The sequence below is a fragment of the Dromiciops gliroides genome, chromosome 3 (genome assembly GCF_019393635.1).
Source record: "Dromiciops gliroides isolate mDroGli1 chromosome 3, mDroGli1.pri, whole genome shotgun sequence".
NCBI lineage: Eukaryota > Metazoa > Chordata > Mammalia > Microbiotheria > Microbiotheriidae > Dromiciops > Dromiciops gliroides.
Genome location: NC_057863.1, coordinates 511,488,593 through 511,632,771, shown reverse-complemented (window position 1 = coordinate 511,632,771; position 144,179 = coordinate 511,488,593). Strand labels below are relative to the sequence as shown.

The 144,179-nt window shown below is 39.8% G+C and overlaps 2 protein-coding genes across 4 annotated transcripts; one reads left to right on the top strand and one right to left on the bottom strand.

Moving 5' to 3' along the window:
* The first annotated feature begins 85,323 nt into the window (after positions 1-85,323).
* Positions 85,324-110,675, top strand: VSTM5 (V-set and transmembrane domain containing 5). Of its 2 annotated transcripts, XR_006355669.1 has the most exons (5): positions 85,324-85,523; positions 104,795-105,121; positions 105,229-105,369; positions 107,255-107,594; positions 110,406-110,675. XR_006355669.1 is itself a non-coding variant. In XM_043995675.1 (4 exons), exons 1-4 carry the CDS (start codon positions 85,433-85,435, stop codon positions 107,296-107,298), a joined length of 603 nt encoding a protein of 200 aa, XP_043851610.1. In that variant the 5' UTR covers positions 85,324-85,432; the 3' UTR covers positions 107,299-109,914. The 2 variants fall into 2 exon arrangements, 1 of the variants encoding a protein (XP_043851610.1); XM_043995675.1 differs by lacking the exon at positions 110,406-110,675 and having other exon boundaries at positions 107,255-109,914.
* A 2,104-nt stretch (positions 110,676-112,779) lies between these two features.
* Positions 112,780-143,019, bottom strand: MED17 (mediator complex subunit 17). 2 transcript variants are annotated; one of them, XM_043995031.1, is made up of 12 exons: positions 142,618-143,019; positions 138,885-139,051; positions 134,129-134,348; positions 130,782-130,918; positions 130,159-130,243; positions 124,009-124,161; positions 122,070-122,197; positions 121,057-121,241; positions 117,900-118,037; positions 116,136-116,253; positions 114,550-114,709; positions 112,784-113,624 (listed from the first exon to the last, which is right to left on the bottom strand). In XM_043995031.1, exons 1-12 carry the CDS (start codon positions 142,865-142,867, stop codon positions 113,416-113,418), a joined length of 1,950 nt encoding a protein of 649 aa, XP_043850966.1. In that variant the 5' UTR covers positions 142,868-143,019; the 3' UTR covers positions 112,784-113,415. The 2 variants fall into 2 exon arrangements, with proteins under 2 accessions (XP_043850967.1, XP_043850966.1); XM_043995032.1 differs by lacking the exon at positions 124,009-124,161 and having other exon boundaries at positions 112,780-113,624.
* Positions 143,020-144,179: the final 1,160 nt, after the last annotated feature.

Here is a 144,179-nt window from a genome sequence, read left to right as displayed (position 1 = left end):
TGGTAGTTGTGTTCATAGAGTTCCTGGGTTTGTCTTGGCAAGTAGACTCCCAAGTATTTTATATTATCTACTGTTACTTTAAATGGAATTTCTCTTTCTCGCTCTTGCTGCTGGACTTTGTTGGTCATGTATAGAAATGCTGATGATTTATGTGGATTTATTTTATATCCTGCTACTTTGCTAAAGTTGTTAATTGTTTCAAGTAATTTTTGAGTTGATTCTTCTCTTTTTTATTCATGTAAGCATTTAGAGCTATAAATTTTTCCCTAAGCACTGCTTTGGCTGCATCCCATAGATTTTGGTATGTTGTCTCATTATTGTCATTCTCTTGGATATAGTGAAAGGAGTACATTCTAAATGAATGTGGTACAAAAGCAAAAGAAACTCATACAATTTTTAACCAAAAAAAGAGTACATGAAAAAATTTTAAGTTTAATTCTTTAAAGTTTTAGTATAAAAATGACCACAGTAACTTGAAATTATCTATGAAAGGCTGATGGGGACCTTAAAAGCCAATCTAGCTTAACCCTTTAATTTTTCAAATGATGATGCTGAGGCCCAAAAAGAGGTAAATGATTTATTCAAGATCATGTAGATGTTGTTTGTCCTTCATTCTTGAAGATGACCATGACATTGGAAGGTGATGTCATGACTTGCAGTGAATTGAATTTAAATGAGGGAATGCTGTACAAAGTCACTAGCCTTACTCTCTCTTCCAGAGACATCTGGGTCCTGTGGCAAGATAGTCATCAGGTATAGTAAAGTGAGCAGAACCAAGAGAACATTGTGCACAGAGACAGCAATATTGTTTGATGAAAAACTGGGAATGACTTGACTGTTCTCAACAATACAATGATCCAAGACAAGCCCAAAGGACTATTGATGAAACATCCTATCCACCTCCAAAGGAAAAAATGATATTGATGGAACAGACTGAAACATGCTATTTTTCACTTTCTTTCATTTTTTTCTTTTAATCAAGTTTTCTTGTAAAAAATGACAAATATGGTAATACTTTGCATAATCATACATGTATAACCCATATCTGATTGCCTATCACCTCAGGGAGGGGGAGGGGAGAGAGGGAAGGAGGGATAAATATTGGAACCCAAAGCTACAAATAAAAATGTTTGTTACATTTAAAAAAGATATCCATCAGGATGACTGGAGATGGCCCTGGATGCAGTGGGAGCTCTTGGCCTTTTTAAGCTAAGGCCTTCCTCGGGTCTCAGTTATAAATAAATAGATAGATAGATAGATAGATAGATAGATAGATAGATAGATAGATAGATAGATGGATGGAGGGATGGATGGATGGATGGATGGATGGATGGACAGACAGACAAATAAATGAAAAATGAGTGAATTAATGAATGAATGAATAACTAAATGAATGAATGAATAAACAAAGGAAGAAAAGAAAGGAAGGAAAAGAAAGAAGGAAGAGAGAGAAGAGAGAGAAGGGGGGGAGGGTCTGAGAAGGGAAGGCTCCCAGGATTTCTGACTGAAACAGAAGCAGTCACTATTTGTACTCACTCTTTGCCATTGAGAGGCCAAGCAATAGCCAAGATCACCTAGATATATAGTAAATGGCCTAGCCAGAATTTGGACACAAGCTGAGGCCAGATTTGGGCTTGGGTCCTCCCAGGTCCAGGGTGGATGCTTTGTCCACTGTGTCACCTAGCTGCCCCATGATAACATCTTTAGGGTAAAATTGAGGGGGAGTGGATTTCACTGGGGGAGGGAGAAGGGGAGAGGTAGAATGGGGTGAAACCTCACATAAAAGAAGCAGAAAAGGTCTTATAAAGTCAGGAGAGAGATGGAGGAGGAGTGGGTCAGTGAATGAGTCTTACACTCATCAGAATTGGCTCAAAGACCTTACTCTTGTCAGAGTTGGCTCAAGAAGTGAATAACATATACACTCAATTGGATGGAGTAATCTATCTAACCCTGCAGGAAAGTAGGAGGGGATGGGGATAAGGAGAGAGGGGTGAAAGAAGGGAGACCAGAATGGGGGAGGGGGCAGTCAGAAGCAAAATACTTTTGAGGAGGGATAGGGTAAAAGAAGATAGAAAATAGAGTAAATATCATGGGGAGAGAATAGGATGGAGGGAAACAGTTAATAATAGTAACTGTGAAAACATTTTGAAGCAGAGGCAAGAATAATGGAAGATGGTTATGACGATGATTATTGATGGATTGATGATGATTGGATGAAGATGAGGATTCATTGATGAATGGATATGATTGATGATGATGATGATGACAACAACATATGGTACTTACTTTTCTGGGTGATTGTGAAGAAAATTCTGTGTCAGGTATAAGGTACTATATAAATGTTATCTATTACTGTTGTTGCAATATTGTAAGGAAATCTCTCTTTAAAGTACTATATAAATGTAGTTTACTATAAAAAATGCTATCAGAAAAGCCTGGAAAGCCCTACATGAGCTGATGCAAAGTAAAATATACTGTATACAAAATAATGGCAATATCGTAAGATCTGCTATGAATGACTTGGTTATTTTCAGCAATGCAATGATCCAAGATAATTACGAAGGTCTTACGAAAAATGCAGTCCATCTCCAGAAAGAGAACTGATGGTATCTGAATACAGATTCAAGAATAATTTTTTTTGTTAGTTCCTTTATCTGAAGTTTTGTTTTTATCTGTTTTCTTTCACAATCTGGCTAATGTGGAAGTGTTTTGCATGACTTCTCATGCATAGCTTATATTGAATTACTTGAGTTCTTGGCAGGGAGAGAGGGAGGAAGAGAATTTGGAACACAAAGGTTTTTTTAAACATTGATATTAAAATTAGTATTTTACATGTAATTTGGGAAAATAAAAATTCTAAATAAATTTTAAAATAAAAAATAATAATTTGGATACAAGACCTCTGGTTCCATATCCCAGGTTCTATATAATTATCACAAATTTACATTTTTCTTGAATTTAGATAGCTAAGGAGAATGCAGTGAAAAGGAGAGGCATTCATTGGGCTCTCACTTTCCTACAGAACAAATTTAATGATTTCTATTTTCTCTAAAGCTTCTTGGGTTAGAAATAGGCTTAGGTTGGGGCAGCTAGGTGGTGCAGTAGATAAAGCACTGGCCCTGGATTCAGGAGGATCTGAGTTCAAAGCTGGCCTCAGATACTTGACACTTACTAGTTGAGTGACCCTGGGCAAGTCACGTAACTCTCATTGCCCCACCAAAAAAAGCGGGGGAAAGAAAGAAAAGAAAAGAAATAGGTTTAGGCTGTACAAAAGGGAGGGAGAAAAGACCACAACTCAGCTTTGGCCATTTGGAACTCTTCGCCCAGATATTGAAACAACCAAAGCTCAAACTTTCAGGTTAAAAAAAAAAAAACCAAAATGGAATCAGCTTGATCCAGGCCTAGAGGTTTAGGTCATCAAGTTTATATTTATTAAGGGCTTACTATTTATCTACCTATATAGAAAGCCAGGTATGCAAGAAGAGGCAATTGGTACACCTTGCTCTCTTCCTACCCATCCCTACTTCATTCCTAATACTCCTAGAACTTAGGACTCTAGAGAAGAGGATCACATTTGGGTCAGATATTACAAAGTGGGACCTAATAACTCCCATATCCTTCCATGCTGGCCCATGCTCTAATTGCTTTCAATTTCCTAGGAATTCAGCAGCCAAACTAAAGATTGCAAAAGATTTTTCAAAGACTGTTCTGGTTCCTAAGTCCACTAAATAAACATAGCTTCAAAGGATGAGATGGCATTACCTGTCTGATAACTATATAAGATATGAATCTATTATTATTATTATATTAACCCAAAAGAAGATGCCAGATTCTGAATCAAAATACCACTAATCCTCTGTGCACCCTGGGACAGGTTGCTTACCATAATTACACCTCATTTCCTTGTCTGTAAAATGAAAGGATTAGTGGACTAGATCAGACGTTCTTAACCCAGGTTCCCAAGGGAACCTGGGATAGCTTTCAGGGAGGTCATCTATTAAATGGAAAAAAATTACATCTTTATTTTTACTAATCTTTAGTTTTTTATAATCCTATGTATTTTATTTTATGCATTTAAGAATGTTATTCTGGGGAAGGGTCTATAGGCTTCCCCAGACTGTCAAAGGGATACACAAAACAAAGAGATTAAGAACACCTGCTTTGGATCATCTTCTAAAGTTCCTTTCAGCTCTAAATCCAAAATTTAGATAGAGTCTCAACAGTTTAGAGAGAGAGAAATAACTTCTAGCTGAGAAGAATCAGAGAAGGATTCAATTTAATTCAACATTTTTTGAGAGCCTACTCTCTTAAGGAGATTGAGCTAAATAGGATGACCTTTGAAAACTACTGGCTTGTGATTAGCTGATTAGAAACAAGAAGGAAGGTATGATAGAAAAAAATCACTTGAACTGAGTGTCAAGAGACCTAGTTTCTACTTTTAGATCAGTTATTCAACAAATATTTTGTTCCATTTGACAATTAGTGTCTATTATATGTGAGGAACTCAAGACACCCCAGCCCTCCCCAAAAAAGTCCCTGACTGTAAAAAAAAAAAAAATTCCATTCTACTTGGGAGATACAACATAGCAGTGCAGAAGGGAAGGAGTAGCTCAGATTAAACATGGTACACATGGGGATAGCAGTTAACAAAACTTTTGTTCTATTCACTAGGGGAGGAGAACAGGGAATGGTTTCAATGTGTTGTCCCCATTGCCCCCATCTAAGGACAGCACTCAGTGAGGGGCTCTGCCTTTGCATGTGTAGTCACACAATGGCAGACGTGCCCAAGGCCCAAAGCCCTTCAAGTCTCAAACCTATATAGTTTTAGACAATGACCTACTATGGTCTGTCATCCATAGACAGTAAGACAACCAGGGTGGTGAAATGAGGGTCTTTAATGAAGTGTCCAATAAGGAATGAGAACCAGGGATGCAGGAAACTATGTCATCCAGCAAGAGGCTGGGACGGGTGGGGTCCAGTCTCAGGTCATGTATACATCCTGTTGGAAGGGGGGCAGGGCGGTGCTAAGACAATATTAGCCAAATTGATATTCACAAGCTCACAAATGTGTATATGGACAAGTAAATACAAATAAAATTGAGGAGAATGGAAACATTAGCAACATGGAGGACAGGGCTCAGGGGAAATTTTCATAAAGAATGTGAAGCCTAAGAAAATCTTGAAGAATGGTAAGACTTCAGAGGGGCAGAGTTGAGGCATTCCAGGCATGGTAAAAAAAAAAAATTTTTTTTTAATTTAAAAAAAAGCTTGAGCAATTGTGCAAAGGCAGGAAGGGCAACTTTGGGGAATAACTATTAGACCAATTTGACTGGAATGTAACATATGCAAAAAAGGGAAACAATACAGAGCAAGGCAGAAAAGATAAGTTGAACCCAGATTGTATAGGTCTTTGAATTTTATCCTAAAAGTTATAGGGGACCACTGAAGGGTTTTAAGCACAGAAGAAACATGGTAAGACTTGTGCCTCAGGAAGATTGTTTTGGAAACTATGTGGAGTGGATTAAAGGGGAAAGAGAATGCTGGCAAGAAGACCAATTAAGAGACCATTATTTGTAATGGAATATTACTGTGCTGTAAGAAATAAGAAATATAAAATATAACAGATACAGAGTATCATGTAAAGAGTTGCATGAACTGATGCAGAACAAAGTAAACAGAGTCAAGAAGACAGTATACACAATGACTGCAACAATGTTAATAGTCAGAACAACTACTTACAAAAAAATCAAATGTAAATGTTGCAAAATTTAAAAGATTAAGTAGACTCAAAAGAAGAGATGGGGCAGCGAGATGATGCAGTGGATAAAGCACAGGCCCTGGATTCAGGGGTACCTGAGTTCAAATCTAGCTTCAGACACTTGACACTTATTAGCTATGTGACCCTGGGCAGGTCACTTAACCCTCTTTGCCCTGCAAGAAAAAAAGAAGAGGGGCAGCTAGGTGGCGCAGTGGATAGAGCACCGGCCCTGCAGTCAGGAGTACCTGAGTTCAAATCCGGCCTCAGACACTTAACACTTACTAGCTGTGTGACCCTGGGAAAGTCACTTAACCCCAATTGCCTCACTAAAAACAAAAAAAAAAAGAGATCAGAGAAGGACCCTATCTCTTTGCAGAAATGTCCACGTCTTGCACATTGCATGTATTTTCAGACTTTTTAAATGTATTGATCAATTATACTGAATTTTTGTTTTTCTGGGGGGTTTTTTGTCTTTAAACAATTCTATTTGCTATATAGGATGGCTCTATGGGAGGGAAAGATGGAGGGGGATATTGAAAAAAACAATCATGATGTTTAAAAGCATCAATAAAAACTTTTTTTAAATGAGGACTTTATAATAAATCAGCTGAGAGGTGATGATGGCTATGTGAGGGGAGAGGAGATAGTTGTGATAGAACTAGGAAAATAAGTGGAAATGGGGCAAAGGAGATGTGAGAATATAAGATGGTACTAAGTATATGAACCTGGGAAACTTGTACTGTCCTCAACAAAAATAGGGAAGTTTGGCAGAGGAATGAGTTTAGAAAGATGATGAATTTTGTTTTGTATAGGTTAAGCTTGAGAGACAGTGTGTAATAAGGGATAAAAGAGATGGCTTTAGAATCAGAAAGACATAGATTCTAGTCCTGTTTCTCTGCCACAAATTGGCCATGTGACTCTAGGCAAATCTAGTGGCTCTCAGTGCCTCGAACATCTCTCTAAAACTATAAATGGCTGGGCACATGCCAATCTGCTTTGGGAAAGGGAATTCCCCCACCAAGGGCTCTGTATACTCAAAGATGTGCTGGATCCAGCTTCAAACACAAAAGCCAATTGTTTAATTTGCAGTGGAAACATTTACACCTCAGAAATCAGTGAACACTACAAAGCAGGCCTTGATTTATTGTTTTGCTAATTTTCCATACTTAAGAAAATGATAGAGAAAATGTGAATAATGCAGATTAAATTTGAAAGTATGTCCTGCCTATGTTTCCCACAGGAAGCTGGTTGTTAAATCAGCACATTCCTGACTGTAATGATGACATCACAGATTTGGTTTAAAGAGAGAGAGAGAGAGAGAGAGAGAGAGAGAGAGAGAGAGAGAGAGAGAGATTAGGGTGGAGATGAGCTACTAACTGAGCATAGGGTTTTGAACATGTCTCTTGACCTGTCTGGGCCTTATTCCTCTGTAAGTATAAAATGTGGGGGTTGAACTAGATGATCTCGAGTTGCTATTCAGGTCTAACATTCTATGGGAAATTCATTCTTAAAGCTTTGCAAAAGATACGTGTAATTCTGCACTCCTTTGAAGGAGTTCACTCAGATGTGGGGTGTGACTTTGATGTCTTTCCAGATTTTCTGGAACCAGCTGTGACTTTTCTTGTGTCTAACCGGTCCAAAAATTACCATGCATTCCTCTCAAAGATGCCTTTTATTTGATTATCCACAGACAGGACACCTCTGAGCTACATAAAAACATACAAGGCATGATTATTGTTACAATGGCTTTATAATACTCCATTATTCTGATTTAACTTGTAATAATATTGAATTTGTCATCTATAATGCAGTTTATATTAAATATATGGCCATGTGACTCTAGGCAAATCTAGTGCCAAGTATTTAAGAATTTTGAGTAAGGAATCCTACAGCCTCTTCCCCTTATTCTCTGAGGAATCTAATTCCCACATGTATATTTGTGATTATAGACCCTGCAGTTATGAATCCAAGTGAAAAAGAATAGAGAGTCTCCCAGGAATCAGCAACTGTGAGACAGCACAGTGTGGTGACCTAGTGTCTAGGAAGTCAAAAAGTCAGAAAGACCTGGGTTCAAGTTCCACTTCTGACACATACAAGCTGATAATGACAAAAATCAATGGACTGGTGGTCCAGTGGAAAAGGTCCTGGATTTGGAGTCAGAGGACTTGAGTCACTTAATTTTTCTGGGCCTCAGTTTCCTCATCTGTAAAAAGGTGATAGGGAATGGGGGATGGGGAAGATATGGAATAGATGATCTCTAAAGTCCATGGGGCAGCTAGATAGCTCAGTGAATAGAGCAGTGGAACTGGAATCAGGAAGACCTGAGTTCAAATCCAACCTCAGATACTTACCAGCTATGGGAGCTTGGACAAGTTACTTAACCTCCGTTTGCCTTAATCCAATGGAGAAGCAAATGGCAAACCATGAAAAGCCAAGAAAACCCCATGTACAGTATGGTCCATGGAGTCATGAAGAGTCAGATATGACTGAACAACAACAAAAGTCCTTTTATACACTATTTATGTGACTAGGCGAGTTATTGAATTTGTAAGTTTCTTAGGCAACTCTAGACCATAAATTACAAAGTAGGTATTGATCCACATTGGTAGTGAGAGTTTCACCTTATACCCTCTTCACCCCCACACCCCACCATATTCTGTGATCCAGGGACATTATATACCTTCCTATTCCTTGAACAAGACATTCCATCTCTTAGTATTTTCTCTGACTGCCTCCCATGCCTGGAATGCTCTCTCTCCCCATCTTCACCCTCTGATTCCTTCAAGTAGAACCTAAAATCCCACCTTCTTCAGGAATCTCTCCCCAATCCTCTTAATTCTAGCATCTTCCCACTATTAATTATTTCTTTTTATATTGTATGTAGCTTGTTTGTATATATTTGTTTGTCTCCCCCATTAGATTTTAAGCTCCTTGAGGGCAGGGACTGTCTTTTACCTTTCTTTGTATCCTTAGAATTTAGCACATTGCGTGGTACACAGTAGGTGTTTAATAAATGTTTACTGACTGCCTGGAGGAATTCTCTACATTGATAAAAATTACACAGCCAGACCAAAAGAAAACTGATGGAGCAGAAAGAGCAATGGGTTTGCTCTCAGAGGACATGGATTTGAGACATAGCACTGCTCTTTATTAGCTACGTGACTTTAGAAAAGTCACTTAAGTTCTTTGGGCCCTGGTTTCCTAATCTGACAGATGAGGAATGTAGACTAGACAGTCTCCAAGGTTTCTTCCTGTCTTAAGTGCAGTACAATGAGAAAAACACTGGCTCTAGAGAGTCATGGAAACTGGGTTCAAATTCTACCTATGATGCATACTATTTGGTAACATGGGAGAAGTCATTCACTTGGCCTCAGTTTCTTCATCTGTAAAATGACACGATTGGACCAGATGTCTTCTGAGGTTACTTCCAACTATGATGCTTCTTTTATACTCCATCAGGCCTGGTCCTGATGATTTTGAAAGTTTGTCAAGAGGCATTTCCACACTCCACACTTCATCAAAAGAAGTTCCCAATAAAGCACCTGGGATATTTCATTGGGTTGTCCTTCTACATGTTCTGGAACCAGTTGTGCCTCCTTTTATGCCTGACAGTTTGATTTTAGGGAGTGCCAAGAATGTCCCAGATCTCTCTCAGCCTGTTGGAGATTTCCAGAGTTTCCACTGAGCTTAAAAAGGAAAGTCCAGTGTTGAATCAACAAGCATTTATGAAATATCAACTATGTATCAGGTACTGGGTTACAATGAAAATGAATACATTATCTAGCTTTGGCTCTCCCAGGCAGGGCAATTACATAAATTATTTTCCAAATTAGCTGGTAGCTACCATGGCCTCAAAAGGATGTATAACCCTAAGTCAAATGCCTTAAACAGGATAGATGATTTTTTTTTTCAGTGAAAGAGCCATGTCAGTAAGAGTTGAGAATGTGAGAAGTACGTCACCTAAAAACCATAGCTGGTTAACAGATAAGCAGTACAGTTGGATAGAACTCTGGATCTGGATTCAGGAAGATCCAAGTTCAAATCTTGCCTCTGACACTTACTAGCTGTGTGACACTAGACAAGTCATTTAACCTCTGTTTTCCTCAATTTCTTTATCTGTAAAATAGGCACCTACCTCTCAGATTTGTGGGGATCAAAAGAGATAAGAAGCGCAGTGGATAAAGCACCGGCCCTGGATTCAGGAGTTCCTGAGTTCAAATCCGGCCTCAGACACTTGACACTTACTAACTGTGTGACCTTGGGCAAGTCACTTAAGTCCCATTGTCCTGCCAAAAAAAAAAAGAGAGAGAGAGAGAGAGATAAGAAGTATAAAGCACTTAGCATAGTGCCTGATACTAAGGACTATATAAATGTTTGTTAGTTATGATTGGTGTTAGCCATGCAATCTTGGGTATGTCCCTTATCCTCTATCTGCCTCAATTTCCTCATCTATAAAATAGGAATAATAATAATAATAAAGCACCTTCCTCCAGGGTTGTTATAAGGGGGGAAATAATACAACACTTGTAAAGTACTTTGTAAACCTTAAAGAACTAGATAAGTGTTTATTGCTATTATTGGCATCATAAGAAAACATAAGAATGTGAGGACAGAGAGGTCGAGTTTAAGGGAAGCTGGATTAGCCTCTGCTACAAGGAGCATAGTGACACAAGGGGAGGCTGAGCCAAAACAGGAGCAGTGACACCAAAGTCAAATTCTGTATTCTTGTTGTTGGTGGGGTTTGGTTTGGTTTGGTTTGGTTTGGTCAGGGCAATAAGGGTTAAGTAACTTGCCCAGGGTCACACAGCTAGTAAGTGTCAAGTGTCTGAAGCCGAATTTGAACTCAGGTCCTCCTGAATCCAGGGCTGGTGCTTTATCCACTGCACCGCCTAGCTGCCCCCAGAAACTCTGTATTCTTTACAATTATGTCCAATATAGGGCCTGTCTGTAAATCTCTACCCATCCTTGTAGTTTACCATCAAAAGCCAGCCTCATCCACAGCAACCCTCTTCCTCTTCCTCCTTCTCAAACTCCTCATGATCACCTTTATTGTGGTGGGAGGCGGGGTCTATTTCATAAAATCATAGATTTAGACCTAGAAGGACCTTAGAAGTCATCTAGGGGCAGCTAGATGGCGCAGTGGATAGAGCACCGGCCCTGGAGTCAGGAATACCTGAGTTCAAATCTGGCCTTGGACACTTAACACTTACTAGCTGTGTGACCTTGGGCAAGTCACTTAACCCCAATTGCCTCACCAAAAAAAAAAAAAATCAAAAAAAGAAGTCATCTAATTCCTAGCTTCTTAAACTATGGGTCAAGACCCCATATGGGGTTGCATAAGCGAATGTGGGGGTTTTGAAAATTTTGGCAACAGTAAAAGGTTGTGTATACCTATCTCATATATCTATACACTGGGGGTCATATAAAAATTTCATGTGTGAAGAGGTCATAAGTGGAAAAAGTTTAAGAAGCTCTAATCTAATTAAACCTTCTCATTTCAGAGATAATGAAACTGAAACCAAGGGAAGTGATGAGGTTTGCCCAAGACTATAAAGGTAGTAATTGCTGGAGTCAGAATTCAAACTCTGGTATTCCTGACTCCAAGTACAGCTCACCAATTTATAAGACACAGCAAAAAATGCACACACGGATGCTCAAAAATACACCATGGCCTCCCAAGCTATTTTCTAAGTCACCATTATAGAATTAATTCTTTTTAAAAAATATTTTATTTTCCCCAATTATGTGTAGACACTTTTTAACATTTTTCAAAATTTTGAGTTCTAAATTTTTCTCCCTGCCTCTCTCACATCCCCCTTCCCTGAGATGATAAGCAAGTTGATATAGGTTTTATATGTACAGTCATGCAAAACACTTCCATATTAGTCATACTTTGAAAAAAGACACAGAACTAAAGAAGGGAAAACAGAAAAAAATCAAGAGAGTGAAAAATTGTACACTTTGATCTGTATTCATACTTTATCCATACTTTCTCTGGAGATGGATAGTATTTTTCTTTTTCTTTTTTTTTTTTACACATAAGGTATTTTATTTTTTCCGTTACATGTAAAGATAGTTCTCAACTTTTGTTTATACAAGCTTTACAATTTCAGATTTTTCTCCCTCCCCCCCTCCCTCCCCCCTCCCCTAGACAGCAGGTAATATATAGGTTATATCTATATATCGATATCGATATGTAGATATAGATATCGATATAGATATAGATATAGATATCTATACACACACATATATATACACATAATAACATTAATCCTATTTCTGCATTAGTCCTGTTATAAGAGAAAAAATCAGAGCAATGATGAAAACCTCAAAATAGAAAAAAAAACAACAGCACCAAAAACAAAAGAAATAGTATGGTTCATTCAGCATCTATACTCCACAGTTCTTTTTTTTTTTCTTGGATTTGGAGATCCTCTTCTATCATGAGTTCCCTGGAACTCTTCTGTACCATTGCATTGGTGAGAAGAATATAGTCCGTCACAGTAGATCAACACTCAATGTTGATGATACTGTGTACAATGTTCTTCTGGTTCTGCTCATCTCACTCATCATCAGCTCACGCAAAACCCTCCAGGTTTCTCTGAACTCCTCCTGTTCGATGGATAGTATTTTTCATCATGAGTCCGTTGGGATTGTATTGCTAAGAATAGCTAAGTTATTCATAATTTATCATTGTACAATAGTGTTGTTACTGTGTACAATGTTCTTGTGGTTCTGCTTGCTACACTTTGCATCACTTCATATAGGTCTTTCCAGATCTTTCTGAGATCTGCCTGCTTGTCATTTTTTTTCACATGTACAATTATGGAAAACACTTCCACATTAGTTACTCTGTATAAGAAGACTCAAATAAAAGGAAAAAATGAAAGAAAGAAAGAAAAAATAATATGTTTCAGTCTATATTTGATCAATAACAGTTCTTTCTCTGGAGGCAAATAGCATGCTTCATAATTAATCCTTTGGGATTGTCTTGGATCATCACATTGCTGAGAATAGCTAAATTGTTCACAGTTTTCATCAAACAATATTGTTGTTACTATATACAACATTCTCCTGGTTTGTTCATTTCACAATGCATCAATTCATGTAAGTCTTTCCAGGTCTTACAAATTCATACTGATATGCCTCTGGACTCAGAATTAAAAACATTTCTGCCACAACAATGGAACAAATTATGTCAAGTCAACAAGCATTTATGAAACACTTAACTGGGTGCCAGGCACAGTGCGGGTGAAATGCTGCCCTGGCAAAGAATTGTGGATCTCTGAATAACATACTTACATTGATCAAGATACCTATGGCATATGTAGCACAACATACAGAACTTAAAATATGCAATAAAGTAATTAATAGAAAACACACTCAATATAGCTAACACAACTATTCTTAGCAAATGCTAAAACAATGTAGTCACATGTATGCGTTAATCTACATCTTTTACATTAGAATTTCATGTAGCTAACCACAGTACACAAAACAATTATAGTTCTTTTGTATAAATAGCTTTAGTGACTAAAGATAAGGAGACAAAATGTGTTCCAAATATTTGATTTGTTACGATCTTGAATATTTTTTTAAATGAGCCCATCCCATCAATAGAATGGTGGTTCAGGGGAAAGGGCACTGACTTTAGTATCAGAAGACCTGGGTCACAATTTCTCTGAGCCTCAACTTTCTTATTTGTAAAATGTATGGGGTAGGGAAATAAATGAACATGAGTCTAAGGAAATACAAGAGTCTAAAAAGATACCAAGCATCTGAACCCTAGAGAAGTATGTTGCCCTTGACAGGAACAGGGAAGTTTGATGGAGAAATTAGTTTTGAGAAGATTATATATTCTTTTTTATGGTTGAGTGGATCAAATTATCTTTAAAGTTCTTTCCAACTCTAGATCAGTTTGATTCTCTTACCATACCAGCCTTATTGATCCAAAAGGAAGCCTACTACTATGGCAATGAGTCCCAATCCCTACAGAGGTTTGATTCATTGTAATGGACAGTTCATGATGTCTTATTTTGTTACATACAGAGATATGAAAAGCATTGTTCTATAAGCTCCACATACTCATATGGGCAGTGGGAAGGAAGGAGAAAATGAGGAAGGGGTCACTACCTTTCTTCTCTATTGTCTCTCAATTTCCAAAACCACTTCTTACTGGCATTCCTCTTAAATAGGAGGTGGAATCTCATAAGAATCAAATAGATCCCCACATCTATAGGCCAACAAGTCAATTAAAACAGTGAGGCCCTGCTGCATTTATCCAGGATGCACAAGTCACAATGACTGAAGTGCTTTCATGGTTGGCTAATATTTCTTCTGTATTTACTCACAACACAGAGATTATTTACACCTGACTTTGGAAAATGTCTTTCATCTTGGAATCTCAAAGATTCTTCCAACATTCATTAGTTCCCACCCTGTTTCACAGTTGATGGGTTAAAACCCTAAGATTAATCACTAAGATCACATCAAGTTCTGCCTTGTGCAATTGCTTTCATCCAGCAGGCAATGGGGTTAGATTTCATCATCCGCCAATTTACTTGATGTGATTCCTAAAAACAAAATGGCTGGTGGCATCAGAAAATTCTGTGATAATCAGAAAACATTATATTTGCAAAACAAGAAAATTGGGTTACAAGTTAAATCTATGATCTTATCAATCTAGAGTTCCATAGTCATGTAGAGCACCATCAGTGTACCAACCATGCTATATAATTTTATTGTTGTTCAGTTGTTTTTCAGTTATGTCTGACTCTTCATGACCCTGTTTTAGTTTTTCTTGGCAAAGATACTGGAGTGGTTTTCTATTTTCTTCTCCAGTGCATTTTACAGACAGGAACTGAGGCAAACAGGGTTAAATGACTTGACCAGGATCATATAACTAGTAGTGTCTGAGCCTAGATTTGAACTCAGGAAGATGTCTTCCTGACTCCAGACCCAGTACTCTATCCTCTGCGCCACCTAGCTGCCCATGTGATGAAATAATACTAGTCAAAACCTTCATGAAGACCTGAATGGCCAAAATAATAATAACTCACATTTAATACTCAAATACATCAATGGTGAGTCTCATCCCATGCCACTCTTATCCATGTCCTCAATATGCTCTTCTTGGCCTTCTTAATATGACCTATTCATTAGTTATCCCTCACTCTTACTCTGTAACCAACCCATCTTCTATTGTCTCATATGTTGTGCTTGGATGACATCTTGAACAGTGCTTCTTTCTAATTCTTTATTTGTATTGTGTTTCAACCACCTCACAGGGCAGCTAGGTGGAGCAATAGACAGAGTGCTAGATCTGGGGTCAGGAAGACTCATCTTCCTGAATTCAAATCCAGCCTCAGACACTTGCTAGCTGTGTGACCCTGAGCTGGTCACTTAACCCTGTTTGCCTCAGGGTCCTCATTTGTAAAATGAGCTGGAGAAAGAAATGGCTAACAACTCCAGTATCTATGCCAAAAAAAAAAAAAAACAAAAAAAAACCCTAACTGGGGTCATGAAGAATTGGACAGAACTGAAAACAACTGAATCAACTTTCTCACACTCACTCTGTGCCTCTCCACTGACCTTTGGGTGAACTTATACACAACAAGAATAATAGAGATGTCCTAGGCTGTCTCTACCAGGGCTTATGGGGAAATAGCGGTAGAGACGTTAGTAGTAGTTTGTCTTGCCTGGCACATACTTCCTCCTGTCTCTCCCTTAAGAGGTTTTGCTTCAACCCAGCCTTCCTGACTCTGAGGCCAGCTCTCTATCCACTATGGCGTGATGCCTCTCACAGGTCTGGACCAGCCTGGAATTGAGGAACAGAGAAGGCCAAGGGTAAGGCTGACTCAGGGATGAGGATTAACAGAGCAGTAAAAGCACAAGGTAGCAAGGTACTCAAAGACATCACCTTGTTAAACTCTGTTCATTTTTACCACAAGACACAGTTTTCTAGGCACTATAGAAGTAGACCGAGGTAAGCACCTGTCCATGTCACCAAAGGGACTGTATAATATGAGATCCAGTGTGCAGGTGGACCAAGTGACAACTACCAAATTACTTTCAGGATGGCTCTGTAAACATGAGATACTCTGATTTAATTCCAAACCTGGAGTTATCCCCCCCACACCTGAGATAATGTCTCCTACTAATTTGTTCCAGGATGGTTTATAGACTAATTTACCTTTACTATGCACTGTTTGTTTGCATAATGTGATTGGTGGATTTAATATGCTGTTTTGTAATAAGCTGAGATCAATTTTGAATCTGGACATTTTAATTCCTTGTATGCCTAACTATAATTGAAGTGGAAGGAAGGAAAGAAGGAAGAGAGGGAGGGAGGAAGGACGGGGAAAAAAAGGGAAGGAGAGAGGGAGTAGGGAGAAAAGAAGGGACAGAAAAGGAGGGAGGAAGGGAGGGAGAGAGGAGAAAAGGAGCAACAGAATCTGAAGTGGAAAGCTGTTGAGCTGGGCTGGAATGAGCCATTATTTCAGCAAGGCTCTTGCCTCATGGAGATAGGCAAATCCCCTATCCATGTTACAGAATGACAAAACTGATGCCAATGGCTCTTTGTATACGGTTATGACTAAAATGACCCATATACAATGCAGGTGGCATATTCTACATGGCTTATGAAAAATGGGGGGACAAAATGAAGGGCTGCCAAGGGGTAATGATGGGAAGGATGACAGCATGACAGTGCTGGGAGCACTAAAATTTGGAGTCACAGGGCAGCTAGGTGGTACAGTAGATAGAGCACCGGCCCTGGATTCAGGAGGACCTGAGTTCAAACCTGACCTCAGACACTTGACACGTACTAGCTGTGTGACCCTGGGCAAGTCACTTAACCCCAATTGCCTCACCAAAAAAAAAATTTGGAGTTATAAGACTTCTGTTTAAGTTATGGAATAATAGACATGTCATTTTCTCATATGTAAAATGGACATAATATTTGTACTATCAACTCCACCAGGGGTTGTTATCAGGGAAAGCATTTTGTAAACTTTTAAGTATTACACAAATGTGAAGTATTATTATTATTATTATTAATATTGTGGTTATTGTTATTGCCCTCCACGCAGCATACCCTCCTACCAGGGCAAGGTTGGAGGGAAAACTGAATTCAGAAAGAGAAAAGGTTGGTGTGAGGCTAGAGGTAGAGATTTAATGATTATATAACCTTGAAGCCTAAGCCCAAAAAAACCTCCCTTTCCTGGGGTTGGGGGGAGCATAAGGGAAAAACACAGAAGAATAATTCCCAGATATATTTGCCTAGCCTTGATCTTCACACCAAAAAGTGTCAAAACTCTTTCCTAACCAACCAGCTTTGATTTCCATTCCTGGAGAGGAGTCTGAGCACCAATATGAAAGCTAGAATCAATGTCCTTCTCTGTTTCAAGGAACAACTATTTCTTGATGTGCCAGAGATCTCTACCAGGAGCCTGAAAGACCATGAAAGGAAGAGTCTACACTGCAACAGACCTTTAGTGAAAATTATCTCAAAAAATTATTGATCACTTTAGAAAGAAGCCAAAAGAGGTGGTAACCACAGGCTTGGATGCCAAAGAGCCTGGAGTTTGATTTCACTTTGTGATTTTCAACATGTCAAAGCCTGTCACCTTTAGACTCATCAACTACAAAATGAAGATTACACCCACTTCCATCCCAGAGCTGCTCTTATTAATTACTACCTTTGAAGATGAAGGATTCTAGCCAGCCAGAAAAAGTCCTTGAAACCTCCTACAATTATAGTCACCGTTGACTACAGAAGAACTAACAGACTGTTTGGTGGTACTGTTTGTCTTCTTTAACCAAGGATGAAAGGGAACACTGGACCCATCAGGGCATCATCAGGTAGGAAGACATTTGGTCAAGAAAAAAAAATGAGCCTTCTCCCCTTAATGGTCAATAAGTGTTACAAAACACTTTTTGTCCATTTTCTCATTTGAACTTTATAGCAACCCTGTGAGTCAGGGTTTTTTATCTTTGCATTAGATGTGAGGAAACTGAAGTTCAGAGAAGGGAAATTACTTGCCTGAGCTCCTGAAGCTAGTTAGTAGTGGGGCCCAGGTCTCCTGCCTTGAAAGCCAGTGTGCTTTTCCCTCTACCATATCACCTCCCATGTGCCACTCTGTTCGGCTCTTCCTTTGTTCCTCTCCCCCTCCACACAGCAAAGGATAGCATGGCAGAGACACCAGGATTCTTGAGATATTTCCTTTAAAAAGTAATGATTTTAGGGGCAGCTAGGTGGTACATGAGGGTTCTTGGAATGATACCAATGCAAAAGTATGATTTTTCCCATTATGAAGTTTTCACTCTACTTCTTGGCTTTTGAGGACAAAAAAATAACATCTCAAAAGATAAAAGTGAAAAAACAGCTTGGATGTTTTCCATGAAAGGTATACTTGAGTTAACACGCAACTGGGCACTGAAAACCAGGCCTCCTGTGATGGCAATTCAGACCCTCGGGTGATTTGATTCAGAAATTGCTGTTCCTGGTATACAAGGTACTTGTAAAAGATTTGAGGAATTAGGAGTACAAATTTGTGAAGAAACCTGATAAAGGCAAAATGAAAGGACTGGCATTTATGCAAGATCCTGATGACTGCTGGATAGAAATTCTGCATCCTAATTATATGATAACCCTCACTTAGTTTTGCCAGAACAGTACAGTTCTGAAATTTTTTTAGAAGACATTTTGAAAACAAGGATCAATGTGATTCAAGGATGCTAGACTAAAGAAGGATGCAGTAGTCCTCCCCGCTTGAAATTCATTCTTTGATTCTATTCATGACCCATTTTGGGCTATATTTTACATTGATTGTTCATGCTTTTAAAACATTGTGTCTCTTCCCATTAATTGAAATACTATGTTTCCAGCTCTGTTCTTGAATTTAGTCATGCATCTTTGCCTTTTATGTAATAATTAGTACAATTCCTTCCTCCTCAGAGGCAGATTTCGAATTAGACTTTTATGCTTCCTGAATATAACCTCTCTTTACCTTTGAACTTTTGTTTAACCACCATTTTTTATAATTCATCCTTTTTTTAAATAATAAACATTTTTAAAGTTTTGAGTTCTATCCTTCTTTCTCCCCTCCCTGAGGTAGCAAGCAGGCAGATATAGGTCATACATGTGTAATTATGTAAAACATGACCAGATTAGTCATTTTGTATAAGAAAACTGAAAAGAAAAAGTGAAAGTGAAAAATAGCATGTTTCAGTCCATGTTCAATCAATATCAGTTCTTTCTTTGGAGGTGGATAGTATGCTTCATCATTAGTCTTTGAGATTGTCTTGGATCATTGTATTGTTGAGAATAGTTAAATCATTCACAGTTCTTCATCAAACAACATTGTTGTCACTGTGCACAACATTCTTCTAGTTCTGTTCGCATCAACATATATCAGTTTATACAAGTATTTCCAGGCCTTTCTGAAACCATCCTGCTCATCATTTCTAATAGCACAATACTATGTCATCACCACCATATACCGCACCTTGTTTAGCCATTTCCCCAATTGATGGGCATTCATTTGATTTCCAATTCCTAGTTACCACAAAAAGAGCTGCTATAAATACTTTAGTCTTTTTCTCTTTGAGGGGATGTCTTTAGGATATAAACCCAGCAGTGGTATTGCTGGATCAAAGGGTATGCACAGTTTTGTAGCTCTTTGAGCATAATTCCAAATTGCTCTCCAGAATGGTTTAACCACCATTTTCCAAAAAAGGGCATTTAATGTACTTGTGTTGTGTACTTGTTTTCTTAGAAATAACTTCTCGGGGGCAGCTAGGTGGCGCAGTGGATAAAGCACTGGCCTTGGATTCAGGAGTAACCGAGTTCAAATCCAGCCTCAGACACTTGACACTTAACTAGCTGTGTGACCCTGGGCAAGTCACTTAACCCTCATTGCCCTGCAAAATTAAAAAAAAAAAAGAAATAACTTCTCATAATGGAAAGCATGTACCTTAAAATGTAATCTAAACTTCAAATGGAAAATGGGGGTACTTGTCATAAAGTACTAATTGTGATAAAGCAGGTGCCCTCAGATGCAACTTTAAAAATCCCATCAGGTGGATAAGGATGCTAATGTTTAATAAAGTATGTTAATGTCATTATAGAAACTTCTGAGATAAGTGAAAACTTTATTCAGTTTAAGGTATGTTAATATAATCAAGACCTCAATGACTAATTTTTAAAGCTCTACTTTTGAGATCATGCATCTGAAATAGAACCTTAAGATACATCCTGATAAGTTTTCCACATATAAGTGTTGGTTGCTTGATTGTTGTCCTCCATTCTCAAAGAGGACCAAAATGACATCACTATGTTGGAATCAAGGTAAAGTTTGTCTACTGTGGTTGATCAGACCAATACTAGCTTAGAAGGTCTACCACAGATTGGACACAAATGAGCCATATTAATATTTGGGGGAAGATATCTCTAAATGTACACATGTTGTGTTTCTTTTGAGCTACTGCAACTCTTCTTTGCTCATAGAGTACAACACCTGCTTTGATGTAGGAACAACATACTGGAATGTGCCATTGTCTCCTAGGTCTCATAATTGATTCCAAAATTAATGAGAGAGACTTTGAGAATGTCCTTGTACTGCTTCTTCTAACCCTCATGTGACCACCTGACTTCTGTGAGTTTTCCATAAAATAATCTTCTAGGCAAATGTACTTTTGGCATTTAAGCAATGTATCCAGTCCATAGGACTTGTGCTCCCTACATTAGAGTTTATATACTTAGTAGTTCAGGTTGAGAAAGCACCTCAGTGTCCTATACCTTATCTTGCCAGATGATCTTCAGAATCTTCCTAAGATCATTCAAATAGAAGTGATTCAATTTCCAGGCATGGCACTGGTAGATTGTTCAAGTTTCATGGGCATACAACAATGAGGTCAGCAGCTCTGTAGACCTTCAGTTTGGTAGGCAGTCTAATACTTCTAATACTTCTCTCTCACACTTTTCTTTGGAGTCCACAAAACACTGAACCAACCCTAGCAATGCATTTGTCAACCTTATCATCTCTATGTACATCCCTGGAAATTATACTGCCAAGGTAAGGGAACTTATCCACAGCATTCAAAATTTCTCCATTTGATATAACTGTTGGTTTCACATACAGATGGTATGGTGCTAGCTGGTGAAGAAGCTCTGTTTTCTTTCTCGAGAGAGAATAATAAATTAGCCTTTGTCAAAAAAAAAAAAGAAGAAGAAGAAGAAGCTCTGTTTTCTTGGTGTTCAGTGTTAGGCCAAAATTATCACAAGTGGAAGACAATTGATCCAAGCGCATATGTGCTGCTAGTAGAGACTTCAGGAAGCCAGGGTTGCCTTCACACCAAGATAAAGAACATCACATTCAGTGATCACTCAACACAGAATGTAAAGCAGGAACTGCTAATTAGCGAATGCCTCTACTAAATGTACTTCCCTATCAAACAAACATCTATTTCATCTACTTTTAAATTTTAGCTGGTCTTTATATTCATTATGGTCCTATAATACAAAAATCCAATTTCATTTAGCAACAGCCATTTTGCAAAATGTTATAGTTCCTTATAACATAATAGTTCCCATTACAGTAATGATTGCACTTAACCCATATATCCAATCTATTGTCAGATCTTCACATTCCGACCTTTACAACATCTAGTATCTCCATTCATACAGCCACAATCCTAGTTCAGGCCCTGCTCACTTTTCACCTGGATTATTGCACACCCTTCCAGTTGTTCTCCCTGCCTCAATTCTCTCCCTACGCCAATCCTGCTGATGTGATTTTTTTCTAACGTGTTAGTCTGTCTGACAAAGGCACCCCCACCTACCCAATGAACTCCAGTGCCTCCTTCTTACCTCAAGGATAAAACTGGCTTTTGAAAGCTCTTAAGAACCTAGACACGCTACTCGCCTCCAGGCACTTTGTTCCAGTACCACTGGAAGTTCCTCGAACACAGCACCATTGCCTATCACTGTGCCTTTGCATTACCTACTCCCCAAACCCAGAATGGTCTACCCCCTTACCTCTGCCTCTTAGTTTCCTTGAATTACTTTAAGACTCAGCTGAAATTTCACTTAATCCAGGAGGCTTTTCTTGCTCTTCCCATCTGCTCACACTTTCTCCTTTGAGATTACTTTTCAATTATTCTCCCTGTCTTGGTTCTACCCAGGTTTTTACTTGTCTCTCCCAAAAGAATGTAATCTCCTTGAGGACAGAGACTTTAATTTTTGCCTTTCTCTGTATCCTCAGGATTTAGAACATGGTTAGCATGTAGTAAGCATTCAATAAACATTTCTTGACTTGCTAGAAGCACTTTGCAATACCTATTTAGGCTTAATAGACCTATGTGAGTAAATTTCAAATTAGTACTGTAAGTCCAATTAAAGTTTAATTTATTTTTTTAAAAAGGCAATAATCCCAAGATAAGCTGCAGTAGGGAGCAGCTGAAAGAGAATAGTGATTTTCCAGTAGGCTTACCATACTCTTATGTGAAACCCCAATGAAAACAGGTGTTCAATATGACAGCATTTCAATGATGCAAAACTCATCTTAAGAACTTGAAAAGGAGGGAAGTATTAATAGTGAATCCCAAGTGCTTTTCCCTCATACTTAATGCTCCTCTCCCCTTGGCCAATATAGGCTATTTTCCCCAATTCAATGAATATTTTATTAAGGGTTTACTATATGCAACGTATTGTGCTAGAAATTAGAGACAGAAAATTATAAACAATTCAGTCCCTGCCCTCAAAGAGTTTCTAGTTTAATAGAAGGAATATGACATGTACACAAACGACTATAGATATACATATATACATATGCATACATACACATATTTACATATAACATATACACATTGTGTAGATAGATAGGTAGATAGAGTTAAAATCAGGGTGCCACCCCCTGCTGAGAAGACATTGTAGGAACCAGGGCACAATATAATGATCTAATGTGCACATGGTCCATGTAGCACTACTATGTTGATCATTTCTGAAAGTGTTGACCAAGATGACTTGGCAATGCAGAATCATTAGGAGCATCTCTTTTAGAGCTATCTGGCATTACTTTTTTTTTTTGGCTTTATCTCCTGAAGATTCTACAAAAACGTAAAGTAAAAGAAACAGTATCCCTTTTTTGGTCATTGCAAATGTGAAATGAAGTCACTTGGTATTTCTATATCCACTGATATAACTGAGATACAAGCTCATCAAAGTATATCCCTATGACACTTAAAAAAATTTCTTCTTCCATGGAGGTCTAGCACATGGGTAGAGTACCTCAGATGGCATCTCTCCATATAGAGAAGCTTCTGGGAGAATCTTGATGACATTTAAGGGAAGTGCTTTTGAGAGATTGTGGAACATAGACATTATATAGTTGGTTCGGGTCTGTTAATCATGTGGCTGGAAGGAGACTTTTTAAAAATTTACTCTATGGTCAGAGGGTATCTTCAAAAAGGTTGAGTGAGTTTTAGTCTTTTGGCCAGTTTCTCCAGCATCATTCTTTTTGGTTATTCTGGTCCTGGTGGGGTGACTCCTCCACCCACAGTGCTTGGTGAGAGACCACACTGTAATGGGAAATGTCTTGGGGCCTTCTCTCCTTTGAGGTCATATGGCCCAAGATGTAGGCATTGGTCTTTGGCCTGTCTGTTCTTTTTTTGTTCAAAATGAAAGGTATGGAATCTCCATGACCACCTTGAGAGTATTAAAGGGATAACTGGGGGGGGGGGGACATATAAAGAAATGAAGGTAATATAAAAACAAATGTCAATAAAAAATAAAATAAAAAGCTCTACTTCTTACTGTACTTTTCAAAAATAAATTCAAGATGGCTATAAATAACAAAACCAAGAAAACAGGAAAGAAATGACATATTGCCAGCACAAGCCAAGATAAGGACTCATCTAGCAGACATGCCTCACCTGGACAGGAACTTGATGGGACCAATGTTATGTAAGAACTAAACTAAATTTTGATCCTATGCCCTCTGGTGATGTAAGTTAGACTATATCTCTAAGGAATTGGAGAAAATGTTAATGGGTTTCTTCTTGCTATACCTTTGAAGTAAATATCTCTTTGTAAAAACTATCTGATGTTAAGTAGTTAATTGGAACTGGGGGCTAGTTATTGGTGCCTAAGAATGGGGGAGGGCAGCTGGTGGGGGCCTGAGACAATGGCAGTAGAGAAGAAACAACACCAACCCTACACTTATCCTATAATCCTGAAGGGCAGATATAGCTGATGTAGTTAACCTGGCTCTGGGAGAGGAAGCCTGAATATATTCACTATCATCCATCCATCCATCTATCTATCTATCTATCTATCAATTGTGATGTTTAAAATCTAATGTGGGTCCTTACTTGCCCCGCCCCCAGTTGTGGGGGGAAACTAGCTAAGATTTACTGATAAATTCAGCAAGAGTTTAGGCTTTTAAGTATTTATTAAAGTGTATTAGAAGTTAGTGAAGGGAGCAGCTAGGTGGCGCAGTGGATAAAGCACTGGCCTTGGACTCAGGAGGACCTGAGTTCAAATCCAGCCTCAGACACTTGACACTAGCTGTGTGACCCTGGGCAAGTCACTTAACCCTCATTGCCAAAAAAAAAAAAAAAAGTTAGTGAAGAGAGAGAGGGTAAGAGCAGATCTCTTATAGAATGAAAAACCCTAGCTTAGATCTATGCAGGATAGCCCTAGCAGCCCACATGAAGTTCTGTGACCAAGCCAAAGTCCCAGACAAAAAGAGAGTGATCCTCAGCCGTTTCTCCCAGAAGCCTTCTATGAAAAAGGAAGCAGGGCCATCCACACACACAGCTCCAACTTAATTGGCTGGTAGCTTTAATTGATATGACTACAGGCAGTTCTATAGATGTAACTTCCAGACACCAGGCAACTTCCAGACACCAAGTCACATGTTTTCTCCTGTGACGTGGACCTGCCTTGATTCAGCTTCATGGTATATACAAAAGTAATGTTTTAGGGTAAATTAATAAGGAAAAGGTACAGGCAGAACAGCATATTAAATAAAATTTTCTAAAATATTCTAAAACATTTATAGCAGCTTTCTTCATGGTAGCAAAGAACTGGAAATTGCAGGGATGCCCATCAGTTAGGGAATGGATGAACAAATTGTGGTATATTGTTGTGATGGTATAATACTGTGTGTTAAGAAATTTTGAGCTCAATGATCTTAGGAAAAACATGGATAGACTTGCAAAAAAATAATAAAGAGTGAAATGAGCAAAACCCAATGTTGTATACAGTAACAGCAATACAGTTGTAAGTAAAACATTGAGCAAGTCATTTAGACCATTATAAATAACCAAATTAACATAGGATATATGAAGAAAGATGCTCTCTGCTTCCATAGAAAGAACTAATAAATGGAAGTATGTATAGAATTATTTTACATATATATACAGATTTGTGTTGAATGGTAATCATCTCTACAGTGGGTGTTGGGGAGAGACAGAAAGGGAAGATAAAAGGAAAAAAGAAAGAAAGAAATTTACACAATAACTTTATTTTATATTTAAAAGGAATAGCAAGTTGTACAAAATTGATTTGTAGTTTCGTGTGAAATCATCTTTTTTATTATAACTGTGTTATGGAAATACTTGTTTTCTTCTATAAATTAAAAATAAATAAATAGATTTGTGTTTGTCTTAAAAGTTTTCATCTACATATAGATGGATATGGTGGAGACAAATCTTGAGGGATTGCCCCATTTCTAAATCAGCAGGAAATTCCCTCTGCCTCAAAAAATACCTTTGTAAATCTGTTGACAAATTCCTATAGTTGAACTGGCTTTTCTGGTGTTAAGAATAGATTTATACTCATTCATAATGATAGGAACCAGTTCCTTCTTAAGAGGAGTTTTACTGGCTTTTGGAAATTAGGGATGGAAGCCTCCCTGTGAAAAAAGACATTTTGTATATTCCCAGTACAGCTCCCAGAAATTTTGGCTAGGTAACAATTGTATTCTTGAAGAATACAAAGTGTTCTCAACAGCTCTGATGAGAGTTCTCAGAAGAAGCTATCATTTAAAATGTTCTTATTTAAGAATGACAGGTCACAGATGGACATTTATAAGTACTGCCCAAGATACTGGTGTATCCTGAAGTATTTTCACATCAAGTCTCTAAATAAGAAATGATTCAGAATTTTATTATCATGAATAATAAAGATCATCCATTATCAGTTGATATGTACTTCTATACAGGTCCTGTGATCTTTTCTGATGAATTTTTTTTAATTAATAAAGTATTTTATTTTTTTTCCGTTACATGCAAAGATAGTTCTCAACCTTTGTTTATACAAGCTTTACAGTTTCAGATTTTTCTCCCTCCCTCCGCTCCCTCCCCCCTCCCCTAGACAGCAGGTAATCTGATATAGGTTTTATATATATATATATATATATATATATATATATACACATATATACATATATATACACACATACATATATATACACATGTATATATATACACACACATATATATATATACATACACATATGTATATATATATATATATACACACACACATAATAACATTAATCCTATTTCTGCATTAGTCATGTTATAAGAGAAAAAAATCAGAGCAATGATGGAAAACCTCAAAATAGAAAAAAAACAACAGCATCAAAAACAAAAGAAATAGTATGGTTCATTCAGCATCTATACTCCGCAGTTCTTTTTTTTTTTCTTGGATTTGGAGATCCTCTTCTATCATGAGTTCACTGGAACTCTTCTGTACCATTGCATTGGTGAGAAGAATATAGTCCATCACAATAGATCAACACTCAATGTTGATGTTACTGTGTACAATGTTCTTCTAGTTCTGCTCATCTCACTCATCATTCTGATGAATTTTTAATGGTACATCTCTCTCAAGATGGTCTTTCTTCTTATAGAATGTCAATGATCATGATCATGATCATGATATAGCTGTGATAATAATATAACTCATATTTACATGGAGCTTTAGAGTTGCAGGCACAGAGGAAGAACTGATATTTCAGAGGACAAGTGCCAAATAGCTAATAATTATGCATATTCCAAATCCAGTGCTCTTTTTACTACATTCCAGTTGCCTCATACTGGACCCTTTTTTGTCAGGAATTGGTCATTCTGAAGTAGGAAGACCTCTAGAGAAACAGGAAGGCCTTACTCAGAGGCTTCAAATAGTAATCAACCGATTCTAAGGTACCTTGTTTTGTTATTATCCAATTTCCTTGACGTCTTCTTGGTCAATCAATCAATTCATCAAATATTTGTTGAGGCAGCTAAGTGACAAAGTGTATAGAGTGCTGACCCTGAACTCAAGAAGACCTGAGTTCAAATCTAGCCTCGGAAACTGATGATCCTGGACAACTCAGTTAACCTTTGTGTCAGTTTTCTCAAGTGTTAAATATAAATAAATAATAATATTAAATAATAGCACCTACCTCCAAGGCTGCTGTCACCATTAAATGAAGTAATATTTGTGAAACACTTACCATAGGGCCTGGTGCTTAATAAATGCTTGTTTCCTTACTTCCTTACTATTTATTAAGCACCTAGCTATGCCAGGTACAGTGTTCCTCACTGAGAATACAAAGAAAAGCATAAACAGTCCCTGCCTTCCAGGACTAATCAGTCTAATCAGGGAGACAACTGTGTACAAGATATAGATGGAATAAATTGGGGTGACATGATAGAGAAGGCACTAACATTAAGGAAGATTAGAAAAGTCTTGCATAAGGTAGGATTTTAGCTGAGAAATGAAGAAAGCCAAGGAACTGTCATACTTGAGAGTATTATTTGTAGCTGTGCTGAATTTACTTTTTAAAAGTACAGTGAGAAATAAGAATTTTTATTTCATTTTTTATTGATATTTGTTTTTATAGTACCCTCATTTCCCTATATATCTTTCCCTCCTCTTCCCAGATAGCCATCCCCTCCAATAAAAAATAAGGAAAGAGGAAGAAATCAATTCAGTGAAACTAACCAACATACCAACCAAATTTGACAGTATATGGAAGGTTCCATGCCAATACTTTCATATTTCTCCAAAGGAAAGAGGGAGGCAAATTTTCTCATCTTTTCTTTGGGAACAAGTTTAATAATTATAATTGCACAGTTTGGGTTTGTGAATTTATTTTTGTTCTTTCTACTTACTTTGCTGTAATTGTGTATATTTCCCCTGATTCTGTTTCCATCATTCTTGCCAAGCTTTTCCAATTTTTTCTTCTCCAATCAATTCAAATGGAACAGTAGTAATTCATTAAACTCGTGTACCACAATTTGTTTATCTATTTCCCTAGTCACTGGGCATCTACTCTGTTTCTTGTTCTTTGATAACACAAAAAAGAACTGCTATCAATATTGTGGTGCATTGAGGACAATTTTTAATTCTGTCTTTTACCTCCTTGGGAGGTATGGGCTAACCAATGGAATCTCAGAAGCAAATGAGAACTTATTTTACTTCCTGCTAATTTTCCTGGAATTTGTAAGCATCATTTAAAAGTTTATTTCAAAGTGATCACTTATGTGGCAGCTAGGTGGCACAGTGGATAGAGCACCAGCCCTGGAGTCAGGAGAACCTGAGTTCAAATCTAGCCTCAGACACTTGACACTTACTAGGTGTGTGACCTTGGGCAAGTCACTTAACCCCAATTGCCTCACCAAAAAAAAAAATGATCACTTATTTTCTTAAGTAATTTTATGTTAATATTGTACTATGTAAGCCAGAGGCCATTCCTTAGTATCTGTGGGTTTTTTTGTTTTGGGGGGGTTTTTGCAGGGCAATGGGGGTTAAGTGGCTTGCCCAGGGTCACACAGCTAGTAAGTATAAAGTGTCTGAGGCTGGATTTGAACTCAGGTCCTCCCAAATCCAGGGCCGGTGCTTTATCCACTGTGCCACCTAGCTGCCCCCTTAATATCTCTATTTTCACCATCACTTAGTACATCATTTTTAGCATGCTAAAATATTCTAATGGATCTGTGTTAATAGGTGTCATTTCCAACACTGCTGATCACAATCCATCCCTACTGGCCCACCCTCTCTGCACCTTCTGTCCATTCCACAAATTCCCAAAGGGAGCTTCTGTTTCAGGAAGAAGTTTGTGATCATCAAAATAATTGTGAAATTTCCCAAAGGCAGTTAAGCGTTCTATGTTTGACTCTGGGTCCAACTCATCTTTCATTTGCAATGTCTGTAGAAGTTACTTACATATATGCATAAATAAATGATAGAGAGATACATAGACAAATACATTGATATACAGATAGATACATAGATACACTGAGCAACAGAGATATACATGAATACCAGAGAGATGGATAAACACACACATAGTTACATAGAACCATAGACATATAAATATACTAATAGACGAACTCTATAGGTTGCTCATGTAACTACAAAATAGAGGACTGGAAAATACATCATTCAAGAATCAATCAAACAAGCATTTATTAAGTACCTACTATGTGCCAGGCTCTGTGCTAACTACTGGGGATGAAAAGAAAGGCAAAAGACAGTCCCTAATCTCAAGGACTTCACAGTCTAATGGGAGAGATAATATACAAACTGTGTACAAATAGGATGTGGTGGAAATAATTATGAGAATTAAGGAGGATCAGGAAAGTCTTGTAGAAGGTGGGATTTTACCTGGGATTTGAAAGAAGTCAGGGACATCAAGAGGTGGAAATGAGGAGGGAGAGGATTTCAGGCATGGGGGGCAGTTAAGGAAAAGGCACTAAGTTGGAAGGTGGAACATGTGGTGGTAGGTAAATGTAGCTTGATTATAGACTGAAAGGATAGGAAGGGGCCATGTTGCAAAAGGCTTTAAAAGTCCAACAACAGATCTTATATTTGACCCCATATATAAAAGGGAGCCAGTGAAGTTTATTGAGTAAGAGGAGGTTACATGGTCAGACTTGCTCTTTAGGAAGATTACTTTGGCAGCTGAGCAGCAGAGGGACTTAAGTGGGGAGAGTCTTAAGAGAGACCAAACAGAAACTTTTGTAGTAGCTCAGATGCGAGGCTATGAAGACCTAAACTAGGATGATGGCTATGTGAGTGGTAGGAAGGAAATATATAAAAGAGATCTTGTAAGGATAGAAATGACAAGACTTGACAAGAGATTGGATGTGCATGTGAGTGTGAATGAGGAGTCAAGAATGATATTGAAGTCAGTGTGCCTGGGTAACTGGAAGGATGATGGTACTTTCCTCAAAATATGGAAATTGGGAAGAAGGGAAGGTTTGGGGGAAAAGAAATGAGTTCTGTTTTGGACTTGTTGGGTTTGATGTGCCTTCGGGGCATTCAGTTGGAGATGTCCAAGAGGTAGTTGTAGTGTAAGACTGGACCTCAACAGAGAGGTTAGGGCTGAATAGCTAAACAATACCTACTCACAATGCCCTTACATTCTAACTCAGCTCCTCAATTATTTCATTTACCACTTTGTGAGTTATAACCTCCCATAGTCTAAAACCAGCCACATGGAAATGAGCTGCTAAACTACAATGCCCTATAACATAGGTCATTCTTCTGCCCCCAAATAGGTCAGTCCATTCATCTGAAGGGCAGTTCTCTATCTGTTCCTATGAATAGTTTGTGTCTCTCCATTTTTCATATTAAAAACTGTTTCTTCATAAATAGATTTTTATCCTTTTTTTGTACATAAGACCTCTTTTCTGCCCCTTTCATCAAGCAAACTGTTCGTGCACAAAAAGGACAGCACCTCATGCCCTTCACAAACTGATTTAATTCTTTTTGTTTATACAAAAGCTACATCCCCCACCCTTTAAGCAACCAAAATACATACAAAAGGGGCTGTACCACATGATGCTTACCCTTTTATGTATAAATAAACATATATTTGTATGTACACACACCCATGTATATTATAGAGACATTTGTGCATTATGTGCATGTAAGGCTTTTTTATTTGTTTCTTTTAAAGATTGGGTTTCCCTATCTTGCCTAGACTGGAAGTACAATGACAATTCATGGTCCCAATCCCAATACTGATCAGCCTGGAAGCTTTAACCTGCTCTATTGTTGTCACCCTGGCCAGTTTACTCCCTCTCTAGGCAGACTCTGTGCTAGGTAAATGTACCTCAACTGGTTGTCCCCCTCCTCTGCTTCTTTCCCCTTTACCTTCCAGGGACTTCCATATTGGTTCCAGACTTAGTACAGGGAACTTATTGGCTCTACTCCTCCTGCAGTTCAGAATTCCTGGGCTCAAGTGTTCTACCAGTCTTAGCCTTCCCAGTAGCAGAGATTGCAGATGTTTGCTAGCTTGGCATAATGGATAGACAGCTGACCTTGGAGTCAGGAATACCTGAGTTCAAGACTTACCCCTAACACATACTAATACTGTGATCTTTGGCAACTCACTTCTCAGAGACTATAAATTGCTTATCTCAACTACACACTAGGAGTTTCCTCACTGAGGAACTTCCTTTAATGAAACCACTCAAGTCTGAAACAAACAAAAAAAAATGTTCTTAAAACCAAAACTTCTGAACACAATATAAATCTTCTAATGATGATTCAGAAAGCACTTGGTTCTCTTAGCACCCTGGGGACATCATTAGGAGCCTCAACTACTCTGTAGATGTTGGAGGGGGTAAATGGAGGAGCCAATTAATGGAGATCTCCAACAGATAAGCTGCTGGCTCATCTCTTTGTACTCAGGGGAAAAAAAGTAAAGCATTTACAGAACCATTAACTCCATTGGCCAAGAATCAACTTTAGCTGAGTTATTTCCATAGTATTGTTTGTTTTATTCTACCTGCTCCTCAGAAGGAAAGTTCCCAACCACAGGTGACTTACATAAAATTATAGAGACGCATACTAACATATAACCATAAATACAGAAATCAGCTTATACATGGATAGAAAAAGAAACAGTAAGATGAAGAGAGCAGAGATAAAACTAGGATGGGATGACTGATACTTTGCCCCAGAGCATCAAATTTAAAGAACACTGACAACCCTTGTAGCCTTTAAGCAGCCAAAACACAATAAAACTTGGCATTCTGTTGGCAAGTTAAAATAGGGAGATACAAGGTGGTAGGATGGGGTGAGCTTCTCTCATCCCTCTTAACTGAGAGTGACCTCCCTGCTGTTTGCTCTGTGTATTATTTCTGGTATTTGCTCCAGGTAACAACATTTCTAGTTATAGATCTAGAAAGAAGAGGGAATATGTGTGCACATACACATATGTAAAGATATAACCATTACGGCTCTGGAAGGGAGAGACAGAATATTAATATAAAAAACATAAAATATATAATATAATGGGATAATTATATAATAGTTATGGCACTGGGAAGGGTTTTGTATATGAATATCTGTAAAATATATATAATACAATGGATTGATTTCAGAGAAATGTCACATAAATAATTATTTTTTTTTAATTCCCAGTAAAATGAGAACATTTTACCAGATGGCCTCCAATCTCTTGATTCTTTTCATATGTTGCAGATCATCACTCTCCCAATGAACTCAGCAGTTTATAGAAAGATGCTATAATCAGAAGATGCCAGGGCTACATTAGGATCTAAGTCCAGGCCCAATTCAACCAAAAAGCTCTCTCCATTACATTATTCCCCAAGTTAAAAATAAATAAATAGTCCCTGCAAAATACAACTCATATACGAATGCACTAGGCACGCATCTTAAAATATTTATTTACTTACACTAAGCATAGTCACAAACAACTGTCTCACACATCTGGGTCACTTTCAAGTACATAGTAAATAACAGAGAAATTATAATTACATGCTAATGCAAGTCTGTTGAATCGGGTCCAGTCACCCAGAGGAAAGAGGATATACAGCAACAGACTGACTGATTCTCTGATTCCAAAAGAATTTTGACAACAGTGTAATCTGCTCCCTCTAAGACTACATCTTGGTAGAAGGCTCCACACTCTTTTATCTACTTCATTATGAAATACTATAACCCTCTGACATCTGTGGACTACCAATCTAGTCTTTGGCCTGAAACAAGCTGGTTTCTTGGGATTCAGCTATCACTGCCAGTGTCTTCCTCACTTTGCACTATGCCAAAGCAGAGACCCAATGACGGCAGTAAAAGCAGTTTTCCCATCATCCACATCATGTCTGGGTACTTTTCACATAATCCACAGTGGAACACCTAGGTAACATCTTCTTTCCTTACTCTCCATAGATTTTTGTCATCCCTAATTCCAAGGAATCAAACTAGCTTTCCTAGGTGAGACAGGTGTTTGTAATCCATCTTTGGGAGACCTGAACATTATCCAGGGCTTTTTTATAGAATGGTAGGTTGGCCAATCTCTTAAAACTATTTGGTAAGCCTGATATCTTATTTTCCAGATACACCAAGATCACATAGATTAAGAGTTGAACAAAATCTTATGATCAGGATAGAGCACTGGCCCTGGATTCAGGAGGACCTGAGTTCAAATCCAGCCTCAGATACTTAACACTTACTAGCTGTGTGACCCTGGGCAAGTCACTTAACCCCAATTTCCTCACCCCCCCCAAAAAAAAATCTTATGATCATCAAGATCAACCTTTACATTCTATAAATGAGGAAATAGAGGACAAGGGGCCAAGTTACCCAACCAGGGTCACACAGATACTTGGAATCCCTTACTCCTTAAGTAAATTCTGTATCTTTCAGTAAGCAGCAGGAGTAGAATTTGAAATCATGTGCTCTCAGTCAGAATCCCAGAATTTTGGAATCAGAAGGATCCTCAGCAGCAGCAGCAGCAGCAATGTAACCAATTTGGTCTTTTTTAAAAGAAACTACTCTATCACATGCATGACAAGTAGTCATCCAGTTTTTGTTTAAAGATGATGAAGGGATTACACTGCCTCTTAAGACAGCCCATTCTATTTCCAGATAGAGTCAGTTTTTAGAAAGTATTCCTTAAGGGTGGCTAAAGTGATAGACTTGGAATTAGGAAGATCTGAGTCCAAATCAGAACTCAGATACTATTGTGTGACCCTGGGCAAATCATGTATCATATCTAAGCCTCAATTTCCTCTTATATAAAATGGGGATAACAACAGCCCCTATGTCCCAAGGTTGTTGTGAGGAACAAATTCAGTAATATGGAAAGTGCTTTGCAAACCTCAGAGCTCAAGATAAATGATAGCCATTACATGAAGCCTAAGTAGGTCTTTTTGCATCTTCCAACCACTGTTCTTAGCTATGTCCTCTAGAACCAAATCCTATCATCTCACTCCCACTTGACAGCCTATCAATTATAGAAAATAGCATTGAGGCAGCTAGGTGGTACAGTGGATAAAGCACTGGCCCTGGATTCAGGAGGACCTGAGTTCAAATCCAGCCTCAGACACTTGACACTTACTAGCTGTGTGACCCTGAGCAGGTCACTTAACCCTCATTGTCCCTCAAAAAAAGAAAGAAAGAAAAAGAAAAAAGTATATTTATTAAGCACTCAATATGTGTCAGGCACTGGACATACAATTCATACTCCTAAGAGTTTATATTCTAACCCAACCTTTCATACTTTAGTTTTATCTCTATTAAGTTTCATCGTATTTGATTGCCACTGCCAAGATATTTCTGAATACAACTCAAGGTGTTTGGTCCCAGCTAGACATTCCCCCAGGCTTATGCTATCTGCAAATATAAGCATGTCATTCATACAGGTCTTCATCACTTCTTGCTCACCTGCACTGTTACAATAGCCTACTGATTCATCTCCCTCCCCCAAGTATCACCCTACTCCAGTTCATCTGCACACATCTGCCAAAGTTATTTTCCTAAAGTATAAATCTTACCCTCTCACCCCCTTACTCAATAAACTCTAACAGACCCCCAGATGAAATATAAACACCTCTGCTTGGCATTTAAATCTCTTTATAATATGGGCTCGACCTTCCTTTCCAGACTTACTACATTACTCACCTTCACTAGCTCTATAATGCAGTTATATTGACCTCTTTGCTGATGCTCACACATGGCACTCCATCTCCCGTCTCTGAAAATATGCACTGGCTACCTACCATGCCTGGAATGCCTGCCCTCTTCACCTCTTTGTGTTGGAATCCTTGATTTCTTCAAGAGTCTGCTCAAACACCTTCTTTGGTATGAGGCTTTCCCTGGTATATCCATTTGCTAGAGCTTTCCCCTCCAAGGTTACCTTTGTATATACTTACATCTAAGTTCTATATATGCCTACATATATATGCATGTATATATATATATACACACCTATAGAAAGAGAAATGAATATGTACATTGACATGAACACAGTTATGGATAGACTTAAGATATCAATATAGATATAGATATAGATACAGATACAGATATAGATACAGATACAGATACAGATACAGATACAGATACAGATACAGATACAGATATAGATATAGATATAGATATAGATATAGATATAGATATATACTTTGTCTTACCATTAGAACATAAACTCCTTGAAAACAGGGGTTGTTTTGTTTTTGTCATTGTATCCCCAGCACCTACCATAGTCCCTGGAACATAACGAATGCTTAATAAATGCTTGACTGATTTATCTAAGTCATTGATTAAAAATGTTAAATAATCCAGGGCCTTCAGCAAGTCACTATAAGCCCATAGAGATTTTTATGTGCCCTAATTACTGTCTAGGGAGTAAGCTTCCATTCTTTTCTTTCTTTCTTTTTTTCAGTGAGGCAATTGGGGTTAAGTGATTTGCCCAGGGTCATACAGCCAGGAAGTGTTAAGTGTCTGAGGCCAGATTTGAACTCAGGTTCTCCTGAATCCAGGGCTAGTGCTCTATCCAATGCACCACCTAGCTACCCCATAAGCTTGCATTCTTGTGTCATCTACAAATTTGGTAAGTACACTATCTACTCCTTTATCCAATAGTACAGAGGGACAAGTTCTTGGAGGTACTCCATGTGATAGCTACTGCCTAGTTAACAGCAAAATCTTTGAGTCCTATTGCTCTCAGGTCCAAAGCCATCTAACTGAATCATTGCCAAGGCTATGTTTTTCTATCTTTTCCACAAGAGGAGATACTTTATCAAATGCAATCAATTTCTTTTTCTAAATGTTTACTTTTTTTTTAATGATTGATTCCAGAACTTCCCCAGGAATTGAAGTGGAATTCATTGGCCTATGGCTTAAAGTCTCTACTCTTTTCCCTTTTTTGAAATCTGACACATTTGCCTTTCTCCAATATTGAGGAATCTCTCCCATTCTCTGTTTTCCCTCTTTTCTATATACCTATATATTTACCTGTTGCATTCTCTATTAAAATGTAATATCTTTGAGGGAATTGTCTTTTGAGTGCTTGGGGATCTCAGTGGAGAGGTCTTATAATACTATATTGGCACTAAATCAGCACAGTGTCAGGGCAGCTAGGTGGCACAGTAGATAGAGGACCAGCCCTGGAGTCAGGAAGACCTGAGTTCAAATCTGGCCTCAGACACTTAACACTTACTAGCTGTGTGACCTTAGGCAAGTCACTTAACCCCAATTGCCTCACTAAAAAACAAAGAAAAACAAAAACAAAATCAGCACAGTGTCATACAGGACATTTCAAAGATCTCAACAACTATAGAGAATCTTCTTCTATTTGTATCTTGCAACAAACCCCTATGGCAAAAGCAAATGCCTCCATTGTGTATTCATCTACCTATTTTAAGTCTCACTTGATAATAATAATCAGAGTATCACTAAGCAAAGTTAACTATATGATTGTATCTATCAAAGGCAATAATGTATACAGAGCAATTGGTAAACTTTTAAAGTTCTCGTAAATGACAGCTACTATCATTGTCTTCTCTTCTTCCTCCTCTTCCTCCTCTTCCTCCTTCCTTTTATTCTTCTCCTTTTCTTTTTTCATCAAAGAATTCTGCATTATCTTTACAGATAATTTCAAAGTGCATTTTACTCTACCAAATCAAATGTTCTTGCTTTTTACAAATAAGCAATAAGTAACACATCTGATCTTCTGTACTATGAAATTTTCAGACAACCATGTAACTATAAAGAGGTAACTGGTGAAAGAAAATTATTTGGTAAAATATGCCCCTTCCCTTCTCATATTTTCATCAAGGTCATTTCAATGATTGCTATATTATTCTCATAAAGATTTTATAGCGATGATTAACTATACAAATAAATTGGTAGTTATTAGTGTTATCTCATTGACCTTTTTATTAATAATTCTGCCTGTGATTTTTTCAACTCAGAAAAGTAGAATCAGAATGTGCTAAATGTGTCTAACATCAAATAGCTCACCCATGTGCATAAAAATTAAATTGACTATATCCTAGAACAAGAAATTCATATCTTGATATCTTCTCTTACAAAAAATCATGATATTCAGTCTTTTAATGCTCTAAAAATTATGCTCCCACTATCCCCTTTGCAGAGTTGGAAGGTCCACAAAGTTATATATGGCATATGTTCTGAGATTTTTTCAATGTATTGAACAGTTCTGTTGATTTTTTTTCATCTTTTCTCTTTTTCTTCTTTTTTGTCTTTAAAAATACTATTTGTTGCCTCTTTGGAATTGATGGGGAAGAATACTGAGGGAAACTATAGTGATGTTGAAAAAAAAACAAAACTTATTTAAGAAGTGGCCTTGGGGGGGCGGCTAGGTGGCGCAGTGGATAAAGCACCGGCCCTGGATTCAGGAGTACCTGAGTTCAAATCCGGCCTCAGACACTTGACACTTACTAGCTGTGTGACCCTGGGCAAGTCACTTAACCCCCATTGCCCTGCAAAAAAAAAAAAAGTGGCCTTGGGGCAGCTAGATGGCGCAGTGGTTAAAGCGCTGGCCCTGGATTCAGGAGTACCTGAGTTCAAATTCAGCCTCAGACACTTAACACTTGCTAGCTGTGTGGCCCTGGGCAAGTCACTTAACCCCCATTGCCCCGCAAAAAAAAAAAAAAAAAAAAAAGAAGTGGCCTCAAAAAAATTATTCTGCATATCCTTGGTATGGTCTGACTGTTCTTCCAAGCTTCATTTTCTTTCCTGACATTTTCATTTCCTTACATAGCACAGCAGGAACTGATATGTGGAGTCCAATTATGGTGGCTCCACTGTGATAATGAAAATAGTTACTTATAGAAATGCTGACATATCTTCTCTATTCTTCATCCTTTTGTCATCATTCCAGTTTCATCTATAAATAGCCTTGGATTCAAGTGACTCTTTTTAAACCTGTTTTTTCTTTCATCTCTCTTCACTGTTTTCTGTGTTCGTACCGCCCATAATCTTACATTTTCTGCCTCTATACGGCATTTATATGCTAACAACTTTATAGCCTAATATTTCTTTGGCTACTATATGTCTTTCTATTTGACACAGAGGTTGCATTTGCTGGCTGAAGTGGTTTCTAAGCTCCTTTGGCCTCCTTGTTGAAACCATTTGTTAAACTTTGGTAGAAAATGTTGATGCATGATAAGGTCTCATCCTTCATTCATTTGCCATTTTTCAATTTCAATGGCTTGTTTGAACAGGTATGATTAGAGCTAATATCATTGCATGCAGTGTATTCTCATCTTTATCCATTCTTCTCATTGGGTGTGGGTTTTAGCCTTTGCTCTAACAAGTTGATCTTATTATACACAGATAGATAATTCTAAAATAACTTCCAAATCAGTCACCGCACATTTCTTGTCTAAAGATATAGACAATTTCATTTGTCTGTGTGAAAGAGTTTGATATTATCCATGTCTTGGAGCAGCTAGGTAGCGCAATGGATAGAGCACTGGCCCTGGATTCAGGAAGACCTGAGTTCAAATCTGACCTCAGACACTTTACACACTTACTAGCTGTGTGACCCTGGGCAAGTCACTTAACCCCAATTGCCTCACACACAAAAAAAGCAGTAAAATGTATTAAAGATATTAGCCATGTCTGGTACTTTGTGACTCTGTTCTCAAAGAATGTATTCATTATATATGTGTGTGACTCGTAAATTGTTTTTGAGTCTTTAGTCTCTTCCATTTCTTAAACCTGAACCAAATTTTCTAATATATGGTTGTACACTAGATGATGTATCCTTTAGCCATGGCAAACAAGAGACAAAAAGGATGAGATTTAAGAGATATTAATAGAAAGTGTTGGTACAGTTTCCAAAAAATCAACTGTATTAGACCAGGATTGACAAAACATGAATAGAGACAAGTTCATGTTAAAAAAAGATACACAGGTTTTAATGGCCTGAAAACTCCATATTGTTCAGTGGTGTTATGTGATAACCAAAAAAGCTAATGTAGGGGCAGCTAGGTGGCGCAGTGGATAAAGCACCAGCCCAGGATTCAGGACTCCCTGAGTTCAAATCCGGCCTCAGATACTTGACACTTAACTAGCTGTGTGACTCTGGGCAAGTCACTTAACCCTCATTGCCCTGCAAAAAAAAAAAAAAAAGCTAATGTAAATTTAAACTGCATTGTTGTTGCTGTGTTGTTTGTCCTTTTTTGGAGAGGACCAATAACATCATAGGGTTAAGTCTTGACTCATGAGTGAATCAGATTTAAGTGAGGCAGAGTACAGAAGTAATCAGATTTACTCTATCTTCAAGAATCACAGAAATGCAGGGAAGATAAAAGACAGGACCCCTGGCAATTGATGCCTTGGGATGCTGGGGATGACCTTGGCATCTTTGATGTTTGACCAAGCTCTAAGCTCCCGACAATGCTGACTTCAGCTGCCTTCATGGCTGTTGGAACAAATTGCTCTCATCGGCCTGTTCTTCTGGGGAATGTCTTCATGTGGTTGGGGTAGGTACTGCCCTAACTCACCAATGGGTTTGAAGACCATAGTATGAGAAACACAGTGTCCTTAACAAAGGAAGCAATAGTGCCACTGGGGGCAGCTGGGGGCATAATAGATAGGAATCTGGGCCTGGAGTCAGGAAAACCTGAGCTTAAATTCAGCCTCAAACTTTAATTAGCCACTGTGAGACACTGGGCAAGTCATTTAATCTCTGCCTGCCTCAGTTTCCTCACAGTAAAATGTGAATTATTATAGTACCTTCCTCACAGGGTTGTTGAAGGGATAAAATAAGATAATAGTTAACAAAATCACTTAGTACAGTGTCTGGAGCATAGAGGTGCTATATAGATGCTTATTCCCATCTCTTCCCCACTCCCTAGAAAAAAACTACTTTGTTTAAGATTTGGGAAAGTTAAATCCCCATAAGCATACTCTAAAACAAAGTTTCTTAAACTGTGGGTCATGATCCCATATGGAGTCATGCAATTGACTATGCGGGTTGTGAAAAACTTGTCAGTAAATATTTGATTTATATACCTGTTTTATATACCTATATACCTGTGGTTGAGTAAAAATTTCTTGGGCAAAAAGGGGGTCACAAGTGGAAAAAGTTTAAGAAGCCCTGCTCTAAAAAATGCTTACATCCAAGTTGGGGATATTCAATCAATAGCAATTAATAAGGATACTGACCTTTTCCTTCCTCCAGACTTTGGATCAGATTCTGAATCAATTTGTAAGTTCATTTATTCATTTGAATTCATCATTGCTCCACAGAAGGAAGCAGGTCCACGGAATGACAGACCTGAGATGCCTATGCTCCTTGTTTCTAACCCTGCCTGAACAACTGAATCAATGGCTCATTTTGCCAAGCCCATGGCCTCCACATCATCAGTCTGTAGTCTCTCTAAATTGGACAGTCTAACTGTTGTTCTTTCAACTTGAGACTTCCTACCTTGGTGCCCTTATTTTCCTGATTGGCTAGTGCCTTATCTGGCCCACTTTTTGAGGTAGGCCTGAGTCATGTTTATGTAACCTATATTCTACCTAGGACTGAAGCAATTTTATAGAGGAATGGCTCTCAGCTGCATACTAAAGAGAGATATCTAATGCCTGATGGGCTGAGGAAGTGCTGAGTACAACTCTACATACTTTAGTTGGTTCAAGACATTCTTCAGAGACACATATGGACAGACGGTCTCCTGGGAGGTAGGCCAGAGAGATTTTCAGTGGTGGTTTGGAGCCCTCTGAGTCAAAGGCATGTATAGAAGTGGCTTAATCATATTACTTGTCTTCAAGGGCTTACAATTCTAGATACTACTGAGAGAAGATCATTGGGTGAGGTCATTCTCGCTTTCTTTATATGAAATGAGATAATGATCCCACTTGAAGAGCTCCTTTTCTCTTCTATACTCTTCTATACTCTCTAGTATCTTCTAGTCTGTTTGCTGTTTTTCTTGAATAAATGTGTTTATTTGATATTCCCTATGTGTGATGATCTTTTGTATAGCTAAAATTTGGTAGGGAAGACTAAGCAAGTGTGAGCTAAGAGCCACTCTCTCCCTTAAGAACAACTGGGATGGGGCAGCTAGGTGGCGCAGTGGATAGAGCACCGGCCCTGGAGTCAGGAGTACCTGAGTTCAAATCCGGCCTCAGACACTTAACACTTACTAGCTGTGTGACCCTGGGCAAGTCACTTAACCTCAATTGCCTCACTAAAAAAATTTTTTTAATTAAAAAAAAAAAAAAGAACAAGTGGGGAGTTTGGTTTTTGTTATGAATCTATTGAACCCTTAGACTAGAGATATTTGAGGAGTGGCAGATACAATTCTAGCTCAATAGCCCTCTTAGAGAATGACAGAAAAATTGTTCAGCCTCATTCATCTGAGACTTTGCCTGCTTCTCCCTCAGCTACTGTGCTGGTGATGTAGGCATGACCTTTCTACTTACTACAAAGGTAGCCCAAACCTCAGATTATATCTGTCCACACTACCCATTAAGTCATGCCTATATATTTAGACAATCCTATATATCTTACATATCTGATGTTCTACTTTATTCCCTACTCTCTTATTGTCATCATGCCAGCCATCTTGCCCCTCAACCTTCTATTATATTTCTCTGCCCCATCTTTCCTCTTCTGAAGGCTTAATCAAATCAATACTGTCATTACCACTGAAAAGGGCGAATCGATCTATTCCCCTATTGCTCTGGTCATCATCTCTATAAATTTCCAAACCAAAATACCTCACCTTGGCCACAACTCCCCTACATAATTGTCTTGCCCATCAGAATATAAGACCCTTAAAGGCAAGGTCTGTCTTCATTTTTGTATTTGTATACCTAGTACTTATCACAGTGCTTGGCACAGAGTAAATGCTTCATAATTTTTTTTAAATTATTCATTCATCATCCTTCCTGCTTGAGGCATCTCACAGAAGAATCTCTTCCTAGGATAAATAAGCAGGATCTACTCCACCACCTCTGGTTATCTGAGTATTCATCATTTGTCATGCAGGCAGGCAGAAAGTCTCCTAGTTTATCCTTTCCCTTGCATGGTGGATAACCATGAGCTACTGTTCTTCCATGTTAATGTGAGACAGCATTAAGATGTGTGAAACTGCGGACAAAGCTAAGAGTGAGATGAGTGATTGAGAATTAGGGAGGGGAGCAAACCGGTAGAAAGGTTAAACTCATTTTTATGGCTGTTACGAGTTTCTATTGGAATAAAAGTTTGGTGGGGTTTTTTTAATGTGACTATCCTGATTTAATAGAATAGCCTCTCTCCCCTGAGTGGGCCACTGGTGTGCATTTAAATGACATAAACCAAGAAGAGAAACACTATTAATCATAATGACACTGTATACACGCACCACTCCTTTCATCTGTAGCTCTCAAACTACTTTACGACTATTAATGAAGCCTTACAACAGACCACTGAGGTAGGTAAGGCTTATTATATTCATTTTACAGATGAAGAAAGAGTTACAAGGAGAGAGGAAAAGATTTATATGGGGCCACACAGAGCAAGCAATTCTTGACTTCTCTAAGGGTCTACTCTACTATTTTTTCTGATTTATTTTCTCTGGTACATGGAGGGGAGAAGGATTGGGGGAAGAGGGAGTGGAAATCAAAGATGGTACCCTAATGGAAAATGACAGAAAAACCTTTTTTCAGCAAGCATTTATTAAGTGACTGCATTGTTTGAGTGATGGAATACATAAGCCCTGACCTCAAGGAGCTTAAAATCTAATATGAAAAATAAGACATACACAAACAACCATGATAAAAGACAACATGGGATAAGTGCATTGGAGAGGTCCAAAGTGCTATGAGAAATTTTAGAAGTGATAAATCATCTTCAGCTAAAAGAGAATCAGAGAAAGTTTTTGTTTTGTTTTGTTTTGTTTTGGTGGGGCAATGAAGATTATGTGACTTACCCAGGGTCACACAACTAGCAAGAGTCAAATGTCTGAGTCTGCATTTGAACTCGGGTCCTCCTGAATCCAGGACTGGTGCTTTATCTACTGCACCACCTAGCTGCCCCTCAGAGAAAGTTTTGTAGAGAAGGTAGCTTTAAAGGAAGGGAAGGAAATTTTTTTCTTTCCTTCCTCTTTTTCTTTTTTCTAGCCATGCTCACTGTGTGCTTGTGCAGTTGATTTTTTAAAGCCATATATAAGACTTGACACTTGCCCCTATTATATTTTATTTCATGACATTTGGCCCATTGTTCTATTCTGTCACATGGTTAAGTACTTAATAAATTCTTGTTGACTGATTGTAAAAATCTTTCTGGATCTCAATTTTGTCATCCAATGTGTTACCTAGGCCCCCCACCTTTGGGTCATCTGCAAAGCATGATAAGCATATCATCTGTGCAATTGTCGATGCACTCAAACAATTTATGATTTTATAAGCATGGGGAATTTCCAGTGGGATAAGTCATACAGCATTGTCGAAGGAACATCAGGGTTGAGTGAGTTGCCCAGAGTCACACAGCTAGTTAATGTCAAAATGGAACATAGGTATGTATTTTATTTCTTTTAGGGGCATTCTATTCACTACACCACAGTGTCTCAGACATCATCATCATTACTGACAAAAATGTTGAACAGAACAGGTCCAAGAACAAATCCTTGAAGCACACTATAAGAGACCTTCTTTTTAATATGGATTCATTAATAACTCATTCAACCAGTTCTGAACGCACATCATTGTACCATCACTTCATTGTACTATATCTCTCCACCTTGTCCACATAAATATCATACAAGACTTTGACATCCTGAACCCCATCCATATATTTCATATGTGCCATACCCTTTATCTATCATTCTAGCGCTCACCTTGATCCTTCAAAGATCTAAATCTAAGATTCCTTTGGTGTGGATACTCCCTCCACTGATACAGATAGTAACCCCTCTAGGATCGCTAGATGGGCTTTAGATGAGGGATGGTTGGAAAACCTATCACCTGCAGCCACCTTAATGATGAGGCTCTCTGAACCAAAATGACTTCAGTTAATTACCAGGCAAACAACGTGGTGCCATTTCAGCTTGACAGGATGGGCCAGGACAAATGCTCTGCTCTTCAGAAACCCAAGGTCCCCTCCATGCCGCTGTGAAGCATCAGGGTAGGATATTAGGGGCAAATAGAGTCCACAAGTGAGAAGGTCCCAGATGCAAATGAAGGGCATTCAAACTAAACCTGACCAGTGGGCGCTCAACAATTTAATCTCTTCTATCTCGGTTACAAACACATTTTTCCTAATTATCTTTAGAAACCAAGTCCTTGACAAATTCATAGACTATCTAAATACCAAATTTCCCTCCCCAGCTCCCAGTGGAAGTCATAAAATCAGAGGGAATAAAGGAAACAGCTTCATTTCTACCTCTCTCTCCCAAGGCCTCTGTATCAGTTGAAAATGGGCTGTATACTATTGACTGGGAAGTGGCTAAATAAATTGAATGGAATAGAATTCTATTCCATTCATTGAAGGACAAACCAAGAGGAGAAAAGGAGAGAAGGGAATGAGTCTTTACAAAGAACCTACTATTTGCCAGGCACTGAACTGAGCAATTTTCTCAAATATTATCCATTTCAGCTAGAATATTCTCATCTCCTAGAATTAGTAGAAAACTTGAATGAAATGGAATGCTACTGTGCCATAAGAAATGACAAACAGAAAGAATTCAGAGAAATGTGAAGATTTATGCGACTGGTTCAACAAGGAGTAAGCAGAACCAGAAAAACAATATACATAATGACTAACAATGTGAATAGAAACAACCACAAAAAACCCTGAAATCAATGTAATTATAATGACCAAGCTTGACTTCAAAGAAAAAATGAGAAAATGTACCTCCCTCCCTCCTTTGCAGAGTTGGGAGCCTATGAGCACAGGCAGACAGTTACTGACAGCTAGCTATGCTGAACTGTGGGTTTTTTTCTTTTCTTTTCATTCTTTGTTACTAGGGATAATTGCCAGCCAACTGGAACAGTAGATAGATTGCCAGGCCTAGAGTCAGAAAGCTGTATCTTATTTGAGTTCAAATTGCCTTGGATACTTACTAGCTGTGTGACCCTGGGCAAGTCACTTAACCCTGTTTACCTCAGTTTCCTCATCTATAAAATGAGCTGGAGAAGGAAATGGCAAACCACTCCAGTATCTCTGCTAAGAAAACCCCAAATGGGATCACAAAGAGTTGGAACGACTGAAAAACAACTCAAAAACAACTAGGGATAACTCTCTTAAGTAGGCTAGAGGGGTTTCTACTTAAAAATTAAAATTATCTAAAAACAAAATATATCAACAAACATTCTTAAAAGAAAATGGAATTGATATTGACCTTCTGAGCATGAAAGAACTATGTCTACACCCCTTTGTTGTTGTTATTGTTGTTGTTGTTAAGTCACTTTACCCCTAAAAGAGACACTTTATTTTCAAATATTAGTGGTCCTTTAGACTCACACATCCCAACCTTTGTATGACATCACATCTAGGAAATTACCCTCTGAAACAAACAAATGAAATATGCCTCCACTGAGAGAAAGAACATTGCCTATTTGTTTACAGGTTTTTTTTTCAGAACCCCTGAGGAAATTCTATTTTTCCTCTGTTTTCTTTTCTGCAGGGGATGAAGGTGAATGGCCTTATCAAAACAGTCAGCATGGCCACAATGTTAGTCACCATAGTTACCAGAGTGAACCTCTTGAGAGTTTATGCAACATCTTGTGTCTGTCTGACCTTCATCAGCTGTTTTGGTGATGATGGTGTCTGCATTTTCTCCATTTATCACTGGATCCTGTGAAGGGACCTCCTCTGGAATTCAGAGTTCCAATCTCAAATGTATCCTCCTACATAGAAAACACCTAACTCGGGCCTCTACAACCTCAGGCTTGACTTTGTCATCGGGAAGTTCTTTCAAGGAATTATTATTAGTATTATTGGGTCATGCATATATTAAATTTTAGCTGCTTTTATTACTGATTATTATAATAGATTATTATCATTGAGATGCAGCATGGCATCATGGATAAAGGGTTGGCCTTAAAGCCTAGGAGTTCAAGGCTTGCTTCTGACATATACTTGCTTGTGTGGGTCTTGGGCTAGTTACTTAACCTTTCAATGCATAAGACTATAGCTGATGAGAAGGTGCCAACCTGCATTAATAGAGTTTTCTCACCTGGGAGTTCCAAAGATTAATGAAATCACGGGTACAGTCCCTGTCCTATTATAATTATTATAGCAGCTGACATTAAATGGTGAAAATGCTATACATACATCATCTTATTTTATTTTCCCCAGTCATCAGTACTCTCCACCACCACCACCAGAACCCATAATTATTTTGTTTCCTTCGTCTATAGATTCAGAGCTGGAAAAGACCTTAGTTCAGCTCCCTCATTTCACAAATGAAGAAACTAAAGGTAGACTTAATTGAATTTTCCAGATTTCCACAGAGAGTAAGCTGCAGAGCCGGGGATGTCCTTCTATATTTCAGAAAATAAGATCTTGAAGGAAGGGACTGTTTAATTAGATTGCCTTTGTAACCATCAGCACACAGTAGGCATTTAGTAAACTCATGTTCAATTGAACTAAATTGAAGCCCCTTGTGAGTTAATGATACAACATGTATTATGATCTGTTTTTTACAGAAAGGTAATTGGTTTACCGACAGTCACACAGTGCCAGCTCTTGCAGAGAACAAATCAGATGATAATGCTGATTCAGACCATAGCACTGTCTGTGTTGCAGAATTCTGCTCAGCAGCAATCCTTGGCTCCACAGTGTCAGCAGACATGGTGGGTCAAGAACTGCTAAACATTCACACTGATTCTGGGAGAACACCTGAGCTCTTCTCAGAAAAGCCTTCATGACTTGGGACCTTGGGAACATCGGGTTCCTGGGAACCTCGCCATCTGCCTTCCTTATCTCTATACTCATCTTTGACTACCTTTATAAGTTGACTGCATGTAATACTGTGTGGTGATTCAAAGATCTGAAACAGGAAGGAAGGAAGGAAGGAAGGAAAGAGGAAGGAAGGAACGAAGGAAGGAATGAAGGAAGGAAGGAGGAAGGCAAGAAGACAGGAAGGAAGGAAGGAAGGAGGAAGGCAGGAAAGGAGGAAGGGAAGAAGGGAGGAAGGAAGGAGGAAGGAAGGAAGGAAGGAGAAAGGCAGGAAAGGAGGAAGGGAAGAAGGGAGGAAGGAAGGAACGAAGGAACGAAGGAAGGAACGAAGGAAGGAACGAAGGAAGGAAGGAAGGAAGGAACGAAGGAACGAAGGAAGGAACGAAGGAAGGAAGGAAGGAAGGAAGGAAGGAAGGAAGGAAGGAAGGAACGAAGGAAGGAAGGAAGGAAGGAAGGAAGGAGGAAGGCAAGAAGACAGGAAGGAAGGAAGGAAGGAAGGAAGGAAGGAAGGAAGGAAGGAAGGAAGGAAGGAAGGAAGGAAGGAAGGAAGGAAGGAAGGAAGGAAGGAAGGAAGGAAGGAAGGAAGGAAGGAAGGAGGAAGGCAGGAAAGGAGGAAGGGAAGAAGGGAGGAAGGAAGGAAGGAAGGAAGGAGGAAATAAGCATTTATTAAGTATCTACTATGTGCCAGGTACTATGCTAAGCACTTTATAAATATTATCTCATTTCATTCACACCACAACCATGGGAGCTAGGTGCTCTTATGTTTCCCATTTTACAGATGAAAAAACAGGCAGATAGAACTTGAGTGACTTTGCTTAAGGACACACAACTAATAAGTGCCTGAGGCCTACTTTCTTACTACCAATAAGCTGATATGTTCCCTCCTCTCCAAGGAATTTTTTTTCTGTTTTGAAGGTGTTTATTAAGTTCAGATTGAATTGAAAAACTAAAGAACCCTTGGCTTCCTTCCAGCCTCCAGTCAAAAGCCACCTTTAACAGGAAGCTTTTCTGATCCTCAAGTAGCTAATGCTTTCCCAAGTGAGACTGATCATCTTCTGTCTATTTTTTGTGTGTCTTGTAGGAATATAGGTAACCCAGTAAATAGAGAGATGGTTCTGTAGTCAGGAAGAGCTGAGTTCAAATGCTGCCTCAAACAATTACCCAGTGTGTAACACTGGCCAAGTCACCACTTCTGTCTGCCTCAGTTTCCTTATTTTAGAAAATGAAGAAGATAATAACACCACCTCGGGGGCAGCTAGGTGGTGTAGTGGATAAAGCAGTAGCCCTGGATTCAGGAGCACCCGAGTTCAAATTCTGCCTCAGACACTTGACATTTACTAGCTGTGTGACCCTGGGCAAGTCACTTAACCCTCATTGACCTGCAAAAAAATTAATAATAAAATTTAAAAAAATAGATAATGACAACACCTCTCTAGGTTGTTGTGAGGCTAAATCAAACAAATGCTTGTTAAGTACCTACTTGGTGCCAGACCCTATGCTTATTAATGGGGATTTTAAAAAGGTAAACAACTGTCTCTGCCTCAAAGAACTCACCAAATAGTGGGAGAAAAAACAAGCAAACAAATAACTTGCAAACAAGCTATAGACAGAATAAATAAGATATAATTAAAAAGTGGCAAGACACTGGAATGAGGAGTGGTTGGGACAGGCTTCCTGTAAATAGAGAGCTTTTTGTTGGGAAAGGAAGGTAACTAGGAGCAGAAATGAGGAGGGAGAGCATGTTGGCCATGGAGGACAAGCAGAAAAATTTCTTGGAGCTGAGAGATGAAGTTATCTTCTTCCTGGAATCGCAAGGAAGCCAGTATTATCAGGTCAAAGAGAAGGCAGCAGGAAGCAAGGTGTAGGAAGAATGCAAAGTAAGGGTTGCCTAGCTCATGAAGGGCTTTGAATGCAAAAGGATTTGGTATTTGATCCTAGAGGTGATAGAGAGCCACTAGAGTTTGCTGAATAGGGGAGTGACATGTTTGGATCTTCAGTGCATTAGAGTGGGACAGTCTTGAGTCAGGTCAACCCACCAGCAGGCTATTTCAGTAGTCCAAGGGTGAGGTGATGAGGATATGCACCAAGAAGATTCAAACATCAGTGGAGAGAAGGGATTGTATTTTAGAGATGTTGCAAAGGAGAAATGAGCTAAATGGGGATAAGGAACAGGATTCAAGGAAGACATCTGGGTTGTGAGCCTAAGGGACTGGGGGGGTGGTGTGATTCTTGACAGGAATAGGGAAGAAAAAGAGAAAGAAAATTAGTTCAGTTTGAGATATGTTGATTGTTAGACTGAGTTATTTTGACTATTATAAACATACAAATTAAAAGCAAAGGATATATGAAGAAAAATGTTGGGGGTAGCTAGGTGGTACAGTGGATAAAGCACGGGCCTTAGATTCAGGAGGACCTGAGTTCAAATCCAGCCTCAGACACTCGACACTTTACTAGCTGTGTGACCCTGGGCAAGTCACTTAAGCCTCATTGCCCCCCCCAAAAAAAGGAAAGGAAAAAAAGAAAAATACTATCTGTATACAGAGAAAGAACTGATAAATAGATGTATAGAATAATTATATATATATATGTATGTGTGTGTGTGTGTGTATACATATACACACATACTTGTGTCTAATAATAGCTTTTTCTAGGTTGAGGAAGGAGAGGAAAGGAAAAAATGTACATTATAACTTTGTTGTATATTTGGAGGGAATAGCAAGTTGTACATGGTCAATTTGCAGTTTCAAGTGCAATCATCTTTTTTATTGTACTGCTATAGAAATGCTTGTTTTGTTCCATGAATTGAAAATAAAATCAATTTTTTTTTTGTTGAGGCACTTGGGGTTAAGTGACTTGCCCAGGGTCACACAGCTAGTAAGTGTCAAGTGTCTGAGGCTGGATCTGAATTCAGGTCCTCCTGAATCCAGGGCCAATGCTCTATCCACTGCGCCACCTAGCTGCCCCAATAAAATCAATTTTAAAATAAATTTAAAAAATAAAAGTGTCTGTGTGCTTTTGACCATATTATTTCTATTCTTTATATATCTGTATATAATCTTGGGGCAGCTAGTCCAAGGAATTTTTCGAGTTAAAAGAAGACAAAGTCCTAAAGCAAAGGAATAAATCTTTAATGTTAGAATTTCAGGGGGGCGGCTAGGTGGCGCAGTGGATAAAGCACCAGCCCTAGATTCAGGAGTACCTAAGTTCAAATCCAGCCTCAGACACTTGACACTTACTAGCTGTGTGACCCTGGGCAAGTCACTTAACCCCCATTGCCCCCGCAAAAAAAAAAAAAAAAAAAAAAAAAGAATTTCAAAAATCAGTTACAGGATACAGAGAGAGGAACATTGGGCAAGTGGAGCTTTTGTGCAACCATCAGATCTCATGGCAGGGATGACGACCTGCTTTCTCTATAAGGTATCTGTCAGAGTCACACACTGGTTTTTCTTCCAGCATGATTCTCATTAGATTGTAAGCTTCTTGAGGGCAGGGACTATCTTTCCTATTACTTGTATTTGTATCCCCAGCACTTAGCACAGTGCCTGGCTCATAGCAGGCACTTAATAAGTGTTTATTGACTAACTGAACTTCACCATTAGGATTCATATCTCACCAAGAGGTATGAAGTATAGACCTCTGATGCATCTGACAGATTTGTAACCACTCTGTCTGTAAAGCTGGGCCTTTATAATAAGATAGGCCCCAGTTGACAGCAACAGCAAGATCACTGTTATTGGGATATAGTGAAAGAGCTCTGAGACAGGCATAGTAGTACATGTTATAATCCCTGCTACCAGGGAGGCTGAGACTTGTGGGTTATGTGACCTTGGGAGTTCTGAGCTGCAACAGCCTAAGCCAATCAGGTGTCCACACTAAGTTCTACATTAATATGGTAGGGAGAGGGAAAGGATTCCCATCTGTAAAATGGAGACAAGAATATTCCTCCTACCTACTTCACAAGGTTATTGTGAAGTTGAAATGAGATAACATTTGCATTATCAAGGCAATCTTTCCTAGATTAAATGTAGATTACGTTTAGTCTTCATCTCTGGTTTCATTACTAGGGAAACCCTAGCAGGAATATAAAGTTCCTATTAATACTTCTCTAAACCAGGAGGCCCAGTGCTAGATGCGGAATCAGAAAAACATCTTCCCGAGTTCAAATGCAGCCACAGACACTCTCTAGCTGTGTGACCCTGGGCAAGTCATTTAATTTGCCTCAGTTTGCTCATCTGTAAAATGAGTTGGAGAAGAAAATGTCAAACCACTCCAGTATCTTTGCCAAGAAAATCCCAAACAGGGTCATGAAGAGTCAAACATGACTGAAAACAAGTGAACAACAAAAGCTTATTGTGTTCCTTAAGTCTTTCCCCATCTATATGGATACAGTCAGAATGAATGAGTAGAAAAAGTCCAAAGCAATCATAGCAAACTTGAAGGGGGAAGATGTAAGTTTAAAGTTGAAAACTGCCCCTTAATTACCAAATAACTTTAGATAAGTCATTTAACTTCTCAGACCTTGGTTTTCTCATCTTTAAAATGAACCCAAGTTCCCTGACTCCAAGTCCAGTCCTCTTTTCACTAAGATATTAAGAGCTAATAAAAGTGAGAGTGTCACTGCTTCTACTGGCAGTGGGGACCAACCTTATCATAAAGGTCCAGTTTTATAATCAATAAGTATTTATTAAGCACCAGGTCACAAATTCTACCAGTCACTGGAAATACAAAGAATGAAACAGTCCTTATGCTCAAAGAATTTACATAAGTATGGAAGTATATATGGAATAAGTATAAAGATAATATAAACTGCTCAGTCATTTTTTCAGTCATATATGACTCTTTGTGATGCCATTTAGGCAATTTATTGTGGGTTTTTATTTTTGAATTCAAGAACATGAGTCTCCCTAACTCCAAAGCCTGCATTCCACCCACTGAACCACCTAGCTTCTCCTAAATACAATGTACAGTAGTTCAATAAAGAAGTTAGGGAGGGAAACTAGGTGGTTCAATTGATAAAGCACCAGCCCTGGATTCAGGAGGACCTGAGTTCAAATCCGACCTCAGACACTTGACACTAGCTGTGTGACCCTGGGCAAGTCACTTAACCCTCATTGTCCCACCAAAAAAAAAAAATAGATGTATGTATGTATGTATGTATATATATATATATATCCTCATTGTCCCACCAAAAAAAAATATATATATATATATATATTAGTAGTAGGCCTCTACCAGTCGCGGACGACCATGGATAAACACCATGAAGAGCCACAGGCCACAGTGTGGCTGTGCAGTCCGATACGGGAGCCACAGCTCCTGAGTAACTTATAACCGGTAACTGCCACATCCCATGATTGTATCTACCTCATGAGGAGTAGCTGGAGTATCCTCTCCAGGGCGCTGGCTCGGGCAGATCAATATGGAAAACAAGCTGTTGCCCATGCAGCAGGTTTTCCCTCTCCACGACATTGGTGGATCCAAAGGAGAGGCAGAGCCAATACAGTTTGGCACCAGTGGCGCTGCAGGAGTTGCCAGAGGGATGTGATGTCCAACATCCAACTGCCTAAAGGACTCCAACTCCTGATTTTTCCTTGGGGTTAACTCCTGAAGCCTTTCCCATATAAGGGTATAGCCTCAAGGCAGTAGAGGTTTAAAAACAGGGTTCCTTCCCCTAGGCGGGTTGCCTGCCAAGGAGCCCCACCTGCCTGAAGCGACTGGTTTTAAGGCGCCAGTGACTCACCTTCGCCCCTTCTCCTGTTAGTAGAAACAGTTCTGCCACAAGAAGGCCAGGAGTTGGGCTTCGGTTGTCAGACGCTATTTGAGATGCGTGCCATTGGAGCATTTTATAGAGAGTGGGAGCTAGGGGGCAGCTAGTTGGCACAGTGGATAAAGCACCAGCTCTGGATCCAGGAGGACCTGAGTTCAAATCCAGACCCAGACACTTGACACTTACTAGCTCTGTGACCCTGGGCAAGCCACTTAACCCTCATTGCCCCACCAAAAAAAAAAAAAACTTAAATTCACTCTTAATTGAGAAAACAAAAATAGAAGTTAGGAGAGTGGGAGCTTATCCCCACTCCCACCCTGGCATGACAAACCTTTGGAACCATATATATATATGCTACCTACCTATATGCTACCTACCTGCCCCTAACTTCTTCTTTTTTTGTGTGTCACGCAACAGCTCAAAAAAGAAGTTTGGGGCAGTTAGGTGGCACAGTGGATAAAGCACCAGCCCTGGATTCCTGAGGACCTGAGTTCAAATCCAGCATCAGCCACTTGATAATTAGTAGCTGTGAGACCCTAGGCAAGTCACTTAACCCTCATTTCCCAAACAAAAAAAAATTAAAATAAATAAAGAAGTTAGGGATAGAGGACACTAGCAATTAGGGAGCTCAGAAAAAGCTTCCTATAGAATATGGTATTTGATCTACATCTTAGCAGGGATTCTGTGAGGGGTAGGTAAGAAGGGATAGCATTGTAGGAATGGGGGTTGGCCAGTGCAAAAGCCCAGTGATGGGATGGGAGAGCATTGTGTGTAAGGAATAGAAAGGTCAGTTTGGCTGGATTGCAAAGTATGGGAGGAGGAATAATGTGTAGCAAGACTGAACAGACAGGTAGGGGCAGGGTGTGACTATCCTTATGTTTGCAGGCACAGTGACCACATATTGGACCAACCAAACGACCTCTGATCTCTAAATTCCCTTTTGGTTCTAAATTCTAGGAGCCATCCCCCATTTAGTGTCCTACTGTGAGCTAGACCAAAGCTTCTTAAACTGTGGGTCATGTCCCCATAAAGGGTAACTGAATGTGGGGGGTCAGGAAAATGTTGGCAACAGTAAAAAATTACTTATATATCTTCTATATACCTATATACCCAGAGTGCATAAAAATTTCTCTAGCAAAAAGGGGTCACAAGTAGAAAAAGTTGAAACCTTGGGATAGACTATAGTCCTTTGCTGCCACCTATTGGCTTTTACAGGGAAATAGTCATTCCGCCTGTGTTCCCAGGATTCACTTGGAGCAAGAAAAATGGAAAAAAATGAGAAATATGGCTAAATGACTGGTGAACTCAAAATGTGCCTCCACGGACAGAGACAAACCTGCTAAAAGAGCAAATGGAGGAAAACCACAGTCATAAAAGAAAAGACAAAATGGATTCACTGTTCATTAAAAAAAAGGAAAATGTGGCCATGTCCAATTTTTTCTCCTATGTCTCTGTCCCGCTGCCACTGTGAGCAAGCACTGAAAATACTCGTCTTTAAAATGCCCAACCAATCCTTTCTCTAGGAAGAAAAAAGCTCTATCTATATCACTGTTGTGGCAAATGCTCAGATTCACTGCTATGAATAAAATGTTATTAAATCCACTAACATCACAGATTCTCAGGGCCAGAGGAGATCGCAGAGATCATCCAATATAAGTTGTCCATGAACAGGAATTCTCTCTTTAAAAGCCTCAGTCTGGGAGGATCCAGCCTCCTCTGGCCAACTTCCAATGATAGAGGATTCTTTGCATAAGATAGCCAGGCTACTTTGGGATACTGTAATTATTACAAAGTTTTTCCTTAAAATCTTACAAGGATAATAAGATAAGAACAATACAAACACAATACATGGTAGAGTGTAGCATCCTCTCTGGAGCTACTTCTCCAACTCCCATTCGCATTGCTGGGCTTGGTGCCCAGCTCAACAACTGAGGGACTACTAGGTTTCTAATGCTGTCTCTCACAGGTCCCCACCTGGGAGCTTCCCACTAAAAATCAGGATGACTTAGTTGGCTTTTTAGCATTTACTAATATAAAGCAGCTAGGTGGCACAGTAGATAAAACACCTGGTCTGGGGTTAGAAAGACCCGAGTTCAAATCCAGTCTCAGATACTTACAAGCTATGTGACTCTGGGCAAGTCATTTAACCTTGTTTGCCTCAGTTTCCTCGTCTGTAAAAATGAGCTAGAGAGGGAAATAGTAAACCCCTCCAATGTTTTTGCCAAGAGACAAAGAGTCTGGCGTGACTGAAACTACTGAACAACAAAAGCAAATTTACTAATATGCTATAGCAAGAACAGTAGTTTCAAAAATATTCCTATAAAAAGACTGGGGCACACTAGCCCTCATTTATACTCAGGTACCATAGTGAATGTGGACCCAAACTTAAAGTAGAGGAGCTTATGTTACAAGGAATAACTTACACTTCATGATTACTGAAAGTCCTTTTCTTCCTTCTTAGTCTAGTTCCTTAAGGAATAACTTTCTTCTGGAGTACAAGGATATGTGCCTTCATAGAGAACATAAGGGGAGGGTGGTATTTTCCAATATAGAGCAGCTAGGTGGCACAGTAAATAAAATGCCTGGCCTGGGGTTAGAAAGACCTGAGTTCAAATCCAGTCTCAGATACTTAAAAGCTGTGTGACTCTGGACAAGTCATTTAACCCTGTTTGCCTCAGTTCTTCATCTGTAAAAATGAGCTGGAGAAGGAAATGGCAAACCACTCCAGAATCTTTGCCAAGAAAACCCCAAATGGGGTCACGGAGAGTTGGACACAGCCCAAAGAAAAGGACTGAACAAGCATTTCAGAACAAAAGTACATTCTCCACCACGAGAGGTCACACACTCCCTGAAGCTGTCCTCCATCAAACTATCTCTCCTACCTGGGAAAGACCTTAACTTAAAAAAGCCAAGGTCTCCCACTGCATACCCAGGTGTGCCAGTCATCTTGACCCATGTCTTGCCACTGGAGTACAATGACTTCAGAGGAGAGCGGGGCCGATGACTTTGCACAGCTCTGCCTCACTTAAATTTAATTCACTTGCAACTTAAAACATCACCCTGCTGATGTCATCGTTCCTCTTTGAGAATGAAGGACAAATAACAATGCCTCCCAGGTGGAAGTGTTGTCTCCTACTGATCCAATCTCCCTGATCCCAGCTGGATGAAGCTGGATCTGCTGGTCTAGTCTTTCCAGTGACATGGCCAATGTGTGTGTAAGTTGAATGGGGCGGGGGGGGGGGGGGGGGGGGGTTGAAATAAGTCTGCCTCAGGGTCTTGGCTCCAACTGGAAGCCTCTAAACTGGAATTTTTCCACCATCAGACTGGATTACCAATTGAACCACTCAGAGTTAGTTTGATATTTTTATATATATAGCCGAGTGTGACTTGATCTCCTCAACCAATTACAAGATGTTTTCTGGGTGAGTCCTCTGCCTTTGTTCAATAGCCAAAACACTATTATACTATCAAATTGATTAAGGACTTACTCATCCCGAGTCTATACGTTTGACTGATTCATTAAGTGAGGCGTTTGATTGATTCATTAAGTGAGGCTCTGAGCCTTCTGTGATTAAATTAATTGAGATGGAGATTGAACTCTTCCCTTACAGAAATATGTGAGCTTTTGTGTGGATTCTGAAAAGGAAGAGAGAACACCTAAGTGGGAATTATAGAAAGCTTTATTAGATTTTTGAGATCCCTGAGGGCAGAGGCTGTTTTATTGTTTTAAATTTTTTTTTGCCTTTCTTTGTATCCCCAGGACTTAGCCAACGTGCTTATCACATAGTAAGCACCTGCTCAATGATTGTTAACTTCATGCTTTTTTTAGCTGGGCCTGGAATGGTAAGATTATATCATGAAGGAATTTTAAATTTGGGGAAGGTGAGTATGGCTTTTGTGGTCTGCTCAAAATATTTTTTAGCCTATAACCAAACCTACAAATATAATAACAATTCACTTCTCCCTTCAGGCACAGCTGAGGAGAAAATTCCATATGATTTCATTTCCCATGATGTTTGGGGACCAGAGAACATTCACCCCTTTAGGAGAAATTCCTTTGACTTCCATTCTCTAGAGGCTGCCTGTCTGGTCACAAGATGAAGATTCTAGTTGGTAGGGAATGTGCTGAGAAGTGGAAGGTTTAAAAAATGGAGCAGAGTCCACAAGGATTAGCAGAGTCAGCCCATGAACAAAGAACAGCTCTGTGGATGACTATACAATGATGTTACACAGGAGTCCAATCTTCTCATTGTATTCCCGAGACTTGTGGAGCAAGGAGAGGGGTCCCAAACCAACAGGGGCAGAGAGACAACTGAAGGCAGCTACTTGCAGAGGACTATAAGGCAGAGTACAAGAATAGATACTGCCACCAAGAGGAGGTATCTACCATGTGACAACTCAAGATACTATAGCTATGGAAATCCAGAACTGAACTGAGCAGGATGCATACTGCACAGCAAACACTGACATAATACCATTCATAGTGAGGTATTCTGGACACTGCAAGGTATAGACCTTGTTCCCAGGGAATTTACAATAATCAACAAGTATTTATTAAGTGCCTACTACATTACTATAAATCAAAGAATTTCTAGAGATCAGAGAGACTACGAATATGAAGCATGTGGAATACAGTTCAACCAGAGTCTTCATCTTTTCAGCCATAAGAAAAATCACAGTAGCAAGCATCCATATAAATGTAATGATTGTGGGACACTCTTCAGTTACTGGTCAAGCTTGCTAGTGCATCAGAGAAGTGCCTACGACATGCTAAGCACTGTAGCATACAATCTAGAAGGGATAAGAAGGCATATACACATACTAGCTGTGTGACCCTGGGCAAGTCACTTAACCCCAATTGCCTCACTAAAAAAAAAAAACAAAAACAAAAAAAAGAAGGCATATACACAAATAAAAATACTACTAGGTAGAACATGCCATGAGGCAGCTAGGTGCCACAGTGGATAGAGGACCGGGCCTGGAGTCAGGAAGACCTGAGTTCAAATTTTACCTCAGACACTTAGCTGTGTGACCCTGGGCAAATCATTTAACCCTGTTGACCTCAGTTCCTTATCTGTAAAATGTGCTAGAGAGGGGAAATGGCAAACCACTCTGGTATCTTTTCCAAGAAGAGCCCAAATGGAGTCATGAAGAGTCAGAAATAACTGGAAAAAAAAAAAAAAGGCTGGACACCAACAACAGAAAGGTTAGAAGGGGTAATAAATTTGTGGAAGAAATATGAGTACATTTTTGTTCAAGATAAATTTGAGATATTAGATGAGCATCCATATAGAGATGCCCAGAAAGCAGTTAGATATTTGGAACTGGGGCTTGGGAGGTTAGAGTCAGAGATATAGATTTAAGAATTCTACACACAGAGAAAATAGATGAAACAGCAGAAAGAGCTTACTAAAGGGGCACAAAGAAGGGAAGAGGATCAAGGAAAGAGCCTTGGGGGATGCCTACATTTGGAAGGCTATAGAGGGAGCTAGGTTATATAGTGAATAGAATGCTGGGTTTAGAGTCAGGAAGACCTGAGTTCAAATCTGACCTCAGAAACTTGCTAGCTGTGTGACCTGGGGCAAGTCACTTAAATTCAGTTTCCTCAAATATAAAATGGTAATAACAATAGTACATACCTCCCAGGGTTGTTCTGAGGATCAAATAAGATTATATTTGTAAAGCACTTAACTTTATTGATAGCCTAGCTTACAGTATAAATGCTAGTTGTTGTTGTTATTAAAATGAAGAGAAGCCACTAAAGAAATAACTGTAGTCAGAGAGGTAGAGGGAAAACCAGGAGTCACAGGGAGAGGGGGGAAAAGAGAAAGAGAATGGGGAGAAGGAGAAAGGGGGAAGTGTGGTGAGAAAAGGGAGAAACTGAAAAACAGATACAGAGAAGGGAGGGGGGAGACAGAGAGGAGAGATAAAGATGGGGTGTCATGGAAGCAAAAGAGAAAATTTCAAAAATGGGAGTAACCAAGTATTAAGTACTGCAAAGAGGTATGGGAGAGTAAGGACCCAGAAAGGGTCTTTGAATTTAGTAATTAGATCGGTGCCTCCCTTTAAGAAAGCAATTTCACTAAATTGTGGTGGAGGCAAAAAGCTTTAGAAATCAGAATTCTAGGCATTAACATCCATCCCAATTATACAATGAGTGTAATGACTCATGTCATTGAATGAATATTCAGGCTTTTTTTTTTAACAATGACCAATACTTTAACTTTGCTCATAGGTTACATCTATATGACAAATACCCAGCTACTTGCACAATTAAAACCACAGTATACAATGTAGTTCCAGGTTAATTTTCATCTAGTTGTAAGTTAGCCTGTATATTTTCTATGTTGCTAAAGTACAGATGAATCATAAGCTCAAACTTTGATAAAGTTTGTGAAGTTTTCATTGCATTCCAGGACTTAAGAGGAAGGAGGGCAGGACGCAGTAAGTGACAAGAACACTAGATTTGCTATAGCCAAGTAACAAAGATTCTTAACCTTTTTATATGTGATAAAGTCCATGAACCCCTTCTCAGAATATTTTTTTAATATTTGAAGGAAATATTAAATTTCAGTTAGAGCTTAGTGAAAATAAAGATGTAATTGGTTTCCTACCCAAGTTCACAGACTCCTTGAAATCGATCCACAGACTCAGCTCTTTAAAGATTCTGGGTACTTTTACCCCAACTCCCACTTACACTGACCAGTCAGGTCCCCAAAGAGCTGGCTAGCTACATACCCCCCTCCCCAGCATTCTAGGGGTGCTCCTGAGAAACCAGCCAGTCAACAAGCATTTATTAAGCATCGACTATGTTAGAACAGAAGAAACTGTCTCAGCTCTTAAATGAGCTCAGTCTAACCAGGGAGACAATATGCAAACAACTATGTATAAACAAGATGTATGCATGATAAATCAGAGATAATAAACAGAAGGAAGCCACTAGCTTAAGAGGAATTGGGAAATGTTTCTTGTACAAGGCAGGATCTTAGTTGGAACTTAAAGTCAGGGAGAGTAGGAGATGGAGATGAAAAAGAAGAGAAGTCCAGGAATGGGAGAGAGAGCCAGTGAAAATATCTGGAGTTGGGAGGGCAAGAGTCTTATTCCTGGAACAGCAAGGAAGACATTGGTACTGGATCACGAGGGAGTAAGATGTAAAAACTCTGGAAATCTAGGGATAAGCTGCATTAGGAACAGACAGTTTTATACTTGAACCTGGAAGAAATGGGGAGCCACTGGAGTTGATTGAATAGGGATGTTCTAGAAAGACTTACCTGAACTGGTGCAAAGTAAAGTGAACAGTACCAGGAGAACATTATACACAGTAACAGCAACATTGTGTCATGATCAACTATGACTAACTTGGTTCTTCTCAGCAATACAATGATCCAAGACAATTCAAAAGAACTCATGTTGAAAAATGCTATCCACATCCAGAGAAAGAACTGATGGACTCTGAATACACATTGAAGTATACTATTTTCACTTACCTTATTTTCTCATGTTTTTTTTTTCCTTTTGGTCTATTTCTTCTTTCACAACATGACTAATATGTAAATATGTTTTCCATGATGGTAAACATATAACCTATATCAAATTGCTTACCATTTTAAGAAGAGGGGAGGGGAAGGAGGGAGGGGGAAAAATTTGGAGATCAAAATGATGTGAAAATGAATGTTAAAAATTGTCTCTCCATATAATTGCAGAAAAATAAAATATTATTTAAAAAAGAATAGTGGGATAACATGCTCAAACCTGTATTTTAGAAATATCACTTTGGCAGCTGAATGGAATATATACTGGTGTGGGCACTAGGTGGCACAATAGATAAAGAGTTCACTTGAAGTCTGGAATACCTAAATTCAAATTAAGTCTCAGTTTGGCTTTGTGACTCTGGGAAAGTCACTTAACCTCTCTGCCTCAGTTTCCTCATCTATAAAAGGGTAGAAATAATACCTATTTCTCAGGGTTGATTCAAGGATAAAATGAGATAGTAGTATCTATTTTGTAGTTTGCAAAACTTAGCTATATAAATGCTAATGACTATTAGAGGGGGAAGAGACTTGAGGCCAAAGACCAGCCAGTAGCCTATTGGAATAGTCCAGACATGAGGGAATGAAGGTCTGTACTATGGTGGTGGCAGTGTTAGAGGAGAGAAAGGGGTATGTGTAAATGAGAGATATAATGAAGATAACAGTGATGGGACGTGACAACTGATTGAACATAAAGGAGTGAGAGAGACTGAGGAGGCACAGATGACTAGGGTGCAAATCTAAGTGCTGGGAGGATGGCAGTACCTTTGACAGTAATATGGAAGTTAGGAAGAGGGGAAGTCTTTCAGGAGGGATGAGAATAAGACTTAAGCTATGGATCTGTTGAGTTTAAGATGTCTTCATGGCATCCCATCCCAAATGTCTAATAGGTAGCTAGAGATGCAAGACTGATCATAGGTTAGGGCTGGATGAGTAGATCTGACAGTCGTCTGTATAGACATGACAATTGAGACGATGGGAGCTGCTGAGTTCACCAAATGAAATAGTATAGAAGTAGAAAAGAAGAGGGCCCGGGATAGACTCTTGAGGGCCCACAGTTAATGGCCGTGACATAAGAAGAAAATCCAGCAAAAGAGATAAAGAAAGAGCCATCAGACAGGTAAGAGATGAACCAGGAGAAAGCAATGTCCTGAAAGCCTAGAGAGAAGAATGTCAAGAAGAGGGTAATCAACAGTGTCGAAAGTTGTAGAGAGAGCAAGAACAAGAAATAAGAAAAGGCCAATAGATTTGGCAATTAAGAGAGTATTAGTGGGGCAGCTAGGTGGCACAGTGGATAGAGCACCGGCCCTGGATTCAGGAGGACCTGAGTTCAAATCCAACCTCAGATACTTGACACTTACTAGCTATGTGACCCTGGGCAAATCACTTAACCCCAATTGCCTCACCAAAAAAAAAAAAAAAGAGTATTAGCAATTTTGGAGAGAATGGTTTTGGTTGAATGATAAAGCAGGAACCTCTACGAGTTTGGAAACAACTAAAATGTTGGCCCCCAATCACACAACATTAAGCAGCAGAGTCAGGATACATACCCAGGTACTTCACCCCAAAATCCAGGGTGGGCTCCTACCACTACACCAAGCCCAGTAAAGAAGAAGATTGGCAGGAGAGGTGAGGGTGGGAAGAAAAGGGAGGTTTTATACCCACTCAGGAGGTGAGAATGAGGTGAATGAGGCAGATTTAAAGGTAAGAAAACAGGTGACATTTGTATTGCAGTTTGTACTTCCCAGCTCATCACCTTATCACATGTACTCTTTTTTAAAAATCCCTATAACTCTATTTAGAGTAGATATTATTATCTGCACTGGGTGGGGGTGGGGGTAGAGAAGAAAAGTTCCAAGTATTTAAGTGACCAGTGCAGGATCACACAAGAAATTAGTGGCCAAACTAGGACTTACTGACTCCTGGTCTCCTGCTTTTTTTACCCCACTCCATGCCTGGATCTGTGTTCGCTGTTATTTCTCCAACTTCAGACAGTGAAGCTACTCCAGCACACCAGGGTCCATCCAGCCCTGGAGCCCTGATGGATGAGTTGCTTCCTTCTCACCCCTACTCCTCCCACTCCAGAGGATCGATTGATCCAGTTCTTAGAAAACTTTCTTCTCCCTTCCCCCACCCCATACATCTTCTAGGGAGCTATATCAGGATGAATCCAATGCTAAATAATGCAAACGCTGATGCCTCTTTCTAAGTAATGGTCTCCTTTCCCTCTTCCAATCTCCAGAGGGTTCTTTCTTAGCCCCTTTGCCAGAGGCATCCTGATGTAGTGGGAAGAACATTGAGTTTGGGGTAGAGCAGACCTAGACTTCTGTTATTTGCGGATGCCCTTGTTTGGTCTCCATTTTCTAAGAGGACCAATGACATCACAAGACGATGTCTTGACTCATGTATGAGTTGTATTTAAGTAAAGAAGAGTTGTGCAAAGTGGTCAGCCTCACTCTCTCTGCCAGTCATTGAAGTCCAGTGGCAAGACAAAAATCAAGGTGACTGGAGATGGCCGGGGATGCTATGGATGATCTTGGCATCTCCAAAGTCTGACCAAGCTCTAAGCATTCTACAATGCCATTGGAACAAGTTGTTCTCATCCTCCCATTCCACGGGGCGGGGGGGGGTAGTCTTTACACGCTTGGGGTACACAGCCACCCAATTCACCAATGTGCTTGAGGCTTCGACCTAGGACAAGCCACTTATACTCTCCTGGCCTCAGTTTTGCTATCTGTAAAATAGAGATTATAATACTTGCACTGCCATCCCTCTAAGGGTTGTTGTGAGGAATGCATTTTATAAATTGTCAGGCATGTAGAAATGTCAGTTGCTATTATTAGGGGGTTCCAGAGGATTTTCTCTCCACCCCTTTGCCAAAGAATGAAATATTATGTCGGTGTACCTCATGACATCCTTCAGATATGGAGAACTGAACACTAAGTATAATACCTTGGTTAGAGAATTAATGAGACAGATAGGCACGTTCAGAATGTGTTTTTAAAAAACTAAAGAGTATGTGTGTGTGTGTGTGTGTGTGTATGTGTGTAATATAAGCTCATAAAGGTCAGGAACAATTGTAATTTTTTGTCCCTAAGGTCTCCTAGCACAGGGGACAGAAAACTGGCCTCAGAGCCAAGAAGATATAGGTTCAAGTCCTGGCTTAAACACATATTGGCTGTGTGACCCTGGACAAGTCACTTAACTTCTCAGTGGTCTAAGCAGCTCTCTAAGACTCTAAATTGCAGAAATGATGCTTACCTATATTGCTAGAAGAAGTCCTTTATCATATGCTCTTTAAACCAATAAAAATACAGGTGTTGTCCTATCCTACCATCATGGCCTAGCACAGTGCCTATCAATAAATTCAAATTGAATTCCCCAGAACTTTAGCAGTTGTTATATAATGGGGGGAATGACAAGTCCAATCCTAGGAGTATATGCTTCCAGCCCATATGCGAGTTTGCTGAGCCTGCTTCTTTCTGAAAGTGTGTAGTCATGCATAATAGAGGACCCCTGTCCCTTATTCAGAGGATGCACAGGTATTCTTTTTTTTTATTTTTTTAAACTTCCTTGTTTATTATGAACTTAATCAACAAGCACAAGTATTTTAAAATACCAAAAAGGACATCAACTAATTAGAGCACTGGGCCTGGAATCAGAAAAACTCGTGCTCATAAGTTCAAATCCAGCTTCAGACACTTGCTAGCTATATGACTCCTGTTTGTCTCAGTTTCCTCATCTGTAAAATGAGCTGGAGAGGGAAATGGCCAACCACTCCAGTATTTTTGCCAAGAAGACCCCAAATGGGGTCAATGTGTTGGTATTCTAAGATTTTCTTGCCCACTTTCTTCATAGTGAAGAAAAGCCTTTTCATTAGCTGCTGAGATGAAAATGAGCATACATGCAAAAGAATCCAATGGAGGAATTTGAACTCTTTCCTTCTTGTTTGCTAATCATAAGATGAAAGATCGACCAACCGAGCTCCATAGGACCATTAAGTGTGTGGCCTCCTAGGCAAACCTGTGTCTGGTTGGGATTATCTCCTGTTTGTGTCTTCTTTCCTTTGGTACAGGCTCATGAAATCTCAAAAGGTCAGATGAGCTCTCAGAGTGTTCAGCCGCTGGGTCTAGGAAGAAGGCAGTCCTGGGGAATGACCTGCTTGACCCAACCCAGCAGTGAATCTACCCAGCAGCCAAATCTGTGTGTCCTGCAGAAGTAAAGGCATCATCACCCATGCTTTATCACCAAATAAACTTGGTGGTCAAATAGATGTAGCAACCGCTGAAGCCTTGATTGGCAGCACCTTCCTCAATCTCCTCTCTCCTCTGATGAGTACCAAACTCCTCCCAATGTCTTCCTTTATAGAGAGCAGGAAAGGGACTCTCAGCTAATTCCACTTTGCATCAACTGCTCTGCCTAGTTTCAACTCCATAGAACAAGATGCCTCCATAATGGGGGTCCCCTCCCATGCTCTTCCGCCTCCTTTTGTGTTTTGTCTCCTCCTTTAGTTTGGAAGCCCCTTGAGGGGAATTGAATCTTACTCTCCCCAGGAGCCAAGGTGGCAGAGGAGAAAATATACCCCTGCTGAGAAGAAATATTGTACTTTTGTTCTTGCTCTTTCTTTTCATTAAGTATCCCATTGTAAAGGCTAATTGGTGCTGATTGGTAAAAACTTTCTCTTTGCTACTGAAATCAACCAATTAAACTGATAATGCAACATTAATCAATGGCATCTATATATCCAGGAGGCACTAATTGGATCTAGTGCAGCTCTGCCTCATTTCAATCCAATTCACACACAAGTCAAGACATCACCCTTGTTATGTTATGGGTCCTCTTTGAGAACAAAGGATGAACAGCAATAACAATAACAACTGGATCTGGCAAAAGATATTAAGATGCTATTCATCAGCAATCCATACTACTGGGGCGGGGTGCAGAGTATACCAGAATAGGGACTTCAACCCCGTAGAATAAGGAGAAAATCACTGCCCTTCAGGGGTATGACTAGAACCCAGAACAGAAGATACACCAAAGATCTACGGATTAACCCTGTAATGCAGACAGTGGGTGGATAGAGCACTGGGCTAGGAATCAAGAAGATCTGACTTGAAATCCATCTTCAGATATAGCTATATAACCTTGGGCAAGTCACTTAACCTCTGTTTGCCTCAGTTTCCTCAACTGTAAAATGGGGGTAATAATAGTATATACATTCCAGGGTTGTTGTAAGGATCAAACTCAAAAAAAAAAAAAAAGAGAGAGATATAAATGTTCATGATCCACTAAGGAAAATAGATAGGGATGGCTCTAGGGCCTGAGCAAAGGTATGAAGCCTGGGAAGTCTATCTTCCTCCTTTGCCAAAAATTAAATAAATAAAGCCTTCCAATGGCCTGAGTGCTCCAGCCTCCAGAGTGCTCTCTAAGGGAAGCAGCTGATAAACTATTGATGCTAAAGTATGAATAAATGATTACAGCTTAATGAGCTACCCTTGTGGACCAATCACCCTTGAGAAAACCTTCTCAATGAGCCAGTCCTCAGTCTCTCTGGGAGAGATGCATAGAACACAGAAGAAGGGGCAAGTTAGGCTAAAATTTAGGATTGGCATGGATACCAGGGAGTAGCAGCTTGGGTTAGTGTAGAAAAGGCCTTATCTAGCTCCAATTTAAAAGAGAACTCCAAAGAAACAAGACCTTATCCCAATGGAAAGCCCAAAGTGGCCAGGCCCTACAGCAGAAGGTGTCTCTATGTATAATACTGCTCCAGAAAACTGACATAGAAAAAGAAATACAATAGGGAGGAATGAGAACAGGACTTCCAAAGGAGGGCCAAAATGTGTTCAGGAAGGTCTCTGCAAACTCTAAAACCCTATAAAAATGCTGTTGTGGTTGTGTTTATTATACTTAACAGTCTGACACTTTTGCCCCTTACGTGGCTTCAGTTTTACTTTTTTGTCTTAAATTCCCAAAAGAACTTTTCACTCCTGACTGGGTCTTGGTTGAATTAAGGGGGGAAAGCGGGTTTTGGGGGGGGTAGTTTGTACCTCATCTGAGACAGGAGTAAACAAAGAAACCAAAGCAGGCTGGACCTGGTGACAGGGAAGGGGAGAGAAAGAGATTGAAACAGACAGAGACAGATTTTTAAAAGTGAAGAAAAATATAGACAACTGAGTAGCTGTGAGAGGAGTTAGTGCTCAAAGCCTCCTCCTAACTTTGCATTTTAAAAGAGGATACTAAGAAGCAACTCCTTCATCTGAAGGAATGACCTGTTGGAATTCAGGCCCTTTGTGAAGAAGAAGCCTTCCTTCTCCCTCTCAAATAACTCCAAGAGGCTTCCTACTCCACCTGACCAGAAAGGAGCAGAATGTCAGTACTAAAAAAAAAGGGGGGGGGGGAGAATAATGTCAGTACTACACATGCTCTTAGAGAACTGGATTTGCCATTTATTAACACAGGTCAAATCTTTTCTCAACTAATAGCATCACCACCCAATTTTTATATGACAACAAGATATCTAGGCAATAGAGAAGTTGTCGATCCCACCAAATTCCAGGAGGACTCCCAAAATAGGCCATGCATTCCTAGGAGAAATTATCACCACCGGCCTGTCATTTATACTCTTGCTAGAGGGCTGAGTACCTGAGTGTCTGAAGAGCTTTTCAATATTAATCTGCATCATTGTTGGTAGGACTCAGGGCTTCTTAATGGGTTTGGGTGGATCCCCAGAGGCCCACCTTCAACAAATAAGCACTCAACTGTGTTATCACACTTCAACTCTGAATCATACAGCAACCAGATTAATATACACCATAGCTCTGCACAGTGGTTGTTCAGAAAATATTAGGGACTGATGGGCTTGGGATAATGATACAGGTACTCAACATATGTCCACTGAGTTATCCCACAGAAAGTCAATAGCAAAGGTCATATAGGTCACCTGTGTATTACTCTTGGTCCAGAACATTATAAGGCTGCCTTATGATTATAAGAATTTGATTTCTCTTCCCCTTCACTATATATCTCCATTCCTGTCTTCTCCATTTGTTCTCCTTCCTATTTTCTTCCCATTCTCTCCCTTTCATTCACTTTCCCTCTCCCTTTCCTATTCTTTTTTCCTCCGCATTATTAAAAAACTTTTGAGCACATATCTCTAATATGTGCATATTTACTTATAAATTGAATACATGTAACTACTGCATTATGATATATGTATATATATACATATATATAAATTTAAAAGGATGAGCTAAGAATGAAATAATATTTGATCTTAGAGTCAATATGGAGTTTGTTGGGAGGGGGAAAGGTAACAGTCAGACCTACACTTTTAGAAAATCACTTTGGCAACTCTTTAGAGGATGGATTAGGGATGGGAGACTTGAGACAAGTGAATCAATTTCGAAGGCTATTATAGGGCAGCTAGGTGACGCAGTGGATAAAGCACTGGCCCTGGATTCAGGAGGACCTGAGTTCAAATCCAGCCTCAGACACTTGACACTTACTAGCTGTGTGACCCTGGGCAAGTCACTTAACCCTCAATGCCCCGCAAACCCCACCCCCACCCCCTCCCCAAAAAAGGCTGTTGCAATAGTTCAGGCCAGAAGTGGTAAGATCCTGAACTAGAATATTTGGCAACTGATCATCTGTTTGGGGTGAAAAGTGTGAGGATTCAAAGATGACTCCAGTATTGTCAACTTTTTTGGTGTCCTCAACTGTAACAGAGGAGTTTGTTTGTTTGTTTGTTTGTTTTGGGGGAGGGTGGGGTTAGGAGAAAAGATAATGTGTTGAGGTGATCCACAAATATCATAATCCCTCTCTCCCTATTTATCCTGACTGTGGTCACCCCACCTACTCTGTCCCATGGAAAAATGAAAAAAAAATATTGAGAAAGAACAAGACTTCCAAGGGGTATCTACCCTTCACAAGGTGAGGACAGGGAGGAATTTTCTCAAAGGAACATAAGCAGTTGCTGCTGTGGCTGCCAGGTAGAAATTGGGTTATAATTTCCCTGAAGGACTGACACTGGGTTGAAAAAAATGAAGGGGGGGGGGCAGCTAGGTGGCACAGTGGATAGAGCACCAGCCCTGGAGTCAGGAGTACCTGAGTTCAAATCCGACCTCAGACACTTAACACTTACTAGCTGTGTGACCCTGGGCAAGTCACTTAACCCTAATTGCCTCACTAAAAAGAAAAGAAAAGAAAAAAATGAAGAGGGTGGGCAACATTGGGCTTGAATTTGGTGGGACCAAAGCTATGTAGAAATTGTGCCAAGTCTGATCCCAAATCCCCAGGACTGAGGTGATTTATGGGATAATGAGCCCCCAAGGTGTTCAAGTCAATGTTTGTACTTTTATTCTTGCTATAACTTGGAAGTAAATATCTCATTATAAAAGTTAACTGTTGTTAACTGGATAAATGGAATTAGGATTCTTGCCACTAATGACTACAGTAAAGAGAAAAAACAACTGGTCAGACTTGAATTGATAGCATTAGAGAAGAGACTCCTCAACCTCCCAGGATACTCCTAGAATCCTAATGAGGGAGAACTCAAGGAAAGAGAGCACTGATAATAGCTCCTACACAAAGGAGTACTAAGTATTTAAAAACAAGGAAGTTTGGGAAGGAAGGCACCAACAGCAAGAAAGATCAGAAGAGGCTTCATGGGACTCTATGAAACAAAGGGAAGGAGCGAGTGCATTCCATGTAGACAAATAGCCAATGCAAAGACAAATGGGCATAAAATGGAGTGTGTACCCATGTGTATGCACATGTGTGTACATGCATTGTGTGCATGTGTATGCATTGTGGGTATGTGTGTGTGCATGTTTACGTGTATAACAGAGACAAGACCAGCTTGATTGCAAAGCAAAGGCAAAGGCCAAAGGGTTACTGATTACTCAAAAGTCTTGAACCTGTATAGCATGAATAATTTCTTCAAAAAGGAATTGGAGGTACCAAAAAATGCAGCAACTACATTTTAACTGAAAGCAAACAAGTGGTTACTAATATGCAAGTCATTTCTAAATCAAGTAACTTTGTGTAGGTCTTTGACCTTGGTTTGAGTGAGAGTCAAAATCAATAATAACACGTTAGAAGGGGGGAAAAGAACAGAGATGACACTGTGCAATTACAATAGAATCTGCTCTTTGACTGAAAAGTTGGAAATGATTTGAAGTCAAGGTATTGACTTTGATCATTGACATTTCTTAACAAATCTATCTGATATCAAATAATAGTCACAATAAGGATGGGGGGGTGGGGAGAGAGATCAGAAATCCTTTAGTCAACAAATATGACAGCCAAAGGAAACACTGCTTTAGAAAACAAGCTCATTTGAAAAACATTAAGGGAGAGAATGGTGGAAGATTGCAAGCAGTATCCCGTTACAAAGCAGGAAAAAACCATGGAGGGGAAAATGAACCTGCAGAAAGCTTGGCATGAGACCCAAAAAGTCTGTTCATACAAATAATAACATTTACAGATGAAATTGGGAGGACAACAAATAGGCACAAAATACGTTTCTATAGCAAACTAGTTTCCTTACCAGTGAAAAATGGTGGCAATGACCACCACATCTCATAACACAATATTATGCAACAAAATAGAAATGGCACTAAGCCCATCTTTATAACAGATGCTGGTGATAATGCTATATGGCCAGTTCATGTTTTCATCAACACTTACCTGGACTTGCCTGATCTCCCTGCTTCCAGTGTCTCTCCTCTCCATCCTCCACCCAGTTGCCAAACTTACATTCCTGAAGTATAAATGTGCATAGTGGATAAAGCACCAGCCCTGGATTCAGGGGGACCTGAGTTCAAATCCAGCCTCAGACACTTGACACTTACTAGCTGTGTGACCCTGGGCAAGTCACTTAACCCTCATTGCACTGCAAAAAAAATTTTTAATTAAAATTTTAAAATAAAGTATAAATGTAACCCGGTCATCCCTATGCTCAAGAAATTATAGTGGCTCCCTATTATCTTCAGGGAAAAAATACAAAATCTTCTGTTTGGCATTTAAAGCCCTTCAAAATTTGGCTCCACTCTGTCTTTCTAGGATGATTGATTGTATATTATTCCCCTTTGTACTTTTACGCTGCAGTGCCTCTTCCACATAAATAATATTTCATTTCCTACCTCTGAATGTGCCCCAAGTGTGAAATTCCCTCCTTCCTCTTAGAATCCCAGGCTCAGTTCAAGTGTTACCCTCTTCACTGCCTTTCTAGATCTACCCAGTTGTTTGTGATTCCTTTCCCTACCCCCCCAAAAAATTACTTTATATTTTCTTTCTTATTATGTATATTGTTATTTATTTATTTACATGTTGTTTATCACCAGTAGGATGCAAGCTGCTTGAGGCCAAGGATGGTTTATTTTTGTCTTTGTATTTCAGGCATCTGGCACACACTATGTGTTTAATAAATACTTCTTATTGAACTGGATGGAACATCCCAATCTCGGAATGAGCACAAATGAAGCTGAGCAAAAAAGCAATTGCAAGACATGTGGTGGGAGTATACAGGCTGTAGCATATTGCCAACTATAACTTGCATGTAAAAACTGGCATAAAATACATCATCAAGGGCATGTATGAATGGAAAAAGAAGTGGGCCAATCATGTAGAGAGTGTGGTAGTGGTGGCAATGTAATAACAAAAGTCTAAGAGGGAGACTTCCAGCATATTAGGCACATCATCTAGGAAGGATCTATGGAAGGAAATGGACAAAAAAAATCATAACAGCTGACAAATAATGGGTGGAGGGGATTCTCAGTGAAAATAAGGATCTATCATAGGAGAGGATCATTGACCAGTCTTTCAACAAGCATTTATTAAGTGCCTACTATGTGCCAGGCACTACACTAAACTGTGAGGATACCAAAAAAAAGATAAAAAATAAAAATCTCTGCTTTCAAGAAATTCAATCTAATGGGGAACATGCAAACAAGGTGCACACAGGATAAATTAAAGATAATCACAAAGGGCTGGTACAAGTATTAAGGGAGACCAGGAAAGGCTTCTTGAAGAATGTTGGATTTTAGCTGTTACTTGAAGGGAAGACTGGAGAGAGAAAGAGAGAGAGAGAGAGAGAAATGAGGAGAGAGGTTTCTAGACATGGAGGAAAACCAGTGAAAATTCCTAGAGTCAGGGAATGGCATCTTTTGTTGGAAGAACAGCAAATATAACTATGAAACAATTCATTCTGCCAACAAGTATTTAGCAACCTTCTACTATGGGCAAAGACACCTAAAAGTGAGGGTGGGGGATACAAAGGAGAATTAGCCTCTGGGCTGACACTGCAGGAGTTCTCCCATGACTAAATAATTGCCATTGAAAGCAGCAAATATACAAAGTTCTATGTATATGACGGAAAATAAGCCCCTATCTGTGACAGGGACTTCAAGTTCTCCTTTACAAAGGAAGGAGGCTCACACACACATATTATCCAACACAAACACATTTATTGTGCTTATCTGTAGCAGCAGTGGGTCCCCAAACTCTTGGGCTTAGGTCATAAGATCATAGATTTCTAGCTAGAACGGACTGTTAGACATCATCTAGTCCAGTCCGCTTGTTTTACAGCTGAGCAAACTGAAGCCCAGTGACTTCCCCAAGCTCTCACGGGTTGGCAGAGCATCATTTGAACCCAGGTCCTTGGATTTAAGAACCAGTTGGGTTTCTTGGATGTTATCACTCCTGCTCCAGTGTGTCCTTGTCCACCTGGTCTCAGGTAAACTCAGACAATAACCATAGTCTATAAGTAGGCATTGACTTCACTGGGTTTTCACTTTTATATCCTAAAATAAATAATCTCCATATGAGGCTACAGACAGAAACTAGAGTATATAATGCCTAACCACCCCAAGAATTACAGAACTTTCTGTTGCTATCACCATGCAACTATATCTCGATACATTTGAGTCAGAACAAGCCAAGTTAAGCAGTTCCTAAGGTTGATGGATATCCCTGACCAGAGCTTCTTTGGTCTATCCCACCATACTATCAGATGCCTGATACAATGGTTAGGGCTTGTTCTGGAAAATACATGATAAGAGGAAGTCCTCCCCCATTCCCCTTAAAAGCTCTTAAAACAAAGCTCCCAGATGTGAACAAAACACTTCAGATATTGTCTTACCAGTACTGTTAGAGGCTATTACCTCCTGGGATCTGAACATTATTTCTATTAAAGGCGGAGCTCTTTCTTTTATATTTAGCATACGATAGCCACTTAGGGAGGACAGAATATCAAGAGTTTGGCTGGGTCAGGATGATACACGATCTTAATACTAATACTCTTTTTACTGATTCAGTCATGAGTAACCACATACCAACCACAGCTCTTTGCCTGAAAGCTCTTTATGCTCTTTGTGAACCAAGAAAAAGGTTTTACCCAAGAAGGGAAGCCAACCTATACTGGGTGAGGGACCTAAAATAAACAGAGGGAGGAAAAAACCTGGACATATATTCTTTGTCACATAGTAGGTGCTTAATAAATGGTTGTTGACTTGTCACATTAGAGATAGGAAGGAACAAAAGAGGGAGGATGGGAAGAAAGAAGCATTTATTAAGTACCTACTATAGGCCAGGAGCTGTGCTAAGCACCTTACAAATTATTATATCATTTAAAACATCACAACAATTCTAGGAGGGAGGTGCTATTATCCCCATTTTACAATTGAGGAAACAGAGGCAAACAGAGGTTAAGAGACTTGACCAGGACCAGTTAATCAACATTTATTGAACATGAAAAATTCAGTGCACCCTCAATAAATATTAACTAAGAGAGTGACTGAAAGCCAGAGTGAACACTGAGAAAAAAAGCACAGTTTTAGGCACTTGAAGGAAATAAATCAATCAACAATCATTTATTAATCACTTCATATTCCAGTGACTGTGCTAGAAGGTAGGAATACAAAGACAAAAATGAAATAAATCCTGCCCTCAGGGAGCTTACACTCTATTGAGGAAAACATATACACACATAAGTATACTTAAAATATATACAAAGAAAATTCAGAAGCAGAGGCAACTAAACAATACACATGATGACTGCAATAATTTAAACAGGAAGAACAGCTACCCCCCCCAAAATAAAAAATGAATGATTTTAAGCAAAAAATTAATGTAAAACTATGAACAAGCATGGCTCAAAAAAAAAAAAAGATATGAGAAGATACTTCCATCCTACCCTTTTTTAGAGGTGGGAGGTCCATAAGTTTTGCACACTAAACATATTTTCAGACTCTTTTGGATATATTTATCACATGTACACTTATTCTTTTTCTTATTTTAACTTTAAAGAAATACTGTTTGTTAAATGAGATGGCTCTCTGTCAAGAGGAGGGAGGAAGGATACTAGAGAAACAATAGAGATGTAAAAAATACATTAACATTAAAATGGGAAATAAAAAGAAAAAACAAAGGAAATACAAAATTATTTGGGGAAAAAGCACTGGCAGCTGTGGGATTAAGAATGACCTTATTTAGGAAGTGATGTTTAAATAGTCTAAATATGATTCCTTTAGACAAAATAGAAATAAAGAAGAAAGTAATGTGTAGTGTTATTGTTCAGTCATTTTTCAGTTATGTCTGACTTTTTATGACCCCATATAGGGTTTTCTTGGCAAAAATACTGGAGTGGTTTGCCATTTCCTTCTCCAACTCATTTTACAGTTCAGGAACTGAGGCAAACAGAGTTAAGTGACTTGCCCAGGATCACACAACTTGGAACTGTCTAAAGCCAGATTTGAACTTAGGAAAATTACTTTTCCTGACTTTAGGACTAACACTCTATCCACTGTACCACCTAGCTGCCCCATTGTGTAATGTAGGAATAGCCAAATGTTATCCAGTCCTTTTGAGTAAGGTGTAGCATGTCTGTAGCTGATATAATCCCCACTCCCAACCTCCCAAATCTCAAAGCAATTCTATAATTCTTCACTGTCCATGTACATCCTAAGTACAGGAAAAAGCTTTTGTATACTCACAAAGGCACTGACTGGCTAAAATGATGCCTTTTTCCTTGTTGTTGAGCATGGGATGCTGCTGTTTCCAGTCTCTATGGTGTCTATTCTTTCCTGCTCTTAGAAAGAGTAGTGGGAATGGCTATGGTCTTGGGTTTCCAAAGGTCAGAGCAAGCCACCCAAGGTCTAGCAACTGGAGTTTACACCGGAGTTGGATGGCACCTGAGGAGATGTCCATCAATTGGAGAATGGCTGAAGAAGTTGTCGTACATGATTATAATGGAATGCTATTGTGTTATAAGAAATGATGAGCAGTGTGCTTTCAGAAAAACTTGGAAAGGTTCACATAAATTGATGCAAAGTGAAGTGAGCAGAACCAGAAGATCACTGTGCACAATAACAGTAACATTGTAAAGATGATCAACTTTGAAAGACTTAGCTACTCTGATTAATACAATGATCCAAAACAATTCCAAAGGATTCATGATGAAAAATGCTATCCACTTCCAGAGAGAGAACTAATGATCTCTGAATAAAAACTGAAATATACTTTTTTCACTTTTTTCTTGCCCTTTATTTTACAACATGTCTAATATTAAAATATGTCTTACCTGACTTTACATGTATAATTGATATCATATTGCTTGCCCTCTCAATGAGTGGGGGAGGAGCTGGAGGGAAGAAGAGAACTTGGATCTCAACATTTTTAAAAAAGAACGTCAAAAAATTGTTTAAAAAGAATGCAGGACATTAAACAACAAGATTCTTGAAAGTTATAGATATAGAATTTAGAACTAGGAAGGACCTTGTTGTTCAGTTGTGTCCAACTCCTTGTGACCCCATGGACTATACTGTCCATAGGGATGTCTTGACAAAGATACTGGAATGGTTTTCCATTTCCTTATCTAGTGAATTAAGGCAAACGAAGGTTAAGTGGCTTGCCCAGAATCACACTAGCTAGTAAGTGTCTGAGTTCAGATTTGAATCCAGGTCTTCTTGACTCCAGGGCCAGCATACTATACAATGAGACATCTAGCTGCCTCTGAAGGACCTTACAGATAATTAAATATAATGCCCTCATTTTACAAATGAAGAAATTGAAAATCAGAGAGGGTAAGTGATTTGCCCTCTAAGCCACATAGGTAGTAAAAAGCAGAGCCAGAATTCAATCCCACATCTTCTGACTCCAAATAAAGAGATCTTTCAGTAGTCTCATTCTGCAACAATAACCAACCCTTATAGACTATAATACTCTTAGTGAAATAAATCATCCAATATCTTTATTTTACCAATAAGGAAACTGGAGAACAGAGGTTAAGTGACTTGCTCAGGGTCACACAGCTAGTAAGTGTCTGATTCAGGATTGGAATTCCAAATCCAGAGGCAGCTGGGTGGTATATAGTGAATAGGGATCTAGGCCTGTAGTCAGGAAAATCTGAGTTGAAATCTGGCCTCAAATCCTTACTCTCTGGCTCATCTGAGGCTGACTCTCCCACCCACCCTGAGGGGTTGGGTTTCTTCTACTGCTATTGGCTCAGTTTCACCAGCACCATAGCCATTTTGGTGTGTTCTCCCTAAAATCAATCAACAGCTAGAGTTAGTATATCTCCCACACCACAGGTAAGTCACTTAACCTCTGTTTGCTTTAGTTTCTTCATCTATAAAATGGGGATAATAATAGCACCTTCTTCCCAGAGTTGTCGTGAGGATCAAATGAGATAATAGTTGTAAAGTTCTTAACACAGTAACTGGCATATACTATAAATGTTAGCTATCACTATTTTTTTTTTTTGCAGAGCAATGAGGGTTAAGTGACTTGCCCAGGGTCATACAGCTAGTAAGTGTCAAGTGTCTGAGGTCAGATTTGAACTCGGGTCCTCCTGAATGCAGGGCCAGTGCTTTATCCACTGCAACACCTGGCTGCCCTGTAGCTATCACTATTATTATTATTATTAGTGAACTATCCATTACACCACACTGACTCTTCCATGTGACCAACAGCCTTTCAAAGTCTAGGATCCCATTTTTGTCACACTTTTCATCCACTGTACTACAGTTATGATCACTTATGCTTTCTAGGTAACTATAGACTTGGGACTGTTTATTCTCTGAGGAAGTGCCAAACCCTTGCTGCTGCTAGGGGAAAATAAGGTGTTTCTCTTTCCAGAGTACATTGAGATGGAGAGAATTACCAAGCACCTCAGGGCACAGCTGGAAAGAAACAAGTCTTTTTTTCCACAGGATGCAAGATCATAAATTTAGAGTCAGAAAGAACCTCAGAGTTCATCCAACTGCCAACCAATGCCATATACAGGGCAGGAGAGCCAGCCTGGCTGACGTATCGAGGAACCCTATGATAGCAGGAGGCAGCATATGCTATGCACCAAACTACCACCACGTCCTTGACTACCATCTCCCCTCAGATCCCAGTGTAACTGAATGAGGGGGTCACGAAAATTTTGGCAACAATAAAAAGGCTATGTATATCTATTTTATATACCCAGGGTCAGGAAAAAATTTCTTGGGCAAAAAGGGGTTGTGAGTGGAAAAAGTTTAAGAAGCCTTGTTCTAGGGAGTTGATTCCTGGAAAGAAGGTGCCAACCATCCACACCAAATGTCAGCCAATGTGACACTTCCAGGGCAGGAAAGTAAGAGTAACTGATGCATCAAGGACCCAAGGGAGAGACAGAAGGCAGCACGTACCAGACCAGGCAAACTATCACCACCACCTTGACCACTATCTCCTCCCAGACCCTGATGGGCACAACCGGGAACCCTGAACCCAAGAGTCCTAGTAATAAGTAACACTAAATAATATTAAAGAAGAGTCATTGATGTCTGCTTTGATGCTTCACCCTAAGGACCATGGGACTTTCCATCTGACTAGCACTTGAAACCTTTCATGTGTGTTGTCTCCCTTATTAGAATATGAACTCTTTGAGAATAGGGGCTGTCTTCCTTTTCTATTTGTATCTTCAGTGATCATATGGTTAAGTTTGATGCTTTATTCATTCATTCATGTAGTCAAATCCCTTCATTTTATAGGTGAGGAAACTGAGGCACAGAGAGTTGAAGTAACAGACAAGGTCACATAGGTAGTAAAGGGCAAAACCAGGATCTGACTCAAGATGCTGGATCCCAGGTCCCCCATCTCCAAATCTAGTGTTCTTTCCACTGGGCCACATGGCTACCTAGTTCATGTTGTTTGAGGCTGAAAATGGCCTGCTTGACACAGCCAAATACCCTTAAGCACATGAGCTAAACTATGAAGTAGAGACAGGTTGTGTCTCTCCATCCTCTTCCACTCACCCTCTGCCCCCACCCCCCCACCCCAGATCACTATGGAGATCACAAAGTGCAGTCAACATATTCAAGTTCCCATCTCCTACATGACACCTTCCCTGATAACCCTAAGCCAAAGTGATCTCTCCGTGCTTTGAATTCCTAAAATGCTTGTCTATATCCCAGGCTAGTTCTAGCAAAGTAGTGAAGTTACAGCAGGCTTGGATTTTCACAAGTCCCCTCCCTCTTTTCATTTTAGCATCTTCTACACCAGGGGTGGCCTTGTTCTCCCTACTGCCCCACGACCTCCACTCTTATTCAGACGCAGGTTCCCTCTAGCTCTCTTTCCATTTCCTCAAAACCAAAACCTGACTTCTTCAAAGAATCAGAGAAAGCTACTTATTAATCATTCATCTTCATTTTGAGCTAAAACTTCCCCAGGGAGGTTACCAGTAGGAAAGGGTCTAGTAAGGTTATCTAAATCACAACACATTCCCCTTCACTCTTCTACAACCCTTTCTCCACTACACCCTCATCACCACCACCAAAAAAACAAATCATAGGGGCAGCTAGGTGGTTCAGTGGATAGAGCACCCACCGGCCCTGGAGTCAGGAGTACCTGAGTTCAAATTCGGCCTCAGACACTTGACACTTACTAGCTGTGTGACCCTGGGCAAGTCACTTAACCCCAATTACCTCACCAAAAAAAAAAAACCAAATTATAGAATTGGCAAGTCTGAAAATAAGTGACCAAAAAGTCACAGAGGTTATGCAATTGCTGTTAACTCTAAAAATACCAAAGAACTCACACATATCACAAACACAGTTAACTCTAAGAAGTAAAATAAAATAAAAACAAAGAACTAATAGTGGTCACAAGCAAAAAGCGTTCTTTATTCCCTTGGAAGAGGAAAACTAGGCCCATGTGTTGGGGCCTCCTCTAGAAGAAGACCAACTTTAGTGAGAACAAATCTTAATACATATAGCAATGGCTACACAGTGAGCTGTAGCCCTGACAATGAGGGGTAACAGCAAGACAAGTTAGATTCATGCCAGGGCTTCATGACTGGAACATAGGTCCTGCAGGTACTTGTCTGAGCATAAGGACCACCTGGGGCTGGTGTGAAACAATTCTGGGATTTTACTGTGACTGAACTCATCCAGAGGGTGAGAGCAAAGGATTGTTATGCCAAGCTCAGGACACAGCTTGCTTGCTGGGCCTTAGCTCTGGAAAACAGGGTGTCTCCTAATAGTAAAAAGAGCAGGGTGATCTTGGCATGGGGATCCTCACAGAATCTTAGACTTAAAAGGAATCTCAGAGGTCATTAAGTCTAGAACCTACACATTACACAAGGGTTCTTAACCTGATTTCTGTGAACTTTTACATACACATACATACATACATACATACATGCATGCATGCATATGATGTTTCAATATAATTGGTTTCCTATGTAATCCCATGCCAGACATAGTTCAAGGAATCCAGGTGAACAAAAAAAAAAAGTTAAGAATAAATGCTCTGGCTCTTTTTGTGGTGGCTAAGAATTGAAAATCAAATGAATGCCCATCAATTGGGGAATGGCTGAACAAACTGTGGTATATGATGGTGGTGAAATATTATTGTGCTATAAGAAATGACTGCACAGGATGATTTCAGAAAGGCCTGGAAAGACTTGTATGAACTGATGTATAGTGAAGTGAGCAGAACCAAGAGAACTTTGTGCACAGAGACAGCAATATTGTTTGATGAAAAACTGTGAATGACTAAACTATTTTCAACAATACAATGATCTAAGACAATCCCAAAGGACTATTGATGAAACATACTATCCACCTCCAAAGAAAGAATCGATATTGATGACTGAAACATGCTATTTTTTACTTTCTTTCATTTTCTTTCTTTTATCCCAGTTTTCTCATACAAAATGACTAATATGGTAATGTTTTACATAATCATACATGTATAGCCTATATCTGATTGCTTGCTGCCTCAGGGGCGGGAGGGGAGGAGGGAGGGAGGAAGGGATAAAAATCAGAACCCAAAATTATAAATAAAAATGTTTATTACTCTTTTTTAAAAGCATAGGTAGGAAAGAAAATGGATTCTGATTATTAAAAAAATAATGATGTAAAATAAAATGAAAGGGTTTGACTAAAAAATAATAATAATTAATGCTTTAGAAGAGGCCCCAACACAAGTGTCTAATTTTTCTCTTCCAGTGGAAAAAAGAAGGCCTTTTTGATTTAAAAGAAGAAGAAAAGAAGGAGAAAGAGAAGGAGGAGAAGGAGAAGGAGAAGAAGGAGAAGGAGGAGAAAGGAGGAGAAGAAGGAAGAGGAGAAGAAAGGAGGAGGAGAAGGAGGAGGAGGAGGGAGAGGAGAAAGGAGGAGGAGGAGGAGAAGGAAGAGGAGGAGAAGGAGGAGGAGAAAGGAGGAGAAGAAGGAAGAGGAGAAGAAAGGAGGAGGAGAAGGAGGAGGAGGAGGGAGAGGAGAAAGGAGGAGGAGGAGGAGAAGGAAGAGGAGGAGAAGGAGGAGGAGAAGAAGGAGAAGGAGGAGGAGGAGGAGGAGGAGAAAGGAGGAGAAGGAGGAGGAGGAGGAGGAGGAGGAGAAAGGAGGAGAAGAAGGAAGAGGAGAAGAAAGGAGGAGGAGAAGAAAGGAGGAGGAGAAGGAGGAGGAGGAGGAGGGAGAGGAGAAAGGAGGAGGAGGAGAAGGAGGAGAAGGAAGAGGAGGAGAAGGAGGAGGAGAAAGGAGGAGGAGGAGGAGGAGGAGGAGGAGGAGGAGGAGGAGGAGGAGGAGGAGGAGGAGGAGGAGAAGGAGAAAAGGAAATGCTCTACAAGATTCCTGATAAGTGACCATGCAGCCTCTACCACAGTAATTTCTTGTAATCCCAACAAAAAAACCAAACCCTTCATTGTAACAAAGAAAAACATTTAAGCAAAGCCAACCGACCAGCAATTGAATTCAATAATGTACAGCTCATTCCATAACCATGTCTGCTTCTCTACTGAGATTTTTTTCCTCTTATTTTCCTAGACCACCTTGTTCAATCTCTCCCTTATCTTCTTCATTTTCATACTTGTGTGTACAAGTTTATTCATCCTGCTATACTTCCCAATAAAATAGAAGTTCCCTGATATTAGGAACCCTTGTTTTTGACTTTGTATCCTAAAAGTCTGACATGGGAGACCTTTTAATAAATGTTCCTTGGATTGAAATTAATTCCTTTTTGTTTTGTTTCGTGGGGCAATGAGGGTTAAGTGACTTGCCCAGGGTCACACAACTATTAAGTGTCAAGTGTCTGAGGCTGGATTTGAACTCAGGTCCTCCTGAATCCAGGGCCAGTGCTTTACCCACTGTGCCATCTCGCTGTCCTTGAAATGAATTTCGATCTCCACCCTCTCTTCCAAAAGCCCTTTCTTCTCCAGGCTAAACATTCCTCGTGTCTAAGGGTTGGAGTATATCCTTACACGCCCTGGTCCCCAGTCTTGTTACCATCTTGTTTATCATCACTGTGTCCAGCTCCTCAATGCTGTTCCTGAAATGTGGCCCTCCGGTCTTTCTCCTGTCCTTTTCCATGCGGCTATCGATACACTCAGGCTTCAGAAGAGGTTTACCTACAGTGTCCTTTTTTGTAGAAAGAAGAAAGTAAGGCTTGATCTTGATGAAGCCAACTTCTGTCAGTCGATCTGGAAGCTGATTAAACATTGACTGAGCCTGTTATTGTTCAAGCCCAATGCCAGAAAAATGCTCTGACTCACTAGAAGGGTGGGTACATGGGCACCGATAAGAGAAATGGCTCAGTCTACACTGAGGAAGTGACCTAAATAAGGAGAGTGGAGATTCTATGCTTTCTATACTACAGATACCTACTGGGATCCACAAGGAGTGACCACCATATGTACCTCAGCCTGAACATGAAGATGAAAGGAAAAGTGTCCAACAACCACCATAACAAGAGCTAGCATTTATTTAGTGTTTTATGGTTTGCAAAACACTCTACACTTGTTATCTTATTTTATCCTCTCAACAGCCTAAGGGGCAGGTACTATTTTTAGCTTCATTTGATAGATGAGGAAACTGAGGCATACAGAAGTTAAGTGACTTGTCCAGGATCACATGGATAGTGAGCGTCTGAGGCTGGATTTGAACTCAGGTCTTTCTGACTCCAAGCCCAGAGCTCTATCAATACTGAGCCACCTAACTGCCTCAGATCCTCAAGGAATATATTCATAAATTGAAGGCCCACCAGAAGATCCTGGCTGACCAAACTGGGGTACACAGGTCCAAGACCACGGAAGCATGAAAACATCAAGATGGGTGTTCTTCAAGCTAAAAAAGAGATCAAAGAGGAGGGGACCAAACAATGACTTTCTTATCTCCTCAGAGGTAGCGAGGTTGCCCAGTGGATAGAGCACTGGACCTGGAGTCAGGAAGACTTGAGTTCAAATCTCACCTCTGGCATGTACTAGCTATGTGATCCTGGGCAAGTTATTTAATTTCTGCCTGCCTCAGTTTCCATCTATAAAATGAGGTAATACTAGCACCCATGTTCCAGAGTTGCATGAAGATCACATTAAATGGTATTTGTAAAGCACTTAGCATGGTGCCTGGAACATACTAGGTGCTTCCTAAATGCTTGTTTCCTTCCCTTTATCTGTACATAGTATCTTTCAATAAAACTTACTCATCTACTCCCCAAAATGTGACACTCAGGGCTGACCAGCTGACCGTTGGAAGAGTACTATGTTTCCCTATCCTAGATGGATGCCTGGCCCTTAGATGCAGCCTAAGGTTGGGCTGGCTTTCTCGTCTTCCATATTACACTGTTATTCTGTACTTATGGCAATTGATTTTGGGGGGATCCAAACATAAGACAAAGATGAATGAGTGAAGGAAAGAGTGAAAAAAACTTTCTAGCCTACTCTCTTGGTGTAGTAAAAGGAATGGAGATGAAGTTTGTAATTTTTTCATTTAGTTTTGACTTTAGATAATTATATGGATCCATAATTTCATTAGCAAGGTAAACCCTTACTAGTGTGGATCACAACTCTTCCATGCCTTTTCTTCCTGAGTAATTTTTGCCCATATTTTTCCATAAATTTTCCAGAGGCTCCAATTAATATGATAGAGGCCATCCTCTCATTCTCTGACTATTTCCTGAACTCCAGGACATTCTGTCACTCTCACCACATGAACCAACTGTGTCCTTTTCTCATCATTCATGTCACTGAGGGCCACCACCACTGTTCAGGCCTTCATTATCCCCAGCACACTCCACTAGAGACTTTTCTCCAAGGAGATCCATTAATGACTACTTTTTTGTTTGCCCATTATTAAATTCACCTGACCCAACTATCCAACAGCCCACATCTTTGTCATTCACGAAGATAGCATATCAAATACTTTGCTGAACTCCAAGTATATCTCTGTGTGTTATGTCAATGCACCCTTCTGCTTCAAGCCCATTAGAATCTCTTTTGGGTAGATGACGATTGGCTTCTTCCTCAGGATGCTAAAGACAAACCCCATATTCCTTCCTTCTAGACTTGATATAGATCTCTTGTTTGGACATACCAAAAACACTCCAGCCTGCATGTCTTTGTTTCCAGTTTCCAGATCACCAAAACCAGGGCCAGAAAGGACAAGGAATCATTCATTCATTCATTCATTCAGCAATCATTTACCAAACACCTTCTAGGTGCCAGGCACTGAGGGTACAAAGACAAAAATGAAACTGAGTCCCTGCCCTAAATGAGCTTACATTCTATTTGGGTTGAAACGACATGAATGCAGAGAAGTAGCAACATGCGGGATCAGAATACCCTTGTGCAGGAGCTAAGCTTCATATAAAACTAAGGATGCTATAAGGTAGAGTTAGGAGGGAGTATATTTCAGGCACAGGAGACAGTCTGTGCAAAGGCAAAAAGATACAGGGGAATTGTTCATAGCTGTGCCTTATATTGTCTTTGTTTCCTTGCCTCTAACACATAATTGCTGTGTGCCCCTTAGCAAGTTACTGAACCTCTCAGTGCTCTACACAAATCCCTAAGACTATGAGTTGTAGAAAATGGGGTGACCTATGTTGTAGAGGAAATTTCCTCCTCTGGGAATTCCCTATGCCAATGAAATCACTGATCTAGTTCCTATCTCTTGTATTTATTCCTGTTATCTCATTGAATTCTTCCAAGTACTCTTGTAAGCGGCAGGTGTTATCTCCATTTAGAAGAGGAACTTGAGGCATAGATGGAATACTTATCAGATTAGCTGTTGATATGAAGTAAGGAAGGATGGTTAATACTGTGGATAACAGACTCAGAACCCAGACAGCTCTCCTAGTAGGCTGTACCAATGGGCTGAAGATAAGAAGATGAAAGTCATTAGGGATAAATGTAAAGTGCTATATTTGGGTTTGAAAAATTGGCAAGTACAGGACCAGGGGAGACATAGCTGGACAACAATTAAGATGAAAACAGGCTAGGGATTTTGTCAGACTGCAAGGTCAATATGGGTCAATAGAGTAACACAGTGGCCAAAAAAAGCTAAATCAATCTCAGGCTGCATTAATAGAAGCTTTGTATACAGAATACAGGAGACAATAGAACTGGTCTGGTCAAACTACATCTTGAAAGAGCATTATGTTCAGCTCTGGATACCACACTTTAGGAAGGTCACCAACAGCCTGAAGACTGGCAGGAGGAGGAGGACAACTAGAAAGAACAGCGAAACAATTTGAAACTATGCCATGAGAAAATTCTCTTCAAGAACTGGAAGATGTTTTCTCTAGAGAAGAGAACGATGGCTGTCTTCAAGAGAAAACTCCAAATCACAGATTTAGATCCAACAGAACCTTGGAGATTAAGGCGTTCATCCCCTTCGTTGATGAAGAAATGGAAGAAGAACAGCCATGAAATGATTTGCCCGTGATCACATGGGCATTAAGTGGCAGAATCGGGATTGGAATCCAGATCCTTTCTCCAATCCCAGTACTATCGACTGTCATGTCGAAGAGGATTGTGATTTGTTTAATCGAAAATGAGTTTTGTGAAATTATGAAGAACAAGCCGGGCCTCCCGACCCACTCCCGACACCCCATCCCCACTCCCGACTTCCACTTTTTTGCAGAGGTATGAGACTCCCAGTTCACTGACTGTATGGAAGGATGCTGCAGCGAAATGGTAAGGATCCTTACTGTGAAATAGCCTCAGCAGAGAGAAATATTTCTGTTCTTCCTGCTGGTTCCACTCAGTTCATTCCAACATCCAAGTCACTTTCCTCACGCTTGTGGCAGATCCTAAGTGCTGTGAGAGAGAAAGCACTCGTTAAGGCGAGCTGCCCGACACTCTCTCGTTCCTAAATGCATTTCCCTGATCTGCAGGGTCCATTAGATAGTTGTTTTGGCTGCCTGGAAAAAGAGAGCTCCTGGGCTAGGATACTCGCCACTTTACCAGCACCCCGTCATCTGGTTAAATCTTGAATCAATAGCAGCATATTGGGTGTGAACAGAAGAAGGAAATGGTCTTTATTTGCCTCCTGAGTCTGTGTGCCTCCTTCTGATTCCCTAGTACCCGTGTCGCCTCATGCCTTTCGCCCGCTTTCTCTCTCCCTCCCTCTCTCCCTTTTTCTCCAAGACTTTCTCCTTTTCTGTCCCTTCTTTCTCAGAACTGGTTTAACCTGAGAGCAGCCAGCTCATTTGGATCAGACACAGGCTGGAAAGGAAGAGGAGGAGGTGGTGGAGGAGAGAGATAAGAAGGAGCGTGTGTGTGTGTGTGTGTGTGTGTGTGTGTGTGTGTGTGTGTGTGTGTGTGTGTGTGTGTGTGTCTGGAAGAAAGGACAGTGGAAAGGCAGAGGAGGAGGGGACGGAGAAAAAGGAGGAGTTGGTCGTGAGGAACCCAGCCCCGCAGCCCAGCAGCTCCAGCGTCTGCCATGCCTCCTGCCCATTAAATGCAGAACAGGGGCTGCTCATGAGGCCACTGCGGAGCTGGAGGAGAAGGAACCGAGGCATCACCCTGGGACTCTTCGCTCTCTGCCTAGCCGCAGTCCGCTGCTTGCAAAGTAAGCGCTTGGAGCTCCCCTATGGGAGCTGGAACCCTGGGGGGTGGGGGTGGGGGGAAGGGAGAGGTCCGCTTCCCGGCCAGTCATTCCTACATGTCTGGAGCTCGGGGCTACTCTGTTTTCTTTCCGCTGAGGTGGAGAGGAGACCGACGGGCTGGGAGGGCAGGGAAATAGTTTGCCTCGAGACCTCCCGGTGGGGTGGTGCCACGCTGCTGCCTGGGGCTGGGCAGGAAATGCATCTTCTGGCCTGGCCCTCGCCGCGGCTTCGGTTCAGAGTCCGCTGTTGGCTGTGAGGACACTTGGCTATTTGCAGCCGGCCAGCGAGCGGCAGGACGGCTGAAGGGAGTGGGGAGGACGACCCGGCGGCCCGGGGCTTTTCGGTCTTTTCAGGTTGTTTTCCCAGGGCCTGAGCGGTAAGGCCCTCGGTGTCCGTCCTTAGAGAGGAGAGGGACCCGGGTGGGTTCGCAGTTCCCTGCCCGAGGGCTCCAAATCCTGGGCTGCACGGCACGTGGCTGGCGAGTTATGGGATCTGAAAGCTGGGAGCCACAGCTGCGCTATAGCTAGGACCACAGTCTCCTTTACAACTCATCCTCCACCCTCACACACACACACACACACACACACACACACACACACACACACACACACACACACACACACCCCTTCTAGTGTGTGATTGCGCGTGCGTGCAGGTGTAGGAAGGATGCTTGTTTTCTCAACTTAAATTTACAAAGCAAAAACAAACAAAAACCTTCGAGAAATAGAGTTCTTGGTCATCTCATTCTCCAGGACAGGATGCTCTGCTCCTCAGGTACCCCTAGGCCAGTCGTAAATTAGCTTCTACCGTGGTAGTTCCCGTATAGTGCTTACCTCCGTGACTGGCACCGAGCAGGCACTTCATAAATGCTTATTAAATTGAATTGAATATAGAGGTAGGGGACTAGACCTGTGATTTCATTAGCATAGGGAATTCCCAGACGAGGCAATTCTCTCTAGTAATGTAGGTCATCGCTTTCTCTGCAATTCATAGCCTTAGAGAGCTACCTAGAGCTATACATAAGAGGTTACTTCTCTTGCTCCGGGGTTACTCAGCAGGTATGTGTCCTGGAGCAAGACTTTTCACCTTTTCTCTTAGGCTCGCTCTTCACTACACCACACTGCCCTTTCACTGGTACATGGTAGGTGGTTAATAAATGTTTCTTTAATTGAATCAATGAGAGGTTCCTTCTATTCACTGACATCTTCCTAGAAAAATTATGGAAACAATTGGGGGGGGGGGGGCGGGGATGCAACCAGCCCTGTGACGTGGGCGAGGAAGGGTTGCTGTTTTTGACATTTGAGTTTTCTTGGACCAAGTTATTCAACTGGGCTGTCTAAATAGAACAAACTACCCCGTTGATGGCTTCCAGATTGCTTCCTTCTTCTTGGGACTGATTCTCCCTCCTCCCAGTGGGGGATACTATGATCCTTGTTAGACCATAGAAGGAGAGCTAGAAAGGATCTCTGAGATCATCTAGGCCAATCTCTATTATTTTACAGATGAGGAAACTGAGACCCATGGAGATTAGTAGCAACCTTTCTTGTAGTAGGTAGTAAATAAGAGAGTCAGGATTCAAACCCAGGTCCTCTGACTACAAATCTACCATTCTTTTTACTAGACCATAACTATGTTTCCCTCCTCTGCTCACTGGCATTTGTTTTGTCAGTATATGCATTTATGTATATGTAGCTCAGTTGACCAGAGGTGATCAGCAATTTTTTGTACTGACAGCAATTCTCAATCACTGGAGACCAATGAAGAGTTCCTTGTGTCATCTCAGCAAGAAGAGTAACCCTCGGGGCAGCTTGGTGGCACAGTGGATAGAGCACCCGCCCTAGAGTCAGGAGTACCTGAGTTCAAATCCGGGCTCAGACACTTAACACTTACTAGCTGTGTGACCCTGGGCAAGTCACTTAATCCCAATTGCCTCACTAAAAAAAAAGAAGAAGAAGAAGAAGAGTAACCCTCAGCAAGGAGCTCAGTACATATCCTCCTCCTTGGGAAGTGCCCCAGTCAAGCAAATCCAGGGTTTCCCTGATCATCCCTGCTCCAAGGACAACAGTAAAGAGGGAATGGGAAGATACATTTGGCTGGAAAAATTGGCAGGTGTGGAGTGAAGGAAAACTGGCAAGTGTGCCATGCTGGTTCTTGGTTATTTTTTTAAATCCTGGAGACACTATCAACATATCTATCTAAGTAATGGGCATACCCCAGTGCTTGGTACTCCCCAAGGCAAAACTCTGAAGTCTCTTCCTTTATTCACCCAGTAGTCTTTCCCTTTCAATACCATCCCACCCCACTTTTGTTAGGTGTCATCTCTTTCTCCTATCCAAATTGGCTGTCAAGAGAGGATTAAGCTAGCAATCTCAATAGATTCTAATTTCTTTGAGCCCATTTCTATTTTGTGTGACATTTCTAATAAGTTTCCTATTTCTATTTTGTGTGACTTAGTTTAGTGCCTGGCATAGAGAAATAAAATTTTGTTAAATGAATGATGAATTTCCATGTGAATTAATGGATTACCTACCCTTTTATCTCTACTTGGCATATCAAAGACCGGTGGGGTTGTAGGAAAAAGTCAGAACAGGGAAAGAGAACAATCTTTTATTAAACACCTACTGTATGCCAGACAATGAGCTAAGTGTTATATATATATATACATATATATATATATATATATATATATATAATTTCATTTGATCTCAAGACCTAAAGGCTGACTTTGGCCACCTATTAGTACCATGTTATTAGACAATAAAATCACATTTAGAAATACCAGAGAGAGGCTTGTAGTCTGAATGACTTAAATTTAAATCCTACCTCTTAGATTTGCCAGCTTGCATGACCCTGGATAAATATGTGCCAAAAGCTACTCCCTAAGGCTTACCTACTAGGTAAGAGACCATTGAAGCAGATTTAGGCTGACTAAAAGAAAGAATTTCCTAACTCCTTGAGCCTGTCCAAAAGTGGAATGAATTTTCCTTGGTGATGGTGAGTTCATTAATTCAAAAAGTATTTATTAAGCATCTGTCAGGTACTAAGCACTAATCTTAGTGCTAGAAATACTAAGACAAAATCCAAAACAGCCCCTGATCTCAAAAAGCTTATCTTCCATTGGGCTGCTCTTCATATGAACTGTGACTTGTGGTCTGAGGTGGCTTTGTTTTGGAGAGTTACCTGTGCTCCCTAGAGACCCCCACTCCGGCAGAACTGACGAAATCACAGATTCTACCAGATCATTTTTTAACTTCAAAACCAACTTATGGGGTACATACTATAGATATTAGCTCTATTTTACAGATGAGGAGCACTGAGGCTCAGGGATTTTAAGTACATTGTCCACAATCCTATAATTAGTCAATGAAAGAAGACCAGAGGTTGGATTTGAACCAGGGCTTTCTGACTCCAAGTCTAGCATTTTATTCTCAGTACCACTCCATCTTAATTCACTTAACCTTTTTAAGACCCAGTTTCTTCCTCTGTAAAAATGGCATTAGTAATAAGGGTTGTTGAGAGTCAGTTTGTCACTGTGATGCCCCACTGGACTTGGAATCAGGGACACCAGGGTTGATATCCTACCTCTTATGCTTCTTACTGTCTCTGTGATCACAGGCAAGTCACTTAATGTCTCTGAGCCTCAATTTCCTCATTTGTAAAACAGGGATAATGATAGCTGAGTACTTATCTGCTTCAAAAGGTTGTTATGACAGCCTCAAACACTTGATACTTACAAGCTGTGTGACCCCAGGCAAGTCACTTAACCCCAATTGCCTCACCAAAAAAAAAAAAAGGTTGTTATGAAATTCAAATTAAAGAATACATATAAAGCCAACTTGAAAGCACTATACAAATGTCAGTTGTTAATGTTGTGAAGATCAAATAACCTAACACACACAAAAGTGCTCTCTGAATTATAACGGGCTAAACATAAGGAAGGCACAGTGACTAAGGCCTAAAGAATTTGAGGCATCAATGAACAGGTAGGGGAGGTACCTTTGGCATCTGAATACTCATTGCCTTTTTGGTTCTCAAAAGTAATTACTACCAGTCTAACTAGTACCCAATGTTCCTCGGATTTTATTTTTTAGCTCTGACAGAGAGGGATAGAGTTTAATGGTCAGTTTGGGAAGAGTGGGCTCTGTTGATGGCTGCTCCGACCCTACTTTAGTTTCCCAGTGAGAAGTGGCTTTGTGGTTCAGATTTCATGCTGAGCTATAGCCTGGGGAAGCAGAAACCTGAAGCCAAGGCCACCAAATGAGTCACAGACCAACTCCAGGACAGCAGAGCCAGGCAGAGGCTGGGCCTGGGCCTGGGCCTGGGCCTAGGCCTTGAGGAGTGAACTGAGGAGCTGCAGCAACTGAGACCAGAACAATTTTTGGAGGTCAGCTGGAAAAAGAGGACTGAGAAGACCAAAAAGCTTCTCAAGAATGTTTGGGAGAACAGCTGAATTATAAGGAAGGCAGCTGGAACCCCCATCTCCCATTGAACACCCACTTTGGGTTATTCCTAGACCTACCTTCTGCACTTGACAAGGCGACCCACACCTTAATGTAATGAGAGTATTGGAATCGAGGGTCCTGGAGCTGAGTTGGGCTTAGGCAGTGCTAGCCCTTTCCTGGATACTGAGATTTTGCCCCTCCACATTTATTTGGAGCCCTGGGCCTTTGTTTTCACACAGGAAGTTGGTAGAGCAGGGAGAAGTGGAGCATAGGAACTGGAGCCAGCTCAAACAGATTGTTAAATTTTCACTGTGAGCATTTACACCTCGAATGGACAAACTACAATAATCAGGGCTCACTTCATTGTTTTGTAGATTGTCTAGACTTTAAAAAGCAACAGAGAAATGTTAATAATACAGATGACACTTAAAAGTGCATCCTTTTTGGAGAGCCGGCTGTTAAACATTTCAGCACAGCTTTTAATGAAGGTCATTCCAGTTTCCTCCTCTGTGAAAATGATTGAATTGGACTCACAGCTCTGACATTTTATGAACCTAATAACTCCTCCCAGTCAGGCAAGAAGTGTAAGAGTCACAAAGATAGATGTTCCTTTCTCCTAATGGCTCCCAGTGCTGATGTAGAGCCTTGCCTATGAGAAATATAGGTAAGTGGAGTGATCTAAATGGCCTTAGAAAGGTCATCACACTCTGGAATTCAACCAAGTAGAAGTGCACTTATGTTAACATGCACACACCCATGGGAGGGTGAAGGAGGAAACTGTCAGTCATTGACCCTTTGGTATGAATTTATTTACTGGGATTGCTTTCCTACTGTGTCTGAATGGAGGGTTTTGATTAAGGGATCAGGAAAGAAGGGAAAAAATGATGGGCCAATTTGCAGCACAGGGACCTGGAAAGGAAGTGAGGAGGGTAAGGGGAGAGTTAATTTCTAAAATATTAGCACCTGAGTCTTCTTCTTGATTCTTTACTCCACCTGGAAAAAATGGAGCCAACATCTTCCTGTCTAGTTCCCTCACGATCACATCCACTTCTGCATTAATAATCCACTTAAAACAATTCCCCTCCTGCCTCCTCTGTATTCAACCTGCCCAGAGAGCAGAGTCCCTGGTGCCATATACAGAAACATGAGGGACTCTCTTCAGAGATAGACCAAAATTAGCCATGTGAAACAACCAAAAGGTTGAGGGGGGAGGGTAGGCTAGCTGATTTCTAAGGAAGGAGGGAGACTTGAAATCAGGAAGACCTAAATTCAAATTTGCCTCAGTTTCCTCATCTGCAAAAATGGGCATTTTCTTTTTTTTTTCTTTTTTTTTGTAAGGCAATATGGGTTAAGTGACTTGCCCAGGGTCACACAGCTAATAAGTGTCAAGTGTCTGAGGCCACACTTGAACTCAGATCCTGAATCCAGGGTTGGTGCTTTATCCACTGTGGCACCTAGCTGCCCCCATAAATGGATATTTTAATAGCACTTACCTCACAGGGTTGTTATGAGGACCAAATGAGTTATCATATGAAAGGTGATTTGCAAACCTTAAAACACTATAAAAAATTCTAGCTAACCCTCCATGTTATGATCCCACAAGGCTGCTTTAGCCCATATGCAAATATACCACACACCATACTACTCCAACACAGTCTACAACCTCTGACTTGTTCACAGTCTTTCATCGTGGTTCTGCTTGCCCACCATGCTTGAAGACCCCTCCTTGTCCTCCACACAATCCTTAAGCCAGCTCCACCCTCAGTTTTCTTTCTCGGTTTTCCTTCTCCCTTTCTCAGGAAAATGGGCTTGGTTGTAGGAGAGTATTTCTCACTGGCAGTAACAGAAGTGGGTGGTGTTGATAGGTTCAAAGATGGAAAGAAAATTCATTTCTTCCCTCAATCTGATTTGCAAGAGTGGGTGGAAGGAAAAACCATGACAAGTTATTGCCATCCATTTTCCACTGAACCACACTTCCATCCATATGTGTATAAGAAGTAAGCAACATGAAATAGTGGAAAAAATACTGGATTTGTCATCAGAAAAATCTGGTTTAGGATTCTGGGTGTCACTTGTATGACCTTAGGCAAGTAATATATGCTCTTGGTGCCCCTGTTTCCTCATCTACAAAATAAGGGGGTTAGACTAGATGATCTCTAAGACCCCTTCACCTCTAAAATCCTCTGGTCATATGTATCTTGTGATCATTCTAAAACATGCCCATCATACTGCTGATCATGACCTTGATTTGGAGACAGGCTTTGGATTCCTAAAAGATCCTTGTATATTCCTTATATCTAATGGAATTTTCTAATTATATCAGTGGAAATCATTTGCTCAGTTATGAAGTACCACATTTCCAGAGTCATCCTTGCACATACAATCCTGTCAGAGTTTCCTTTCTGACTCAAACTTCCTTCATATACTTTGGAGTACTTTTCATTTGTCTGATTTCACACCTAGATAATCTTCAAAATTCAGTGCCTGATACTAATTACACCCCAGTGAAAAATGTAGAATATAGACACCAACCTCCCTTACAAGCACACAAGTTCACAAGGCTCAAAATATAATAGATTATTATTTAGAAGTTAGGGGAAAGCAATAGGATTCATCTCTGATCCCACAAAAAATAATATTTTGTCTCCCCTCACCCCCACCACCTGCAAAAAAAGCAGCCCTCCTCCAGGACTGTATGGGCTAAACAATTTAAAGTACTTCACTAGATATGGTTAACCAAGGGACTGCTCCTCTACATGAGTATTCCCCTCTGCCATATCTCATGCTATGTACATAGAAGTGTTTTTTTCTGAAGTTCTTGCTCCTAGCTGCTCTTAGCAGATGACCCTATCCAATGGTGTGCTGGCCAATGTTTAACAGCTGGCTCTCAAAACGTAAAAAAGCAGGAAATACTTTTTTAAGTTCAATCTACATCATTCACTTATTCTTCATGGCTTTCTCAATCACAATCAACAAAACAATGTCTAGACCTGATTTGTAGAGTTTGCCAATTTCCCAAGGTGTAAATGCTCACATTGCAATTTTAACAATTGGCTCTAGCCTGTTACAACTACCCTGATTCTGTCCCAGGTCCTTTTCACTGTCCTGCTCTGTTAATGCTTTTTGCTGCTTCCCTGCCCACAATTCTCAACTTTCAGTAGAGGTGGTTATTCCTGAGGGATGAATTCTCCAGCCTCTCTGCTAATGTGTGTCAAACCCTTCATTGTGGTTCCCATGGACTCTGGTCTATTGAGGTCTCCTAGTAACCTAATGGAACTTTTTCACCTTGGGTTTATGGTGATATATCAGTTTGCATCTTCTTTCCCCCATTTGCATCATCAGCATTCTCTACAGGTCTAGAACCTCATCAGTATACCCCAATCCTAGAGATAAATTCAAACTATCCCTCAGGTGTCTGGGACATCTGGGTGGAGTTATTCAAAATACCTGAGCTCTTACTAGCTGTGTGACCCTGGGCAAGTCACTTAACCCCAATTGCCTCACTAAAACAAACAAACAAACAAAATACCAGAGCTCTTCCTGAAATCTGCATGTTGAAAATAATCTACTTCTAAATTGGGATTTTAATGGAATTATCCCCTTTTTCTACTTTGACAAACCAAGAGGAAAAGTAACAGTCTCAGAACTTGATTCAAAGATGACTGTTTCTGAAATCTATGTTTCACATTCTCTGAATGTGACAACAACAAACAACTCCACCGTGTCTTCACACTTCTCTTCAGGTCTTCCTGAGTAAGATTTTGAATGTGTTTAGCCCTTCTCATACCTTCTCCCACAGGAGACAAAGTTTACCACAAGCTCCAAGGTGAGCAGGCTCCAGATCTCATCCCTCTTGTGAAATAGTAAGCCACTCTCACCTGAGTGCTCTCATCATGGGGTCTCCATTGAGAAGAGCATCAGTTTGACCACAGTATCTGACCATCTAAAACTGAACCCGACTGGAAGGTTGCGGTGCTGGTGTGTGTCTGCGTGGGGTTTTTTAGAATCCCATGTGTAGAGCTTTGCATGGATAGGATCCTCTCTGCCAGTTCTTCACCTGGTAGCCCCCTTTGGGTGGGATCTTAAGGTGCTCTGATTCAAGAGGCCCTTCAAAGTCCCCCACATTCCTGAATTTCAATCAAGAGATGTTTGTTTGGCTCCTAATAAATGTATATGTGTGTGCATATATGTATATATACACATATAAACTTAAGTAATTCTATAAACATACATGTATATGCACACATGTGTGTACACACACATGTATATATATATATATATATACACACATGCACCATGCATACATTTTCCCCCTTTTCTCCAGTTACATAGCTCTACCCTGGTTCAAGCCCTCATCACCTCTTGCACTAACTACCGAAATAGCCTGCTGGTTGGTCTCTCTACCTGAAGTCTCTTCCCATTCCAGTTCTTCCTCTTCTCAGGTATCGAAGTGATCATCCTAAAGTACAAATCTGATCATGTCACCCTACTATTCAATAAACTCTGTGGCTCCATATGCATGCACGTGCGCACACACAAACACACACACATGTGCACACACATATATACACACATACATATGTATGTCTGTGCAAGTATAGACTTGTACTTTACATATGATATATAATATGTAATAGGACATATATATCTATGTGTGTATATATTTATATATTCTATATAATATATGATGCAATATATAATATGTATTAGAATGAAAGTTACTTCAGAAGGAATGCACTAGCAGTGGGAGGGACCAGGAAAGGCTTCTTGCAAAAGGTGGGATCTGAGCTGAGTCTTGAAAGAAGCCAGGAGCAGAGGTGAGGAGAGAGGACATTCCAGAAATGGAGTACAGGCAGTGCCAATGCATATAGTCGGAGACATTGAGTGTCTCATAGGAGGAACAAGGAAACCAGTGTATCTGGATCATAGAGCACATGGAGGGGATCAAAGTATAAAAACAACTGGAAAGATAGGAAGGGTTTCAAATGCCAAAGACAACCTTTTATATTTGATCCTGAAGGTAATAGAGAGGCCCTGGAGTTTATTAAATGGGGAGGGGGTGGGGGTGACATGATCAGACTTATACTTTAGGAAGATCACTTTGGCAGCTGAGAAGAGGTTGGACTGGAGTGGGGAGAGATTTGAAAGCAGAGGGACCAACTAGCAGGCTATTGCAATAATCTAGGAGTAAGATGATGAAGGTTTACACCAGGGGGGAGCTGTGTGACTAGAGAAAAGGGAAAATATGAGATGTTATGAAAAGAGAAATAAGACTTGTCAATAGATTGTAAGTGAGTCAATAGAGTAAGTGAGTGAGTGTAGAGGTATTCTGGTGTTTAATAACTAGCTCTCTGGGGAGAGGGAAATCTATATATGGTACACTTAAGTTTAATTTGCTTTTTAAACATTTTCTCCATCATTTCCTTGTCTAGACAATCAACAAAACAATAAACCAAGGCCTGATTTGTAACGTTTGCTGATTTCCTAGGTGTGTGTAAATGTTCATACTGAAAAATTAGCAAACAGCTCTCTTGAACTAGTTTAAGTGGGCTCCAAACACACCCCTGTGTGAGTGCCAGTGGAGGATTGAGGGTGACTTGGAGGGTGGTGGCACCCTCCTCAGTGAGAGGGAAGTTTGGAAGAAAAGATAATGACTTTTGTTTTCGATTATGAGGAGTTTGACATGTCTATAGGACATCCAGCTCAAGATGTCCAGTAGGTAGTTGGTGATATGAAACCGGAAGTCAGGAGAGAGGTTCAGATTTGAGTTCACATCTACATGGAGATGATAATCGAATCTCTGGCAGCTGATGAGATCACAAAGTGAACTAGTTCAGAGAGAGAAGTGGACCAAGGACAGACCTTGGGGTTGCCCATGGTTAGTGTATAACTGGATGAAAATTCAAGAAAGGAGATGTCTAAGGAATGTTCAGACTAGCAAGAGAAGATCCAGGAGAGAGAATTGTTACAAAAACCTAGAGAAGAGAGAATACCGAAGGCTTGCAGACAGGTTAAGAAGATGAGGATTGAGAAAAGACCATTATATTTGTCAACTAAGAGATCATTAGTAGCCTTGGAGAGAGCAGTTCCAGTTGGTGAAGTTGGAAACCAGTGTAGAAAATTTAAGAGAATGAGAGTATGTTCTAAAAACATTCTTCACTGACTCCACAATTTTGCTGAAGGACGGCCATGTCTGGATCAACATCACAAACTCCATGTGGCCAAGGACTATGACTTCTCTAAACTGTGCATGCCCAGTAATTGCACCACCACCAGCACCATGTACACATTAGGCGTTGTTTGTCGTAGAATTAATTAATTGATTAATCATTTAATTAATTAGTTAATTGATTGATGCTTCCCTGTCCTCTCTTCGGCTAGTCCCCTAATCTGAGGACACCACTGTCCCTAGCTAAGGAGGAAAGTCTTCTGCCACAAAATGAGGTCACATTCAGCAGAAGAAATAAACAGAGTAGCACTTCTACTGTACCTTTCTTAATTGGATAAAATTTGCAGGGTTTCCCAGGGATGGAGCGCCTGTCTGCAGGCTCACATCTTTACTTACCCACCTGTCTTTCTTCCCACTCCTGCCCACATACTCTAAACAAACAGAGTAGAGGAAACTTTGCATTCACCACATGCGGAACCCACACCTTCTTTCCCCAGGAACCCAGGAACCCAGAACCCAGGAAACAATGCACCCAGATAACCATCAATTTGAACAGTTTGGCAATCCCTGCGAATGTTTTGAATCAACCTCATAAAATCAGACCTGCATCATCTCTCTGAAAACCACTGGGCTCAGTTTTCCATTAAAGTATTTGAAAAGTATGTTTTTGAACAATGTAACCTTCCTCATCTTACAGTCAGTTTGTTTGCTCACATATATTTCATGTAGAGCCCTGGATAGGAATTTCTGAGAAAGTTATTATTCTTTTCATGCCATTACATTCATAAGTTAATTGAAGGCAAATTCCTTGTTTTTTTACTTTGTATCCCTAGCAATTAGTATTGTGCCTGGCACATAGTAGGTACTTTTAAATACTTTTTGACTAACCGACTGACATATTTATTCACTCTTGTGAGATGATTGATGTGGCTATTGCTAGGTCAATTTTTTTTTTCTGGAAAAAAATATTAGTAGAATTCTCCATCATTGCAACTAGTGGTGTAATGAGGAAAGGAATTCTCTTGGACTCAACAATCAATCAACAAGCATTTATTAAATTGCTACTATGTGGCAGGAACTCTGCTAAGTGCTAGGACTACAAAGGAAAAAAATTTTATAGTTTCTGCCCTTAAGAAACTTACATTCCATCAGGAGAAAAAAATGTGTGCATGTGTATATACACTAATTATCTTGTATGACATGTATACATATTACATGTATAGAAAACATATTATAATTTGGTGTGTCCATATACACCAATTACCTTGTATAACATATGTTATACATGACATATACAAAGCATATGGTGTATATTATATGTGTTGTACAAGGTAATTGGTGTGTGTGTATACACATCAAACTATACCACACATGTGTGTACATAACAATTGCCTCGTCTAACATATATCACATGTACATGTATATATGTATACATGTACAGCATGTATTGTATACATATACAATTGCTTTGTATAATGTGGGGACCAATTTTTAATTGGGGAGTGTTAGCTAAGCAGCTCACCGCAATATTGGGGCAAGGAAGGAGACTGGCAGACTCCCTCAAAACAGAGCAGGATTATTTAACAAGAACGAACTTAAAAAAACCCACACAAATAGAATCAGTAGGATCAAGGGAAAGGAAATAAAATGGGGAAAAGGGAAATTATACAACCTGAATAGCACCAACACCCAGGAATCAGCTGAGAACACACAGCAGCATTCTGTCGCCTTCCAGCTTCAAGCTGGAATGCAAAAAAAAGCCTCCCTTCTTCCCAGCAGAACCCAGGCTGACCACACATGGCCCCCAGCCAATTGGCTGGCCGCTCTGACAGTCACATGACTGCCTTCACTAGGCTTCCAATCATTATAATTTTGCCAGGCCCATGTAGGTGTCTGGCGAGTGGTGATGACATGAGGTGACAGCACCATGGCAACGGCTACAACCAGTGGGTGGAACACCATGCCATTTGCGGAGCCCCAGAGGCCAGTGCATGTTCTGAGGTTTTTTAAAAAATTCTAGCCAAAAGATGGGGTCATAAAAACCTCAAATAACAATTAATTCTTTACAATAATGTGTTATATATTATAGGTGTTATATATATACAAGATAATTGATCCATATATACACATACACAGCAAATTATAACATATTTCTTATTTCTGCCTTTTTAGATTTGTTTGCAATATCTCAGTGCCAATTTTTGTAAAAGTTCCATGTGGTGTTGACAAATATCTATATTCCTTTGCAGGCCTATTTAAAAAACATTATACATCTTTGAGCTCTGGTTTCTCTAGCAATTTGTTTAATTCTGTATTTTCTCTTTGTTTATTTTCTTGTTAGAATTATCCAAAGCTGGGAGAGGAATGTTGAAACCTCTTGTCATTATTTCGTTACTGTCCGTGTTCTGTAAGCTCATTAGGCAAGAGTCAATAAGCATTAATTAAGCATGTGCCAGGAGCAGTGCCAAATGCTGGAGATACAAATACAAGAGAAGTCTCAGAGTCACTAGCACCTTCATTTTTTTAATCCTTTCTTTTTGGAGTTTTGCTTATTAGTTCATTTTTCTTTACTGCTTTTATCTAGTTGTCTAATTCTTCCCTCTTTTCCCCCTTCTCAGTCAAGTAAAATTCTGTCCTGTTCATTTTGGTTTTTTATTTCACTTTTCGGTGCCTCTTTTAAAAGAGAATTTATCTCTCTTGTTCTATTCATTATCCATCCTCTCTGTCTACTCTAGACTCCCCTTCTCTGGTTTATGGCCCCTATACTTACCCAACCCCTTTTTATTCTCTGAATTCCTCATGGAATCAAAACTTCTGAGGTACCCATTGTAGGTTTTCCAATCTAAGAAGTTTCTGCTACTGTCTTGTAAAGCTTATCTCCTGCCCTCCCCTCTTCCATTGTACAGAAAAGTATCAATTTCTGCAGGTGATAGGACACTGCCCCATGGCAAAACACCCTCCACACACCTGTATTTAAGTTTCACCTCTACCTGGGTGACCTTAGGCAAGTATCTGAACCTTAGTCTTCGCTGAACCTCACTTTCCACATCTGTTAAATGATGGAGTTGCAGTAGATGGTTTCTGTGGTACCTTCATGCTCTAGATTGGACCATGATCCTAATAAATGATTTTTCATTTTTTTTCATTCACTGATTCATTCATTGTAATCCTTAGTTCCTTGTCCCCAAACTTAACCTCAACCACAAGGAATATTGGGTGAGAAGGGGGTTATTAGAGGGAGGCTCTTCCTTTTATTTCATGCAGACAGTTGAAAGACTCAGAATATATCTTTGCTCACATCTTAGAAGCTCTTGGCCCTGGGGTTAACCAATCCCCAGCCATGCCCTTGGGCACCTCCCTTCCTCCTACTGAGTATACTTAGGCTCAGCTAAGGTTCTCCCAGTCACACCCTGCCAATACCAAGATGGCTCTGGACACAAAGCAATATTCATCAACAGAGGTGAGTCACAACACTCCTCTCTGCAGTGGGTGGAAGTTACAGGGAGGTAAACTTTGACGAACACTTTCTTACCATTAAAACTGTCATATAGGGGGCCAGCTAGGTGGCACAGTAGATGGAGCACCGGCCCTGGAGTCAGGAGGACCTGAGTTCAAATCCAGCCTCAGACACTTGACACTTACTAGCTGTGTGACCCTGGGCAAGTCACTTAACCCTCATTGCCTCACCAAAAAAACCCCAAAAAAACAACAACAACAAAAACTGTCATATAGGAATGGACTGACTCAGTAGATGGTAGTGACTTCCCCACCGACAGAAGTCTTCAGGTGAATGTTGGGTGATCACTTGTCAGGGACACTATGGATGCCACTTCCTTTTGAAGAATGGGATGAACTTTGAAGACCCTTTCAGCTCTCAGGTTCCATGATTCTGTGATTCTTAGGTCTGGTCAGTAGCCGGCATACAATGCTACAGAGTTCCATGTTCAACCATGGGACTGAAGCTCAGTGGCAGATTTAAACTGATCAGTCATCTAACTGAACCTGGATAGAATGGGCCAGCCAGCTACTCACTGGTTAAACCTACATCTGAGAACCTGGTTCTTCCCCTCTTGCTAACACTTAGGCAACATGTCACCATCTGCACTTTCCTGAGGCCATTAAGCAGGATGTGGGGCCAGATAGGGAGTTTCTCTCCCACCTATCCAGGAGGACCACCTGCTGCTTGGGACTTGGAGTGATGGATAAACCCCTGAACAAAAGATTCAGAAGCATTCAGCTTTCCCAGCTGAGCCTTTGTCTTGAGCTTTGCAAACTGGAATCTTTCTCAGACCTGTGGCATTTGCCTTGGGCCCTCAGTTATCAGTAAGAAAGATGGGGTGAAGCTCAAGGATCAATGTGGCCAAGAAAATGTGAAATCAGTTCCTTGCATTTTTAAATCACTCCCTTCTCCTTCTCCACACTCAGCTGCCAGACATGCTGCAGTTTGCTCCCAGGGGATAGGGTATCTGCAATATTTAGGTTAAGTGGAACTTTGCTCATGTTTAGCCTGTGTTGGCATATAGTAGGTGTTCTTGACTAACCTCCTTATTTCACAGACACGGGCTCTGAGGCCTAAGGGAAGTTACGGGTGGTGAAGCAGGTAGAGTGCTGAGTCTGGAGTCAGAAAGACCTATGATTGAATCCTGCCTTGGACACCTAACAACTGTGTGACTGGCTAAGCAAGTCATTTAAATTTCTCTCTGTCTAGTTTACTCATCTGGAAAATGAGGACAGTAATAGCACCCACCTCACAGTTAGGTTTGTCATGAGAATCAAATGAAGCGACATACATGCAAAGTGGTTTGTAAATCTTAAAGCACCATCAAAAATGCAAGTTATTATTATTGTTGAAATGTTTCATTTATGTCCAATTCTTTGTAACCCCATTTGGGGTTTTCTGAGCAAAGATACTCGAGTGGTTTTCCATTTCCTTCTCCAGTTCATTTTACAGATAGAAAACTGTGGCTAATAGGGTTAAGTGACTTGGCCAGGGTCACCCAGCTAGTAAGCATATGAGGCTGGATCTGAACTCAGTTCTTCCTGACTCCAGGCCCTATACACTCTAGCCACTGCACCACCTACTTGACCCTGACTTTTATTATTAGTTAAAGGTACAGAAAAGATTAGGAGCTCCCTATACTGATGGAATCACAAGGCTTGTTACTACACATACACACACACTTTGCTAACCTAACTTCACAAATCTATTTCCTTATTAACTGCTTCTTGCAAGGTGCAGAGGCTATTTGGCTAAACCTGGGGTCAGGAAGACTTGACTAGCTGGGTGACCCTGGAAGTCACTTCACTTCCTCCATTAAGCTTGGCTTCCTCATCTGTAAGATAACAAAAGCACCATAGAGGCAGCTAGGTGGTGCAGTGGATAAAGCATCGGCCCTGGATTCAGGAGGACCTGAGTTCAAATCCAGCCTCAGACACTTGACACTTACTAGTTGTGTGACCCTGGGCAAGTCACTTAACCCCCGTTTCCCTGCAAAACAAAACAAAACAAAAGCACCTACTTCCAAGGGTTGTTCTGTTGATCAAATGAGATAATATATGTATATTGATTTGCAAATCTTAAAATAATACATAAATCTAGCAATTATACTATTATTATTGCCTCATCTGGGAAATAAGTGGAAAATTGTTCCATCGCTCCCCCTGCTAAAATTTTAAGGTAGAACACAGCCTGTTTTCCTCTTTCTTCTTTCTTTGTGCAACTGATTGGTCCATTGAGAAGACCCCGTGAACTACAATCAGACATAGGTGTAAATATAAAGAATTCTACACACGTGGTAGGTTTTTCCTGGCCTTGTCTAGGTCTGATTTCACAGTGTTTCAAAGATAGTAGAGTGGATTACTCATTAAGTCAGTTGTTTTAGCAGTTGACAGACAATTTAATTGCCTAGAAACCACATTCATTTTTATGACCTACATACAACAAATAGATATAATGTTCTCACAACAAATGGCCTAGGGGAAGTAGGGAGAAAATATGTACCAGTTCTAGGGATTACCTTAATAATTATTCAAGGCCATTCCAGTAGGACAATAGAAAAAATGTGGGATTTGGAGTCAGCAGACCTGGGTTCGAATCTTGACTTGACTACCTACTACCTGTTTGACCCTGGACAGATTATTTCACTTGTCTAGGCCTTAACTTCCCCATCTCTAAAATTAGGGGAAAGGCTAGGTTTCTTCAGATTCCCCCAAGCTCTAAGTCTGTGTTCCTCCTTAGCTACCCTGTCATTTTGTTGACATGGGATGTCTTTCTTTTTCATTTTTACCTCATCCCACCTGGATTTGTAGTGTAGTATAGTAGAAAAAGCTCTGGGTTCAAGTCCTTGCTCTTCCAATAATTACTTGTAACCTTGGCCATGTCAATTGCCGATGGGGAAATCGAGGTTCAGAGAGTATATGTGACTTTTCTTAGGTTTAGTAGCTTTGGAAGGACTGGACTCCTGAGGGGGGAAAAAAAGAGGGTGCAAAAGGTAAGGTAAACTGAACTCAGTTACCTTACCTATAAAAGGAGGGAAGTAGACAGGTGGACTAGTTGATCTCTAAGGTCCCATTCATCTTTAACATTCTATGATTCTAGGGGCAGCTAGATGGCGCAGTGGTTAAAGCACCAGCCCTGGATTCAGGAGGACCTGAGTTCAAATCCGGCCTCAGATACTTGACACTAGCTGTGTGACCCTGGGCAAGTCACTTAACCCCCATTGCCTGCAAAAAAAAAAAAAATTCTGATTCTAATCTATGGCTCTTGCTTTCTGGCTTTGTTCTAACCTGAAGAACAATGGTAGTTTAATTAGGAATTACAGTGAGGACTCTGAAAAGCATGTCTCATAAGCAGTAGGCTACTGTTTAGCCTACTGTAAAGAAAAGATGGCTATCTTCACATGCTTGACAGGCTGTATTGTATGGGAAGGAACAATGTGTTCCTTCCTAGGCATAGCAGCCTGGTGTATATAGTAAGTAGTAAAGGGGGTGGTGCCGGTAATTGGAAAAACTGGCTGGGCCTCAGTTTCTCCATCAGCAATATAAAGGAATTGGTCTAGATAACCTCTAAGATCCCTTATGCTCCTAAGAGTCTGATTTCACTGAGTTCCTATAGGTTGTTATGTTGTTCAACCAGGCCCTTCACCCTCACTAATATAAATTCCTAGGTCAGAACATTGCCCATAAATTGCACTGGCAGTTGCCAAGACTTTAGTATAATTTGTGGGTGCTGAAAAATTTCCCAACCCAAAAATATTTCATTACTGGTCTACTGCAGTGCGAGAAATCCCACGCATCTTTCAACTCTCTCAATTTAATGAATTGACAACCCTAGTCAGAATATAAATATGTTTTCTTGGAACATGAAATAATTAGCACTTTAACATGGAATTTATTTAGCAACCAAACTCTAGTTCTATCAGCTAGTAAGGAACAAAACATCGGATAGGTGTGTACAGGGGAGTAAGAAAGAGAGCAGAGAATAGTTTGTGGCTGGGTACTGAGTGTGGTGTGGAGGACCAATATGAAGCTTTCATTTCGCTGATAAGGAAATTGAAGCCCAGGGAGTGTATGTGACTAACCTTAGGTTTAATGGCTTTGGAAGAACTGAGCCCACGGGGGCGAGAGAGAATTCTGAAAGAAACAATTTTTTAAAACCACCCTTCATAATTTCACAATTTTGCCAAAGGATTGATTCTCTTTTCTCCATTAAAAGCATCCTCTAGGGGCAGCTAGGTGGCACAGTGGATAGAGCACCGGCCCTGGAGTCAGGAGTACCTGAGTTCAAATCCGGCCTCAGACGCTTAACACTTACTAGCTGTGTGACCTTGGGCAAGTCACTTAACCCCAATTGCCTGACTAAAAAAAGAAGAAAAAAAAGAAGCCTCTTAACTAAATAATCAAAGCAGTGTTTAAAAAAAAAAAAGCATCCTCTAATGCCTCATGGGAGTGTGGACACTTCTGTGAGGTCAATCTGAGAACTCAAAGGTTAAGGGGCCACAAGTCCCATGGAGCTAGAAAAGCTTCCCATCTAGATCCAACAACCAACTACATGCCTGTTTATGCATGCCTCACTACGTTAGGAAAGGCTTATCACATGAAAGGTGACTGGCCAGCAGGGGATAAGTTCTTTTGGCCACAGAAACCCATGGATACTATCTCCCAAGATATAGAGTGGTTGTGATTTCAGTTGGTAGAGGGTAGACACACACCTTGATAAATTAAAACACTCTTGAATTGGCATGGACCTATTTACCACCTTGGACATTTTGGTGACTGCTATGTCATGTGTCATCAGCATCTACAACCACCTGCTCTGGCTGTGTTGAGTAGCAGTCTGGCCCAGGGGCAAGAGTACTGAACAGTCATGAGCACTGGATTTGAATCCTGCTCCCTTCTACTTATTAGCAGTGTGGGCTTAGGCAAGTAACTCTCTGAACTTGAGTTGAGTGATAAGGGAACAGTAACATTTATTGATGCAGCCTATCTCACAGAGCGGTTGTGAGGATCAAGTTAGATAATGTATGATAGGGATTCAAAACTAGAGAGTGCTATCTATCATTAGAAGCTATTATCCTGCTGAATCCATCCTCACAACTCCCAAATCTCCTGTTTCATGTTGCAGGCCAGGGGGTGTCGCTGACCATTCCACAGCCCAACATCAACGCCACAGTGGCCCAAGACATTCTACTCTCAGTGGAATATTCCTGCCATGGAGTACCTACCATCGAGTGGAAATATACATCTTACTGGGGGATGCAAAAAATTGTGGAGTGGCAACCTGGAACCCAAGCCAACATCTCCCAAAGCCATAAGGGTCGAGTGTGTACTTTTGACAATGGTTCAATTCAGCTCTTTAGAGTAGGTGTGAGAGACACCGGTTACTACACGGTCACTGTGACTGAAGGCCTTGGAAGCAGCCAGTTTGGCATCATTGTGCTCCATGTGTCTGGTAAGGAGGCCCCAAAGGGTCCTTCCACATCTAATTGAACAGAAAATGTGTTTGGGGCATATTTCATAATATTAAGAGAAATTATGCCCCCCCCATCCTTTCTCTAGAGATTCTCTATGAAGATCTACATTTTGTGGCGGTCGTCCTGGCTTTTTTGGGTGCCGTGGCCACGGTGTTAATCAGCCTCATGTGGGTCTGTAATAAGTGTTCATACAAATTCCAGAGGAAGAAGAGACACAAACTGAAAGGTAATTCTCTTGATCTTGTGATCACTGAGTCTTTATGTTTTCTATGACAACCTTGCCATTAATGGAAGCTCTGGCATTTGGGAGATCTTCCCCCAGTTTTTAGGTAATTTTTTTTTCATCTAAGACCCATGATTTCATCAGTGTAGGAAGCTCCTGATGAGGAAATTTCTTTACTGGTCCAGACTGACACATTCTCTGCAACCTATGTCCTGGCACACTGAGAGGCTAAGTGACTTGCTCAGGATCACATAGACAATATGTGCCAGAAGCAGAATTTGAACCCAGGTGTTCCTGACTCAGAAGTCAACTCTATCCATTATGTCACACTGCCCCTTTCTTTGCTTTCTTTCTTTTTCTTTTTTTTCTTGTATTTGCTGCTTAGCTTTTTTAAAAAATATATATTTTTTGTTACATTTTAAGTTCCAAACTTTCTCCTTCCCTCCCCACCTTGCAGCAGAGAAGGTCACTATTTGAAACATATGTGTGTGTTTCATATATACATATATGTGTGTATATGTGTGTTTATGTATATATGTATGTGTATATATATATATACACATACATATATATGTATACATACACACATAGTTGTAAAACCATACTATGCATACTTATCTTTATCAGTTCTTTCTCTGGAAGTAGATAGCATCTTCCTTTATAGGTCCTTTGAGGTTAATCTGAGTATTTATGATACTCAGAATAACAGTCATTCATAGTTCTTAGAAAAATATTGTTGTTACTATATACAAAATTATTTTGGTTTTGCTCATTTCGCTCTTCATTATTTCATTCAAGTCTTTGCAGGTTTTCCTGAAATCCATCTGCTCATCATTTCTTAAAGCACAATAGTATTCCATCACAATCATATACCACAACTTATTCAGCTATTCCCCAATTAATGGGTATCAATTTCCAGTTCATCACCACAAAGAGAGGTGCTGTAAATACTTTAGAACATATTGGTTCTTTTCCTTTTTCCCTGATCACCTTGAGAAATTGACCTAATAGTTGTATATACAAGTTTTATATCTCTTTGGGCATAATTCCAAATTGCTCTCCAAAATCTTGGATCAGTTCACAGTGAGTAAATTCGTGTCCCAATTTTTCAACATCCCCTCCAACACCTGTCATTTCCCCTTCTATCATTTTTTAGTCAATCTGATAGGTATGATGTGGTACTTCAGAGTTGTTTTAATTTGTATTTCTCTAATCAATAATGATTTTGAGCATTTTTCATATGACTACATATATCCAAAAACAGCCTGTTCGTATCTTTTAGCCATTTATCAATTAGGGAATGACTCATATTCTTATAAATTTAACAAAGTTCTCTATATATTTGAGATGAAACCTTAATCTGAGAAACTCCATAAAACTTTTACCCCAATTTTCTGATTTTCTTCTAATCTTGGCTACTTTGGTTTTATTTGTATAAAACATTTTTAATTTAATGTAATAAAAATTCTCCATTTTACATCTCACAGTGCTCTCTCTTTCTTATTTTTCTATTCATTAGCCTTATGGGTAATATGTTCTGTGTTCTTCTAATTTACTTACAATATCTCCCTCTGTATCTTGGTATAAATATTGGTATATACCCATTTTCTGCCAGGCTGCTTTCCAGTTTTCCCAACAATTTTTTTTTTTTTACCAAATAGTGAATTCTTATCTCATAAGCTTAAATGTTTACATTTGTCAAACATAAGATTACTATAATCATTTACTACTGTGCATTGTATGTCTACTCTTTCTACAGATCAACCTTTCTATTTCATAGGCAGTACCGGATAGTTTTGATGATTACTACTTTATGAAACTGTTTAAGATCTGGTACTGCTAAATATACTGTATCTTTCACATGATTAATATGTCATTTCATTTGCAGAAAGCACAACTGAAGAGATCGAGCTGCAAAATATTGACTGTTAGCCAAGTCCAGGCTGAAGGACATTCCTACCTCAAGCAAAAAAAAAGACTTGATTTTAAATGAAACAAGCAAACAAAACTAAACACCCAACCCTGCCACCTTCCACAGCTTGAGCATGTTTTTGTACAGATTTTTTTTTCACAGGATAGAACTTCATCCCTGATGAGTGATCCAAGGACACATGAAAATTTATAGGTCTGATCAAGGAGGAAGAGAAGGACCCTGGATGAACAGGGCATCAATCAGTTTCCACCCTTAAGCTGAAATCTTGTGGAAGGTTGTGTTGGGGTTTAAACAAGTGAGTCACTGCTTTTGCAAAAGAGTTTGAATGAAGAACTCCCATTGGTTATATCTTCAGTGCAATAATGGTCCATAGTGTCTTCCAAAGGAAGACCAATTAAGATGGAGAAATCTGTACTAAGACATGGCCAGCCTCATGCTAACCCTCCTCATATGATGCTATGAGTGTGGTGACAGGGCTATAGGAAGCTGTTGTTGAACTGTTTCAGTTGTGTCCTTCTCTTTGTGATCCCATTTGGAGTTTTCTTGGCAAATATTACTGGAGTAATTTGCCATTTCCTTCTCCAGCTCATTTTACAGATGAAGGCCTGAGGCAAACAGGGTTAAGTGACTTACCCAGGGTCATACTAAGTATCCGGGGCCAGATTTAAACTCATAAAGATGTCTTCCTCTCACCAACCTGCCCCATATGGGAAAGAAGTACCATATTTTTAAAAAAACAAACAAATCCTGACATGACCTACAGACTTAGTGTGTACACAGCTACACATTTGTGTATGCACACTATGGACGCACCTGCGCCAGGAATAGAACCCACTTCTTTGGATTCTTCATATCCCATACAGCCCATTATTTCATGCATCATTGTAATATATCACTCAGTACATATTATACCCATTACATTGGCCCTGAAAAGGTAATTCGAAAATATAGGTAGTCCATAATTTTCAAATGACCCATACATACAAAGAACCACCACCTCCCCTGCTCCCACCAGAACCTGAGCTGTTGAGAGATTTTAATAGACTGAAAGCTCAACATGAATCAGCAGTGTGACTTGGCAGCTAAAAAGGAAATCTCATGCAATCTTGGGTTGCCTTGATCACAGCACTTCCAGAATATTTTGTTCAGTTCTAGGCACTACATTTTGGGAAACACTTGCATGGTTTGAGGAGGGTGACAAAGATGATGAAGCCACTGGATATCAGTCCACGAAAGGACATAGCCCAACCTCTATGAAATAATAATGGTTAGCCTAGAAAAGAAAAATTTGGGTGGAGCATGACTGCTATCTTCATGTATTTAAATAGCTTTTATATGGAAGAGTGAGTAGATTTGTTGACCTGAGGGAAAAACTAGGATCAGGGAGTAGAAGCCACAGAAATGAAAATTTTATTTTGATCTAAGGATAAAATATGGCAACAATTCAGTGTCCTGAGTGGATTAGGCAGCTTTCCTTATCACTTTTAAGTAGGTGCTGGATAACCACTTAACCAGGGCTCTGTGATAGAGGGGATTCTTGTAGGTTGGATAAAACCATCTCTATCTGGGTGACCCTAGGCAAACCTTTCAACATCCCCTTGGGCCTGAGTTTTCTCAGCTGTAAAATGAGGTGGAACAAAATGGCCTCTGGGGTCCCTTTCAACTCTTAAATCAATAATCCTCTGACCTCTAAGGACCATTCCAGCTCTGAGATGCTTTGACTGGTTAAGTCATGGAAGCTGATGTTGTGTTTTTTTTTTTAAAAAGTCCTTGGGATTGTCAAGAAGTTATGAGTTATGAAGCAAAGGAAGGAAAGAAGTTGTGAAAAGAAGATAGGAAAAGAAAAGAGCAACATGAGAACACAGCATCTAATGGAAAAGGTACCCGCAGCTGGGAGAGAGTTGGAGACTGCTTGTTTTCAGCAACAGAAATAGGAAACCAAAAGTCAGGGACTCCAGTACTAGCTACTTTATTACCATTTTACTGGCCTCCATTTATTTCACTTCTCCAGGCTAAGTTTCTCTGCTATCCTAAACTACCTCATAACCAGATTACAAAGTGAAAGCAACAGAAAATTGTAAAGCTCAGAAGTTCTAGAAAGTAAAGTATCACATGCAAGAATTTCTCAATAGCCTGGAACTCAAGAATTGAAGCTCCTTGAAGGCAATTTCACTTTCCTCTCAATATTCCCAGTACCTAGAAGTGTCTTGTGCACGGGGGAATCTTAAGTACTTGTTGAATCTTGAACAAATGGGGGGAATGTTACAGAAAAGGGGAAAAAGAACTGTGTCAGATGAGCAATCCATGATGGGAACAGATAAATGCCTTTGATACCTGAGAGTTCAGATATCTAGAACTCTTGGTTGGAAAGATAGTTTGGGGGAAAGGGGAGGGAGTTTACCCTGTTTCAGGGGACCACGTGATAGAAATATCCCTATTTTTGTCTTGTGAAGGAATTCTGCCTTTTTCCACAACAGGAAAATCATCTTGATTAATTGTTAAAAGTGCAGGGGCAGGGGCAGCTAGATGGCACAGTGGTTAAAGCACCAGCCCTGGAGTCAGGAGTACCTGAGTTCAAATCCGGCCTCAGACACTTAACACTTACTAGCTGTGTGACCCTGGGCAAGTCACTTAACCCCCATTGCCCCGGAAAAAAACAAAAACAAAAGTGCAGGGGCAGCTAGGTGGCGCAGTGGATATAGAGCACTGGCCCTGGAGTCAGGAGGACCTGAGTTCAAATTTGGCCTCAGACACTTGACACTAGCTGTGTGACCCTGGGCAAGTCACTTAACCCCAATTGCCTCACCCCCCCCCAAAAAAAAGTGAATCATAGGATGTTATATTCCATACTGTAAAACATAGGACTGTGCTAAAGACAGAAATAAAACCTAAAACTTGATCCCTGACTCTTGATGTCCAAATAAATACTTTAAGAGGAAAACAATACCAAAAGGGGGGGGGGGAGACTCACTAAATGTACATAAGGACTACTGCAGGCTGCATGTTGCCTTAGTTTGAAAATGTATCATCTATGTTTTATTGTATTTTTATTTATTTTGTTAAATATTTTGTAATTAGATTTTATCCTGGTTCTCCCCACACTCAGGACTGTTTCAGGCAGCCAGTGGTATTGGACACCTCTGCTCTAGGAATCATTCTTCCCATTTTACAGATGGAGAAATTCTGGTTAAGGGAGATAAAGCGATTGCCCTGGTTCACACAGCTGCAAAATATCAGACCCGGTATTTGGACCTGGGTCTTCCTGACTCACATTTTGTCTGCTATGCCGCACTGCCCTCTACTCATCGACTTGACCACATACTGAGGATCAGTAAAACTGTATAGGAAATTCTGAAATGAACGTCAGACTATTAAATAAAAAGGAAGTTGGTGTTTATTTTTTCTCTTATATGATTAACCACTAGTAAAGCCTATTATTAATGAATAGACTGCAATTCATCCATCCCGATCTTTTCATTCTTTGTGATTGTTGTCCATAGTCCTCTACAGAGAAGATCCATGTCTTGGATCTATGTAAGTAATAACAACAAGCATTTCTATAGTGCCTACTATGTGCCAGGCACTGTGCTAAGCACGTCACAGATAATATTTCACTCGATCCTCACAACCATCCTGGGAGATAGGTGCTGTTATCCCTATTTTAGTTGAAGAAACTGAGGCTTGGTAACTCACCCAAGATCACATAGCTACTAAGTGCTCAAGTCAAATTTGAATTGGAGTTTTACTGACTCCTGGTCCAATGTGCCACCATCTACTGCGCCACCTAGTGGCCTCTGGAGAGGTTTCACTCTTTCCAGTCTGGGTCTTTTTACATTTCAAAGATACCAAAGGAGCTCTCAGGCTAACACCAGGATTGGCCCACCTTTTTCCAATCACATCAAAAATGTGTTATTGAGAACCAGAGTACTCCAGCAGATAAAACCTTGCTGACATAGTTTGCTTGAAAACCTCACACACAAAGCCGACTAGTAGCTTCTGTTTTAATCAGGGATGTCAGAAATCTTCTAGTTGTTAAAAACAAAGAGCTCAGCAAGCTATAGGCACATGGGGGATGGGGGAAATCTATTGGAAAAGAAAAAAATTCAGCCTTGTCCCCACTGAGTGCAGTTTTGGGCCAGAGAAGTACAAGGAAGTATCCACAGTATCAACGGAAAAGAAGAGACATGGAGATCCCTTCTTTAGATACTCACAACGATACCTAACGATACCTAATTTTCTCTGACATTTGGCAAATCGGCCAAGTGTGGGAATGCTGGCAGAGTCCCTCCTCAGACAAACCTGATCCTGTATTAAATCCCTACTTTAGGCTGTAGAAAGGCCTGGTGTCCGAGGTGAAAGTCCCTGCTCTACCCTAGTCAGTCCACATCTGGGGTGTTGTATTCAGTTGCATTCAGAGCAGCTTGTGGCATGAAAAGTCTTGACACCATGATATACCGGGTTAAAAAAGAACTGGGGTTGTTTAGAATGGAGAAGACTTGGGAGTGGGAGCATGAAAGTTGTCTTTATATAGTTGAAAGGAAATTCTTGGAAAAGGGATTATAGACATGCTATAGCTGGCCCAGAGGACTAGATAGACAAAAGCTAGCATTTATTTCATCTGCCCCTGACAAAGGCCCTGTGAAGTAGATGCTATTATCTCCGTTATACAGATAAGAAAACTGAGAGGCTGAGAGATTGAATTGCCCAGGATCACACAGCTAGTAAGCATCTGAGGCAAGATATGAACTCAGGTCTTCCTGACTCCAAGTCCAGGCTTCTAGTCCCTGCTCCACATCTAGATGCCTAATAAGAATGAAGACAAATGGAAGACAAAGTTGCAAAGGGTCAAATGTAGACCTGATGTAAGGAAAAACTTTCTAATGATTCTAAGGGTTATTTAAAAGTGCAATGATTCCTCAAGAAGCGCGAAAGGTTCTGGAAGTCTTCAAGCCAAACCTGTGGGTGTGACCACTTGTCAGATTTATTGTGGAGGAGATTCCTGTGCAGGGAGAGGCTAGGGAGGAGTCCATAATCTCTCAAGTCCCTTCCAACTTTGCCATGGTCCTTGTCAAAGACTGGACTGTTTCAAATTTCAACTCAACACAAACCATCTTGTCTACAAAACAAATCCTAATGAGCTTTCTTTAGCCCCCATCCATGAGAAGGCAGCAGTGGTAAAAACTAAGTTTAACCTCTTTTAACATAATTTTCTCTACCTCAGATGCCAGTATTGGTTTCTGGGTAATAGTTCTGTCACACAAATATAGCTAGTGAGTCTAATGCTATTGGATAATCTCAGTTACATAGTGGTTTCCTTATAAAAATTGTTCATGGATGAACATCTTCCCACCCTACCCGTGTCTGTGTGTGTGTGTGTGTGTGTGTGTGTGTGTGTCTCTCTCTCTCTCTCTCTCTCTCTCTCCCACAGACCACATAATTGCACCCTCCTGATATTCATCCTGAGTTTCCAAAGCTATACAGGGCTAAATGGGGTACATGGGAAAGCAGCAGCAGGGTCACCAGAGTGGCCACCACCGCAATCCTTGGCTCTCCCTCCTTTTCTGGAGGGCAATGGCTTTTCCGCACACAGCAGACACTTAAGACTTTCTGTAGAACTTAGTCCTTGTAATAAAGCTGAGTCACAACAGGTTTTTTAAAAGTACAATCATTTCCAAGGAATAAATTCCTATTTAAGCCTCTTTTTCTTTAGTTTTCGAGACCATGTCCACCTGAGCAAAGTCAGTCAGCTGAGGAAGAGCTTCCTTGGACCTGAACAAGCATTTGAGGGCTCTAGGGCAGGTGTTATATCTCTATTTGACAAGAAGCAAAAGCTAAGATGAGTTTAGAAAAAAAGCATATCCAAAGTCACAAGCTGTATTTTTAATTAGATTTTTTTTAAAAAAAGGAACCACTTCGTACTCCTTAAAAAAACTGTTTAAAAAACACCACTGATGTCACAGCTCTATGAAGTGCTTTTCAAGTTTAAAATGCTATGAAAAATTCACCAATTATTTTATTTTAAAAACAATATTTTTATGTGGAGACTTCCCTTCATTAGCTTGTAGTCAAAATTATAAATAACCCAAGCAGAAAATAGTATTCTAGAAAAAGCCAGACTATGAACAAGGGGTGAGTGCAGACATGAGCAACTCCATTTTATACACAAAGTTTCGGCCTTCCATCTTATTCCACTGAACTTCCTTGAATGGTCCACGGAGATGGTTCCACTTCCCATCCTGCAGCACATCACTTTTGGGGAGGTCCTTGCACTGACTTCGGGGAAACTGTACCATGACCTTGCTTCCACTCTCAGGGCCGTTACGTACTGTGGGCATAAGCAACATGTATGAGAATATCAGCAGCAGCAACATTTTCTGTATTACAAACATGATGATATACAGAGGCAGTGTTCCTGGTTAAGTACTACATAAAGTTTACAATAATAAATAAACTAGCAGATAAAAGTTAGATTTTCTATATTTTTAAACCAACAACTAAAAAAATAGAATTACTGTAGAAAAAACAGTACTAAATAAGAATATAAAATACAAAAGAAATCATTATATTAAAAGGTGATTGAAAGAATTAATGTCAGTGAATATACTTTCTCAAAAATTATAAAGGCAAAGAGGTCTGGTATGATTTGATAAGGTGAAGTTATTTGAAGTTATGTAACTAAGTGTATATACTCCTAGAGTGGTTTTTACTGTATGGAAACCTTAATCAGGTTTCACTGTATATTCAGAGAATAAGAAGGCGTTTAAAAATTCCTATCACTAAAGAATGAAATGGGAAACATTTATGGGCACAAATTCTGATGCTGATAGAGAGAGGCCAAGCAATGATCAACTCTTTGATAATGAAGAAACTGGAAATTATCATTATGAAGTCAAAAAGGTCCTAAGAAGTGAGCAATTTATTCCTTTTTAAGTCATGGGATTTGAACCAATATTCCTCTGCACTTATCCAGCAATATAAACATTCAGTCTTGGAAATAGCACCACTGAAGGGAAGGGACAATGCTGATTACATTTACTATACTCCTCCTGAAGAAAAGAGGGATTTTAGAAGACAGAATAGGCTGAAACATTGTACTGCTATTTTGAAAGACAAGTTATTAATCTAATGATTTAATAACCATAATTATCTTCAACATAAATACTAGGTGAATAGAAATATAGCAATATTTAAGAAATGCTCAGCAACATAAAGTTAGATTTTTACCTAAAGTCCCCTATAACAATTATTACCTGAAATAGCATAGTCACCACTTGGTGAGGCCACAGTTATGGCTGATGCATTGCCAATGCTCTCCACTGGGCCAAGTCCCGCATGATTACTGAAACTAAGGACTTGCCAACCCATCACCTTGGCTAATTGCTGAACTGCATGCACCTGATGCTGAGACATCTGTAGGGGGAAGAGGGGAGAAGGAAGAGAGTAATAATTGGAGTTGATGTTTATTTTAGTTTAGGCTTTGAAAAAAACATTTACTAGGCATCGCACCAAGTAAGCAAACAAAAAAGGCTATTTTGGGGAATCCAACATAAAAGGCCCTTGTTTCTAGGAATCTAAAACTGAAGATATACAATGGTGATGCCTACAGACCATGTCCATGTAGATTACTTCAAACTATAACTATCTAGAAAAGTAAATACATCATCTTTGTCCCAAACCTGCTCCTCCAGATTTCACTACTACTCTCTGTGTATTATCACTGGCCACATTTCCTATGTTCACAGGCCTTTCCGATTCTTTCCTTTGCCTCAAATCATAACCTATAAGGAACTAGATGATGTTTATTCCAGATCTGCCAAATGTCTCTACTGTCTTCTATTTCTCTCTATCCATTCCCATCACTACTACCCTAGTTTAGGAATTAGGACGACTCAATCATCTTCCTCAGTCCAAATCTGACCTCAGACACTTCCTAGCTATGTGACCCTGGCAAGTCACTTAACCCTGTTTGCCTCAGTTTCCTCATCTGTAAGATGAACTAGCGAAAGAAATGGCAAACCCCTCCATATCTCTGCCAAGAAAACTCTAGACAGGGTCACAAAGAGTCAGACACGACTGAAATGACCAAACAACAACAAAGTTGAGGCCCCCTGTACTATAATCACCTTACAGGTCTTGCCATTTTCTCCTCATTTCAAACCATCCTTCATGCTGTTATCAAAATAATCTCTCAAACTGGTTATGTCACTGGTCAATTTTCAGTGGCTCCCTTCTGCCTCTCAAACTGAACAATGCTCTGCTCTCCAGACATGCACACCTAAGCCACTGTATCTTTGATTACAGTCCTTACTATGAGAATGCTCTTTCTCTCCGCCCGCCCTGCTTTTTTGGGCACTATCTGCCCATTCATTAAAACCCCACTCAAAAGTTACATCCTTTAGGAAGCTTTCCTTAATTCATCTGGTTGGTAACACTCTCCCCACTCTGACCTCCCATGGATTTTGTAGCTCTCTAAATGCACTTGCTATGTTAGAGCATATTAGCCCATCTGTATTATCCCTCTTTCTAGACTACAAGTTTCATTAGGGCAAGCATAATGTCTTATTTAAAATTTAACTTTAAGTGCTTAGCAGAATGCTGAGCAAACAACTGTTTAATAAATTATTTGCTGATCATTATTTGTAATCTAAATTGAGTATTTGTAATTCAAAACCACATGCTGAAAAAAAAAAAAAACCACAAGCTGCATTTTAAATTCTAATCCTGAGTTATAGTCAACTAATCTGTGAAATGTATAGAACAGGAAGGAAATGCAATAATGTAGATGGTGTCTGAGTTTCAAAAATGTAAAAAAAAAACTACCTTTACTAGCCAGTACCTGAGAGAGAAGAAAATCCTGTAACTCCTGTTCTTGATGAGACAATGTGATTACTCTTCCATCTCTGTGTACGACTCTAATCTGTTCAACTCCAATATTCAATTGCAGCTGAATGGACCTTTATTAGAGAGATACCCCACAAATAAGAAATGGTCAAACATAAAATATACACAATTCAGGCAATCTTTTAATAAAAACACACACAGAAAAGCTTTACAAGCTTTCTCTCTATTAAATCTTAATCATCGAGACATTTAAAAATCAGGGTTTCTTAAGGGACAAATAGAATGGAATAAGTTTATTAACTCAAAACAAATCAAATAGAATTTTGCATCCTCTGTGTATGTGGAATTGTAGATCAGTGACAGGCTTTGATAAGAGATTTAGTCATTTAGCCTCATAATCTAAATGTCATCCTTGACTTCTTACTATCACCCCTCTTATCCAGTGTCTTACCAAAGCCTGTCACTTCTATTGTAACATCCCTGTATACAGCTATTTTTCTCCTCTGACACTGTCAGCACCCTAGTGGAGATCCTCATCACCTTAAACTTTTACTGTTGCCTTGTAATTGATATTGAAATTGCCTGCGGAGTGGAGACGGGATTGGTCTCCCTCTCAGATCTATTACCCCTCCAGTTCAGTTCATCCTTGACTTTGCTGTCCATAGTAGCATGTTTTATAACAGCAAAAAACTGCAAACAAAATGGGTTCTTATTGATTTAAACAAATTGTGACATATGAACATACTGGAATACTACTATACCATGAGAAATAATGAATATGAAGAATGCAAAGAAACATGGGAAAACTTGTTTAAATGGATAAAAACTAAAGCAAGGGGAACAATGTACACACAATAACTCTAATAATGTAAATGAAAGCAGCTGATTTCAGATTAAATGCAAAGACCAATAGACTCTATCTAGAGAAGAAACAGTAACACACATTTCCTTCCTATTGGTAGAAGGACAGGGGATTACAGGTGTAGAAAACCACATTTGCAATCTTGCCTGGTCACTGTGTAGGTTAGTCTTGTTTAACTGTTTTACATTGTTCTAAAGCAAAGTTCAATGTTCACAGGAGAGAAGAAATGAAGGGAGAATGACTATGATGGGAACAAAGTACCTAAAGAGCATAGACAAAACTTTAAAAAAAGAAATATGCCTGAACCAGGAGAACACTGTGCACAATGACAGCAATACTGTTTGATGAAGGACTGTGAATGACTTAACTATTCTCAGCAATACAATGATCTAAGACAATTCAAAGGTCTAATGATGAAGCATGCTATCCACCCCCAGATAAAGAACTGATATTGATGTAACACAGACTAAAGCATGCTATTTTTCACTTTCATTTTTTCCCTCTTATTCAAGTTTTCTTATACAAAATGACGAATATGGTAATGTTTTACATAATTGCTATAACCTATATCTGCTTACCACCTCAGGGAGAGGAGAGGGAAGGGAGGAAAGGAAGGATAAAATTTGGAACTCAAAACTTTAAATAAAAATGTTTATTATCAAAACAATAACAACAAAAAATGTGTTTATTTGGACCAGCCCATCTTGCTCTCAGTCCTTGAAAATAATCTAACCTTTATCACTTGATTAACTTTAGCAATGCTAAGTGTTAATTTGCCTAAAGCCAAACCTTTCCAATAGGTAAAAAACTAAAATGATGGTACCCATTTACCAAGTCATATCACTATATACAAGCAATTTAACAAATTAATGTAGAATATTATCATATGATACTTACTTGCATATTTGCTCATAGCCTTGAGATGTTATTAAAACTTTCACACTGGATTCATAAACATCATTTATGTTTGACCAGTGAGCTTGTATCTGAGGATCCTCAATCCGACTTGCTAAGGTGTCAATAGTCTGGGCAGTTCTTTTAAAGAAAAGATTTAAAAATTGTAAAAATCATCATCTCAAATATGTAACAGATTTACATCTCATGAATGGTTTGGTGTTTCAATTAACAATAATCAGAACATAGACATTTAGAGCAAAGCAAAGATTCAATTTTGAGGGATTTTTCCTTAATTGTAATGGAATCACCATAGATTTCAAAAGTATTTCTTAAATGGTTAGAGGAACATTGTTATTATTCACTCTGTTCAAAATATGTTAGAGCTTGAGATTTTAAAAACTTCATTTTTGGTCATTCATTCAACAAACACAGTGCTTACTAGAAGTAACACAGCATGTAAAACATTGGGAAAATACAAAGAAAGATAAAAACTAGTCTTTGCAAACAAAGGACTTAAAATTGAGTCATGTGGTGATGAGACATGAGCATAGACAAAGCTTATCTACGATAGAATATAGGTACAAAAGAGGAGCACAAAACACTCTGCACTCAGACCAGGGAGTGATCACTTGCAGCATGGCCACAGCAGGAAAGGTTTTATGGAGAAAGTGTTTGTTTCAGAAGGGCCTTGAAAAACAGCTTGAGCCAAGCTGAAGTGATGGGGAAGGACTGACAAGTACAGCTTTCTAGTCTTTGCTAAGCACAGAGCACGTAAGCGTGAGATAAAGCTGGGAAAGTAGGTTTGACTAAATCAGAGGGCTTTGAATGTCAGACTATGAAACCTACACTTAGTTGGTAGGTAACAGTGTGCTATGGGAGAGCTGTGATCAGTTGAATGACCGGTTAGACTAATGTTTTGTAAAGGCTAAAATTCTAGCTAGTCTGTCTAAAATATCTAATGAGCGGTTGCCAATAAATTATAAGCTTTAGCAAGAGTTAGACTTTTAAGCATTTATTAAGGAGAATAAGAATTTGGTAAAGAGAGAGAGAAAGGCCTAGATTCCTCTATCTATTAAAGGGAGAGAGCATTCCTAGCTCCGCCCTCCACCAGAGTCCACACGAAAGAGCAGGAGTCAGAGTGCCAGGCCCCACCTTCTTCCTCCCACAAGCAAACGTCACTTCCTGACGCCAAAGAAAAGACACATGGTCTTGCCCTCAGAGACCTCCACCTCATGGCGGAGCTTTTCTACAGTAAGTCTCCAGCAGGTGGTGTCATTCCAATTGTTACAGCTTTAGGCACATTAATCTGGCAATTAAATGGAGGTTAGATTAGAGGTACAAAAGACACTGGAGGTATACATGTTAGAAGGCTATCACAATCAACAAGGAAGAAGGTAGTAAAGATCTAAACTGGTTAGAAGGGAATGGACCAGGAGATATTATGAAAATAGAATCACTATATCTTGCTGACTTACTCAATGGGTGAAATGAAAGAGAGAAGTTGAATATAACTAAGAAGAGGTTATGAGCATTGATTAGGACAAAAATAGTGCCGCTGAGACACTGGGGAAACAGGAAGAGAAGTAGGTTTGGTAGAAGATGACTAATTTAATTTTAGATATGCCCTCTGATGTTTCAAAGTAATTTAAATGGGACAAACAATCTTTACTCCCAGCTTACTCATTTCCCAGGGAAAATACTTAGGTATAACCAGGAATTTGTAAAGCTCTTCTTAATGCTTCATATTAATAATAAGTACATAAATTCCAAATGATAAGAACTTCCCTAATGTGCCCTCTTCATTTAGCTGCCAGGCCAGCTGCAGAACAAAGGATGTCAGCTTCAATTCAATTCAACAAGCCTTCAGTGAGTGCTTATTATGTGAAAGGCACAGTAGAGATGAAGAAAAAAAGGAAAACAGTCTTTTCCCTCAAGAGGCCTACGTTCTACTAAAAGGAAATGATAGGTGAAAGGTCAAATAAATAAAGTCCAAGCAAAGTAATTTCAGGGAAGAGTAGGAAACCAACAACTAGAGGAATCAAGAACATAGCATTTGAGCTATACCTTGAAGGGAGCTGGGGAACCTGAGATTTCAGGAAATAGAGTGAAGAAGAAAGGCATTCTGAGCATGGCAGACAACTTCTTGTCTAAGATCTCAGGCCAATGGAATACTTTGCACAAAAAGGACAACAAAATGATGGACATTATCAGGAAAAGTACTGTTTTTAGGTAAAAGTACTGATTTTTAGGTATACGTGTGCAAAATCATTGCACACGTATACCTAAAAATCAGCTGTCAGCCTATCTCATGAAAGATCTAATACAAAGTATAAAATCCAGATAAAGCCAACTAAGATGACCAAAGGGCATGGGGCTACTATGAAATGAACTAGAATTAGGATTCTTTAGTGTGGAAAGATGAAGGTTGAGAACCAAATGAGAAAACCCTCAAAGTTGAACAAGATAAAATTGATGACTAATAAAAGTACTAATAACTGGCTCAGTGTGAATGGACAATTAACTTACGGCATTTACTTCCCCCAAGAGATAGAAAAAGCTGAAAGCATCAATAGCTACAAAACAGGCTTAAATGAGTTCATAAATAATGGCTCCCCAATGGCCATGGGGACATTTCTGTTGGAACTGACAGTAGGAAGAACTGTGTCTTCCCACATGTCCCTGTCATGGTCAGGAGCAAAATACTGAGCTATAGAAACAATTCCCAGGGCAGCTAGATGTCAAAGTGGATAAAGCACTGGCCCTGGATTCAGGAGGACCTGAGTTCAGGTCCGTCCTCGGACACTTGATACTAACTAGTTGTGTGACCCTAGGCAAGTCACTTAACCCCAATTGCCTCACCAAAAAAAAAAAAGAAAGAAATAAAAAAAGAAAAAAGAAACAACTCTCACAGAGGGCATTGTCTTAGTTTTAAGACTGGTTTACAAAGCAAGAGCATAGATGAGTCCAATGTATCAATGTGAACCATCCACTGCAGCTTACTCCCTCTCTCCTTGAGATATAAAGTATACCAAAAAGTGAAATTATGTGAAATAACTGACAAAGAAAAAACAAGGAGTTGATAAGTTATGTCTAAACTATAAATATGCTCCATCCCCACAGAAAAGCAAGATTATTATAACTTGAAAGAAAAAAGTACCTGCTCCTGAGAAAAATGTGCTTTGCTTGCTTAATGATTTTCTCTAGGAGCCCTTCACTGGATTGTAAAGAGTTGATTTCATTCTTATCAAAAGCCTGAGGTCCTGACAATCTCATTCTCTTGTGGCCAAAAGGTGCACTAGCTGGATGTGGCATCATTGTAGAACTCAAGGTCTGCTTGTGAAACTGTAACAATAAAACCAATTCAAATGTTAAATCATTTAATGTGCACTCAATTCACCCAATGATTAAAAACTGACAATGTACATATTACTGCCTATGAAAATCACAATTCTATGAAGTAGGTAGTACAAATATGCTCAATCTCATTTTTTACAAACAAGGAAACTGAAATTCAGAGACATTAAGTCATTTGTCCAATGACAAAGCTAGTAAAGAGCAAAGCCAGAATTTGAACCCAGGTCTCCTGATTAGATATCAAGCACTCTTTCTTTCCACTACACCATTTTTTTTTGGGGGGGGGGGGGTGAGGCAATTGGGGTTAAGTAACTTGCCCAGGGTCACACAGCTAGTGAGTATTAAGTGTCTGAGGCCGGATTTGAACTCAGGTCCTCCTGACTCCCAGGCTGGTGCTCTATCCACTGCGCCACCTAGCTGCCCCTCACTATACCATTCTGATCAAATGTACAGATAAAATCCACACTGGAACCAAAATATATGTTAACAGCTAAAAACTCATATACAATCTGAGTTTTTATAAAGAAAATGCAATTATGTTTTATTTTCTGCTTTATAGCTGGAAAAAAGTTAAAAAGAAAAAAACAAGAAAGGAAATAAGAAAAAAGACTTCAACAACTCTGAAAAATTAGAAATATGTTTGGTAGGTAAGTAGTTTGAGCCTCCAGCCTTCCTGTTTACCAAACCTAAACTAAGAAGCAAATGTTTTGGCCAAAATAAGGCAAGGTATGGCAAAAAAAAGAAGAGAAATCCATATTAATCTCTGACTAGATGTGACTAACTCTATCCCAAGTAAAAAATAGAAATATTCTTTACCTCTCTAATCAGCTGATGTAAATTATGTTCCAGAACATAAAGATGGTCCTCTGTACTTTGCTTTTCAGAAGATTTTTGGGATTTCTTATCATTTGAGGAATGACACAAGGAAATAGATAACTGCAAGCCTATTTACAAAGAAGTAAAGTTATATATTCAGAAGCTTTTCATCCCCCCAGTACATAAACAAAAAAATTGCAAATTGTCTTTGGAAAGTTTTATTACTACAATTAGAAATAACTTTTACAGACAATCACACACTGTTGAATTCACAATCTAATTTTAATGGTCTCTCTGGCATCACAGTTATTAATATTTTGAAAACTGAAATGAGTAGTCACTAATATAATTTCAAAACTATAAATACAACTATTAGATACCAATGATTACAATTACCATTGATCCAATAGGTTTGTTTAGCTTATGCCAGAGGAATGAGAGCCAGCTATTCCTATTGTAATGAGAAATTTTAAACCCCAAACCCATTAGATGCACATTAAAACAGAAAAGAGTTAAAGTCTGGATTAGCATTATTATTATTTTTTTAATTGGTAGGTACAACATTACCTTTGGCCTCACTTTTCTTAAGTGTTATATTTTTGCCTGTCCCCATCTGGACAGGAATAAAATGCTTTATTTCTAAAGATATAGAAACCCTTATGATTAATTTTCAACAATATACCCTCTCTTCACAAATACACCCAAGACAACACAGCAAAAGCTCATAGTATCTACTTACTCTCACTTTTCTAACTCCTTAATACCGATACTTACACTGACATGGAACTGTAAGGTTTGCAAAGTGCTTTACATATTTTATCTCATTTGACCTTCACAACACACTTGTGAAGTAGATGCTGCTATTATCCATTTTATACCAATAAGGAAACTGAGGCTTAGAGAGGTTGAATGAACTGCCTAGGTTCACACAACACAATGTCTGAAGCATAATTTCAACTAAGGTCTTCCTGACTGCAAATCCAGCCCTCTAGCCACTGTGCCATGTACACTCTTACAGGTAAAAAGGCTAAAATTTCGATAGAGACCTAAAATATTTAAAACTGGGGAAATTTATTACCATGCAAAAACCTTTTCTTCATTAAAGCACTATCTATATAAATGCTAGCTATCATGTGATTTCTGAATCTAAGACAATGATATGTTTCAAGGCTGAATGTACTATATTCTAATTTTAAAAATTAGTATTCTGTGTATGTACTACATGTGGTAGCAGTCCACTAAGTAGAATATTTGCTTACCCAGGACACACCAATTTCTGACCATATGAAATAATCAAGTTAACTGAATTTTCATGTACATTTGCAGCAGAATAAGAACAAATGATCTCCAGCACAAGATAATCTGCTTTAGATCAAGAACATTACATAAACTACATCGGCAAAACAATATCCATCTATTTTTAATACAATAGAGTGACATTTGATCAAATAAACTAACTGACATCTCATTTAGACAAATGTATGATTCCACATCAAAAATGCCAAAAAATTGAATCAGTTATACACATCTGGATGTTGCTGAAGGATGTTTCTATACCTTGGGCCATATGTGTGTGTGTGTGTGTGTGTGTGTGTATATAATGTGCATGTGTGTGTATACATACACACATATACATATGTGTATGTATTGCCAAAGGTAGTGACCACCCTAAAACTAACAGTTGTAATTTCCATAAATTACTTTCTCCAGCAAATAATAGAACTGGCAAGGAAATTGGTGTGACATCCTGCATAAACAGAGTCCTCATAGGTCATAAAATTGAATCTGGATGAGGGGGTTAGCTCTCATCCTTAAATACACACTCCCTCTACTCTTAAATTCCTACCTCACAAATCACCATTGCCTACAAAGGCATATGTTGTGCTCCTAGAGACAAAAGTCCTAAAGATAAGTACAAAAAGACCGGGTGGCAACTTACTTGGAAAGGGTTGAGAGATAATTTGGTTCTTCACAACAATGTGAGGAATCTGTGATTTAATCTGAACAGCTTCTCGGGACAGTTGTGCAAAGATTTCTTTACACAAGAGAACATTTTGTGCAGCCTCTAGTTTTGTCTGCCAGTGTGGAGAACCTAAAAAACAAGGACAATTTGTGTATATATATATTTACTGCCTAAACGTGGCGTGCATTAACTAGTCTGCTGCATTATAAAATTTTAAATAATTGAAAATATCTCCTTACTACTGAAAGCTTCTTTCAACTAAAAAAAGCAGAATTTTTAAGTCTCAAACTTGTAAGTAAAGAATTTAAATGGCTACTACAACTGAATTAACTAGGCCTCTAATTTAAGCCATTAGCTGTTGATCAAGACTAATGTCCTAAATATCAATATTAATATATGCTGCTGCAAGTTATCAGCTATTAATATTTCTGATTGTGTGAGCAGATAAAATTATTCCTTCTTTTTCCCAAGGGCTTATTCTGAATCTATGTAATTTCTCTGGACACCCTTGATAGGGCATATAAATGCAAGCCTTCTTGCTCTCAGCTAGTAGAGAGAATTCTATACCAATAAATGAATCCATAAGCATTAATTAGGCACTTCATTGCTATGTGCCAGGCAGTGTGCTAAGTACTTAAGATAAAAAAGACCAAAAGCCCTTATCCTCGAGGGCCTTACATTCCACTGAACTAGAATGCGTGTGTGCACACACAAGTAAAGATAAAACCCATACAAAAGAAATGTGAGGCTTCAAGTAGATGGTGGCCTTTAAAATGAGTCTTCAAGAAAGCTGGGAATTCTAAGGGGCTGAGGTGAGAAGACAGAGTTCCTTGCATGGGATGGCCTGTGCAAAGGTGTGCAAACAAGAGATGGAATCACTATCAAGGAACCACAAGTAGGCTGGTTTGGGCAGAATGCAGAGTAACATAAAATAAGCCAAGTAAGGTACACTGGATTAGCCTAAGTACACTTCCAAACACCACACAGGGGAGCTGATATTTTATCCTAGAGGCAACGGGGGCGGGGGGGGGGGGGGGGGGGGGGGTGGGGGCCAGTGGAGCTTTTGTGAGCTCCACTGTGAGACAGCATGGTCCAATGTGTGTTGTAACATGACTTTGGAAGCTCTGTGTAGAATGGATCAGAGTATGGAGACACTAGAGGCAGAGAGAACAATCAGGAAGCTACTCCAATGGGAGAAGCAAAAGATAATGAGGGGCCTCAGACACTTAACACTTACTAGCTGTGTGACCCTGGGCAAGTCACTTAACCCCAACTGACTCACTAAAAAAAAAAAAGATAATGAGGGTCTGAACTAGGGTAGTGGAGACCTGAGTGGAGAGAAGGAGAAGGTAATCAAAGAGATACTGTATACAGAATCATTAAGACAGCTAACTGATAATGTAGGGTGAGAGAACGTTGTTATTCTTTGTCCTTTGTGCTCAAAGAAGACCAAAATGACATCACTATGTTGGAGTCAAGGTACAGTGTGTCTGACTATGGCTGATCAGACCAACAGAAACTCAGAAGGCTCAACCACAGGTTAGGCACAAAAAGTCTACATGAACATCTGGTGTGGAGATGGCTCTAAATGTGCACATCTCACATTTCTTTTGAGCTACTTTTATTCTGCTTTGCTCACAGAGCACAGCACCTTATATTTGATGTGGGCAAGCCATGCTGGGCAGTACCGTGCCAGTGTCTCCCATGTCTTACAATCAACTCCAAAGTTCTTCAGAGAGACCTTGAGTGTATCCTTGTATCACTTCTTCTAACCACTATTTGAGCACCTACTTTGTGTGAATTCTTCATTAAATAGTCTTCTATGCAAATCTATATTTGACAATCAAACATGGGCAGCCCATCAGAATTGCACTCACTTTGCAGTAGAGTTTGAATGTTTGGTAGCTTAGGTCAAGAAAGGACCTCAGTGTCCATACCTTATCTTGCCAGGTAATGTTCAGAATCTTCCTAAAATAATTCAGATGAAAATAATTCCGTTTTCTGGCATGAGGCTAGTATGCTGTCCAGGCTTCACAGGCATACAACAAGGAGGTCAACATAACTCTGAAGACCTTTGGTTTGGTAGGCAGCCTAATATCTCTTCTCTCCCATACTTCCCCTTCAGAGCCTCCCATACAGTGAGCTAGCTTTGGCAAAGAGTGTGTTAACCTCATCATCTATGTGGAGATCCCTGGAAAGCAAACTGCCAAGGTAAGTGAACTTACCCATAGCATTCAAAATTTCTCCATTTGCTGTAAGCAGTGGTTTCCACATTTGGATGGAGTGGTGCTGGCTGGCAGAGAACCTCTGTTTTCTTGGTGCTAATTGTCAGGCCAAAATTAACACAAGCAGTAGAGAATCGATCCACACTGTTCTAACATGGCCTCAGAGGCTGCACTGAGTACACAATCATCTATGAACAGTCTCATACCAATTCTCTCTCCACTTTAGACTTGTAGCCTTTTCAAGTTAAATAATTTACTATCAGTGCAATAGTTGATCCAGATGCCATTTTCATTTTTAATGAAGGCATCTGACAACAACGATGAAAACATCACACCAAAAAGCATGGGCGTGAGCACAGCCCAGCTTCACTCCATTGGTGATTGGAAAAGCACCAGAGTATCAACTATTATCCAGAACCTATGCAAGCATTCCATCATGAAATTGGCATAAAATACTGATGAATTCTAGGCAACCAAATTTTTGCCATGAACTTCCACAGGCCCTTGAGACTGACAAAAGCCTTGGTTACAGCAACAAATGTTGTGTACAGACCTCTATTCTGTTCCTGGCATTTTTCCTGGAGCTGTTGGGCAGCAAACACCATGCCAACTGCTCCTTGGCCCTTTCTGAAGCCAAGGTGGCTCTCAGATTGACCATATTTTAGGTAAAGGGTCAGTTAATTAAAGAGGATTCTGGCAAAAATCTTGCTGGCAATAACTAAGAGAAAGACACCCTCCCTCCCTCACCCCACCCCCATGATTAGTACAGGATAACCTATTTCCTTTTTCTTTATATAGATGGAAAATGGAGGCATCCTCAATCTGCTGTAGGATAACCTCTTCTTATATAACTTGGAAGATTTCTGTCTGTGGACCAAGCCTTGTCTTGTCAATCTCTGCTGGCATAGGCTCAAGATCAGGCTCTTTGCTTAGTAATGTCATTTAAAACCTCTTCTTCAGTTGAAAGTTTGGCTAAAGAGGGACTGACTGCAATCTGAGGTATTCAATCAATGGCTTCAGCATTGGTGGAAGATAGTCTGTTGAGAACACTATTGAAGTGTTCAGCCCTTCGCTCCAGGATCATTTCCTTATTGCTGGTCCCAGCAGCACTTCAATAGCTGAGATGCACCAAAGGTCTTTGGCCTATAAAAAGCCTTCAGGACACCATAAAAACATTTTGGACTGTTACTACCAGCATAAAAATGAATTTCATCTACCTTCTTACTGAGCCCAGAATCCTGCATCTCTCTTAGCTTTGCCTACACTTTACTTTTGGAGTTATATGCTTACTTTTTAGAGACGATGAGCTATTCTGCTGGTATGACCTGTAGAATTCATGTTTTTCATTTAGTAGCTTCTGAATTTCCCCACCATTTTCATCAAGCCAATTCTGATGTTTGTGGGTGTTCTGGCCCAGCTGAGGAAATGTGATGTTATACACCAAATCTCTGAAAGCTACCCGCTCCTTTTTTGCTCCATTGCTGCCAACACAGATCGTGTTGGCTCAGCTTTCCTTCCAACTGTGTAACAAACTGTTCACACACAGAGAAGGGCTCTAATCTGCTGACTTTGAGTTTTCTGATAGTTGTCATGCCTTGGGGCCACCACCTTTGTTGAATTCAAATGCTTAGGTTGGAGAGGATAAGTCTATGACAGGTCTAGAACTCTGCACCACCTATCACCTTAGATGCCAATGTTTGCTGCAAGGATGCCTCCACCAAGTTTTATTTCATTTAAGTAAATGGAAGATAGTGTTGGCAATAAGAAAGTCATGAGATGCACAAGTCTTCAATAGTACGTGACTGTTACTGTTTCTGACTATTCTCCTCAGTGACTCCCTCAGTTTCTCACTTTCTCTCACAGGGTATATGAGGTATTTAGAAAGGACCTCATACCTTTGGTATGAGGGCTGCTAAGCCCTTTTCAGGTTTGCTCATCCATCTTTGGATGTCCACCTGTCACCTAGCTCTCACCTGTGGCTCCAAGAAGCTATAAGTATTCAAAGGAGACACAGCCCAGTAAAAAATGTCTCTAGAGATGAGCTAGACCATGCTGAGGGGACTGATGGGCCTCAAACCCACTGGTGAATTAGTGAGGTGTCTACCCCAATCATGTGAAGACTTCCCTGTTGGAATAAGGGGATTGTGAATATTTTGTTTCAACAGGCCATAGAGGCGACAGAAGCAGGCACTATGAAGTGCTTAGAGTTTGGTCAGACACCAAAGATGCCAAGGTCATCCACTGCATCCACAGCCATCAGCAGCTGTCGTAACAGAAAGTGAGCAACAGGATGAGGTGGTCAAACTGGATAAAAGGGGTGACCTCAACAGAAAAAGAGAAGCCTAGAAGAGAGGGGGGTCTGGGGTGAGGGTGAAAGAAAATGAGCTCTCTCTTAGACATCCTGAGTTTGAAACGCAGCACACGCTGCTATTGCTGCTGCTGCTGCTGCTTCAGCTTCTGCTGTGGACCTGGAGCTCAACGGAAAGACTAGGGCTGGATATCTAGCTCTGGACACTGAACCCATAGGAGCTGACAAGATCACTCAGGGAAAGTGCAGTGGGGGAAAAGGGGGCGCTATGGCCAGAGCCTTTGGGTATATCCACTTATTGTGACAGAGAAGTCAAGAGTGTCAAATGAAGGGGGATCAAGAATGAGGAATGAGAAAAGGCTATTGGATTTGTCGATTAAGAAACCAATGCTAACTGAAAAGATCAATTTTAATCGAATGAGGAGTTTGGAAACAAAGGGTTAAAGAATGATTGGGGGCAACTTTTTAAAAAAATGAGTATACGGGGCAGCTAGGTGGCGCAGTGGATAAAGCACCGGCCCTGAATTCAGGAGTTCCTGAGTTCAAATCCGGCCTCAGACACTTGACACTTACTAGCTGTGTGACCCTGGGCAAGTCACTTAACCCCCATTGCCCCGCAAAAAAAAAAAAAAAAATGAGTATACACAGCTCTTTCTAGGAGTCTGGCTAATAAGGAAGGATATAGCCTGACATCTTGAGGAGATGGATGAGTGAAGATTCTTCCAACAATAAGGATTTATCAAGCATGTTTGTAACAGCAGGGAAGAAGCCATTAGATACAGAAAGAATGAAGACCAGGGAGGCAGAGGATGACTATGGTACAAACCTTTAAAAAAGATTATATCAAAGGTATAAGTAGAGGGCTCAGCTTTGATGAGAAGAGCTACCTCTACATTAGAGGTAGAATAAAGAGACTGGAATAAAGGAGAACAAAATGGGTGATGGTGATGAGGGTAATATCAAGGGGTTTTAAGATGAAGAAGAGAAGAAGAAGCTCATGGCAAATAGTTTCTATTTTCTAAGTTGTTATGAGGTGAAACCCCTCTATCTAAAGGGGGATAAGGATTTGTGTGGGAGAATTAAGGAGAAGAGAGAACGATTAGAACAAGCACTGTAGAGAATTACAAAGATAGTAAATTATGGAAGGCCTGACATGGCGGTGACAGTCCAGCTGAAGTCTGCTTACAACAATTTGTAGTGAACCCAAATAAAATTAATGTTTTTTTACTTCCTTCAGCACCATTCAAGATTTTATCAGTGTAAAGTTGAATTAGGTCAATATAGAGATTATTAGATTATAGGTATTGGAACATATCTTCACCAATTTGGAAAATTTTAATTTGTTACAACACAGTTCAGCACACAGAAAATGAGGGAAATAAATTAAAATTCTAGTCTATCACATTTGGACAAATGTTATTATTATAGTACTATATCATGTAATAAGCACTAAGTCCTGAAAGGCAACAAAAACATATTTCCAACTGTTTTTATTCAAGTCTCTTACTTTTCTAGCACATAAAAAGTTCTCATTTGTTCCCAAACACAAACTGTAATAAAGACTTGAACTGAATGACTGGAGCACAGCCATACCTGGTTTTGACTTGGGCATAGGTCGTCTGAAGAGGTTAACTGTGCCAAGGTCCCCTATGTCTGATGCTTGTTTTTGAATAGACACCTACGCAATGAGAAAGTGAGAGAAAAATTATATACATTAGTGTTTGTAAATTAAACAGACCTATGGGAAGGCCTCCAGCATGCTGGACACATCACCTATGGAGAGTTTATGGAAGAAGACAGACCAAAATTGCATAGGATGCACTGCAATATCAACTGCAAGAAGGAAGACCTGTGACCCTAGGCAAGTCACTTAACCCTCATTGCCCCACAAAAAAAAAAAAAAAAGAAGGAAGACTTGCATCGAGAACATACTGAGGGGCAGCTAGGTGGCGCAATGGATAGAGCACCGACCCTGGAGTCAGGAGGACCTGAGTTCAAATCCGGCCTCAGACACTTAACACTTACTAGCTGTGTGATCCTGGGCAAATCACTTAACCCCAATTGCCTCACTAAAAAAAAAAGAACATACTGAATCTACTAAAGTACTGATGTATCAATTCATAAACATTTATTAAGTACCTACTCTATAAAGAGCACTGTGATCTGTATGAATTTAGGGCAGAAACAAATTGCATACAAAAATGACTTGTACTGACCTTTATGTATGCAGATCCCTCTAAATCACTTGGAATTTGGACATCAAGTGGGCAGTAATCCTCTGGTATCTTCTTATCCAAATCAATATCTGTGTTTTTTATTACTTCAAATGTGCCATGATGGGGAAAAAGAGATCCTAAAAGGGCATAAACATTAAGAAGAAAACAGGAGGGGATTCATTCAGCAAACACTGAAGTTTATACTGTAACATGCCTACATAAGACACTAACAAATCACATAATTAATTTTAAAATGTTAATATTTTTGGTGATTTAAAAAAAAAAAAACCAACCTTGAACATACAGAAAAATTCCATTAGCTTGAACTACACAGGCAAAAGCATGGATATGGGAGAATTTTTGCTGCACCAAAATTTAGATGATAACAATAACTTTATCTAGTACTTTAGATTTTATAAAGCGCTATCATGTCCATTCTCTAATTTGATCTTCAAACAAAATTTGGTAAGAAAGATAGGTAGCGGGGCAGCTAGATGGCACAGTGGATAGAGCACCGGCCCTGGATTCAGGAGGACCTGAGTTCAAATCTGGCCTCAAGACACTTAACAATTACTAGCTGTGTGACCCTGGGCAAGTCACTTAACCCCAACTGCCTCACACACAAAATAAAAAAGAAAAGAAAAAAAGAATTTAAAAAAAAAAAAGAAAGATAGGTAGCATTAACCCCAATTTTTTCAGAGATTAAATCCTACCAGAGCTAGAATTAGCCCCTTGTTCTGACCACCAGTTGAGGGCTCTTTCTAGTACACCACAATAAGTACTAGTTAGAAATCACATTCTCAGTCTAAATAATGTGGAGATGAAATATGAAAGAAGTTGAGTATCTCTATCACTAAAGCAAAAGTGTTTTCAACCTAGCATTGCAAATAAAGTATCACATACTCCACTCCCTTCTCTCTTCCTAGGGCCTACATCTTTATACATAGTATTTAGGAATTTAACTATGTAAAGTGGAAAACTGTGACGGGAGCTGAATAATTGCTAGTTGACGAAATTATCTCTTTTCTCCTTAATTTCAATTCAGAGGGGCAGCTAGGTGGCACAGTGGATAGAGCACTGGCCCTGGAGTCAGGAGGACCTGAGTTCAAATCCGGCCTCAGACACTTGACACATACTAGCTGTGTGACCCTGGGCAAGTCACTTAACCCTCATTGCCCCACCAAAAAAACAAACAAACAAACAAAACCCAAAAAACTTCAATCCGGAACAGCACATACTCAAGTTAAAAGGCTGGTTAAAGAGCTGTAACCCCAAGTGAATGTAGTTTCAGGGTATTAAGTAGCTTTGAAAATAGTCATAGTTGTCAAATCCCAATGGATAGCAGTGCCTGCTTTGTTTTTTTTTAACCCTATTTGCTTTAAACCCAAAAATTTAAAAAAAATTTTAAATAAAATTTTTAAATAAATAAATTTTTAAATAAATAAATAACCTATTTTCCTCCATTTCTTCATCTGTAAAATAAGCTAGAAAAGAGAGTGGCAAACCACTCTAGAATCTTTGCCAAGGAAACCCCAAATGGAGAATTAAAGATATGACTGAAATTAATGAACAACAACAAATGGCAACTAGCAATGAAGAGCAATGACTAGCAGGGAACACATCAGAGAGTATTTGTAATACATTTGTATTAGAGGTAAGCAACTCTGTGTTGTCAAACTCATGAGCCATCCCTCAATGCACATGCATTATTTCCTGAGCTCTCACTAAGGTTGTCTTAAAGTGTTCCCCATCTGTTCTGTGGATGTCCCCACATATAATATCTATAAAGCCCACTCTTCCCGCACTGTTTTTATTTGTAGAAAAGGAATCTGTTTAAGATTTATAGAAGGGAAAGGTTCTGTGATTACTTTATTTACGTTATTACTAAAAATACTTTTTTTTTAAAACTACACGCCATTGATAGGGCCTTATGGCTCCATCAGTTTGGAATTGATTCTGACCCACAAAACATACATAACCAAGTGGGGCCCAGAATGAGAAAGTCCCTAAGCACTACACTTAGGATACCTCATATTTTCACCCATTAATCTGCCAAAACTATCTCGGGTAGACTACTGCTTAGGAGCAGACCATCTAACATAACATCTCTTTTCATGATTTTGCCAAACATTGTGGTTAAGATCAAAAAAGATAAGGGACGGGGCAGCTAGATGGCGCAGTGGATAGAGCACCGGCCCTGCAATCAGGAGTACCTGAGTTCAAATCTGACCTCAGACACTTAACACTTACTAGCTGTGTGACCCTGGGCAAGTCACTTAACCCCAATTGCCTCACTAAAAAAAAAAAAAAAGATAAGGGACTGACTCCCTTTTGCCTTAAGTCAAAGAAGGCACAGATCAGAGTTCAATTTACTGTACTCTTTACCAACAAAATCTGACCAAATTTCATGTTGCCAACCTAGCTGTAGAATGTTACCTTCACTCTATCCCAACATCCCTCCAAGTCATGTAATTACAAAATTGGAGTTTTCTGGATCCCTGTGCCAAGACCACTGATCTCTTTTTACCATTAGGAGACACTCTATCTTCCAGAGCTAAGGCCCAGCAAGCAAGCTGTGCCCTGAGTTTGGCATAACAGTCCTTTACACTTACCCTCTGCATGAACTCAGTCCAGAACTAATTAACAATCCCAGCATTTGCTCTTCGGCTTTATTTTGTTTTTATTTTATTTTATTTTATTTTATTTCTTAGAGTTAACTGCGGTTGTGATAACCTCTGTGAGCTCTTTGATATTTTTTCAGAGTTACTGTGGTTGTGATAACCTCTGTGGGCTCTTTGGTATTTTCAGAATTAACAGCAATTGCATAGCCTCTGTGATTCTTTGGTCATTTCTTTTCAGATTTGACAGAGTGAAACAAGAACATGCAGAAAATTGTTACCCCATACACAGTAAACTTCCAAGGTTGCAGAGTTTTAGTCCTGTATGAAGGGTCAGTATCACAGTTCTACCTCCTAATTTTTTCACTGGAAATTAAAGATCAGTGTGCATAAGCAGAGAAGCCCTGCCCTTAAACTTTCTGTTAAGCAGGGAACATTAAGCATCACTGAAATTTAAAAAACACACTCTAACCATTGGGAATCAATACTTAGGCTAGAAGCATTCTAACTAAAACAGTCCAGTATTTCCTACTAGCTCATAGAGTCAGGAAAAAACCCATATACTCCAATTTACAGTTCTTTGTTCTTTCTACTTTAGGACAATGCCAATTATAAATGCCCTAACCTATTGAGCATATTAAAATATTAATTCCAGTACAATATGGCATTAATTGTATAGTTAGTTAAGCAGAAATTACATTAATTTCTCCTCTATATTAAATAATATACCTGCACTTCTGTAGCTCAGATCACCAAGAATTTTATCTCCAACTTTTCTGAGTTTCCAGTGCTGTCTTAATCGAAGAAGTTCAGAGTTGAAGTCTCTTTGTCGCTTATTCTCCTGGTTTTCAGTAACTGATTTGGTCAACCTATCCGCCCCTTTCAGAAGGATCTGTGCTGCACCAGCTAGTGACTTTTTCTTTGAAATCAACTGTAAAGTCTGAGGATTCTATCAAAAGAAGAACAATACAAAAAATGATCATTATTTATCACATGGAGAGAAAATGTGGTTTTTAGCAGCAAATGTCACTTTTTTCCCATTAATTTGAATATTTTCTTTGCAAAGACACCAACACAAAGTTTTAATTTAAAGTATATTGAAATTAAAATTATCATTTGGAATAGGAATCAAAGCTTATTCTATCACTGAGCTGTGTTATAGTATTGCTGATTCTACCTCCACAATATCTTTTGCATCTATCTGCTTTTCTCTTCTAACATGGCCAAGACTCTAGTTCAGATTTTCATCAATTTTGGAATAGCCTCCTAATTGGCCTCCATGCTTACTGTATCTCAAATCCCAGTCCACTTTTTGGCTCTAAGAACTGTCATCAAATAAATATTACTGTAAAGGAGGAGGCACTGAGTGTGTAGATCAATTACCTTACCCCATTAATGCAAGTGATAAGATACTAAATCCTATATCTTGATACCCTAACTAGGTATGCCTCAGACATACCTCAATCAATCAATTAAATACTTTAACTGCAAAAAAGTCATTGAAAGCCATTGGATATTCACCCAATGATATGATATGGGATTAGCAGGCTCTTCTGATTGGTTGAGGGACTTCATCACAAACTGTGAAGCCTGTATAAAATAAGCTAGCTAACTTCGGAGTAGGAGATTCCTATATCTGTAAACTTAGGGTAGAAATCTTGTAACTAGCCACTGAGAGGGAATTATTTGTGAGTACAGGGACAGAAGAAGGAGAAGAAGCAACAGCTTCAGTCTTGGTCTTAGTCTCTTCCTCACCTTCCTCCTTGGTTGGTGAAGAACCTTGACAGTATTGCTGGGTATGGGAAATCTGGGCTTCTATGCTCATTAGCATCCTAGAACAGTGGCTACAGACACAGAGGAAAGGTAGATTCAAGCTCTACAAGGAGCCAGTTACAAGGACAAAAGGTACAAGATGTGTAAGGAGAATTTCATGAGTACTCCACAAAGGAAAGAAAAGGCCTTCTAGCAATCAAGAGCTATGAATCATCCCATTGCCATGATTTTTCAATAATCCTGAGCTTACTTTCCCCTGCATTCTGTATATACTGGTGGGAGAATGAGGCACAGTCTTTGGGCCCAGGTGAGGGGTGTGTGTGTGAAAGATGATACTATGTACTGGCAGTTCTTAGTATGTCAATTTAGTAAATGCCTCTTTCTAAAAAATAACTGAGTCTTGGGGGCAGCTAGGTGGCGCAGTGGATAGAGCACCAGCCCTGGGGTCAGGAGTACCTGAGTTCAAATCCGGCCTCAGACACTTAACACTTACTAGCTGTGTGACCCTGGGCAAGTTAATGTCAATTGCCTCACTAAAAATAATAATAATAATAACAATAACAACTGAGTCTTACTGAATATCAATATACAATATCAAATTATAATAATAGGAAGAAACATAACTAGTAGGGACTCATGAGTTAAACATTAGAAAAAATATTCCACCCTCCCCCAACTCTGAAGGCATATCCCTAGACTTTGATGGGACTAGTAGCAGCTTGGCTCTGCCAGTACAAGTAGGAATTGAGAGAGTGAGTTCACAGCTTACAAGTTCCATTGCTTCTGGAAGGGGTATGTCAATTAATTCCTCTATATCCTGGTAACTTCCCAAACAAAAATCATTCAATTATACTGCTCTATTAGAGTATAAACTCCCTGTATTTCTATCCTGTATGTATGGACTTAGAACCATTTTTAGAACACAGTAAACACTTAACATGTTTTTCTTTATTTTATTAATCGGCACATTCACAATAGCTCATCTGCGGCGACTCAGACTACTGAAGTATCCTGTAGAATTGCCAAAGATGAAATAAAACTCCAGGGACTTCCAACCAAAAAAGTCCATTGTGCCTGAATAGAGGGAGGTAGACAAGCTCCCTTAGAACTACTTCAACAAAAACTTAAAAACAGCACTGAACCTAATTATGATCAAGAAGTCTAGCATGCAAACTTCATCCACCTCAGAACTATTAAAAAAGTCAGTCTAAACTCCCAGGGCAACAGGAAAGGTGGCAATAGAAAAGCCAGTGCCAACACAGGCAAACAAGACAACAGCCTCCTAACACAACCAGACAGCATCCAGAAAAATTTGTAGTCTGTAAGATTCTGTGTCTAAAGGCAGTAAGAGCAAAGGATACTCAAGAAAAAGGTACCCATCTTACCCCATCCCGGGACACATAGCAGTGCTCAAGATTTAGTGCTCAGATACCCTTGGCCCAAGGGCTCCAACATCCCTAGTCCTTTCCTGCATTGCCAGAGAAGGCCCTAAGGAACCAATGCTCTGAAACTCAAAGATGCAGGAGGTGGAGATCAGTATGGAAATCCAAGTGGCCCATGTCAAGACCTAGTGGGGATAATCATCCCACCCAAAAGTACAGTAGGAGGCAGAGCTGGTCCCCAGCACAAAGTCTCAATTCAGGCACTAAAGACTAGAGAGATGAATAAAAGCAAAGATACAGATCAGTATAAAGAATATACAAATCCAACCTAGAAAGATAAGAATCCCATTAACAAGTGCATGCAGAAATTCAAATCTAAAATTAGGTTTTCTTCAAGTGACTGTGTGAATATCAAGAAGAAAGGAAGCAAGAGATAAATTGAAAAAGAAAGCTTAAGTTATCTGATTTTTTTTAATGACCTAAAAAAAACAAGTCAAAGAGATTTTTTTTTTTGGTGAGGCAATTGGGGTTAAGTGACTTGCCCAGGGTCACACAGCTAGTAAGTGTTAAGTGGCTGAGGCTGGATTTGAACTCAGGTACTCCTGTTTCCAAGGCCAGTGCTTTATCCACTTCGCATCTAGCTGCCCAAAGAGATAATTTTAAGAATCATTGGTCTCCTTTAAAAATATGATTAAAAAAAGAAAAGCCTAGACACTAAAGTTCAAGAAATCATAAATGAAAACTGTCTAAATCTGTTAGAACCAGAGGGCAAAATAAAGATAGGAAGAATTCATCTTATCTCTTTCCAAAGAAACCCCAATGGAAAAGCCAAAATCAAGCATTTTCAAGTCAAAGAAAAAATACTGCAAGTGTAATGGTTAAATAATTACCACAAACACAAGTTCTGGGTAAGCACATTATCATTTTATCAATTCATACCAGTAAGGGATTGACCAAGAGAGACATCATGGCTACCTATTCAGGTTTTTTATGTAAATATGCCAACCTGCAATTAGACAGGGATAGAGAAAGAAGGATAATCCTGGGGAAGGAATAGTCACAAGCAAAACAAACTTCCTGTTCCCAAAAGGGAGATTATAAAAAAAGGGGAAAAATAAAAGACATAAAAGTAATGAGGCACCTATCAAATGGGAAATGGTGGAAAAAATTGTAATATGGGAAAGTAGCAGAATATGACTATATTATAAGATATGACAAAAGAGATTATTTAAAAGAATTCTGGGACATAGGAGTAACACCAAATGAGCACAACCAAAAGAATAATTTACAAAAAGATAACATTTTAAAGGAAATATCCTTAAGAAGTCTGATCAAAGTCATGATCAGCAACATTTACAGAGAACCTATAATGAAGCACATTACATACTTTTTAACACAGAAGTGATGGTTTCAAGTGCAGAAGAGTCATACATTTCTGAATATGGTCACTGTTGATTTGTTTTGTTTGTACACGGGCTTTTTTTTCCCCTTCTTGTTTTTAATTGCAAATGGGGAGAACTGAGGCAAAGTGGCATATAGTGATGGTGAAGACAAAAAGAGAGACAAGAAAAGAGGAAAGCCATTGAAACATTTTTTTTAAGTGAGGCAATTGGGGTTAAGTGACTTGCCCAGGGTCACACAGCTAGTAAGTGTTAAGTGTCTGAGGCCGGATTTGAACTCAGGTACTCCTGAATCCAGGGCCAGTGCTCTATCCACTTCACCATCTAGCTGCCCCCATTGAAACATTTTTAAAAGTGCAGAAGATAGTTCAGAAGGAAGTCCATACAAGCAAGACAGCTCTGAAAGTAATGTGATTCCTTAAAGCAGTTTAGAGAGAAGATGGATAAAAATTTTTCTGTCACACTGTTAAACTTGTATACTAGAATCTGACAGACTCACAAGATTTTTAGAGTTGGAAGATTATGGATTATTTTATCCAATCTCATCATTTTATAGCTGAGGAAACAAGAAGGGATAGTATATACTTGAGCAAGGAAAAGTTTGAAAAGAAATAAAATAAAAGGCAAGCAGAAGGAGGAAAAAAAATTAGCAGAAAGTTAAAAAGATTGCAAAAATGAATGTTTCATTTGAGTAACCAAGTTTTACATAACTTTGCTAAACTATTTGCCATAAAAAAATATAAAGGTAAAATCATTTCAGGATCTAATTTGTTATTTAAATCATAATTAATTGGCCTAAGGTCAAAGTCTGTGAGAAAACAGTATTTCATACAGTATATAAAATCACATTACTTTAAAGCCTGAAAAAGTTAATGAAAAGCATAAATTACTGAGATTTGACTGTGTTATTTTCTTATAAACATACAGTACCTGCTTGGGAGGAAGTGAATCCTGTGAAACAGGATCAAGAGTCATGAATTTTTTATCCCTGATAATGCTGAGAACATCATAGAGAACACACATCTCAGTCAGGGAGCTTCTCAAATTGTTCCGTACTGAATCCCATGGCCAAAGGGAAGGTTGAAATTTTACCAATCCTAAAAGAAAAGAAATGTACTTTTAGTTATAATGACTAGAAGCCGGAAATCACCTATAAACATATACAAAGAACTAAGATTTTTTAATAAATTCTTTGCTTCAAGTCAGTTATTTTTCTTTTACCCTGTCCCTGTCAATCATTCTGTAAAATGTCTATTAATATTCATTCCGACATTCTGACAAAAAAAAGACATGTCAAGTTTACACAGGTCAAATTCCATTATACCAAACACATCTACAAGTAGACAATAGTTACATTTCAACTTAACGGAATCACTTATAATCAAAAGAATTCTAAGTCACAGACAAAGGTCTACTTATTAAAAAATTCAAAACAGGAAAATTAGTCCAAACCTTTTTGATTTGCTCTAAAAGAATTTGAGTTGAATTCCAGTGAATTCCATAAAGCTGAATGTGTCTAATGGAAAAGAGAATAAAATAATTCTTGTATTTTAAGCTAAATATGTGGGAAAGTTTTTTTCCTGCTCGAAATTGCTATCCAGACTATAAACTTCACATTCAGACAGCTCAAGATGATTTAACACCAGAACTAGTACCGCTAAACTGAAAACTGCTTTTCTTAATTTTTCTCTTGTTTTCTTTTAGTCAACAAATACATTAACATTTATTCAGTATCTATTTTGTGTAAGATCCCATACTTGGGGGTAGTTGGTGCAAAGAAATAAAAGAAAAAGGTAAATCGCTCCAAAGCATAACGATTATTTATAGCAGTAGACACTTGACACTTACTAGCTGTGTGACCCTGGGCAAGTCACTTAACCCCCATTGCCCCACCAAAAAAAAGACCCCATACTTGATACTGAGGATACAAAGATAAAAATCCCAGATCTTAAGAAACTTGAATTCTAAAAAGGGAACAAAATTTTTTTGGTACTATACCTTTGATTCCCCTAGTGTAGAAAATTCTCAGTGAAGAAATTCTCTCTGCAAATGCAGATCAGCACCTGTGCTACAACTTATATATAGTTTTAGCGAGTTGCTTGGAATACTGTGTCAAAAAGCATACTTGAATTCAGACTTTCCTGAGGCCTAGGGGCCTGCTCTCCATCCACTATGCCATACCACTTTGCTACAAATAAAAATATGTTAAAAGGTCAAATAAGATAAGAGCAAAGGAATAGTTTGGCTATGGGCTCTAACAAATGAGAAGGTGAAGAACATTCTGAGCTGGGGCAATCAGGATAGGATTAATAGTAGAGGTGCAACTACACTAGAACTTGAAAAAAGGATTCTAATGGCCAGATATGAAGGGAATTTATTCTTAGTGTGGGGGTGTGACCTACAAACTGGAGAGGGGAGGGGAAAGCAGGATGAAGCTAGAAAGCTAGGAAAGTAGCATGGTATGATGGTAAGAATATTGAACTTCATGGATAGAGCACCGGCCCTGGAGTCAGGAGGACCTGAGTTCAAATCCAGCCTCAGACACTTAACACTTACTAGCTGTGTGACCCTGGGCAAGTCACTTAACCCCTATTGCCTCACTAAAAAAAAAAAAAAGAATATTGAACTTCAGTCAGAAGAATCAGAAGGCCTGCTTTTAAATCCTAGCTTTGGCACTTATTAACTTGACACAACCTCTCTGTGCCTCAGTTGTCTCATAACATAAGGATAAAAATGTTTGTACTGCTAACTTCACATGTTGTAATAAGAACTTTAAACACCTTTAAGTCCTATAACTGCAAGTTAGAATTATTACTACTTCCAGAACACAAAGTATATGAATGATAATAAGTAAAACTATGTTAGCTGAAACTATATCATGCTGGGGACATGAGGCCAGACTTAGGATTTATTCTTATTCTCCATGCATTATAGGGTGACATGATCAGACCTGTGAATTAGGAAAATTATTCTGGTAGTTCTGTGAGAACTCTGTGGAGAGTGGAAAGACTTGCAACAGAGAGACTAGCTATAAGTTATTCCCTTCAAAGCTGAAAGGGACCTCAGAGGTGACTGAGTCCAACCCCCACATTTTACAGATAAGAAAAATGAGGCGCCAAGAGGATAAGAGACTTGCCCAGGATCACACTTGCTAAGTATCTGAGGTAGAATTTGAACCTGGATCTTCCTGATACCAAGTCAGCACTGAGTGCAGGTCATCAATGGAGGAACAAGGAGCAGTCGAGAATGAGACTGCCTAAACCTCATGAAAAAGGGCCATGTAGGTGATAAATAATCCCTTTTATAGAGGCTTTATCCCCTGAAGCTCCAGTTCTCTTGGAACCCTGACACCCATCTTCCAAAACCTACTCTTAGGGTCTGCACTAGGACTTGGGGCGAGTAGGGGACAAAAAGTAGGAGTCTTGTTTTATAAATGTTATATTCTAAACGTAATATTAAATAAAATTGGCATTTCCATATTAATATAAAAAGAGGATTTTACATGAAACCGCAGACCTCTATTATGTGCAGATTGTTTTTCCTTTTAAGTGTAATAAATTCTACCAGTGGCTTTCAAAGCTGTCCTATTTTTCCACGCTTCTTTATAACCTTCCTTCTGTTCTTTTTACATTTCTTAAAGAGGCCTCAATGATCCTTTTTTTTTTTTGCCACCATCTCCTAGAGCTCCCCCCACCACACACATACACATCCTGCCCCTCAGCTGGAAAAATTAAAAAAAGAAAAACAAAGCCCTAATAATAACTATGGCGCAGTGGTTAAAGCGCTGGCCCTGGATTCAGGAGTACCTGAGTTCAAATCCAGCCTCAGACACTTAACACTTACTAGCTGTGTGACCCTGGGCAAGTCACTTAACCCCCATTGCCCCGCAAAAAAACAAACAAACAAAACAAAACAAAAAAAAATAACTATGAATAGTCATACTGCCTGTGTTTGAAAACGTGTTTTGTGCATCCTGAGTATATCACTTCTCGTAGCACGCTTCATCACTCACTGATCCTCTAGAATCCTGGTTGGTCATGACATGGATGAGAGTTCTCAAATGTTTCAAGTTTGTTTGTCTTTACCGTGTTGTTGTTTATGTATAAATTGTTCTCCCGGTTCTGCAGCCTTCACCCTGCAGCAATTCATTTAATAAGTCTTTCGGATTTCTCTCAATCGTTCCCCTTCATTTTTTTTAAAGGCACTATAATATTTCATCGCATTCATATTCCACAATTTGCTCAGGTTATTTACCAACATATGGTCTCACCCTTTTAGTTTCCAGATCTTTGCCATTACAAAAAGAACTGCTATAAATAATCGTTATGCATTGGGGCGATTTACCTTTTTCTTTTATTTCTTTGCACCAACTACCCCCTCCCTATTTTACAATGAAGGAAACTGAGGCTGGGAGAGTGCGTGACGCCGGTATTAAGCGGCAGAGGCAAGCCTGGAGCCCACCCCTCCCCTTCCCCGCCCCGGCCCTACAGAAGAGTTCGGAGGCCCCGGACCACTATCAGGCCGTAAGCTTCTTGAGGGCAGGAACTGTCTGTTCTCTTTCTCGGTATCCCCAGCGCTTAGTCCAGTGCCTTGGCACACGGCTAGTACTTAATAAACATGTACTGAACTGACTCGAACCCTTCAGCGGCCGCCCGAGCCTCACCTTCCTCGTCGTCCTGGTCTGCGCTGCCGCTGGCGCCCGCCCAGTCTTGCGAGTCTCGGTCGGCGCCGGCCGCCTCCTCCTCCTCGGAGCCCGAGCCCTGGCTGAAGTCGATGCGCTGAGCGAGCCGGGCCAGGTTCTGCGACATGGACAGCGGCTGCAGGTAGGTTTCGGTGCCATCCAGGCCCACCTCCTGCACTTGCTTCTCGCAGGCCGACTCGATACTGATGCGCACCGCCCGCACCCCAGACATCTTGGCGGTTCGCTGCGGCCCGGAGCCTGACGCGGATAATGGGAAAAGAGAGAGAAAGACAGAGAGAGAGAGATTCTGAGCCTCGGGACGCCGGGGCCCCAACACAGCTGACTGTGTGAGTATCTTCCCAGAATTCACTGCAGCTGCATACTACGGCGCAGTAGGCGAGCCAAAGTAGGAGGAAAGGCAAACGCCCGGAAGTTCTGCAAATAAATCCTACGGAGGCCGGCAGGGCCCGATTCAGCTACTTCCGAGAAAAGCACTATAATTGAGAGGTGGGCGTGGAAGCCATAAAGATCCGTGCTCAGAGGCGTGTCATGTTTTCAAAGTTACGTGATGAATTTTATTTATGCTCAGTTTACGGAACTTACGTGGTAATGAGGCTTCGGGCTTCCGGCAGAGCGAGTGTTTCTGCCGGTAGGATGTAAGCTTGAAGGATAGTGATGGTTTTATTTTTATCTCGGTCAGAGACGGCCGGCTGTATCTCAGGAAGGGCTGGCGATGGGGTCAGGAAGACCGGGATTCGAGTCTTCCCCTTAATCCATGCTGGCTGTGTGAGCCTGGCCAAGGGTTAACCCCTCAGTGCTTCCCAGAGCTTTCCGAGACTGGGGTTCTTGGACCTTTTTGAGGCATGGGACCCTCTTTGGAAGTCTAGTGAACCCTATCAACTCCTCAGAATAATGTATTTAACTGCATACAATACCTAGGATTGTGAAAGACATTATGTTAATAGAACTAGCAAAACATTTTTTAAAAAGCTTATACCCCCCCCCCAGGTTAAGAACCCCTCTTCTATGACTTTAAATTGCACAAGAGTTGTGGATCTCCATTGGTAGTTTCCTCACCAAGAGTTCCACGCCAATGGAATCATAGAAATATTGGGGAAATGAATAAACTGAACAGTACCATCGTCCTTCAAAGGATGAGGGCAGGGAGAAAGAGAGAGAGAAAGCTCAGGCATGGCAATGAGGGGATGTGCTGAGTAATGTTTCGGAGTCACTCAGTCTCCCAGCCCCAGTTTCCTTAATTGTAAAAGGCTTATTTAGTACCAGTCTAGTTATTGGATATGGATTAATTTGATTGGCTTAGGCTGCATGGATCTGAGCAACTTTTTAAGGCACGTCTATAAAAGGAAATCGAGGAGAAATCATTCTCGCCACTTTTTTGGAAATTAAAGAGCTCTGAATGTGGTTCTATGACAACCGTAAGTCCAGAACTTGGAGTGTCAAACCTTAGTTTAAAATTGTTCATTTGGAGGGGAATGGAGAAAGAATATAAATGGGAGAGTTAGGAAGGGAAAATAGAAAGGAAA

Coding starts and splice junctions, on each gene's coding strand:
- VSTM5 (XM_043995675.1), top strand. CDS start 85,433: ATGAGGCCACTGCGGAGCTGGAGGAGAAGGAACCGAGGCATCACCCTG. Junction 105,122..105,228: donor CATTGTGCTCCATGTGTCTG/GTAAGGAGGCCC, acceptor TCCTTTCTCTAG/AGATTCTCTATGAAGATCTA. Junction 105,370..107,254: donor GAAGAGACACAAACTGAAAG/GTAATTCTCTTG, acceptor TTTCATTTGCAG/AAAGCACAACTGAAGAGATC.
- MED17 (XM_043995031.1), bottom strand. CDS start 142,867: ATGTCTGGGGTGCGGGCGGTGCGCATCAGTATCGAGTCGGCCTGCGAG. Junction 124,162..130,158: donor TATGCCCAAGTCAAAACCAG/GTATGGCTGTGC, acceptor CTTGTTTTTTAG/GTTCTCCACACTGGCAGACA. Junction 121,242..122,069: donor TACATCAGCTGATTAGAGAG/GTAAAGAATATT, acceptor TTATTGTTACAG/TTTCACAAGCAGACCTTGAG.